The sequence below is a fragment of the Spea bombifrons genome, chromosome 6 (genome assembly GCF_027358695.1).
Source record: "Spea bombifrons isolate aSpeBom1 chromosome 6, aSpeBom1.2.pri, whole genome shotgun sequence".
NCBI lineage: Eukaryota > Metazoa > Chordata > Amphibia > Anura > Pelobatidae > Spea > Spea bombifrons.
The window spans coordinates 8,668,357-8,812,535 of NC_071092.1; the positions used below are offsets into that span (position 1 = coordinate 8,668,357).

At 40.0% G+C, this 144,179-nt stretch overlaps 4 protein-coding genes across 5 annotated transcripts; 2 read left to right on the top strand and 2 right to left on the bottom strand.

The window, feature by feature from the left end:
* Window positions 1–18,366: 18,366 nt before the first annotated feature.
* On the bottom strand, window positions 18,367–26,287 carry LOC128500479 (protein SSUH2 homolog). Its single transcript, XM_053469640.1, has 12 exons — window positions 26,201–26,287; window positions 24,567–24,665; window positions 23,981–24,056; window positions 23,252–23,410; window positions 22,777–22,837; window positions 22,293–22,412; window positions 22,142–22,204; window positions 21,889–21,971; window positions 21,475–21,567; window positions 20,933–21,038; window positions 20,567–20,674; window positions 18,367–18,790 (listed from the first exon to the last, which is right to left on the bottom strand). The coding sequence occupies exons 1-12, from the start codon at window positions 26,247–26,249 to the stop codon at window positions 18,650–18,652; spliced, it is 1,158 nt and encodes a 385-aa protein (XP_053325615.1). The 5' UTR covers window positions 26,250–26,287; the 3' UTR covers window positions 18,367–18,649.
* Window positions 26,288–29,868: 3,581 nt separating this feature from the next.
* LOC128499988 (protein SSUH2 homolog) lies at window positions 29,869–41,865 on the top strand. Of its 2 annotated transcripts, none has more exons than XM_053468990.1 (13): window positions 29,869–30,011; window positions 35,516–35,589; window positions 36,119–36,307; window positions 36,519–36,597; window positions 37,036–37,165; window positions 37,560–37,620; window positions 38,682–38,806; window positions 39,262–39,321; window positions 39,449–39,531; window positions 40,242–40,334; window positions 40,442–40,547; window positions 41,227–41,334; window positions 41,485–41,865. In XM_053468990.1, the coding sequence occupies exons 2-13, from the start codon at window positions 35,520–35,522 to the stop codon at window positions 41,623–41,625; spliced, it is 1,245 nt and encodes a 414-aa protein (XP_053324965.1). In that variant the 5' UTR covers window positions 29,869–30,011; window positions 35,516–35,519; the 3' UTR covers window positions 41,626–41,865. The 2 variants fall into 2 exon arrangements, with proteins under 2 accessions (XP_053324965.1, XP_053324966.1); XM_053468991.1 differs by lacking the exon at window positions 29,869–30,011 and adding an exon at window positions 33,218–33,353.
* A 3,193-nt stretch (window positions 41,866–45,058) lies between these two features.
* On the top strand, window positions 45,059–52,250 carry LOC128500480 (protein SSUH2 homolog). Its single transcript, XM_053469641.1, has 14 exons — window positions 45,059–45,092; window positions 46,021–46,095; window positions 46,474–46,923; window positions 47,096–47,174; window positions 47,454–47,583; window positions 48,196–48,256; window positions 48,368–48,492; window positions 48,596–48,658; window positions 49,250–49,332; window positions 49,811–49,900; window positions 50,640–50,745; window positions 51,471–51,578; window positions 51,962–52,088; window positions 52,240–52,250. Exons 1-14 carry the CDS (start codon window positions 45,059–45,061, stop codon window positions 52,248–52,250), a joined length of 1,542 nt encoding a protein of 513 aa, XP_053325616.1.
* A 19,558-nt stretch (window positions 52,251–71,808) lies between these two features.
* On the bottom strand, window positions 71,809–88,493 carry LMCD1 (LIM and cysteine rich domains 1). Its single transcript, XM_053469890.1, has 7 exons — window positions 88,415–88,493; window positions 79,940–80,028; window positions 75,588–75,843; window positions 74,771–75,076; window positions 73,917–74,132; window positions 72,414–73,192; window positions 71,809–72,349 (listed from the first exon to the last, which is right to left on the bottom strand). The coding sequence occupies exons 1-6, from the start codon at window positions 88,439–88,441 to the stop codon at window positions 73,031–73,033; spliced, it is 1,056 nt and encodes a 351-aa protein (XP_053325865.1). The 5' UTR covers window positions 88,442–88,493; the 3' UTR covers window positions 71,809–72,349; window positions 72,414–73,030.
* Between the last annotated feature and the right edge of the window lie 55,686 nt (window positions 88,494–144,179).

The following is a 144,179-nucleotide window of genomic DNA, read 5'->3' on the forward strand; positions in this document are numbered from 1 at the left end:
TATCAGGGTCACATTACGTCATGTATGCAGACAGAAAGCTGTAGGAGCAGTGAGAGATAAGCAGGGATGGGAAGGAGGTGGAGTGTATGTATGTGTGAGTGAGCATTGATGTATAATTGAGTGTGTGTGAGCATGGATTTGTAATTGTGTGTGTGAGCATGAATGTGTGTTAGAATTAATGTGTACCTGTGTTAGTAAGTATGAGTAAGTGTGTGTAATTTGTGTAAGTGTGCTTACATATGTGTGCCAGAGTGTAAAGAAGCCACAGACAGGTTGTTTGGGGGCAATGATGGCACAGATCAGCTGTTGAAGAGGGGGGGCCGGGGCAATTTTCATTTTCTAGTTACGCCCCTGATGTCAGAGTAGAGCACATATTGCTAATTCTTCAAGAAAAAAAATACTAAACATTACAAACATTTCAGCAGAGGAAATTACCTTTTTCTTAAGGAATCCAAGTAATTGATTGCTTGTATATTTCCCTTTTAAGGCAAACAACTGGATAATCAACAGTCAGGCTTCATTCATACTAGTTTCCCTATAATGTCAGAGAGATGAATGAGGGATCGATCCTTTTCATCAGTGTGGCACATCACAACGAAAGACTATGGTAAACGTCTTGGTAATTAAAATCCTTTCATCACGGCTTGGACAGTAGGGTCTTTTATCCTAAACTGAAGCTCCATTCAGAGTTTCTCTGTTTCTGTATTAAATACTTTTTGAAGAGATGGAGAATTTTGCACATGTTGCATGCATTGCTTCATGAAATGAGTAATGGCCCCTCTGACATCTTTGCATGAAAGCCAAAACTCACAATTTCTTGTTGATTGTTCCATTTTACTCTCAGTGTAGATCAATTTGCCTCTGTACATTATTTTTGTGAGCAGTTTGTAACGTTAGAAAATCGTGGGGCAAGGTGCCACTAAATTCTCTCAAAAGCACTTTTTTTTTTCCTCGACGAGGAGGAACCAAATCTAGAGCCATTCACTAGAAAACTTCAGGATATGTTATAGCAGAACATGTAGAGGTTGTGTAACTGTATTTCTACCTTCTCACCTGTAAATGTCCTTAATCTAGGCTTAAGAGAAAAGGCTCTGCCTAAGGAGCACACTGAGCGAAGCCCATTAAAGTATTTAAAAGGTAGGGGATCCCCTACTGTCAGTCACTGAGATATGTGCCCAAGAAGTGGCAGTAGTTGTATTTTATTAGATTTATTTCTTAGTAAGTCCAAGTATTCCGAAGATATTTTTATATATTATATGAGGGGTCTAGGCAACTTGGCCGTAGACCTGAGCTGGTCAGCGCACTGCACCCAGGTTGTCGTGTTAGCATACAAGCGCATGCAGGGGGCGCCGGAGACTCCACTTGCCACTATGTCCCTTGAAGCCCTAGGGTCTACATGAGAGACTTTATTCCATCTCACCACGTGAGATTCTTATGCATTTAATGCCACCATACTATAAAAATTAATAATTATATTAATAATAGTGAATGGGAGATTTTCTTAGAATGCCAGTTTTTGTGACTCCCATGGGAAGTAAATTAGGAAGGAATTTATTAGCTTGAATTGTTCAATTCTTTATTTTTTATGAAATTACCCTTTATGCAGAGCTTAAGGAGATATAATGTTTCAAAGAGAGGAAGCCAAGATTGTACACCATCTTGGGAATAGAATCACTTTTGTAGACATGTTTTAGGATTTGCTTCTTGTGTTTACTGAACTTTAATATGTTTGATACAATATATGAACTTCATGAATAATGAACAAGGAAGCAATGAAGTAACATATGGATATTTTATTTCTCTTGACCAGGCAATAAGGGAGTGTTTCAGTGTAATGATAGCCACAAAGGCAAGGTAGTGTAGTGTAGTGGGCTGTGACGCCGCCGGAGTGGGCTACAGCAAGCTTCACTTGACCTTCATACCTTCATTCCATCCTTTAAAGTCTTAATCTGACCGATTTGGGGCATAAACTGAGAGTGAAGGCCATTGAAGGAATCAAAAACTAGCAGGAGGTCGTCATTAAAAATGGCTGCAGTAGTTTGACACCGAGAAATAATGGTTCTTCAACAAACAATGGTGTAGGGTTTAGAGTATCTTGTGGAGTACCATACTGATTGAACACAACCAGGCCCTACAGGGTTAGAAACATTTCTGAACGTGGCCCAGTTCCCCTGTAGTCATTAATCCCAATGTCCCTGAATAAACAATTCAAGGTGACAGCGTCATAAATCCTTCTAGTGTCGCAAGTGCTTAGTCTACTACAAATTAAACTACGATGCAAATTAATATGGGGAGTGTTTAAGATATTTTCTTTAGTGGGTTACATCAACTCTCCTTAGGCCTTGATCACATGTTTCGACCTCTGGATTCTAGATTATTTTTATGTAATAATTCATTTCTGAAACATTATGCATAGGGTCCATAATAAAAATTACTCACTTACTCACTGGTGTTAAGTACAGGGTCATTCTTAGTAGCCGACATCAATGAAAGCCACATAAAATAAACTAGGACATGATTAATGGCTGAATAAGTGTTTTTGCTTTTTATATATATATATATATATATATTATCAAATAGATAAGAAGGTCATATTTACTCTAGATTTGTGTCATTAAAAATACTTTATAAAAATGTTTGCTTTCTGATTTGCATCTCAAGGGTGGTCTGTTTTTTACCACTCAGATTTATAAAATTATATTTTTTAATGTAAATAATCATCTTAGAATTCCCCAAACTGCTTAGAGGATCAACAGATTGAGAGAATTCAGCGACAAACCGGCCTTGGAACCTTTGGCCATGATTGTTGAAATATTGCCAACAGAGAGTGAAGGATTTCCATTATTCCTTAGAGAACAGCCTCTCGAGACCCTGAAAAAAGACTAAAAGTAAATGATTTTACAGCGGCTTAAACAAACCACAAGGTTTGTTTCAGTATAAATCTGCAATTATTATCAATCAAATTTGTTCAGGTTGATTGGGTCAAATAGTTCCGAACTTCATTAGTGGAGCTCATAAGTATACCTCCCTGAACAAAAGAGTGAGTATAGGAATAAAGTAATGAGTACAATGTTTCTGTTGTGGTTTGGCTCAACATTCACAGACGGAATATTATTATTAATAGTTTCATGTAGTGCCATCATATTCCGCAACCCTGTATAATGCGACAACAAGTAGTGCATAACATAATTTCACTCTAATTCCCTCCTCTACGGGAATGGGTAGCTGTACATGAAGTGGTGATATCCATGCATGCAGGGGCATAACTAGAAACCTCAGGGCCCCTGTGCGAGAATCTGTTAAGGGCCCCCCCCACCCCAACCCATCTACCCCCTTCTCACTATCTACCCTCTCCCTACCCCCTTCTCACTATCTACCCGTTCCCTACCCTCCCTTCTCACTATCTGCCCTCTCCCTCCCTACCCCCCCTTCTCACTATCTACCCTCTCCCTCCCTAACCCCCTTCTCACTATCTACCCTCTCCCTCCCCAACCCCCTTCTCACTATCTACCCTCTCCCTCCCCAACCCCCTTCTCACTATCTACTCTCTCCCTCCCTTACCCCCCTTCTCACTATCTACCCTCTCCATCCCTAACCCCTCTCTACCCATCACATGCATGCAGTGGTGGAACTACCGGGGTCGCGACTGGGACCGGGTCCTGGAGTTCTGTCAGTCAGGGGGGGCCAAGAGGTGCCGAGCAGTCGTTTTCAGCAACCGCTCGGCACCCCTTGGGCCCCCCTGACTGGCAGAACTCCAGGGCCCGGTCGCAGTCACGACCCTGGTAGTTCCGCCACTGCATGCATGTGATGGGTCTGGCCCATAGAGCCATGGCTGGTTGGGGAGTGGGCTTGACTCGATGACCCAGGGCTTCACCCAGAGACTCACGGCCAAACCCAGCAAGTTCCCAACAATACAATAACAAGTATAAAGACAAGAAATGCCCTTATAATGTGTTTATTAAACAAAATACATACTTTTCCCTGTAAACATATAATGTTACATTTGTAGCTCAAAGTGTCATTGAAAAGCTAATAATGCCCCTGACCAGACCCTGTGAATTAAAAGCCGAGCTAATGCATTTTACCAAGTTATATCTCTTAACACAAACCAAACTCAAGTATCCCGTTATAGCTATTTAAAACGTTAGGAGGCATTTAAATAGATATGCCTGGTATATGCTGTAAGGCTGAGAGATGCCCTGTGTAATATTATCTGCCGGGATTAAAGGCTCTTGGAATGATGCTAATATTAGGCACTACAACTTGGAACGGTGCATGTCACAAAAACGCAGACTTGTCACACTTTGACTTAGCGTCTGTGCTTCGAGTGAGTGCTTTGATGCTGAGGTCAATAAGGGCCAACTGATTAGACCCGTGCTGGAGGTTTGTAGTCCACGCGTGGACATTCAATGTCTTTGTACATACTTTGTCCATAGATCTTTTGTAAGAAATGTACATCAGACTGAAATACTGATTTTTCTTCTGTAGTGGTACAAGTGAGCCACTTACTGTAGGTCAAGCTAAATGCACGCTCCGTTCTCATTCATTTAAAGAGAACTAACACCATTAAAAATAGTCCCACTTAATAAAAAGAACAGTATTGACAGGTTTTTTTGTTTCACTATTAGTTTGTAAGATTTATAGGGCACATGATATATTTATACCTATTGAAACACCGATCAAAATATCTGTAGACATTACTATGTGACCTACTATACCATTATTTATTATATGACTGCACTTATTTTAACAATCCTTAATTATACTGTTAACTGTTTTCTCATTTTCTTCATTTGCCATTGATTGACAAAAAAGTGAGCTTGATTGTTGCTAATTGTCCAAGTGCTAGTTTATTTTAGAATAAGTGAAACTATTGAAAAATATTATCTTTAAATGTTGTATTTGTTTTAAAACAGTTATAAAAGTGCCCATTCTCCTACATTACATCACAGAGATGGAATTCTACGAATTGCTTCACAGCCGTCCAGTGCATCAGCAGAAGAAAGTTGGCGTTTTTCATCTTTGATTAAATACAGTATGTAGAGCTCATCCCAACAATTTTAAAATCAGTATTATTATGCATTTTGTACAAGTTTTTAAGGGAAACCAATAATGTATACGTCAATCTCAAAGACACATGTTATACTTCAAATCCATTCAGACATCTTTGTGCTTTCTATTATGTACAGATGACACGACTCAGGTACTTATAAGATTCTGTCTTAAATCTACATCTCTTAAATTATCTTTTTTTTTTTAAACCGCTCGACAACCCATTTCTTGATACTGGTTATTTGCTGTCTAGACTGGAATAAACAGCAGTGATTAAAGTGCTTACAGTCTGCTAGATGGAAAGCAATATATGAAATGATGGTTATAGGTTGAACTTGATGGAATTTGGTCTTTTTTCAACTTTATGAACCAAGATTCTTGTGGTTCTTTCCTGAACATCACGTAGAGGTATTGAATCCTCTTGTCTGGTTTCTACTACCCTTAGCAGAGACACATAACAGACAATACAATAAAAGTAGACTGAATTCATACAAATCTATATAATTGTTATTAGTATTATTGCATGGCTACATAGTTTTGTCATTAGTTAATGTCATGCCATATGAGTCTTGTAATGAAACTGAAAAGATACACACCATCAATATCAAATTCACCCAACAACTGGTGGTTCCGAAAAAAAGGGATTTTCTATTCAATTCTGTCCCAAAGAGGTCAAAAAAATATAAAATTGCTAAAGGAACCCTCCAGACATCCAGAGCCCACCCATGCACTGTGGCCTTCAGCTCCTGGGGTTGCAGGAGATGTTAAGGAGACTTTGAACGATGGAAGAGTATTTTTTTGAAACTATTGTAAATGTTTAGGAAAAGGAATTTAAATATTTTTTTTTATTTTACAGTTTGGATTAAGGAGCTCGCAAAGCGTAATATTAGGGTCCTTGATGGGTCCACAAGGTTTTTAGTTTGGGATGGGTACCGGTCCTGCTCAGAATCCTAGCAGGCGCTGCGCGAAACTGGATGTGTAGATGGAAAAGCAACATGTCTATTTGCTCTTTAAATAGAACTTAGCATAAGAAGTGTTTTCCTTAAAGAACACCATAAATCTACTACGCTAAATTAAAGTGTCACAGTAAGGTATGCTGGCCAACACTTAATGGAGGAGAAAGGTTTTAATAGATGGGGATTAAGTCATCGGTTCAGAGACACGCGTAAGAGTGGTGGAAACATTTTGAAAGAAAAGAAAAAGAGACATAGAAAAAAATACACAGCTATATTAAATAAAGCAAAGCTACATGACGAAGATGGGCAGTGAGATTGGTGCCAGGAGTCCAAGGACCCTTCTACAACAGATTATAAAGAAAATAACACCTTATCTCCATAAGCAGAAAACCAAATTAAAATATAACCTTTATTATTGCTTATGTTTTATCTTAATTTACCTTTCTAATACTTTAGGGAGATAGGGTATTCATTTTCTTTATAGTCATCACTCCTAGGTTTCAATATCTCCATACAGGGACAGCCCAAGATATGTTGCCTCCTGGGGCAAAGTTTAAACCCCCCCCATTATCTTCCCTTCCTCTGCCGCCCCCCCATTATCTACCCTTACTATCCCCCCATCCTTTGTACTTACCTTTCAGCAGTCCTGCAGTGAGTCTCCCTGCTCGATCTCGGTGCCGGCTTGTAATGCTGAGCACCGGAAATGACGTCATCTTCCGGCGCCCAGCATTACAAGCCGGCACCGAGACCAGGCTAGAGGGCTCGCAGAGGAGAGAGAGGGGCCGATCGGGTACTGACAACTTGGTAAGGGAAGACCACTCGGCGCCCCTCTCTTTCTCCTCCGCTTTAAAAAAAGCCCCACTCCGCTTCATGGTAGGGCCGGCCCTGTCTCCATATATCCACAAAATAGGACATATCAGAATATAATAAGCCTTCTACAAAAGACATCTTAAATTAAGCTGTTACGAGGTAACACTGACCCATACCGGTTTATATCATTCACATTAACCCTCATTTTTACATTCACATTGAATAAATAAGTTTCTACGTAATTGGGTAATTGTCATACAAAACATCTTGGCCCAATTACTATACGCAAACACGTCCGAAAATGTGTAGTTTTAGGTAAGAAATCTACTTCCATCATTTTATTGGCCAACTCTGTAGTGAATGTTCATATTAAAGTATCCATTCTGAGTTTACTACTTTTCATCATAACTTCAGCATCTTCATCTTGCAATATATAAAAGAAATCAGCTGCCACCTTCTGCCATAACTGATTATTAACTGGAGATTGAGGATCCAAAGCCTCGGGAGGACGTAGGTGTCGGAGACACCTGACTATAAACAATCGAATCTAAGAAACGTTCTCATATGTTCTGTTTTATCTCTCCGTAGACAACAAACCTGTTGAAAGAAAAAAAAACAAAAAACACATTCATCGGAATCACATAATGAATATTAGTTACATCTATTTTGGTCCAGCAAAATTTGGCATTTATGGGCATATTATAAATCTGTCTTTGGACTTTGGAAAGAGAGAGAGGTAAAGAGGAATGTGGGTTCCAAAGAAAGGCCCAAGGGAGGTAAACTGAAAACATTAAACAGTCCAGATGTCTTGGCAACACTAAAAAGTGCCAATAACAAAAAAACAGTTTTTCTCTTTAAATCATAAACCTAAATCTGAGATTATATCGGTCTGTGGCTCTGCTTTGACTGTGTGCCGGGAGAGTTGTTCCTCTGTGTCTGTTTATTTACACGAGAAGAACATTAATCTTATAACAATCTGGATTTATTCCACCACAGTAACAGTCGGAACAGTCATGCATCTCCTCAGTCATACATTCTTCCTGCAGGTTTTATGGTGTAGAACTGTAACATATCACCAGGGTATAGAACATAAATATATATATATATAATATATATATTACTTTTCTTTAAAGCACCATATGAAGAAGAACAGAATTATTGGTTTCAAGGAGATACTTATGTGATGAGTTACAAGATTGCTAAATGGTATTGAACAGTTTACAGGAGGGCTCATTCTAGATTATTTACTTTCATTCCTTACATATTTTTTAAGTCAAGTCCGTTCCTTGCATTCTTCCACTGAGATAAGTCTTATGTGCAGTATCTTCTCGAAATGATCACAGATGAAAGGCTCATCTAAAGAGATCCCGAAGCATTCTGAGGTAGGCTGGAAGATTATGGCTGAAAAGGTAACGGTCTCATTAGCCATTTCATTCATATACATTGTCTCGGTTCTATTACTGACATATGTTCATTCACATGGTAGGTTTTTGTACATAAAGCATGCGTCTACACAAATTAAAACAAATGGGATAGATCAGATCTCATGTGTATTACAACACCTGTAATGGATATTGAAACATTCATGTCACAAAGAAGATGTGTAACATACAGCAACAAAGAGAGACAAATAACTCATTTATACTAAATATGAGGTTTTTAGTTTAAGGAACTAAAGCAGAAATTCTTATTTACCGCTTGGACGTCTGAACCATGACAATATCTAGTGTGAAGTGTCTTCTAGATGACCATTAATGAAGCATCTTCTATTGTTAGTTCTCCTGGACAGAAGAAGACTGGCCAGTTTTCGTGAGGTTTCCGAGACACATCCGTGCTGTTAGCATGATAAACCCACCCGCATGTCAGGGACATTCACCATATACATTGACTCGGAAACATCACTTGGAGGAATTACGTAAACTCACATATACACATTCCTCTGGACCTTTTTGCTGAAGGAAAGGTCACAGCGAGAGAGAGGTTTCAAGCTAATGTGGAATCTGACATAGGACAGAATGTTTATAATGTCAAGATTCTTAAAGGACATTTAATGATATAGCTGCAATCTATACCATATTTTCTGACACAAGGTTTTCTAAGTATGTGTTTTTGGTATTTACTTGACGTTTCTATAGGTGATATGGTGAAATAATCCCTATTTTTAGTTTTAAGTGTTTGGATTATTATAATTTGCAGTTACATAAATACACCAGAGGGTAAATTCCTTTACTGCCTTGATTTAGAACCATTCTGAGTTTCCACAGATGCCCAAAGTTGGGCTCTTATTGATTTAAACGAAGACTCATAAATAAGGAATCCACACCTTTTTGATAAAGAATTGCCATTTTTAGCATACGCATACAACATTTCAACCATTTCTACTACATTTTTGTTATATGAGTCTCAGTTGTCCTGCGATGTGTAATTTTGCATACATGACCCATCGAAGATCTAACAAGGCAAAAGGGAGGCCGATGGGCAAGCCGGGACTGGCTCTCATGATCCCTGGGATTTGTGGGTTTGCTGGTGCGTGCTCCTGTTCTGGACGCCGCCTGCAGGTTTTATTGCCTGTTGCCCCTGTTATTACTACCCTTCTGCCTGGCTATGAGCTGCTTGCAGGTGATCAAAGTCTGGGGCTCACCTTGCCCGGGGCTTTAAGTCACCCACTACCCAGGGCCGGGCCAAGACATAATGCCGCCTGGGGCGAAGTTTAAAATGCAGCCCCCCCATTATCTACCCTTCCTCTGCCCCCCCATTATCTACCCTTCCTCTACCTCCCTATTATCTACCCTTCCTCTCCCTCCCTATTATCTACCCTTCCTCTCCCTCCCTCCTTATTATCTACCCTTCCTCTCCCTCCCTATTATCTACCCTTCCTCTCCCTCCCTCCCTATTATCTACCCTTCCTCTCCCTCCCTATTATCTACCCCCCCCCCCCCCTTTGTACTTACCTTTCAGCAGTCCTGTGGCGAGTCTCCCTGCTCGGTCTCAGTGCCGGCTTGTAATGCTGAGCGCCGGAAATTATGTCATCTTCCGGCGCTCTGCATTACAAACTGAGACCGAGCAAGAGGGCTCGCAGAGGAGAGAGAGGGGCTGCCGAGCGGGTACTGACAACTTGGTAAGCGAAAACCACTCGGCGCCCCTCTCTCTCTCCTCCGCTTCCAAAAAAAAAAAAAAAGGGCTTGGGGCGCCCCTTCAAAAGTGCCGCCTGGAGTAATTGCCCCACTCTGCTCCAGGGCCGGCCCTGCCACTACTCCTGCATCTGGACTCCAGGCCGTTCCACCACTGGCCACCCGTTCCACTAGCCTTCTGGCAAACCAAGCAATGGCTAGCGGCCTGTTGCCAGAACCGTGGTCTACTTACTGTAGTTCTGGTCCAAAAAAATGTACAGCCATGGGGTGGATCCACGCATTCTAACAGAATGGTTCTGTTTTTTACTGAAATTAAAAGTTTAATGATTTACACAGCGAAGTAATCCCAAATATTAAAAACTTGACATAAAATTACGTTTTTCTTTAATTATTATTTCCGTGTAATTTCTCATTATACTGGAGGCACAGGAAAAATAAGTTAATACTGGTTTGCGTGTCTATCCGTATAACATTTTCCAGCCAGAGATTTTTGTGTTTCGTGATTCCGATTAAAAAAAAAAGCATATATTTTCTCAGACTCTCAAACACCCGAATCGCTTAAAATTTGGCAGACATTTTTTTTTTTTAACAGATGACCCTCCCCAGATATAGCAGATAGTCTTTCAACACGTGATTAGATGCATACCAAATATGTGTAAATCCCCAAATGCACGGGATTAACAAAAGTCCAGACTCAGTAAGAGGACATAACGTTCTTACCACTGAGATTTTTTTTTATGGATTTATTTAAAATGTGCTCAAAGCTAAATTACTTCACGGCATAAACCGAACCACTAAAAAGTGCTTTAAAAGACCCCAAAGAATAATAAACTTTCTATTATATCCTCCAATAAAAATATACAGCTGGGACTGTTCATAGAATTTTTTTCTTTTTCTTTCTATGAACAGAAATTTTCCTAAAATTTTGCCTATTGTGAGAACGTGTTCCAGAGTAGGATGAGAAATTCTAATAAATGCTGGGATTCTAATAAATAGAACAATTATTAACCCCTTAAGGACAACGGGCGATCCCAAAACCCCATTGAAAACAATGCATTTTGAGCCCGTACATGTACGGGCTTTGTCATTAAGGGGTTAAGAATCAGTCACGCCTACTGTATGTTGTAGTATTCAAAGAAAGCCGTAAAGAGTTAAAGTGTTGTTAATATTTGTTTTTCTTTTTGTACTTAAGTCTAGTTTACGTTGTTGAAAATGATGTCTCTGATAGGTCTTCCTACGAGAAGACTGTTCTGTTTGCTCCTCTTGGCTTCCAAGGTAGCTTGAAGTACAGAAGTGATAACTAAACATATTTTGTAATAATATAGTTTATTACATGTTTCAGGAAATCTGGAGGCCGAAGAGCTGCCGTAAAGCACATGGCAAGTACGAGTAGAGTAATATTCTGAACTTGTTCTAGGTTTGTTCTAGGCTTGAACAAAGTGGTCAACGAACCAACCCTTTGGTCCTCCAGGAGTTCATAAATGACTTTAAATATAATTTAATTGTAATTGTATTTCCTTGTCTGTAATAAGACTTTGACAAAGCGAGCAGGAGCGACACGGGGTCCCTGATGTGGAAGAGAGGTTCCTATAACGCTTTACCCCCCCCCCCCCGGGATACATCTCCCGGGCTGTATAAATATTCACCGCTTCTTAGTCCCAGAAAAGAACAAAATCTGCCTTTGGAAGTTTGCAGAATTCAGAATAACAGGGGAGCAGCTGCGGCATTCCCAGAATTGATTTAAACTTTCAATTTAAATTGATTTGTAACAACAAACACTGCTAATTAAAACCAAAAAGGTAGTCAACACCATGTGAGCGTTATATAAAATATTTATATATAAAATACAAAATAGTGAATGTCAAACAATTTTGCAAAAGCAGCTAGTGGTGAAGATATATATATATTTATATATATATATATATATATATATATATGGGGAGCTGCTGCCATCTGCTGGGTAGCTGTAATATTACACAGACTGCTCTCCTAAACATATGGAGGTTTATTATTCTTTTCGTTATTTATTGTTTTATATCATATTCCATAGCCATGGGCGTAGGAACCGGGGAGACAGAGCCCCCCAGTAACTCATGTGGGGGGACCGATAATGAAGAAATCCCCCCAGGGCCATCGGAACCCCTCCCAATAGAAACGCCGCAGGAGTTGAGAGAGGGGTGCAGAGCGGTTGTTTTTAGCAACCGCTCGGCGTCCTTCTGTCTCCTCTGTCGCCGCCGCCTGCCTCAGCGCTGCCCCGACTGCAGTGGTGGGAGCGTGAGGCATCTGTCTCAGTGCCGGCGCTTCACACTGAGCGCCAGTATATGACGTCATATGCCGGCACTCAGCAGTGAAGCCCCACGTATCGTGGAAGAGCAGCAAGACAGAGGCCTCGCGCCCCCAGCGCAGGACTGCGCGGTAAGTGAACTACAAAGGGCGGTAGGGAGAGGGTAGCTAGTGAGAACGGGGGGGTAGGGAGAGGGTAGCTAGTGAGAAGGGGGCGGTAGGGAGAGGGAAGCTAGTGAGAAGGGGCGGTAGGGAGAGGGTAGATAGTGTAAGAAGGGAGGGGGTAGATAGTGTGAGAAGGGAGGGTAGGGAGGGGGTAGATAGTGTGAGAAGGGAGGGTAGGGAGGGGGTAGATAGTGTGAGAAGGGAGGTAGGGAGGGGGTAGATAGTGTGAGAAGGGGGAGAGGGGGTAGATAGTGTGAGAAGGAGGAGAGGGGGTAGATAGTGTGAGAGGGCTTAGATAGTGTGAGAGGGCTTAGTGTGAGAAGGGGGAGAGGGGATAGATAGTGTGAGAGATGGGGAGAAAGTGGGGATCTGATGGGGGGAAATGCTGTCCCCTCCAGATTTTTAGGGGTTCCTACGCCCATGTCCATAGCGCTGTACAAAGTAGTATATAACAATTTGACTTACAGAACAACAGGCGAGGAGGGCCCTGATGAAAGAGCTTAGAATCTAAAGCAGGACTTTGCAGGAAAGCTGCACTTTAACTCACTATAGATCTGCTACCCCAACTCCTGGTGCAATAAAAATTGTATAAATTCAAAAAAAATAACCCAGACTTTTTTTTCAACACAAAAAAGCCTTTGTTAACATAAAACAGTTAAGAAAATGGACGCACCGGGCGAACCGAATGACTCATATTTTTGGTATCTTTTGTATGTTTTCTAAATGCTGTGTTAACTTTGCATATTTGTATATACGAGACAGAAGTCCACTCATCACTTAGTTATTCTTCTGGACTAGCAAAATGCTTTTTTAAGGCGATTAAACAATAAAATGAGTAATTTGTACTTCTCTTGAACGTTACATTCCTGGTGAATATTAAAAAGATTTAGGGATGGTAGAATGATGATAAGGAGATCTTTATAATGGAGACGTGGTTGTGTCAGTGCCGTGTACCATACTCAAGGATATGAGGTCAATTGTGAAACTGCGTAGATGAGGAAACAGAGGAATGTTGCAACAAGTAAGTGCTTGTAATTTTGTAATTGTAAGAGGACTTTGCAAATATGTCAATTTGACTGCAAACAAGACTGACTGAAGAAAGAGCTGAACCAGAGAGGTTAGAGAGAGAAGACCAGAAGAAAAGGAGGTGAGGATTACTGCTAGAGGATCCAACAACAATACATTTCAACTCCAGGCTTTGAGGACCACAAACAGGTCAGGAAATCTGTGTCCTTGACCAAGAACAAGTAGTCTTATTATTTTTATTGCAATGTCTGTGCTCAAGTTGGGATTCCCAAAAGCCATGGCCTGTTTGCAACCCTCAAGGTCCCGAGTCTAGACTCTCCCACTGCTCTAGAAGGAATATTTCTAGGATGAAAGCCAAAGCAAGTTATGCAGCAAATATTGTTATGAAGGCATACTAACTCTCATGAAGGGTAGACCCCTACTATATGGGCAAACTAAGCAGCTGCCTACGGTGCGGAGCTGGTAGGGGGAACTTTCATGAGGTCCATGCAAGTGCATGCAGGAGAGGGGCTTCGGAAACATAGCTTGCCATGTGTGAAATTACAAGTTACTTATGTGCTTTTATTTTATGGATCTATCTATCTATCTATCTATCTATCTATCTGTCTGTCTGTCTGTCTGTCTGTCTATCTATCTATCTATCTACCTATCAATAAGACACCTTGCACATACCTGGTAATAAATAATTACAAATGTTATTAAAAAACCTTGCCATGAGAGCCAGCACCAGCAAAGAAGGCGTCTTTAATGAAATTTTGTATTCTAATTTGTTTTTAACCACAGTACACAACCCATCTTACATCGAAATATTTTGATTACCCCAGGAACATGAAGAAATCAAAAGACAGGAAAAGGGATGACGTACAGAGGTCTTCATATTTAACAGATCAGGATATGGTGATTGGGTCTCCTTGTGAGTTATCACTTCTTAGCTACTAGAGAAGTGTTGCCGAAAACCGATTCCTCCGGTTGTTTTGATCTATTGTTTACGTATCATCATAGCTCATTGTTAAGTACCTTTATGTCTGTCTCGCTGCAGATAATGTCATTGATTTGTCAGCTCCCTCCTCTACATCACAAGTCACTACAGGTGATGGAAAAGCCATCGCTGATAGCAGTAAGTAAAGGAAAAATGTTCTTTCCTTTCTAAGTAAATGTATTGTCTCTGTTTTATTTCTATTCTAGAACGCAACATGAAACATACAGCTCCGACAAAGTGAATGAATGAATGAATGAATAGTCATTGACCATTGCTGTGACTACTTATTTTAATTTTTTTAGCATTATTAATATCTATTTCAACCTATTTCTAGCCACCATAAGTTAATTCTAGACCTAGTTTATTCTGTTTTCGGAAGTTCATACTGACATGTAGGACCCACCATGAGATTTGGTACATTGACGACATGTTGTGTGGCCCGCAGAAAATTATTTGAAATAACCACTCACATTCTGCAATATTTTAGAGTCCGAAAGATTAAGTAAAGAGGGACCTGCTAAAAATGTAGTGTAAAAGAGGATCACGAGAAACTCAAGGCATGGAGGAGGGATGGATGGTGCTATAGCTAAAAATCGAAGAACTACGAAACACCATTATTGGAACGTAGGATGAGTTCTAGTTTAATATGTTTTGGTTTTCCTTCAGGATGTAAATGTTGAGAGATTTTTTGACTACTAAGAGAAAGAAGAGCTGGAGGTTATGAGCTTTACGTCTTATCGTCTAATCTTCCCAATGATGGGTAGGGAAGGAGCAGGGGTTTACAGCACTATAAAACTAGATCCAGGTGTCAGATTATCTCCTTGAGGTTTGGTGCAAGCAATCACCACTCCTGTTCCACAAACTGTTAACATAACGTTGTGTGTTAATCCGCAAAGAGCTATACTTTATTTATATAATGAATAATATAATACAAGTTTGTTTTACTTGATTCAAGTTTATACAACAATAAATAAACAATTAATAATGCCTATTATTCCTTCTATGATTATAGCCATAATCAGCAACACCAATTTATACATTCCATAACTTACAAAAGCGGCTTATCAGAAATGATTGGCTATAGCGCCCGCATATTCTTCTGAGCTGGAGAATTTACATATTTAAATAGAATAAAAGATGAAAGGGATGCTTCCTGTGCAAGTTTTCAGTCTAAAATATCTCTTATAACAGATAAAATGCACCATATCCGCATTAATTCCATTTCTTTATATTGCAATCTACGATCACATATTTAATAAAAGGATAAATACATTTGTGGAATAGATAAGTATAAAAGGAGATGGATGATTTCAGAGTTATTAGGAATTAGTTCTTTGATCTCATAATTTATTTTTTGTGCAGATAAGATGATCCAGATTCCTGGTCCAATTGCGGCCTCAAATACGGATAAAGAATCGCCTCTCGAAAAATCTAAGTAAGAAGCTTTCCTGACATGACCATACAAAGTATTTCCATTGTTACATAAAGCCATACCTAAGACACTATTCACGCTTAATAAGACTTAATAATTTTATTAACACATACTAGGTTATAAGCTCCAAGGGAAAATTGGATTTGGAAAACTGGGCCCATGGTTTGACTTAGAAACTTACAAACATGTAATTTGGTGGTAAGATATATGACCCGCAAGGAGACATCATATTTTTTTTAACTGCGGCTCAACATACCATTTTGTAGTAAATTGTTACAAGGTGCATGAAGGGTGCATAAAAAATGGAGCAGTTCCCCCTAAGGCCACTAGATGGCAGTACTGAGAAAGAGGTCTAGGAAAGTCTTCTGGAACTGGTAATGATGGAAAAGTAAATACAGAGTTGTCTTGAGTCCATAGGGAGCATCTAGAAACTTTGTTACTGTGGACTACAACTCCAAACATGCTTAGCCAGGGATATTCAGGGCATAATTGCAACTCCGTACCTATTAATAATGCGGATGGCAAGATAAAACAAAATAGTCACCTTTTGTGTTGAATCATCTATTTTGAGTATTATTCTGAACTTTTGTTTTTTTTTTTACCCCAAGCCACAACATGTCATTACCAAACCATGATGGAACCACTAATGAAGAACAGGGTGCTGAAGAGCAGATAAAACCAGACATGGTTATTAGTGCACCTTGTAAGTTTTATTTATTTCATCTTGCCATTTAGGCAAACTCTATAATGAATATAACTTAATTTAAACCTACCAGATCTGTGCATGCATTATGAATAATTACCATTTTTCAGATACGCAATTAAAGTATGCATGCACACTTTAAATAATTGTTTATTTGCAGTAATACATTCAATATAGAACATCAAGTTACTTTAGCCTAGGACAGATGTTACTAACACGCAAAATGCTTTCTAATCATTTTTGGGGTTCTCCATCTCCGCTGTTTAACTATGAAAGATCTCATGGAGGCAGAGAATTTCCTAAACCCCAAAAGATTATGAGTTCCATTACCTGTTTTATTTAGCGGAAGCAGTAAACGCTAACACAACGTTGGTGAATTTCTACCTTACCAATGGTCGCAACGCTTTAGTACTAATTCGGTAAGCTATGTAAAGAAATCTAAAGGTTCTAACAATATTTCCCAAAATAAATGGAGGGTGGTTGGCTCATATTTGGGTTCCTGGATGGATATTTCTCCATACGCTCCTACGGCAAATTCTTCTTTGCCTAAATAATGTCACTGTCCAAATGCTCACGCGATCAAATGAACAATAATTCTGCAACCAGAACAAAAAGAGAGCGGCTAATAACCGTACATTAACCCATTTAATGAGATCTTTGTATAATAAGTATGTTGGATAACCTGCAACCCAAGTTGTATAAGAAAACAATATTATACTCACTATTCTAAAGATGTTGGTTGCTATGTATATATAAGTGTTATTTATTGGTGAATGTACTACTTGATGACCTTGATGAGCTTGGTTCTCAATCTATCCAATTGTGTCTTGGGTTTGAGTGTTTCTCTATAGTAAACAGTAAGATAGAGCTGTGCACATCACTTGAATGAAGATCTTTTCTTTTTGAGACCCTCTTGGACAGTAGATGGACTTGGACCTGGTTTAAAGTTTATATGTCATGTTGTGTTTATTTGCAGTATCGCTTGGAAACGTATACAGAGTCCCGGGTTTGTAAATGGAACACATTAATTGGAACCTTATAAACGTAAGTGTCCTAGTGGAACAATAACAGGCGTACATACAGCTAAAGAGAAGGTGGGGTGAGAGAACACTTCAAAAGCACTTATTTTGGGGAATCTAATAGCTTATTCTGTCCATCTACATATAGAGCAGGTGGTGGACTCTCCAGCCAATGGTCCTGCTCCTCAGCCATGGGAGATCCCGGTGAAGTGTTCGAGGAGCTCAACATACCAGTCCCACACACGTCTTCCAAGAAGGTATACTGATATCCAAAGTATTACTTCACCGAGAAATCCATTAGGTTTTCCAAAGATTATTCCAATTAAAGGTTCCTCAGCGATCCTACAGCTGACAGAGACTTCTGTTGCCTCAACATTCTGTCTGAGTATTGCAATTCCTCTAACAGGCCTGCTCATTATCGGTAAGGGACGGACAATCCATTAGGGAACAAGGTGCTGAACTGCGGTGCTGTAGTGCTTTTTATACATTCTTTTAATTGATATTACAAGTCTATTGTCACATAAGACTAATTGTATGCTTGCTTGGATAAGATGTAAAACAAATGCATGACTCAGGGGTACAGAGATTCATAAAGGTCATTCCACTGATATGTGTTTATTATAGTATAACATAGAAAATGCAATTCAAAGTTCAGCCACTAGAAGGCACTGCTTACACTGGAGTATATAGGGGTTTCTGCACAACCAGGGGCAGTGTTTCAATCTCCTGCTGTTTGGTATGGTTTTATAAATGTTCTCTTATTTTTACTTGTATTAGGTACATTTTGGAGTTTTTGATAGACCTTTTCCATTGGCTAAATATGAACCAATTGCTTTTTATCACTTTTTCTGGGCTGCTCCCTTTCCATTCCAAGTGGTAGACAGACATTTACATCCAACATGACTGCTCATTGAAACCATAACCTGTCATGTACCAACATGCATTAATATTTAAAAATCAAACATTTTAATTGTGCAAATATCAAACATTAACATAATCATCATAAAATATACATTGCGATACTGCTTTTAGAATAATCTACATTTACGTAGTTAATTACATCGTTCGTCAAAGTATCCAGTATGGGGTCCATCTATTGGAGTACGCAGCAGCACTTTTGAGGATAGTTGTTTGTATAGACCTTGTTTTCTTGTCCATACACAAAGTAGCTGAATTCTTTCTCTTTCCAAACGTAATCCACCTTGGTGAGAGGCAACCATTCAATGGTGTGTCTCTAGGGATAGAGAAAGATGATTGCATTAGTGACCATCTGATGCAAGCTGCCACCACACTTAATGGTGTCCATGTCCGTGCTAGATATTATTCAAACACTACTGTGCTTCGCTTCTGGCCAAAGGAGCTTTGTGTATTAATAGCATGTCTTGCCACAATGGCCATCAGTACAATAAAAACCATATAGAAGCCAGACGTCTTAACCCTGGACTAGTTTCATACTCCATGGGGATACAAGTCGGTACTCTGCAGATTGAGGGCCAGATTCAGACCCAACATTCAAGACTATGGAACTCAATAAACAAACACCCCATCAAATAAAGTCCACAAACTAGTGTCCTATTTATTCTTAGTGCATCAAATAACAAGTCACAGAGCCAGCAAGGGATCATTTTATTATATAAATACAAATACATACAATACTGTGCAAAAGGTTTAGGCAGAATGCTTTCAAAAATATACACAGCTTTTAAGGACGTCTGCAGGCAGGTTATTCCCGACATCTTGGAGAACCAGCCATCGTTCTTCTGTGGATTTAGGCACACCAGCTGCTTCTCTCTCTCTTCATGTAATCCTTGTTGAGATCAGGGCTCTATGGAGGCCACACCATCACTTCCAGGACTGTTCTTCTTTACGCTGAAGATAGTTGTTAATTACTTTGGATCCCTGATGGTATTGTATGATGGATAAGCATCTGCGTGTACTCCTCAGTATTGATGGGACCATTCGTTCTGACCAAATTCCCAACTCCCTTTGCAGAAATGAATCTCCAAACTTGCAAGGAACCTCGGTAATGCTTCACTGTTGCCTGCAAACACTCATTCTTGTTCTGCTCTCCAGCCACTTGGCAAACAAACTGCCTTCTGCTGCAGCCAAATATTTAAAATTTTGACTCTTCAGTCCGGAGCACCTGCTGCCATTCTGCTGCACCCCAGTTCCAGTCTTTTGGTGAATAGTTGCGTTGCTTGGCCTTGTTTATACATCAGAGATATGGCTTTTTGGTCGCAAGTTTTCCATGAAAACCACTTTTGACCAGACTTCTGTGGACAGTAGTTTTCTGCTAATGCTGAGCTGATGGCTCTTGTAGACACCTTTCAAATTCCCAGGAAATTAAGCACGATGTGTCTTTCATCTACTACGCTAAGTTTCCTTGGCCGACAACTGTATCTTCAGTCCTCAACATAGTTTTTTGGAATATATTTTATTCCTTTACACTAGTGAATTAGACCGTTACTATGTTTTATTTGTAATTATTTATTCTTTGAAGCACGTTAAGCCTGTCTGGCTCTGTGTCTTGTTATATGATGCATTAAGAATAAATAAGACACCAGAACGATCGCAGTTTTATTTGAATGTGGTATTTATTTATTGAGTTCCACAGATCTTCATCACTTCCAAGCTACATTGATATCCAATGCCAATCAGGCTACAGTATGTAGTCTGTATAATGGTGGGTTTAGTCTAAATAGTACTTTCCAACTGGTTGAACCCATAATCTTCACCCAATGGCCAGATATCAGGAACAGATGGAGAGTTACCCATGGCGGACCATTTCTCAATACTCACTAAGCACTCCAGTGCCTTTTTTTTTAGTATTTTTTGGAAGGTATAGCCTCACCTACTTTCTACCATAAAACCAAATTTTAAAAACATACATTTAACTAAATGCCAGGTAAACATGAATTATAGCAAAAACGCGCAAAACCAGAACAATACATACAATACATAATATAATTAAACAAACTGTACATGACTACATCATTGGAGCATTCCATACCTGTCTTAAAATGCGGCCGGAAGAAGAGAATTGATCTTTATGTTGTTGCAAAGCAGTTTGTGAAGCCTGGCTAATGGCAGACACCGGGAAATTCACCACAGGCGCCAACTGTGTGTAGAAAGGAATAAGTTACCAGGCATCGTTGCCGAATATACCATGGTGTTTGGCCATGTTGTGTTAACTTCTATAAGAATGTATTTACATCCTGGGTTATCTCAATTGTCAAGAGTAACAAGTGCAAAATAATCCAGAAATAAGATATAGTGTGGCGTAGCTGTGGTGATGTATAACATTTGTTAATTTTGGGCTAACAATTTCCTCAGAACAAACACTGGAGGCAAAGCTAGGATCTGAAAATGTTCTCACCAATACTTGTTCATCTGAAAAAACTTTTTTTCCGGTCACCTTCTTGAAACGTTTTGTAGGAAATTCTGAATTATGATCAGCCACAAATTCAAAATCATTATTCCTCCTGTATAAAGTTAAGTTCTCATTATGTTTTGATGAGACGTCCATCCTCGCCAACCCATCACACAGACACGCCGCTCACATACTGTTGATGTATATCTCCCTACCCCATAGATCCAGCTGTAAACCTGGCAAGGTGACCTCAATACAAGATGGCCGCCAGCTAACATTGTCTCTTCCTTTTTACTCATATACGGCACTGTTCTGGCTTAAGCCATTCATTTGTGTTCTGGATAGACATATCAGCCTGTCCTTAAAGCGATTATGAGTACAGAATTCGGCTGTCCTGCTACATCGCTCCACATAGCGCTCCGTATCTCCTTACTTGTGAAAAAGAGCTTCACCGTGTCCTAAAGCCTCTTAGGCCGGTGAAGGAGACATATTATGCATAATCAAGAGGTCTTGTTGTATGAACCAAAAACATATCGAGTTAAACTCACCATTTAACAGTCAGTTCTTTGTAGTTCATTACCTTCCCTTGACCAGCACACTTTAAACAGATGATGGAACCACTTCCACCACATCCAAAACAGCTATAGACAAAAGGATGTAAAGAAGAAACCAACTCATAGCCATGATACTATTCTTCAGATAATGCATATATATATATATAACGCAGGCTGGAAGGGTATTTGGGGCTCTTAATGAACAATAAGACTTACTGCCTGCTAAAAAACATTTTTTTTTAACGTAATACATTTACATACTATATCACCAAATAATGATTACCTTTTAATTTTACCACCAAATCGAAACCATCATATCGCGGCTTTTATGATTATCATTAAAAGCTCCAGATCCCACGCTCCAGATCCCATGCTCCAGATCCCATGCTCCAGATCCCATGTACTTACGTCGATCTGCCTGATCCAGCACAGACCAAACATCTCTCACTCTGAAAATTTCTTCCAGATCCACCACATCCACCACAAAACACCTGTGTGTGCCATAAGATAAAAGAACTTAGAGTAGAAAGTACGATGCTTTGGAGAATTACTAAAGATAAGCGTAATATATGACAGCAACAGGGAACACATTGGGTGTGAATCAGTGATAGCTTTAAGGGTAAACTAAAGTATGTTCAAAGAAAACGCGGTTAATACTCACACGTCCACTCCCAAAACAGCTTAGACATATCTGCCTGCGTCTTCCAGAGCATTGTTCACAAGTCTAACAGAGAGAATATACAATCAAATGTCTAGTAGGAGCTAATCCTGCACCATCGTCATTAGCATCATAACATGTTTTCCTGTATTACCTTTACTATAGATGTGTGAGGAATAGGTATCTTGACCTTATTTTTCTTAAAAAGAACTGGAGGAACCACTTGTACATCCCTGGCATCAGGAACTGGCCCGTTATCTGGAGAGTCCACCACCTGACCTGGATATATATAATATATATTAAGCTCCGCACCCACACGTTTATTTTAACATTATATCATTTTGAGATACCATTAACTGCCATGGTGATGTGGCAAAGAAAATTAATAAAATCAAGACAAAAACACTTAATGAGATTATACATGGGGTATTCGGCGCAGGTCTCCACCAGTAGAGCAAAGGGATAGAGTAGGACAGAAAAAGAGCTCCAAGGAAGCCCCAAGGAGCCCAACACTCAAGAGAGAGGAAAGTATATAATAGTGTTACAATGAGACGATATCTTGTCTGTTGTGGTTGCTTGAGGTTCTCATGTGTGATAGAGTTGAAAACATTGATTAAAGCCTTGAGGATGTCCCTTACCGGTATATGGCACAGATTTCCATTTCCACGTCCGTGACTCCGTGAAGGTTTCCAGGCAGTACTGCGGACAAACACAAGACATACTTATAATTTCAATAATTGGCAGGATTCTACTAATGAAGCTTGAAACAGATAGATACTTGTGCACATAAATAGATAGAAAAGCGAGCAAAACGCCGATAAATTACAAGACAACAACTATTCATATGATGAAGTGATGATGGAATTCGCTACAATTCAGGCGCTGTTGAGTTGATGAAAGAGGGCATGAGGTTAAATTCAGAGTTCAGCAACCCTTTTGTTCTGTATTTCCTATTCATGAAGCAGGGTGCGGTGCTTTCATTTTCGACTTGTGTATAGAGGAACCAAGGTGACATCTGCAAGAAAGAACCTGTTCCGCCGCTCATTTTGAATACCAATTCAGTCATTAGTATTTGGTTTGCTGTGTGAAGTGAAGTTGTCTTAGTAAATAGACAAACACGAAACTAGAAGAGAGGTACATGCCCTGTAGGTGTTGAAGGCTTTGAGGTCTTTAAGGATCAGGTTTTTTGCTGGAGCAGTCGCATAGCAGCACTTTTTGGAGGCATATTCAATAAATGCTTGCTTTGCGACATCTTCGGAGATGGACGGCATTCTGAAGAAGAGAGAGGACAATTCTTGAAACATTTCATAACAGTACAAAAAATTCCCCTACACCTGCAGATAATGTGTCCTGTCTTCTTTAAGGTGCCCCAAGGACCCCAACCTCCAGTCTCCCTGTTCCGCCTTACTCCACCACCACAGCGTTCCATACTTTTCATACTTACATGTCTAGCAAATGTACCCCCCCCTTCACACACCTTAAAGGGGAATTTTCATGGGGAAAAACCTTGGTAATTGGTTTTATCACATTTTGTTCCATAAATGTTCTATATCTGCAAACCTTGAGGCTCAGTCATTGGATATTTTGGGTGACTTTCCCTGCTCAAACGCCGCACTGAGCTGATGCTTTATGGCAATGCTAATGAAGTCTGTTCCTTAATGGACTTTAATTAGTCAGAGTGTCCGGATGGGTCATTAAGACTGAGTCATTCCATTGTTAACCACAGGCAGTATGGTAAGGAGCCAGATTGTATGTATAGTAGATTGGGCTACAGAGCGAGAACACAATCAAATGGCTGACGGCCTCCAAAACGGTTTTTTGGTACTCAAGCTATCATCTTACGTCCAGTTGAAGTTTTCCATCAATGGCTCGACAGGCGGTAGGGCCGAATACGTTGGAGGAGGACAGAATATTTTATCTGTAAGTACAAGAACGCGGCAACTAAAATACACAGCTATCCTTTTCATTTATTTATTTTATTCAGAGTAAATCGGAGTATATTTAACAAATCTGGTACACTTTGCCATTTTGTAAAACAGCATTTTATGGGTAGTTTTATTGAAGGAATTTAATTTAATTATTCTGTAAGCCTTTTAGATTTCTTTGAATCCTTCTGGCTGTTAATTTTTTTCGACCAAGTTAGAACTTTGTTATATGAGATTGCAACTCAGTTTGTAATGAAAGTTTTACTATACAGAGAGTGTGGTGGATACATGGAACAGCCTTCCAGCAGAACTGGTAGAGACTAATACAGTGAGGGAATTTAAACATGTAAAGGGAAAGGCATAAATGCCATCATGAATCTATGACAAGACTGAGGACCGGTTAAGGACTGACTCTTTACACGGGCAGACTAAATGGGTGGAAAGGTTCTTATTTGCCATCAAATTCTCTATGTCTATATCAATGATAATTTCCATGAACCTACTGTCAGAAGGAACGGCCAGATCTTCATATCCAGGTAAAGTGTCCACGACGTCACAGGACGGAGCAGCTTCAGAAGCCGAAGTAGCGGATTCATTGATTGCTGAAGAATTCATTTTTTTAATTAGTTTTTAATCCAGAAACATCGTTATCTAAGGTGCAGCTAAACTAAAAAACCCAGTGCAATGAATACATTATATGAAAAGTTTAACTGTAAAATAAATATATATTAATATTAAAATTATATATAAATATTGAATTTATAGAATTTAATATTATGTATTACATTTAATGCCACTTTTTAATACTCTAACTCTGTAACTTCAATAGAAGAAAAGGTTTTAAGGGGATAAGGAAATAAATCCTATGTACGTTTCATCGTGAGGACATGTCTGTCTGTCTGCCAGTGCTGATTTCCCGCGTCTATCCTTCAATCCGCTCTCCAGTAATTCTCCAAAACTGCTATGACATCATCAGGGACTAAATATCGAAATATATAGCACCAGCAATTTCCGCAGCTGGTCAATAAACATAAAGGAAAGAGGGTCCTGCTTGCAAGTTTCAGGTGTGTTGGGTACTATAGACATAACCATGCTTAAAAAAAGGTATAGTTTAAGTTATCCCCTTAAGGCTAGGTTTCCACTTGGGTTTTTGTCCTGCGTTTTTTTTTCTTGATGAAAAACGCCAAGAAAACTGCCACTGCGTTTTGGCATTTTTTTCTGGAGTTTTTCCTGGTGTTTTAGCCTTTCTGTGGAAATTGCTTTTTTTGACCTTAGGCAGTTTTTCCAGCCTTTACAAGTTAGAAGTTTCACCCAGCTCAAAGGGATTAGGATAAATGGCAAGTATCTGCCCTCTCCTGATGTCATTTACTTGGTAGACCCTTTTGTCTCTTTTCTGTGGTTTGTAAGGCATGCTTTATTCCGAATGTCTGCTCCTCTAGGAAGATTGGCCCCAAATGATGGTGCAAATTGTTTGCTGTTGCTTTTGGCACGCAGGATCCAGTTGGTTTGTTTGTAATGGCATGTTTGTTCCAAATGGTGTAAAATTCAATATGAACTTTGTTTTGTGTGAAACTGTTTGTTTTCAGCCTATTTCTCGTAGGACACACAGATACTGGGTCCATCCTCTGCATTGTAACTGTGGAAAAAAACGCCATAAAAAACGCCAAGGCAAAAAACCCGCTTTTTCATGGCGTTTTTTCTCTCCCATAGACTTCTATTGGAGAAAAACGCCAAGATTTCCTTGCAAAAAACGCCAGAGTGTCAACATGCTGCGATTCTGAAAAACTGCCACAGAGCCCAAAAAAGCAGAAAAACGCCAAAGAGGACTGAAAAAACGCCAAACAAAAAAACGCCAAGTGGATATGGCATTGTGCGATTTCCTATTGAAGAACAGCTAACATCTGGCTGCAGCGTTTTTTCACTAAAAAAACGCCATGTGGCTGAATCAGCGTTTTTATGGACGTTTTTAGCAAAAAAAAAACAAGTGGAAACCTAGCCTAAAGAAGGTTAGAGTAACCAGACACACAACAGTGGCCAGCGTCCGGTTCAGCCTCAAGACAGATCCATGGCAAGTGCTTGTCTTACAAACAATCCAGCTCTCTCGACCTGCCTGCAACCCAATGGTAATAAAACTCACCAGGAGGACGGGGAAGCAGATTTGGGTTCATTACAATCCTCGAATCCATCGCTTGGCTTCTCAAATCTTTAATTAATTAATGAATTAATGAATTAATTTTTTTCAGGAAAATATAATGCAATTACAAAATTAAATAAACAAAAAAACGGAACAATCACTAGAGATGGAAACAAATGTTTCCTAGAATTCTGATGTGAACATACACGAGAAGCAACACAGTTGACCCGAGGATACAAACCTAGAGAAATATCAGTCATTTACAGGAACCACACGAAACAACAGAGAAGTTACTCTGTTACCTAACACCAAGAGGTCATAAAGAAAAACCACAGGTCATAATGTAAGGAAGATTTACTGTACTTTACTGGGAGGGGGGTAGATATGTGGAACTGTCTCTTTACAGAAGTGGTAGAGGGTAATAGAGTGAGGGAAATTAAACATGCATGGGATAAGCATATGGCTCCTGAGTCCAAGACAAGACCAACGACTGATTGAGATCGGGGTCTTTACATCGGGAAAAAATGGACAAATTCTACGTGTCTATGTTTCTATAACAACGTCCCCAACTCGCCCCAAGGAACACCCTCTATAGCGGATATACTATTCTACAGAGAGCGCATTCTACCTTTCTCTAAATCACCCTAATGATATACCTTCTACTCACATGCTGCGTACAGGTGAATGAATGTTCTCTTCTGACCAACAGATCATCTTCGGAATGCTGTCCTCTTATAACTCCTCTCTGCTTCCTTGTTTCTGTAAATCATGTTAAAAAGGCAGATTTTAATGTGACCCAAAAGCAAACATACACACTCTCACCTCTGCACACCCATGTACTTTTTTCAACAATTAATTCTTTCCCTTAACTTCCTTATCACAGGTTTGCAGTGTGTACTATGGTGACATTCCCACACCTCCAAAGTGTCCCCATCTAGGAAGGACTGACCATTTGTTTGGATCCAAAGGCCACTGTCCCTTTTTCCTCCGCTGATGTCCCCCCTTTTCTAGGAGTTTCTTGGGTATGATGGTGCCCACCCCAAAGCGCTCAATGCCGACGACCACAGTATTCATCAGCCAGAGGTTTTACAGAGTTAGTGGAGGGAAAAGTGGACATCTTCTGGAAAGTCCCTGCGCTCATTTCATATTCGCGTTTTCCATTTTTAATAAACTGTTGGTCTGGCGATAAAATGGCGTGCTAATAATTATAGTTTCACAATTTCATTTTATTATATCACCTAGATTGTAAAAATGTGAATGTGTTTATAGGAACGCCGGTTTCGCTTCGATTGCCTTCTGCAAATAAACGAGTTATATGGAGTTTATGTGTGCGTTCCCACAATGTTTCTCCACCGACAGTCAGTGTGAGGAATCCTTCCAAAAGGAAACACACAAACAAAAAAGCACACGAGGACAGCTTACAATGTGTGACTCAGTGAGTGTGGTAACGCACCGGTATATAAATAACGTCGAACAGAAAGGTCAACAAACTACATTTTCTATCATTAATCTTAATGCTTCCTTTCAGTGCCAGTGCATGATGAGATGGCCGCATGGGAGCCGGGTTGGACAGCAGCAGCGCGGTTAGAAATTCTAAAGTCCCTTACAGAACAAATGGTCTGCCCCCCCCGATGGCCCTCATATTTTTTGGATGGCACAGGCAGGTGTTTGGGGGCAAGATGGCACAGGCCAGAAAACAAGATATTTGGGGGCAAAGATGGCACAGACAAGCTGTTTAGGTACAAAGATGGCACAGACAAGCTTGAGCAAAGATAGTATAGGCAAAAAGGGTACAGACAAGCTATTTGGGAGCATGGATGACACATACAAACTGTGTGGGGGCAAAATGGCACAGATACGCTGTTTGGGGACAATTGAACCCCTCTATTTCCAGACATAACGCACACAGTCACACAAATAGACGCACACAGTCACATACACGCAGTCATTGTGTTTCCATTGGTATCCAGCCGGTGGCCGCACGTACGTAATTTGGCACCTGCTAGTCTTCAAGTGCAAGACCGCTTAGTCATCCGTCGTCTCACACTGATTGTGTATTTGATCTTCCACATAACATGTGTGCAGCTGAACGTATTCTCCACACACTGCAGGACTTGCTGCGGGGGCGACTGTGTTGGTAATTATGTGGCCTTACTGGCCACCCGCACTCCAGTTATGTGACTGATATCCCAGATGACCCGTCTGTGCTTGTACATGAGATATGTTCAGCGGGATTGTAGCAGGACCAGCTGATATAGGTGGCGGCAGGCAGATACCATTATGCCTTTCTCTTGCGTTCCATGATCTTACTAGTATGTATTTAGTCAGCCTTGCCGGGGGAACCCACTTGCCCACAAACAGTTCTTGTTTCTACATTAACTGAAATTATCAGCACTTCTTCCCCTATTTTCTTCCGAGAAGGCACTGGGGATTTTGGAAAGCATGCGAGACGAATGATTGCATTTATGACTCCTAGCAGTGAGAGATCCGACGAGGAAGGCACTGCTTGTACATCAGCCATGCTTTCTAGACCAAATATCATTTTCACGTATTGCTGACCGGGACATTTAAACTGTGCGGGATAATCGAATACCCAGGTCTCCCGTTATACATTCCACATACTGCAGGGGGCAGCACTGTACCGACCTGCGAAAATCATATGACTCCTGGGCCAATGTGGTTAATACTGTAAAATAACAAACTGACGTCAGCATTAATTCACTAAACTGGGAGTTTGCTCAAAAGTTGAAGATTTTAACACATTAGGGAGATGCACAAAACAAGAACAGTCTCGCTGGCTGCGTTGATGCCGTTAGCAATCCCCCCTAACTCAAGCGTATGAAGGCAGCGTCTGCTAAACGGCTTATTCCGTCGGATATTCCTGTTATAACTTGTTGCAAACTGAGATTCCCATCACTTTGACGGTAATTTGGGTTTATGACATATATTCTAACCTAGGGCATATTAGGCCGAAATAACCGTTATACGTATGGCGGGGGCTGAGCTGTTTCACAACGGAAGCGGTGTTTTTAACCCTTGCCGTTAAGAAAAGAGATTTCCTGCCAAGTTTTCTCAAGATCCTGTTTCGATAGCACTAAAGGACGTTTATAATATCGGGTTACAACGTGATTGTTTTTTGTTTTTTTATCCCGTCTGTAACTTGTTATTTATAAGCAATAAAAGGTATATCATTAAATTGTTACTTTTTTGTATGTTCTGTTTCGTTTAGGTTTATAGAGATAAGTAATTATGAAAGAGTTTGGCAAGGCGCATGGATAGCTTTGATAAAACTTAACTCAGAAGAAAGAAAAGCATATTTTTTAGAGCATTTATTGTAGATAATTGTAGAATCGGGACTGTCTGGCGGAAAACAAGATGGTTGGGAAGTATGGATATATATATATATATATATATATATATTTATATATAGTTTGAGCTAGCCGTCTTAGTCCAGTAGCGTAGAGGTAAGAGAAATGAGTGTTGCAGTAAAAGAATACCCTTTTTAGTGTAATTTGAGTCCATTAAAATGTATTTTTAGGGTATAACCGTAGCATTGTTATAGTCGTGGTCTCCCTTTAAATCGAAGTAAATGCAGGGGTCGGATTTCAGAGAAATGATTGAAATGTCCTTCCCCTGTCCCTCCTCTGACATTCTTCCCAGGGAACTGGAGAAGGAGAACTGAGAACAGGCGCTCACACTCACAGCTCTGGAGCTGGACTCTGTGACATATAACTAACACTCTGAATTGGGGAGATGAGATATATATAAACTCCTATATATAGCGCCAAGCACTGAGCCGAGTCAGCGTCTATAGGTAAAGTTTACCTTTCATCTTCTCTGTTTTGAGAGTGTTTTGTACATTTAATGAATATACTAATTCTCTAAATATATAGAATGCGTTCATTTCAGACCTCCTTGGGCTGCAGTTGTAGGAGTTAAAGTTCTGCAGTTATGAGGATGATGGGAGTTGTAGTTCTTCACACCTGCAAACCCAACATTTGATGGCGTATTTAGCTAATATTTCTTAAATATGACTTGGCTGTTTATATTTAATCAGTTAAATGTGTGAGCTGTTTAGCCTGACTCTGAATGATCAGCAAAATTCCAAGAGGCTCCAAGGGAAGGAAACCAGAAGCCCCTTCAGCTGTGTGTTTACATTTAATTTGCAGTACAGAAGGGGCGTGATGCGTATGTTAATATATGTTAAAGGGGGCACAGTGGGTATATTATATATATATATATATATATATATATATATATATATATATATATATATATATATATATTAGTATATAGGGGACACAGTTGGTATGTATATATAAGTTGAGGGCTCAGTAGGTGTATATATGGTATATAGGGGACACAGTGGGTATGTATATATATAAGTTGGAGGGGACACAGTGGGTGTGTGTGTGTGTATATATATATATATTGTATATAGGGGACACAGTGTGTATGTATATATAAATTGGAGGGGACACAGTGGGTGTTGTAGACCGTAAAGTTACATTTATGGGACTTTTTTTTGTCTGGTTTTACTTAGAAATGATGTAATATGTAAAATAATGTTAAAAGGAGTTCTGTCCTCCATGATGCATTAAACAAGAAATGTGGTCATAATAAACGCACGCGGTCCGGCTTACTAAACTGCATCGGCATGTAAACCAAGGAAGCACTAAAGAAGAAACCTTGACATGGGTAGTCGTGATGTATGTTTCCAATGAGGAGAAACAGGAGATGATAACCTAAAACTAGAGGGTGAAAGGCATTGAGGTTATGTAAGGATATTTCACTTTACTGAGAGAGCAGTAGATATGTGCTGGAATCTCCCAGCAGAGGTGGTAGAGGTTAACACTGAGCTAATTTAAACAATCATTGGGATAGGCATATGGCTCATGAATCCTCAATGATCTGCTGTGCATGTGTCTTGTAATTAAGTAGGGCTTGTACTTGGGCTACTTTTGGGATACTTTTGTTGAGACGTGAGATGCGGGTTACGTGTGCACAGGGCCAGGCTGGTTCCGCACGGCTGACGCTAGAACAAAAAGAAATACCTGAGTTTGGCTCCGGAAGGTGGGTGCAGCATTCATAAGCAAAAAAAATGTGGCGAAAACACCAAGGTTTGGCGCCTCGAATAACAAACAGATTGAGGATTACGACCGGCAATTCGATTCCGGCAGCTATTGTTACACAGCAAACACCATTACTCTTAGCCAGACAGTAACTGCCTGGAATGATGAGAGTTGCTGTTATCACTGCTTATTAGATATTATCTGGTATATAGATTCACAAAACTCTTAAGTAGGAAACTTTTTGTTTTTTTAAATATTATTTTGTTTTGCTCGTTTATACGAAGCCGCTTAGATTTGTGCAAATTCTTTGTAATAGGCCCATTAACCGCTTTTTTATTTTTTTATTTTATTTTTTAATTTCGTAGCAAAAGGTGGGTTATTTGATGCATATCCTTCTCCCACAAAGTACAGCGGCGGATATAAACTTATTACTAAAGTCCACGTATTTGCTAGCAGTTTGCGCAGGGAGGAAAAAGATGCTTGAAGGGGGAAGATGATCACTGTTTGGGATCTTGTCACAGTTGCAGTAGATGTATCTTTGATGATTACATTTAGACCGTAGAGCACTCGGCGTACCTAATGAATGTGTCTCTACGTGTCAGGCCTGCATATAATCGATTGCATTAAACCTACGCCTTACAGTAACAGATTAATTTGCATACATGGGTGCTGTCCAGGAATAACAGCCGATTACAGAACTCTGCTGGTCTTTTGGTCACCGGGCGGAGGAAATGCTGTTAGAGCCCACACATTTCCTGCCCCCCTTTTTTTAACCAATTAGAGAATAGCTCCACCCCTTTTGCACATCTTTCCCCACCCACCTCCCCGACTAGACCGAACTCCAGGGCTGGACTTGGGGATTATTTAAGTGGCAGTGTAAAGTCAATGGCTGCCAAATGACATACGTGCGGATGCGCATGTCCGTATGTTATTATATGTCCACGCAGTGTAGGACCCGATCCCCTTCTGGAGCGGAGCAGTGGAGAGATGGTCAAACGAGGCCTGCTCCACTCACTCTTTCCTGCATTAAGGAGCAGGACAAGGAGAACTCTGAGGGTAAAGCCCTTGGATGTTCTCAGTGATGTATATTTCTTTGGAAATATTTAACATACCTTTATGTGCTGCACCAGTTAGGGAAGAGCACCATACTTATCTGGCATTCGGGGGAGGGGGTATTTAGTGGAGGAGAAGGGTTTCTGTTATACCATGCTCTGTGTGTGAGATTTTAATGGTCATCTTTACCTGTTAGACTCTCTGCAGAGGAACTAAGTAAATAAATAAATTAAAATGAACCGTTAAATGTAGAAGAAGACCATCTTACGAGGACCTCTGCTCAGAATGTTTACTGGTTCTACAGCAATACATGTTACAATGTTGTGTTTATAAACTGCACAAAGTGTGTTTGTAAATTATAATTGTCTATTTTAAGTATCAATATTTTAAAACATTTTATGGGTTTTGATGGCCAGATGTCCTTGTTTTAAAGGGACAGTCGCCTGATTAAGCCTTCGGCCATGATTTCTATTTATCCATCGCGTTATCCTGAGAAACCCTATAACGTCTGTCTAAATATCATTAAAAGTAACCAATGGCTTTGCAAACACCCCACCAGACCAGATCTCATTTAGCAAACTGCTTTGTTTCTTATAGTAATCGCCAAGACAAAACACATTTCTGGAAATGCATTCCATGCATGTTTAAATACCCTAACTGTATTAGCCCCTACCATTTCTGCTGGGAGACTGTTCCACCTAGCAACCCTCTCTCAATAAAATCCACCACCCTTTTCCGAAGACGCATCCTTTTACGGATCCTTTCACACACCTGTGCTTGGTAGTCGATAACTTGAATCATATCACTAAAACATGAAAAATGTCCCTGGGTTTCATTTGAGAAATCTGGTCTTTTTTTTCACACTGTGGACTATGCGGCCGCTCCCTGCTGTGCGGCTCGGGGCATTAGGGGCCGGGATAGCCTCCCTCCCTTATGGTATTGATTAGATAAAGCACAACAATTCCTGGAAGTCTAGAGGAATTGAAAGAGGCAGAGGGCTGGATCACTTCTTCCTGCGACCACCAAAACAGGTATGGACAATCCTAAAAGCCACATCGTCTGAAATGTTTTATTATGCAGGGCTGTAACGTACAGTGTTGGGTCTCAGAGACACCTAATGCGCTCTAAAAACATGTGTGGCTAATGAGATTTCCAACAATGGACAAGCTCTCTGGCTTCTTTTTGTGCAAAACCTAGCGTTTGCTCCATAATCTAGTTCAATTTTTACAAGCTATTTATTTGGTATGCATGTGTATTTAGGTATAATAGTGTATGCCTGGACTGATCGTAAGCTCTTTGGGACAGAATATGTGTCTATGTAAGAATTGCAGTTTTCCTAAGCAGTTGAAACGTATGCATGATTTATGTTGGATAGGTAATAAGGGCTTGTTTAACCCTTGAATTCCTGGAATGATCGATGTGTTGTATCTCGCACATACTATACTATTGGAGAAGGAGCCATGTTGCAATGACAATATGTTTCTTTTAACAAGACATAATTATTCATGCCAGGGAGCTAGTATGTTGATACAGACCTGCAGTATGCATTTTCCATAAGCCACTACTTAGACTGTTGGGTTACCGAAGCAAGTACTAAATGTGTAGCTTACTCATTAAACCTGGGAACCCTCTAAATAATAAATCACTATGATTGGGTTGCATTAACTCGCCAAATGGTCTTAATAGTGGTCTTTCTGACTCTGGGGGTTCTGAGTCGCTTAGTCTCTGAGTTAAAAATAAATAAGAGGTTACGGCCACATTAAGGACCACGTTCCCCAGTCTTCATTTTCTGAAGGTCCCCTACTTGAGATGAGCTTCAACCCCTACTCCATCAGGAAGACTGGATCTTCTTGCCCTAACCCCCAGCCAAAGAGGGGAATTGTGAAGGCAAATAAAATATCATGATAAATAAAACAACTATTTCTAATAGTGTGGCGTTGGGTGGGCTGGTGGAACGTCTGTATGGTTCACAAACTTCACATACCCACACAGACGGGCTTTATCAGGAAGATCTAGATGTCTGCATACCAAAGAAGATTAGATAATGACAGGGACAGGGTGAGGGGTTAAAGCTGTAGATATGCAATATTAGCTGAAAAGGCTTTACCCAGATATTTTGGCAGAATATAACCCTTATTATGTAAAACCTATTGAACAGGGATGATGGGTGCTGTAGTCCAACAGCCAGATCTTGCATACCCTTCATTCAAGTAGCATCAGAATTCTACTTGAAATTATTATGATTATACCAAAATATCTCTATTATTCATTAACAGGGGTTATTTGGTGTCCCTTTCTATATGTGTTTATCTTTTGACTTTGGCAAAGTGAAAATAAAAGTCGTGACACAATAAGTTGTGAAGCAATATTTGGAAATTCCACAGTCAATTGTTCCCACACCCAAAAAGTAAATTCAAAGGGAGGGATACATCATGGATACGTTTATTTGCCATTCCGCTAATCGCAACGTATGATTCTTTTCAGGAACTTGTAGGAGTCGTATAACCAAAAACATATTTTTTTTTTTTTTTTTTTTTTTTACCGCATCACTGGTTTTTATTCTTATAGATTATCGCCAACAATTTTCATACCATCCATACATTCAAAAAAATCTGACAAAATTAGAACTTCTAGACTAAGACGAGGCCCACATTAGGTAAATTTAAAAATCAAAGCGTAATATTCTGTGTTATAAAGGTGGGGTTGGGTTAATTATTCTGCCGTTACCTCAGGGGTTTCTTTTTTTCAAGGTTTTGTGGGATTTGACACTTCCTGTAATTTGGGTTTATGGCCTGTTTGCCGATTGCAGATAAGAAAAAGCTTTACTATGTATTGTTAGCTGGGGAGATCTGATGCAGATTAACGACTTCAGGCTGGAGACGGGAGGATTTCTTTAAATATAAAGACCTCCAGGATAAATACCTTCACTAGCCATGATCTATCAAGTCCCCTAATTACTCTCGAGTTACAACTGGTTTTCACTGGTCTCCATTCATTCTTTTCTTTCCCATTTCACATTGTTGACATACAATCTAATCCGTGTTGGGCGGTAGTTTCCCTTTTCCGAATGCGTATCGGCCCCCCGTGTACCAGTACTTTGAACTTGAAATAAAAAAAATTATAATAATAAAAAAAAAGGGGATGGGGGGGCTGCCTTTTTTCTAAATTATGTTGCATTTATTGTGTTTTCCAGAGTTATGGATACATTCAATTATGGAGCCCCTCCTGGACAGGCCTTCCAACCTGGGTACCCCATGAATCATGGCGGTAAGAGTCAGATAAGTTTAATCACACAAAGTATCGTGGATCAGTGCCTGCCTTTGTGTCACAAGACAATTATGTGTTCCTGGCAAAAATCAAAACAAGACAAAATAATAAATAATAATTCCTATGAAGACTTTGGGCATTCAAGAATATACGAAATGATGTTTCTAATGCTGTTTTTAGTAACAAATATTTTAAATGCAGTGGAGCATGACCTTTAATTGTTATTATTGGATTATGCAGGAGAGTAGCTTTCTACTCCATAGGAGGACATAACACAAATAGGAACTCAAAGGTGCCTTACTGCCCTTAGCCTCAGGGAACACTGGATGTTCCCCTGCAAACTCTAAAACATGCTGTATGTTTCAGAATGCGATGACCTAAATTGAGAACCTACAGGAACCACAAACATTTCACATTTATTAAATGAATGTTAATATTTGGTTTCCATCAATCTCTCTCGGTTCCTTGTGGTTTGGTCGATGTCTCTTTTGTAAACTTTCTTACTTTGTCATTGTTTTTGGCACTCTAGGGTTTGCTCAGCCTCCTGTTCCACCGGCTGGTATGAATCCTGCTATGGCTCCGGCATACTACCCACCGGTCAACAATGCCGGATTTCCTTCACCTGCCCAAGGTTTTCCTGCCGCGGCCGCGACTGCTCCTCCCGCTGAGTTCCCTGGTCCTTTGCCTGGATATGAAAGCATATTCGGTGGTGATAACGGTAAGTAAATATCTGAAATGCGTATTTGGCGTTATCTATGTTCAAAGACCAAATGAAAATAATACTTGTTCTTCCAACAACCTGACACATCAGGAGCCAGGTTCTTAGATTGTCACGCAACAACCAGTAGTTGGCATGAATAAACTGAGATTGTTTATTGGAATCCACGTAGTTCTCTCCTTATCACTTAAAAATTATCTTTTTTTTGCAGGTGGAAAATTCCTACCTCCTCCGCCAGATATGGGACCAGGTCCTGCTCCCGTTCCTTCTTCTGCAGACTCCAGCTGGCAGTAAGATGGCCTCCTTTAACCCGTTTTATTTCAAAGAATATAGTCTATCATTCAAAATTCACTTTCTGTATAGTGAAAAATGTGACTTTATACTCTCTGAAACATTATACTGCATAATTAAATGGATTTAGATAGAAGCCGTTCAGGAGCAGCTAGATAAACATAACCATGTCTTTATAAAATATATTTTATTAACTGCATTATTTTTTACCCATAAATCTGCAGTTTGAGTTGCAAAATTATATTTTCTTTTAAATAACATGCACCAAAATAGGGAAAACAATAAAACCCCAGATTTAGATTCCGTTTCTAATATATATGAGTCTCATAAACCAATTCATGCCTTCGATATATTATTATTAATATTGTAGAAAAGTCTCACTTTCCAGAAAAAATAAATAAATTAAATCTCCAGAGTTTTTCCTTTGATTTACGCAGAGTCCCATCTATCTCAAATGAAGATGCCAAAGACGCTTTATTGGAATATGTCAATGGAGAATGCTGCTATGGAACAACTCCAGTAAATGAGATGGCGATCCAAGCCCTTAAGCCGTATAATACATATCGGGTATGTGTCTTTCCCATCCCCATTTGTACATTTGCATATTCTAGAACTTCCTGGGTAGGACAACCTATATCTTAGACACCCCACAGTTTAAAAGCCTTAATAAGAAAAGGGGTTCACTTTGCAGACCTAATGTTATTTAGTCCCGGGTATTCTTTCTTGGTTTCACCGTTAGCCGAGAATTTGAAGCTAAAAATTTCAACTATCCTCTAATAGTCAAGGAACGCGAGCTCTTTGATTGTCGGAGAAACATTCTCGATCTTATTACGTAGATATGCAGGCGAGTTTAAATGTCCGGTGAATGGTACTTTATAATATAAAGTATATAACTGTCATTAATGGAGTTTGTGCTGCGTATGTTTTTTAATTTAGCTATCTTGTATTGTTTGATTGACAGTATCGCCTGGAAACCTTTACGGAGGCGCGTACCTGTGACTGGACAACTACGCCGTATACTGGTAAGCATTCTAGCATTGTGTGTTTGTCCTGATTTTTCATCTCTAACTTATTTTTGGTTGCCTAATCTGTTTTGTTGGGGGTGATACAAGGTTCTAAAATATTTCTCTTTTTATCATTATTATTATTATTTTATTTTCTGTTAATTGGGATAAATTTGACAGCATCTAAGAATTATTCGACCCAACTAGTCTGCCGAATTTTCTTGATATAAAGACTCAGATCTTAATCAGTCCTTGGTCTTGTCTTAAATTCGGGATCTGTTGTCATCCCTCACTTGTTTTTTTTTTTTTAAATGCTTATTTAGACAGTTTCTCTTCTTGATGTAGCAGCCCCTTGGATTTTCATTTATTTATTTAGCTGTAAGCCCATGTTCCCTTTTTTTCATGCTAAGTGTGTCAGAGGCAGGACAGCTTCTTCTTTCAATCATAACATTGTTTCGAAAAGAAATTGAGCAATAAAGGGTTGTTTTTAAAAGTATGAGTTGTCTTCTCTGTCCGCGCAGTATTAATTAATCCTTGTAGGATGACAGCCAGCGATGATCAAAAACTCAGAGCTCTTTCGATGACGCTTTCATAAAACTCGGGGTTGTTTTGTTTTTCAGACATTCTAATTAATCGCACCATATGTATAGTAGGGTGACCGTAAAGTCTTATTAAAAATGCATTTTATAAGGTAAAATTAAACATCTGGTTACATACAGAACAGTGTTCAGATACAACAGACAAAATGAGCTAATAACCTTGCTTATTGTGTTGGTATTTTTGTTAATATAACACCATGTATTTAAAAACATAATATTTTACTATGACAGGCCATTTGGGGACATAAAATTGTTGGGAACGAGGGCTAAGACATATAATTAGGCAGGCGTGAGGAATGTAATAGAATCTCCTTTCTGCTGCTTGTCCTAATATTGAAACCGTCTCCTGATCCATCATAAAGTAAAAAAAAAAAAAAAAAAACCATATACGTTTTAAAAAAAAAAAAAAAAAAATTACAAATATATATAGTTTTAGGCTTAAGTGGGTGGGGCTTACCTGTTTCTCCTCTGTTTTGACAGGCCAAACTTTGGATTCTCCAGCCAACGGTCCCGCTCCTCTACCGTGGCAGATCCCAGTGACGGCTCCACCTCTGTTTAAGGACGAGACGAAGAAGACGCCGGTTCCTCACACGTCTTCTGTGAAGGTAACAATAAACATGACCTCTGCTCTCTATTTTATTTTAGTAGCTGAGCCCTTATGTGTTAAACATTCCTACAAAATATAGAAACACAAAACTTGACATCAGATGAGAAACATTCGGCCCATCTAGTCTGCCCATTATTCCTGATATAAAAACTCAAACCTTAATTAGTCCTCCATCTTGTCTCGGATTCAGGATAGCTTTGTATGCCTGCCCGACGAGTGATTAAATTCCCTCACTGTATTGGGCTCAATCACTTCTGCTGGGATGCTGATCCATTTTTCGACCACCTTTTCTGTAAAGGAAAACTTTCTTACATTACATCTAAACCTCTGAGCCTCTAGTTTTAGATTATGGCCACTAATTCTACAATCAATAACTCTTCCATAACCCCAATGGCAAACGTTCGCATCGTTATCGTATTGGGGGCTCATTGTCTTCTTGATTTATCATTTCAGCAATGCCCACTGTGCAATGGGATTGGCAAAATCGTGTGCCAGAAATGTCACGGATCCAGGGTAAGTGGGAACTACTCTGTTTGGCTAAAGTATGGTCTACTTCTATAGGACGGTTAATAGATAATGTGAATGGAGGTCAACTTCATAGACCTGCTACTTGTGACAATCTCTCCTCCGCCTGTTACAGGGGCAGTGTTCATCCTGCAATGGGAAAGGGGAGAACAGTGAAAAGGAGAAGTGTCATAGATGCGATGGAGATGGAAAAGAAAAGTAAGTAGCTTTTTATGCCCCCCCCCCCCAGTCTTCACCAACCCAACTTGCATGGCAGCATTGGTGAGCGGATAGTATAGAAACGTACAAACTGAACATCCTGAGTATGGCCATACCGAATCCGTATCGACCAACCAATTCTGGGCTGGTTTCATAATGAGCTGCATTGTTGATCTGTACTTGATCTAAATTTTAAATAACCTAACAAATGACCATTATTTATGCGTATTATTATAGTTTTTGGAGACTCATTTGACGGAAAAAAAGTAATTTATTGAGAATGTTGACCCGATCCTTATGAAATGTATCTGCTGGTGAAATCGTCATGAATCCTCCTACACCTTCAAACTTTTTGGCATGCTCTTAAGCTACAAACAGCTGAAACTAGAAAGTTACATACTCTCTGTCCTTATGTTCCAGTTCTTATTGGTATATGAGTATTTTTTATTGTAACTGTAATTGTTCATTCTGAGAAGGATGGATATATAGATCCATGTGAAGCTAAGAGTTTTATTCATAAAAAATGAGTTGAGGAAATCTAATATTATACGGTATTTCTAATATAAAGTGGTGTTCCATTCTATCTGAAGTCACTAAAAGCCCAGAGTGTGTTTGGAGCGTTTGAGGAACCTAACTTGAAGGCCAGCGTTGGGACACACGTCTAATGGACACATTTTAGACAATAAAGTGACATTTTTATTTGTACGCAGCTGCAGTTCATGTAACAACAATAACGTACAGACGTGCACAACCTGCAACGGAAAAGGACAAGTTGTGAGCTTCATCGAACTGACTGTTACATGGTAAGGATCTAGCACAAGCTGGGGCTCTGTCCAGGGAATTGAGTTCACAGCTGATGTCTGCTCTGTAGGTCTCCGGCGCGTTTCTTAAAAAGTATTTTACCTTGCAGGAAAAATAATGTTTCTGAGTATATACCCGACCACAACTCTGACTTTCCTATTGACAAATTCAAAGAAGTTAAAGGAGACAAAATCTTCACAGACGAACAGATGATGGTAAGAAGAACATTCAGTATAAATCTTTTGCATGGTCTGTTTATGAAGCTGTTATGGAACCCTCCCTTCATTTTGTTTTGTTCCAGTCATCTTAAACTCTGACTAGTTGTAGATTTTGTTTGTTATAGATGATATCAGCCTTGTCTACATGATTAAAGACTTGCCCTGTATATAAATAAGAATTGCAAGCTAGTACACTGTATACCCCAAATAACGTTGGACTATCTGGTGGAATTTAACTTCTGCCACCCAAGCTGGAAATCAGATGATTGATCATTTTGTAAATGACTTAACATGCCCACAGATGAGGTCATAGCGTCTCAAAGTGGAACTGTCATCTTCTCAGATTTTAGCATATGATATTCGCATGAAAGTGGTTTTATAGATATTTGTTTTAAAATTGGTTTCCTGGAATCCTATCCATTTCTCTTCCACCATCTTTACACAAGTGGTTAGACCCAATCGGCTTCCTCCACCGTGTGGCAAGTATGAGTAGTATGCAACGTGGCCTACTGGTGAGACCAATCCAACACCGTGTAATTGCCTGTGGGGCACCTAATTAGATAAAACTGCCTGTGATTTACCCTCATGGTCTATTGGTCAGTCTGTTTTAAGTAGGATCCCTACCCAATACAATGATGAACACATAGACATCTAATTGAATTGTTTTTACTTCTAGGTGCCTCCTCTGGTGAACTTTCCGGAAGCCTCCATTAATCAGGCTTCTCAGAACTGCGTGCAGGATCATCGTAATCAGTATTTCACAACGTGCAGGGTGCTCAGACAGGTATGCAACTAGTATGAAAGTTCCTGGGTTATATAATTATATATATTGGTATTCTTGCTGGATAAATTAGGAGAGCCAACATCAACCTACTTGGTCATGGGAACCCTAATTATCATGACACATATAACAATCTCTCCTCTCTCCTAACAGAGACATTCCATCGAATGGCTGCCACTCACCAAGGTGGAATACACCTGGAAAGAAAAACCCTACAACTATTTTGTATATGGAAAAGAGAAAAAAGTCTATACTGAAAAGTATGCACAAACATGCTGCTGTGTAATTCTGTAACTGGCTCCAAACAACCAACCAATCAATGCAAAGAAAAAAAAAATCCCTAAAACGTTAGTTTGCCCGAGTTTGAGAAATATGTGGATTGGCACCTTATGTACCAACGAGGTGTTAAACATTACAATTAAAAGTTGAATAGATAATCGTATTCGTTTTAAAACATTTTATTGTAGAATTTTATTTTTACTAGTGTAACTCTTTTGTTATAACGATGGAATTTGTATTTCCAATAAAGGCATTTTTTTTTTTTTAGAGCATTGTGGTGTTTTTTTTCTTTTCTTTTTTTATGTAATCGGGGGCATAACTTAGGTCCATGGGTGGGGCTCTGTGATGTTGGGGGGGGCTCCTTGTTGAACAGGCAACGTGTGTTTATTTGTGCTACAACGCGTCAACCCCATGGATAGATTTCAACTTGCTTAGTTTTACGAGTCAATTGCAGCAACTCCACTGTTCGAAGAAAGTCCGCTTGGATGTGTGGTTGAAGAGGAGCTTTAACTCAACAAAACAAAGTGGGTCCTTCTAAACCAGCAAAGAGGCCCAGAACTGGTCAAACGCTCATAAAATCCAGTAGGTTAAACAACTTTTGTGTAAACTCAACCTTTTTGAGTGCTGTAGTCTCTCGACAACATTCAATATGTATTCTGTACACACTGGCAAAAGTGAATGGGAGGCTTGAGAATAGACAGCAGCTCAGAAGGGTTGTGTGATAAATTTTGTTCAGTTCTCCCATTCCTCCCCGCACTTTTATTTGCATTCATCTTAATATAAACTTCAAACTAAGGGTTATGACTAGAGTGTCCAGCCTGGTAAACATTTCTGATAAAGGTGAAATATATCTGTGTCTAGTCCCACCAACATTGTTGAGTCGGTCTTCTACTAGTTCTGACATCCGTTTGTGGATGGACACTTAATCGTGCTACAGCTTTGTAGATATTTTCAAATACAGACACATGTAAAAAAATGTTCTGTGACAATGTTACACTGTATCCACTCAATTTCCCCTACTTCACATGACATCTCTGAGCTGTTCTAAGCATACCAAAGGATGGCATAAAATAGAGAATGTGTATGAATTAAAGTAAGTGCTGGAATTCATACATTCCTTTACAAATCACATCTTTTTTTATGTTACTAAGGGTTAATGCAATCCATAAAACCAAATTTAGGATAGTAGCTTGGGGGGGGGGGTTTCTTCCGTTTCACAGGGAGAGTGTGAAGATATGACTCTATTCAGGGGATCCCCCTAAACTGTTCTGATGGCTCCCTGGCAGTTCCACTCTTGTTGTGTATTTGTGTATTTGTGATACATAATTCCCCTGGCACTATGGTGCGTTTACATACATATGCCCAGACCATTATAGATTATCACTGGTATTTATTGAAGGGATCGTCTTTGTACCAACAGAAGTGAAAAAGGTCTGGTTTCCAATGAGACACATCAGGCAGTTGCCAAGATCTATGGGGTTCTTTGGCACCCTGCAAACAGGGCTGCCAGATTAGCCATTTAAAGATACATGTGAACTTTACACGCCTGGCAGAAGACACACGGATTTAATTAAATTATGCTACCTTATGAATACAGTGTACTACATATGAAAAACTGCTCATGAGAATATAAAATGTGGATAAACGCGAACCCCAACTACTTCCTTCTATTCAACGGCTGTTTCAGGCTACACCAAGATCCGCCATGAACCGGCAAATTCAATAACTGAGCAAATCCTGCTGGCTGCACGCTACACAATTGTACAAGTTTAGCTGATTTTAATCCGTGATCCATTCCTGGCCATGCCCAAGGCCCAGCAATGATGGAATGGATAATGGTTTAAACGTTTCTAGATATTCATATTAGCCATTTGTATGGAGTTCTCGCTCTGTTATCTGAGCCCAATCTACTAGATCAGGGGTAGGCAATCTGCGGCTCTCCAGATGTTGTGAACTACATTTCCCCTGATGCTTTGCCAGCATTATGACTGTAAGAGCATCATGGGAGATGTAGTCCACAACACCAGGAGAGCTGAAGAGTGCCTACCCCTGTACTAGACAAACACCCCAACTCCTTATCATACAGCCTATGGTAAACAATAGAATGGCTCAGACTTAAACACCCAGCTGAACACTCTGACTTATGACAGTTGAAGGAAGAAATGGACTTCATCAGCATTGCCATAAAGCATCACCTCAGTGTGGTGTTCAAACAGGAAAAGTCAGCCAAAATGTCACCGCTGACAACAATGGCACCCTCCAGGTCTGCAGATAAAGGGGGTTTATTGGAAGAAAATGAGATAAAACCCGGTTTTGTGCCAATGCAGACCTACGTTACTGTATATAGCACTGTTTTCTTAAAACACAAAGACTTCACCTTTAAGTTGATCATGTTTATGATTTCCTTTTCCGATATTTATCAATGACATAGCCAAGACATTTCATGCAAATCTACCTTCACGCAGGAGCAGAATGGTACCTCTCATACCACAATGTGAACAATACAACAAAAGTCATCTCATATTATTTTTTTTTTAAAAAAAGGCAAAAAACACACAAATTGTTAATGTATAATTATTATATTTTATTTATATGGCGCCTACAATATCCGCGGCGCCTACAATATCCGCAGCGCCTATTACGCTCCATACATTTAAAGGGTCTGACAAAGGTAGAAGCGAAAACCTTTATATAGATATAGAGGACCTGGTGCTCGCTGTCTTACCCTGAAATGTGGTTGTTTTAACATTTATTTAGAATTACTGATTATAGTGGTTCGGATTAAAAATCCGTCCCTTGTTTTGTAGACGTATCAAAACCACCAACATGCTGTAGAACTGCAAGCTATGGAATTAGCAAATGCATCACTGATTGCTCCATGTTACTAAGAATACCTTCAAATAAAATACAAGACCACTCGTATTGTTAAAAGTTCCAAAGTCCAACTCATTTTAAAGGTTGATAAGTATGAAAATGATACATTAACCCACTGAGTGCCACTGATGTGTACAATTTACAAAATATTTACTAAAAGGCATAAATAAATGTTATAAACCCTCGCTTTCCTTTAGATTATAATTTTTCAGCAATCCCTGGTTTGTATTTCCAAATGTGAAGGCTGATTGGTGGGAGAAAAAATCCCTTTATGTTCAATTTTCCCACCATGCATTGCAAATCTAGGTGGCTGCAATTACCTGCTTCATTAATGCAGGTAGCCAGGTGTTTGCACATACCTCCAGAGTAAAGTGAGTGCCTCTATTGCTTTGTATTATAAAACCAGATCTAATTATTCAATAAATGTATTAATGTATATATGACAGTAATATACCTTCTTCATCTTAATGCTTCATCTGCCTGTGTTCAACTTTGCTGAAAGTTTATTATGGATGCATTTGCATGGTTTAAGATTAAGCAATTAAAAATCAAAACTCTTACGGACTTTTGGATGATGATTGTTGAATGCCTTGCTTACAGGTCTGCAGGTAGAGGTTTATATGACTGTTATAAGAGCAGCCTCATTGAGGAGAACCTTGGTCCCTGGTGCCACTTCCAAAGGACCCTAGTGCAGGTTCTCAGGATCTTCTCAAGCTTGTTGACCTTTAATTAGTAGAGGCGGATCTACGGATGAATCTTACTGGTTATGCTAACTTGAAAAGATACCGAATAACTATAGGAAGATTGTTTTATTCCTTCCTCTAAACCACAAGGTAAATATCCTTTATTAAAAACCACAAAAGAGCTTGGGCGTTATATAAAAGGGCCACTGTCTCCTTCACAACCGTTAAGACTTTAGTCCTCAACCTTAGGAGGGCTTTAAGGGCCACCAAAAAGGAGTAATAAGGTAATACAAATGATTGATCATGCATTTCCAGGGAACAGGTTAAGATGGCTGCTCACACATAGTGTGTTGGTTCAGTTCATGCATATTGTGTATTTTTATTATGTCCATATCATGATGCCTTCTGGGTGATTATCCCATCTTTAGTTGGTTGTTCAAGCTCTTTATAGTCTATATGTTTTAAAGTCTTTTTGTTTGTGCCTGAACCCATCGTTGTTGTTATTTTGAACATAGTAATAATTTTCAGCTTTATGTTTGTTAGAGATTGACATTGGACCTCTTTGTGATTTTGTAGCTAATCTTACATAATTATTCCTCTTTTGGGTATGTTAGAACTTGTCTGTCAACAAAGAAGCAGAATAAATGAATGGTGGCTATAATATATTCAACCGTGATATGATAGATTTCCCCAGTGTGGAGAACAGGTGAGGAGGAGTCCGGTAAAGGTTAATTGAGTAGAAATAGGCAAGTGCTTTCCAACCTAGCAAGAAGGTAGGAATGGATATTTTCTCTGAGATTTCACCTAATCGTGTTAATTGTTTGTGTTCTTTATCCTGTCTTTTGCCCTCCAGCCATGGAATCGGCAAATTCTGTTGCATTGGCTGAACAGTGCCAGGTTGGCCAAAATATGATACCCAACTCAACTGGTAAGTTTTTATTTGCCACCATTCAATGTTTGAGCTCAGTTATAACTAGGACCGCACCTTTATTTCTGGAATTAGTTTTTTGTTAGATCTTACAAATAGGGTTCGCTATGTATCTTGATTAAAACTAGATGGCAGGAAGAATGATTTGGCCTCCGATCTTGCCCTTGACTGTCTTTGGTTTGAAAACATGTCTTCCAAAGAGTGGCTTAAGAATTCTAGCATTTTTCATGATTGCTACATTTTTTACACATTGTCTATGGCATTTTTGTTTGTTATTATTATTGTTGTGTAGCTTTACTGTTTAGGCAGATTAAATGGTGTTTTACAGTTGCATTAATAGTAATATTAAAACTAATTTATGTGCCTATATTTTCTCAGCTGGGGAGGAATCCACAACTTTGGCTCCATCGTCTAATCAGTCGAACTTCACAGATATTCCTTTGAGTTCTCCTCGACCTGCCGCAGTGGCAGAGGTGGCTATGGCTCCTTGTGTCCCCTCTGTAGGTGCAAACATGGCTGTAGCCCATCTTCCTACTTCTGCGGAGCCAGATGCTTCTTTAGCAGGTCCTTCTGTTGCACCTGTGAACGCAAATGCTCTTATAGCTCCATCAACCAACACAACCAATGCGCGAACCACAACCGCTCACTTGACTAATCCGTCCATTTCCAATCCAACTTCGGCTCCAACCTCTTACGTTCAATCCAACACATACTCTTCTGCAGCGACTCTTCCACATCAATCAGCTGGCGTTGTCTATCAGACGTCCTCGGTACCTGCAGTTGTGGGCACTGCATCTGCGTATGAAGGCATAAACAGTCTGGATGGAGGTAAGAGAAATGGGCAGTCTTTCTTACTTAGCCATGGGTAAGCTGCCTATTTGCCTTAGATTTTGTATTAACACTTAAAGCAAACAACGGATTGATTCAGCTGGCCTGTTTATCTACCTGCATCCCAATTTGAATCGGCTTCTCTAATCTCGCATATGATCTGATTTTATAGATGAGAAACTCGTGCCCCCTCCAGCACGACCAACCCCGATTCCTACTTCAAAACCAATACCTGTGGACACAAAGTGGACGTAAGCTTCTCAGACATCTTTTAAATGCGATATCCGGCAATTCAGGACAGCTGCTCATAAAAAACACTTTCTTACACTTTTTATTTCTGAATCTTCATTAAACATCAAGTAGCTAGATGTCAGCCGACTCCATGATTCATTTTGGGATCTCTTTAATCGTCTATGGTGGGTTCATGTGAAACCATAACTATAAAAGTGTTTGCTGTGACAGCTTTGTAATTCATGTAGCCCATGCAGATATTTGTATAACTTTTTAACTGCTATCTCCTTTCTTGGCAGCTTCCAACCGATCACCGAAGCTGTGGCGAAGGAGGCTTTTCTAAAATACGCCAACAGCAAATGCTGTTATCCGAAAGCTCCAGCAAGGGAGATGACCGTCCGGGAGTTTAAGCCCTTTAATATTTATAGGGTATGTGGCTGGGATTTACTTATACCTTAACGAAGCTCTGCGTTCTAAGGAAAAGGCATATAATTCCTAGAACATTTCATCCCGCTGTGACTGTGTCTAGATAAAAATAATAATAATATATATATATATATATATATATATATATATATATATATATATATATATATATATATATAATAAATATAACTCTAATATGGTGTAGCTTTATGCACATGCATCCTTGAATTTTATTCCAAGATTTTACTGATTGTTTACCGAGATTTCTCCTTGGGTTTTTACCTTCTAACTTGAAACCATGCCTTTTTGTTCAAAGAACCCTCTACAGCTTTTGATGTCTTTTTTTTGTGATGTTTAGTTTCCTAGGCAACAGAAGCCGTCTGTCTGTAATAATTTATAGTTTCCTTAAATAATAATTCGAATTGCCAAAGAAGGTGGAAACTGTAGGATTCCACCCACTGTTGCCGGACTAGGAATTTAAATCGTCGCTGGCTCTTTAAGGCCAGCATCCGATAGATGACGTACATGAGGCTGCACTCTAAACTCTTACACTCATGGTGTGAGTGTATATTCTGTAAGCTATGTATTATGATTTGCATTTATTTTTCTTTGCAGTATCGTCTTGAAACCTTCACTGAGTCGCGTGCCTGTAAATGGGTGACTGAAAGCTATGCAGGTCAGTAATGGTGTCAATATAGACAGGACTCTAGTATCGTACATCCTAGAAATATGGGTTCCCGTTCTGTGTAACGATTGTGTATACGATATTGCACTGTTTTGTGTGCAGGGCAATTGGTAGATTCTTCATCCTATGGAACGGCCCCTCAACCCTGGGACATACCAGCGCATGCTCCATCTCTGTTCAAAGATGGGACTCACATAGTAAAGGTTCCTCATACAGCGTCCGTACAGGTAAAAATACACGCACAGGAGAGCACACATACGAGAAATTCAGAGAATTAGATGTTTCGGAACCAGCTGTTTCGGTAAAACCTTTCGCCTCTTTCTCTCACAGACGTGTCAGAAGTGCATGGGCCTTGGCAGAGATTTGTGTCTGAAATGTCATGGAACCAGTAGAGTAAGTAGAAGGGTTTAGGAAAATGCCTTACTGGATAGATATGATGAAACATTCTTGGTGTCATGCGCACTCTGCAATCTTAGGAGGGTTAGGAGCTTGACTTGTGGTGGCTCTGAGTGGAATATATCTGAAACAGGATGGTTTTTGGCTGAAAAAACATGGCATCCTTAAGACAGAGCAGAGGGGGGGGATATCTTAATGAGGTCAATGTATTCCTCAAAAGCTCGCAGTAAGTCACCTCCGTGTCCAACGGCCATTGCTCACTGTGTATTAATGTTGTCCCCCTTAAGAAGAAACCTATCTTGATCGATAAGGATATCTTGACATCCTTATCCAACGGCTGTTGCCATATCTAACTATGTTATCACTGCTAAAGAAGCAAGAAAATCATCACCAGGGGTAATTAAATGCCAACCTCGTAGATGAGGTGTAAGCTGCCCTTTTTTGTATTGATAATTATCCATTATTTTATTTTTTATTTTTTTAATAATCTGTATTTAAGGTTTTCAGTTTATTGTGTGTTTTAAAACAACCAAATGGTCACCGTTTAGTGTCACATTCTAATTCTTCTTTCCCACGTGGAATGCACAGGTGCCATGCTTGGTGTGTAACGGGACTGGGCGACGTATGCAGATGGAGATGTGCCAAAATTGCTATGGAAACGGAGCAGAAAGGTAAGTATTGTTCTGTATGGTGCCAAGGTTCTTACAATTACTCTCTAGCCCATATTAATGTGTTTAAGGGAAGCAGGGGCACACAAAATAAAATATGACTTGCCTGTTTAATGTAAATTCATGCAGGCCCGGGGTGGCCGTCGGTCATACCAGGCAAATGCCCTGTAGGACACTGGCCAACAGCGTCACACTTTGCCCCAATCTATCGATCCAGAGGCACCGGGCAGTAATCTCAGCTTCTTACAAGTCACTTTATTTTGAATGATACTTTAGTTTAATTGCAGTCTGCTATAATTGTTGTTCATGTTGTGTTTTTAAAATACCTAATTACAATCTTTACTTAATTATTTGAAGTTAAAGTCTGAAATCTGAGCTTTTCCTTCCGCGAATAATTAGAGTTCAGCTCAGGTTCTCGTGTTGCTTCAAGATAAAGTGTATAAAGTATCGTAGTTTGTAATTATAACTTTATTTCAAACAGTTGTAGCATGTGCCAGCAAAATAATACGCCATGCATCGGCTGCTCTGGGAATGGAAAGATGTTGTCCTACATTCAACTAACCGTCAAATGGTAAGCGCATGTAACATGTTCATGGAATCTGGTTTGTTTTACATATATTATTATGTTTGCCAAAGTGTTTCAAAGTCCCTTCTATGTTGGGTAACGTGCTTGGGACAATCTGGAATACGGAAAGCACATAATTATGTTGACATCCACTTCTCACTACCTCCCTTGGCAAACTAATTTCATTCTTCGATTCAATACCACCTGAATGCTGATGACACTCAGATCTACCTATCCTCCCCCAATCTTTCTCCCTTATAGAGGGTGCCTGGATTCCTAAAACTCAATCTCTCTACAACAGAACGTCTTAGTTTCTCTCCTTCCAATTTTAACGTTTCTTCAACATTATCCCTCAATGTTAATGGTGCAATTGTCACCCTGTCCCCATACCCTCACTGCCTTGGTGTCACCTCTGACTTTTCACTCGCCCTGCACATCAGCCTAGTCTCAAAAAACTGTAGTCTACACAATAAAAATATTGTCCGAATTTGCCCATTCCTAATGCAGGATGCAACTAAAGCTCTTGTTCATGCCGTCTTCATCTCCCATCTCAACTACTATAACTATGTCTTAGTTGGTCTCTATCATACCCATGCAATCCTTCATGAATGCTTCCTCCGCTCTTATTTATACTTCTCATTCATGCGTACAAGATTTCTCTGTGTAAGGGGACGGTACCCATCCTGGCAGGGACCATTTGAAATATATATTGTTTAGTGTTGGATTTGTTTACTCTTCTCTTGAGGACGAACAACGTCTGTGAGTTTATTGATGAACATTACTCAGATTTTCCAAATGAGCTTTTCAAGAAAGCTGCGGGAGAGAACATCTATGGGGATGAGCAAGAAGCGGTAAGATTTTCTCATAGTATTATCTGGTTTGTGTTTCCACTACAGAATCCCCAATCCGTAGTGTCTGACTGATCTTTACAATGTATTCCAGCTAGTGGGGGCTCATCACACTATTAATAAGAGTAGAATGGACAAAAATGACATAGATATCTCTTAATCTGAACACACACCACTTTTTAAGCTAAGAATGGCCCATGGAACTTGTGAGATGATGGCTTTTGTTTTATGGCTAGTTATATAAATATTGCGAGAAAACAAACTAATGATCCTGTTAAAGCAACTAAATATCCTTTATAAACAGCTACCAATATGGTTGAAAGACTGGGTGGAATGCTTCATTCTTGAATCACACACTTTTTAGAAGCGTATGCATGGAAACTGTCCCTGCCAAGGTGTTTTGGGTCCTCTACTAAAGTCATTAGCTATGCCTAGAGTTCAGCCCTAGCATAGGTCGACTAGGTGACCATAGGGCAAGGGTGTCCAACCTGCGGCCCTCCAGCTGCTGCAGGGCCACATCTCCCATAACGCTCTTTCAGCTAAGGGGCCGGCTGAGGAGTATGGGAGATGTAGTCCTGCAGCAGCTGGAGGGCCGCAGTTTGGACGCCCCTGCCATAGGGTATTGTAGATGTCTACAGCAGCTCTCTAAATAATTTTTTTTTTTTACTGTTCTAAATTGATCATCAGAAAATAGTTGTATAATAACGTTTGTATATCTCTACCCTTAGCTGGCTCCTCTGCAAAATGCTCAAGTGTCCACCATTAATACCGTTTCACAGATGGCTTTGCAGCAGCATCATACCGAATTATCTTCCTCTCACCGTGTACTGAAACAGGTATGTGGTCACGTAGCCTAAAGCATCAGGCAAACATTTTTTATTTTATTAAGTCCCGCGTTATATTTCAAGAGATGCTAGGATTACTCGACCTTCCTCTTGAATGATGGGTTCATGGAACCCAGCCAGTTCACCATGAGGGTTTTGACGTGTATGTAAGTCACGACTACTATCGTCAGCACGTCGGTTACGGCTATACATATCCTGAGTAGGATTTTGTTCCATTGCTTGACCGGTGTCTAGTAGTACATTGTTTCCTTAACAGAGCCATCTACTCCAAGCAACAACTTTGAATATCATGTTGCCATTCCATAATTGTTACCAGCATCGTCTACAGTATTTCTGTTATTACAGTTATTTTTGTTGTATTTCATCCTTTTTAGAGACAAACCATTGAGTGGATGCCTCTTGTCAAGGTGGATTACACCTGGAAAGAGAAAGACTTCAGCTACTTTGTATATGGAAAAGACAACCAAGTTCATACGGCTTCCTATCCAATCGGGTGTTGCTGTAGGTTAATGTGACCGGCCCGGATTGAAGGTGCAGTGAAGCCACATGACCTGCTGAATGTTGGTTTTATGTCATGTGATAGAGTCCATGAACCAATAAATTCTTGTACTTTATGTAGACCTCACCTTTTGATTGTTCCTTGCACTTGTAGATGAGAAGTGATATACTTTCTTGTGATAGTTGGGATGTTACTCACACCACTGTCTACAGCTTTCTGGAGCGTTTTGGAGGAATTCTCTAAAATACGATTGGGTGTCTTGACTTTTCTCTCTTTGTGTTGCTTTCATAAATTATAATTTCGTATTTATATATTTAATATTTATTCACTAAATACATTGCTATTTGAATATGTACTGCTATGTTATTTGAAAATACTCAGATCTCTCTTTGAGAAGGTAGTTCAATTATAAAATGATACATTACAAAATTGAGTTGCGTTTTCATAGTATTTATAGAGATGATCGAATTAATGTAAATAACAAATATATTCTATCCTGTGTATCCAATTACCTTGGTGTTACTTGGGACTGATATTTCTTGGGTTACTTTTGGAAGACTTTGACTTCAGAGCAAAGTTTACAAAATAAAATATGCAATAAATGACTTATTAAATCTTGTTTTGATAAACCTCATTGTGATCTTTAATACTTTACACAAGTGTTTATTTTATATTGATATTTGTTGTCATATTGATTTTAATTATGTATCCGTGATAGTCTGACAACCCTAACTTGAAAACTTTTTTTTTTTTTTTTTTTTTTTTTTTTTTACAATGCCCGCATTAAATTCTAGGAATGTTAGTGTGATAGCATGGCAACTATGCGCTGTCGATCTGCCTGTAAAGTAGTGACACCTTGTGGATCATTTGTATTATGCATTTATTTTTAATTTTTTAAACTATATGTATGCTGAGAAACATTGAGGACCAGCAATTTGGGGTAGACATCTGGATGTGGGTCAAGCCAAATTGAGATTAAAAACGACCCTGAAACTTTAAGCTAGGGGTTGATAAATGAGCTATGTGCAGCTGTCTACTACATACACACGGCCACACTCTATGCTCTTACACTATCACAGCGAGCTGCCGTGTGTATCCAGCCTGCTGTGCTCCTGGTGGCCATTCCCAACTCATCTGAGTCGCGTGCTGCCATACTGGCACTACTCAAATCTCCGCTCTAATTTAAAATCCTTCTCGGACACTTAATTTCTTCTTTATAATTAGAAATAATTAGTTATTTTTTATTCAGATTATGAATTGGCTGGTTGACTAGCAGCTCTCCCTTCCCTTATCCTTGTGGGTTACAGTAATAATAAAGGGACAGGGAGAAGGTAGACCCAACTTCCACTTCCTCACTCATGAAAAGAAATATAACCCAGAGGACCATTGATTAGCTGTGGAACCTTTGGCTCAAACTCGGTGTTATAATACATACAGTATAACACCTAACATTAACCTTAGTTCCTCTGAACCAACAGGAATGTCAATGTTGACCAAGGAGGGTACTTCCCCGCTCCCTATAACACCCCCAGGACATCTTGGCACCATTGGAATACTGCTGACAATAACAACAAATTATATATAGCATTAATTAACTCACCCCCCCCCGCTCTAACCTACTCTGCAGGTATTCTATAAAGATGGAAAGTAAACACAGTTTTGTTTTACAACCCGAAACAATCATAAAAGGCTGGTAAGTGGATATAGAAAAAAAACAAGTTTTACTCATATTGCCATTCATATTAAATACAGCCAACCCCACTGATGATTCTTCACTGCGTAGTCTCCCTCTCATTGTTAAAGACATGGCTGCCTTTTCACCTGGTCTCTGAAACTAAATAACTACCTGCATCTGTTGACCTTACATGTCCGGCTATTCAAAGGGAGTGTGAGCTCTGTGGGTTTTTATAGAATAAACATGACTCTGCCTAGAAAATAAATATTTACTGAAACTTCTGTTTTACAAATCTGTTCGCTTTAGTTTTCAGAGACCTGGTATGTATTAAATATAGTTCATGCGCTTTATTTTATACAAGTCATTGACTGTCCATGAATTAACCACGGTATATACCGTTATGCCATCTAAGGGAGTTGAGTTAGTAATTGGATCCCATGGCTTGGACTGTTCCAAGTTTGGATGTGTTTACCTTAGTTTTGCGCTAAATCCTTGGTGTTGACCTCATAACTAGGTCCAGATCTCCTCGTTGGGTGATAAACCTCCATGGGGCATTGCATGCTATATGGGCTGGCTGAAAAGATCGAAGATCTTGTAAGTTGCCCATCTGTGCAGCCGCTGATAGAACTCATCGTCTGCGCCATGCTTCCTTCAGCGGCAGAGGGCTAGGATGTGACATCTTGTCTCAGCCCACAAAACAGTGGACACATAGCTTAAGTCCTGGGCCAGGCCTTTAGATATCCCAGGGGTTGTAGTTCAGGTCAACCGGTTGAGTGTTCTGATACAGAGTAACAATAAAGGGGTTTCTGATTCATACACCTGCCAGAGCTCATTGTATATTTTTTGACTAGTGTGTAATTATTGGTAAGGAGAAGCTATTATTAATGTTTTGTATAATGATATCTTCATTTCAGCACTGTTTAAAGCGGCGTGTTTAATTAGAAATCTGTATCGTGTTAGTGTCTATTTGCATATAATTGTATGTTTTGACGGCTGCATTTTAAAAATGAATAGCTTCCTATAATGTCATTTTCAATAGTTGTTGTCTCCCTGGCTTGCGAATTTTTTTTAACAGTGATATATCCGACTACCACTTCTTTAGTCTAATTAGATCAAAACTATTGCATTCAATAAAAGCTTCCAAGTAGTTTCAGTTATTTATTATTAAGGTATAAATATCTAAAGATCACTGTAGAGTTAAACAGAGAAACATAGAATTTGACGAGAGATAAGACCCAATCAGCCCATCTAGCCTGGCTATTTGTTCTGATTTAGAGACCTTAATCAGTACTTGGGCTTGCCTTAGTACTTAGTACCTCACCCTACCCCACGCCCTGCATTCCTCAAGCCAGGAAAGCCACCTTTACTCAGTCCAAGCACACTAAGTATGAGCGCTGGCATATGATGTCCTTCCCTGCCACTCAGACATAGACAGCACGTGAAGACCATGAGGGTGCAGAAGAGCTCTTACTGGCCAGTGGACAACAATGGTAGGAGGGTTGAGTGTGCGTAAGTATGTTAGCATGGGTGTAAGGCATTTAGAAGAAGAATCTATTGTTAATTGTCCCTACAGTTACATTGCCCCTAAATGGCCACTAGATGGCGCTGCTGCTCAGCACATACTTCAGGATGAGACAGTAAGCCACGGAGAAAGAATACGATGACCAGTGGCTTCAAACTGTCCCCCTCGTGACTTCAGCAGCCTCTACCCCAGAGCATAATTCTCCTGGTGACACAGCACAGAGACAGACAACGTTCCTTCATCGCTCAATATAAAAAAAGCGTATTTATCGCAATCTCTAAATAAACAGAAAACCTCAGATTCTAACTTCACTTTGGTTGCTAATTTTGGTTTCCTATGAAATCCATGTTAGAGAGGAATGTAAATTGCTCACATATGGTGCTCGTGGCAGGAATGAGAGGGGTTGGTGTGCGAGGAAGGGAGCAGTACCTTGAGCACCGAAGCAAATCTCTCCTTTTCAGTGCAGAAAGATGTAAAGCGCCGGGCCCTCGTCGGCCATACCTTTTGTATAACTGATGAGTATTAAATTAACTCTTTATGGCGCAGCACTAGAATGGAAGTCACCATGCAAGCCGTGTGTCAAGTGTAACGGGAACAGTCATACCTCCCTGATCCTTACAGCTACTGTATATCTCTCCCATTAATAATGATTTTTTTCCTTTTAATGTAGGTTTTAGTAGAAAAAATACCTGTATTATGTTCCATGGTGGTCTATGAGAGAGCTGTCATGCTGTTGGTGCATCAAGGTTTAAGATATTTGCAATAAAGAATTAGCAAAGGTCATTTAAGTTAAAAGCCCGGAGGTCGCACCGCGCTGTCACCATGCCGGTGAAGATGGTGAAAACGCCACAGAGGAACACTGGGATCCAAACCTCCCCAAAGAGATATGTATTCCCCTTCCCTTCTCAGAAAAACCACAAAAAGTATCTTCTTGGTTCTCCTTTGAAGAGGGCCGCACAGTTGACAGCAATGTCTGGCTTTAGAGGCTGATAAAACAACATGAGGACTCAGAAAGAACATATAACGTTCAATATGGGATGAATGAGATATAAAAGTCCATTTTTATGAAATGCCCTGGCTGTGTGTTTTTTGTGTGGATGTCAAGGCATTAAAAATATGAACCTGAAAAATAATGGACAAAACGCAATGTGAAAATAAGCCTAATAAGTCTACTGATGTATGGTCTCCATTGCTATGTTGGTTTGCATTTGAAACATTGCAGAGAATGGGAAATCTATAAAAAATACCATAAAGAGCGTTAAAAAATGTTGGGTTTATTGAGTCACGGGAGTGATGTCACCGCACATTATGGAGGGCCAGCTGTGAGAAACTTCTGATGAGGGGTCCTTCATGATGCATGGTGAAGTTGGTGAATAGCAACGTCACTGCCAACTCCTAGTTTAGTCAATAAACCCCTATGTGTGATACACAGAGTAGCATGATGTAGAATGTGCCCTGCAGTATACAATTTCCATAACAGCGCCACACAAACACAATGTGATATTGTCATCTAACACAACTTAACAGGATACCACCGACAACATAGATTAGAATATTTCAGTGTGGTATTAAAGCCTAACCATAGTAGAATACATAAAACATAACCTCAACAATATAGAGTGAAATTAAAGATTAATAACGCTTCAGTTTTGGTTGACGACGTCCCTTTAATTTCAGAAAGTTAACTTTCAAACAATTGCAAATAATAAAAGGATTTTTTCTTCCACTGGTCTGGTTCCCTTGATCTCCGAGTTTCTTGAAACCTTCTCCCTCCCCCGCCCTCTGCATGTTCTGCTGTTTGCCAAGAATAAAAAAATAAAAAAATAAAAAAACAATCATTTTTTTTTTGTTGAATCGCAGCAAAATAACTTGAGGCCTGGAAAACAAATATCTGAAAACCGCTATTACAGACAGGAAGTTTCGATCTGGATCCCAGGTGCAAACAGGTGTAAACGGAGGAGCCAACAGCAGGAGACGATACTTTCCAACAGTGCAGTAATTGGAACAAACAGCCCCACCGAGAGCCGCACTATTCATTCCCTGCAATAAATCCGGGGCAATTTCTTCTGCTCTGGTTGCCGTATTACGCGGCCAAGAGATTGTAGATACCGCTCTTAACTATCGCAGCTGCTAAACTGTTACTAATGTAACTTAATTATCAAGACAAATACTCAATTTAAAGCCGCTCTACATATTAACATGGGGGTCCTATTGCAGTCAGGATTTAGGGAGCTCAGATGTTAGAATGCATTGTCTGCCAAGCTGATAACCCCTGGTGTCTACGATACCCTTCTCCAAAATAGAAGCTATTATGCAAATAATAAACTTTTATCCTTGCGACGGGGTGTAATTGTACGTAGTAAGTGTAGAGAATTAATTTGGTATAATTATTGGGTAGCCTATCCACTATTTGTGGGAAATATATGGGATGATGCAGCTTTTATTACTGCCCCGGTTCAAAGTGGCCACTGCGACCATGCTTATCATGATGCTATATGGCCCAAGTGTATCAGTAAAAATATGGCCAAAAGAAGTATCATTAAAGAGAAGTAAATAACTTTTGACACTCCGTTTCCTTCGGATTTCAGTTACTTACATTTTCCATATGATGTTTGTGACAGTTTGATGATCATCTACAAGATATAGGACGCAACAAAAAACTCAAGACCAGGGCATTCTGAGATGTCCCGGTCAAGCACAATGTGTACTGCAGTATTAATCAGTATTAATAGTAATATTGCCCGTAGGTCCAGAAAATTAACATGCAACTCCTCCTGCTCCAAACCAAATAACTTCAGTAAACCAGAAGAAGAGGCACCCTTGTAAAACACCCAGATGCCTGGCTTTCTCTACCAAATCATGAAATATCTCCTGTTTGAGGTCCATGCCTTTCCCACCCAAGGCAAATCATCTTCTCATGCTCTTCGTTAAGATACTCATACACTGGTGTCTGGTACCATTGATCCCAGCATATGAGTAGAACTATTCCTCCTCACCTATAGATTACTCTAGAGAAAAACCCAATAGCAACACAACCAACATTAAGTGAGGATCTTATAATGAGGTTGAGGGTACAGGGCTTCTTCATCCTTGGCCAGACAATTTTTGCTATAGCCCGGCAGCTATCATCCCCTGTGGCTAAGACAATGGCGCTGTTTACAGGTCACCGCTTGACGTCTACTTTCCGTACCCTCAGACCTTGTAGTGCGTTGTTTATGCTACTTGTACTTGGGTGTTACCTGCTCAGAACCTTCAAGCAGATGAATCACACTTCAGTAACAATCATGAGTATGAAATAATGACTTAATTAAATGTGTTTTAACTGTCAGCGCAAATGCCATTACATTTATGGTTCCTCCAGGCTCTTGGAACGTGTGACGGTTTGGGGGATTTTATTGTATTTTCCATTAGGTCACCCGCCTGAGATGAGTTATATAACATGAGCTACTACAAGGGTAGGAAAAGTTGAATTGGTAGATATTTTACCTATTTCCATCTTTTTTTGTCTCTCCATTCAGTTTATCTCATATTTACTCCCAATTTGTTTTATTTCCTTTGTTCTTGATTCACTTCCAGTTCCTAGTTTCCTTCCTTTCAAGCTAGATCTTCTGGGGTCTTCTCCACTGTTTTAAATGGTGGGCTGGAGAAATGCTCTTTGAAGGCAAAACACCAAGAATATTGGCGCCTATGACAATCTTGTGATGCCTATATTTCTAAGAATAAGGTGCAGATAATACAGTTTTCTTTGTTTAAATAATAAACAGATTATGATGATTATACTGTATTTGTCTGAACTAGAAGCATCTCTGTGTGTGGTGCTGCCATGGTCCTGCACAAACTTTCACTGGTTTTGGTGTGATTTATTAATCAAAGCTGGGCGTCAGTGTGTGTTTGGCACTGTTATTGAAAATACTGTCTGAATGCGTGTGAATTAGCTATGGCTGTGAATTCATCGTTCTGTGAATTCTATGAATGAAAAATGTATTCGAATGAATTAGCTTCAGATGAAATGGTCACGGCTTTCAGCAAGCCCGGCTATGCCACAAATTTGGCGTGTGATATTTCTGTAAATTAAAATTTTACAGCACAGTTTAAGGAAGAAGAGGAAAATCACAGAATTTAAATGTAACTAAAGTAAAGTTGGGATTCGAGTAAAATAAATTACAAAGATACAGCGAAAACCGTGACAAAATGTTTTGTATCAGATCTGATCATGTAACCACGTCAAGATGCTTTAGTGGAAAAGAAAACATACATTATGCTAGAAAGGTTTCATTATGACCAGTGATGGCCAGACAGTGAAAATAATAAGGGTTAAAAAGGCAGGGTCTTGACATCTATACATTTCGAGTTGGAAGGTACAGTTACATGTAGTGATCTAGGACAGCTAGGCTTGGGGCTGCTGGTCCAGGAGGCCAAGTTGCATAACAGGGATTGTAAGTAATAATAGATGGCGATGGTCTTATTGAAGAAAGAGGACTCTTCTACGCCTCGCCAAAGCGTCCGCCCGCTCCGGCATTGCCGACATTTTTGACCATCATGATGTTATGACCATATATTGTAAAATCAATAAAAAGATATTATATGAACAAGGGTAACTTTTTTGGATTCTGATTCCTTGGGGTGGCAAATGTAACTACCTTTCCCTTCACGAGGTGGGTTTTCCTAAACCTGACGCTAGATTCAGCCCACCTATGCTACGAAACCACCATAAAATGAACGTTTCCTTGACTGCGAGGAACATAATCACCCAGGATGCCTCTAAAAGACGGAATTATTCAAACGTCATACAGGACTGAGCTTCAGTGCTTTGGAAGCTCACCAAAAGGTTACACATCAAGCCACTTAACAATGTTTGTAGAAAGTAGAAACCCTTAAGACGCGAGCTAAAACATGAACATGGAAATTCCACGTTGTATGGGTAGAAAATAATTAACACGACGGAGTACGAAATAAGGAGGGGATATTCTGGATTCTAAAAAGGTTTTTGTGGGTTATCGTGAGAAATTGTCTAGATACTTTTCTAGGGGTGAGTTCTGTGTTGCTTTGTTCCAGCAGTGACATTGTTAAGCCTAATGATTGTCAGCGTCATGATTTACCCGGGAGAAGCTCTGTGAAAAGCTTTTACCCTACACTGAATGTACATGCCTAATGGCAGGAAAATATACATTAACTACCCTTAAAAGCAACAGCATCACAAAAAAAAAAATGTGGTTGGCTGTGACTGACGAGATGATAGATTGTGAATGAAATATGAAGCGTTCTTTTTAAATGAATTACAAAAAAAAATCAATATAAACTATGAGGTCATGTCAAGTATGGAATGAAGATAGAATTTTCTCTGTTTAGTTCAGCGGTTGTAGAAGCCGTGTGATCTTCGTTTGCTCGTGTTCAGCTGTTTTGATGAATTTCGGCGCGGCGTATCCGGCAATCGGTTCTGTGTATGTGTTTTGAGAGCTGATGTTTTTAATGTCGGCGTAACACAAAATCTTGGGGCCCCCTGCAAGTTGAGGAGCCCCTTCCCATGCATGTATACCAACACCATACGTATGCTTAGCGATAAAATAAAGTACATTAATAGAATATTTTCAAAAGTCCCACTTTGTTGCCAAGAAGCCTTGGGGGGGGCTAAGATCTGTGCCCCCCCCCCGCACTGTGTTATGTCCCGGGTTTTTATGGTTTTCATTGCAGGAAGGATCCTAAAACATCATGTATGTGCTACACATGACATATACTTCACAACACACATGACATATATGCAACAATGTATCTGAGGGTCCAGGGGGTGGCCGTCCCCTCGTCATGAAGTCTCTTTGGTGATCTACCCCTCAACTACTACTCAACGAACTGGTTATAAGGGAGTCAAGCCCATTTGCATGATGGAAGCTGGATGAACCTGGCACAGCCTCCAAAGGATGCATTACAAAGGATATGACGCAAAGATGGCACCCATTAAGTGTTTTGGGGGTCAGCACTGTTCAGGATAGCACAGGATTCATAACTGAACACATTTTAAATAACTAGATTTGCTTTTTTTATGGGTGGTTGTTTCTTTAGTAGTTCTCTTCATTAAAGATTTGACAGAAAGAGCTTACAATCTAATTGTAAATACGAAAGAGCACAACAAATATTGAAATGAAACCAAAACCATGGAAAACTAACAATTTAAGAAGACTGCGGAAGAGCGACCTTAAGTTTGGCACGAGTAAATCATTTTCCTGCTGAGTTGGGTGAGGCTTTCCGTTGAGCGATGCATCACGGAAATCCAATTACATGAGATCAGGTAGGATTTGGCAACTAAGATAATGAAGTATGTAATAATACGAGGATAGTAACCGTATTTGCAATGTACAAAAAAAAAAAAAATTAATAAACTGTAGATCAGAAACTCTTCTTGTTTTTAATTCTTGAAAATAGGGCTTTCATTTCTGTTTCTTTAACCCCTTTTCTACCAGAGGGGCTATGGTCATGTTGACAACAAGCAAAACCATTTTGCATAAAGGTTGCCTGAATATAACTGTAGCAAACAAATAGTTAAAACCCTTATATTATGTTTTCTTCTAAAAATAGAAGATGTTGGTATTATTTTACTTTGTAATGTGTAATGGACTCCAAATGGTTAAATATTTCCAAGGCAACATTAAAATAGGTATGTAGGCAAACTAATAGAGATTGCTTTAAGGTGATGGGAGTTGTTCTACAGTTGGAGGACCTCTAGTTAAGCCACGTCTGGAGATTATTGATTATTGAAAAACTCTAACAATTATTATTATGAGAAAATATAGTTGCTAAAATGAAAATAATCAGCATACTTAAGTCTCCAAAACATAATTTCAGGGATAGTTTGGGGCTAAAGATCTTTATTGGCACTTTAAGGCCAACGGACGCTATAATAAAGTATGTGCAGCTCCCGACCACCGGATAATAAGGAGCTAGACCAGCCTCAAGAGCGTCAATAGGTATGGGAGAGGGTAAGAGGCGCTTTTGGGCACCCTACCCATTAAGCACTTGTCCAGTTTACTCAATGGCCAGTCTCGGCATGTTCTTAACTCCATGTAGTTGGTCCAATTTTTTCCTGTTCAAAAAACCTTATTTGGTCTTTTCTTATATCCCGCATATCCTTATATCTATCCCATGCATGTTTAAATTCCTATACTGAATTATTCTCTACCACTAGGCGTAAGCTTAAAGACGTCCCGACCGGGATCTAACCCCGAGGTCCTAATAAGGTAGTAAAATGGTCTGATTAGATTTTACTAAATTTTACTTAATGCTCCTAAAATTCTAGGGAGGGTGGATATGCTTCGCTAAAAGTTCACGGAGCAGACGCATACGTAACAGGTATATAATAGGTTTACACATTCTTTCTACATTCAGTGTTTCACTGGCACTGGACAGTTATACATCGCTTTTGGCCGAGACAGATACTCCTACACGGAGACATCCCCTCCCCGTCCACGCAGCCGGGACACAGTAGCTGAGGTTGTTGGCACTCCACAGGAATAGTTCACAAGAATTCCGAAGATATCTTTTAATGAAGACAGAGCCGTTTCACCACAAAACACGCAAGCGTCAACCAGATTTTTTTGATTACTGTGCTTCTTGTGTCAAACTTGTGTCTAAGTGGAAGAATGAGCAGATAAATGAGTAACAGTAGCAAAATGATAATGTAGTTTTAATTGGTGGGACATTAAGGGATGTCAACCCTGCATCCCTACAAATGGGGGCGACAGCTGTTCACGAGGCGATGCTGGTTGTTTCTCAGAAGGACCAGCTTTAAGATTCCATCTCTGTTTACACATCTTGGAATATTTGTTCTTCCTTTGGCTCAATATGATGTAATAGGTGTTTGTGTATGACACTAAATTGTGATATGTAGAAAAAAGAAAATATCCAATTTGAAAGATTGCAGTTAGGTAGAAGATGGCCGTGATAGAGGCAATCACTGGAAACAGTTGCTGTTTTGATGTCTGGAAGTGCCAAATGTAATTGAGAAACCTGCTATTAGCCAGCATCTTGGTCAGTTCTGCAGGGATGAGAGGAACGCTGAATCGTCAGCTGCATAAAATGTGCTCTGATGGCATATAAAGATGCCTTAACGTCTGCTCTTTTCATACACATTATTGTGACGTGTAGGGCTGTAGAACACTGTGATACCCTCGTACCCAGCAAACATTCTGAGCTCCTGGTAAAGAGGGTCTTCAAGGAAGCTATTGGATAGAGGATCGGGGACCCAAAGACGGAGATATGAACTATTTTGTTCATGGTCTGCAGAGGCAAACTAAAATGTTATGCCAAATTAGGCAGCGCTATAATAATCACACCTTTTCATTTTATTCACAGGGACACATTCAGTATGAAGACCATATGGTCTTTGCAATCGCCCTGGGTAGGAACTTGAGGGGTCATAATAACTAGCCTAGTTCTCCTTGCTGTTAACCCCCTTATGGTGCTTATTCAGATTTGTCCCCTCACTCTCTTCCAAATCCTTGACACTGTATTTTGAATAAACCTCCTCTCTCCCTCCCCTCGTTGTTCCTCCTTTGTTTCTTGTGAGCTGCTTCCATCAGGGCAGGAAGTAAATGAATGTGAAGGATTTGGAATGGGTGCCAGGACTGGTTTTGAATATCAGCCTGCGGATTTGTCAATCATATGAATATGGTTACGAAAAGCAAGAAAATTCATTTTAGGACAAATTCTATTCTACGTTTATTTCCATAAATGGATTTGTGTGATTCTGCCTTTTTATGTTGTTGTTGTTTTTACTTAACCAAATGTTAATGACATCATCCTGCAGGCAGCTGAATGAAGTCCAAGCGTCTTTGCTTAAAGGAACGCCCTCTCACCCTCCGTACCCGTGCTGACAGACAAACAAGGTTAACTCATTGTTTATTTAGTATTCATAATATTTACTGACAGAACAAAGTCTGAATGTTTAAGTAACAAGAAGTAGAAACAGCATTATATTGGAGTATTAATGGGGTCTGGAGAAACGTCTCTACTGGTGCACCAAGTTGCTAATCTTCATATTCTAGACTTCCAACCAGGTCAGAAATGTTGTCCAATGGTCGTCAAAGAACTTGCAGTCTTTCAGGGAAATCTTTCAATGAGTATAAATGAGGGACATCCATGGATCTCTGGTTGGCTTTGGGCTATGTACACCTGGGCATGCTGGTGTTGGCTTGCGATTGACTCCAGCCCAAATCCTGGCCATGGTCTGAATCATGAAAAGAAGAGTATGAGCCAAAGCCGAGTCTGTTCATTCCCATCCTCGCTTTAGGTGTTTTTCTCTACGTCTGTTTTTGTTGCTCAAGACATCTCTCCTCCTGTTTCTGTGTTATGTCCAGCTCAGCTCCTATGCCCAGACTCACCCAAATGACATCCATGGAAGCAAATAATTTCCAGCAGATGGCATAAAATTGCACAAGGACATGATTTGTTAAATTATTTATTGTATAGTAGATCAGATGAGCGTGAACAGCCACAATCATCAATTTACCAGAGGCATCAAATAAAACCAAATAGTGAAAACTGCCACTAGAGGAATATCCGAGGCATCTGGTCGTGGAGTTTCTAATGTCTTCAGCTCCTCATCCTTTATGAAATTGCTTACAGACTTAGAAAAATGACAGCCACCTTGATCTCCTGTATGGTGGGGCCAGCCCTGACCCTACCACATAGGGAGATCACATGAAAATGTATGAGAAAAGGTACTTTAAATAAAGGGTATCAGATTAAAAGGAAAATCCCATGACTGTACTTCGAGTCTTGCATGTCAGATCCCCTTTACACAGAAGTCACCCTACAAAGGTACAACAGAGGAAACGTCTTCCTAGCGGATGGCTTTGTATCCTCCGCCTTGAAAGAAAAATTATATATGTAGATTTATGCCAATAAAGGCCCCTAAGAGAAGGGAAGAATCTTCACAGAGGTCATTTGCAGGTATAAAGACAACCAAGCTGTCATGGTTGTTAACAGAGAGTTCGGATTCTTCTATCTATTAAACGGAATAGTGAAATTGTTTGTTGAACGGGTTTCTGGGTGGTAGATGCCCAGCTACCTAAGAACCCCTGTTAATCATTTCATTTAGTGGATTTGTGGAAGAATATTGGGGTAAAACATTCCCAGATAAATCATATACAGTTCAGTGTATAAAATAAAGAAGTTTATGGCTGTCTTTGCTATATAAACCTATGTAGTGCTTGATCTGGATGAGCCATCCCTCTAATATCAGAACGTTTAAATTAAACAATTTATATACATCAGGTCTTTTTGAACTGTACCCATACGTAGTAATTTATAAGTTCCCTATAACCTGACATAACCTGTTATGATACTGAAACATCTAAACATATCTCGTAAAACACTCCAGGGAAGAGGGAGTGCACGAGCCTGGTTATATACAAACATAATCCTGTGTGCATTGTGTTTCCAATGAAGCGTACACTCCACTGCTGGAATCCAGCTGTGCTCTCTCTTGCAAAAAGTGCTTTCAGCCTGAGCTCAGGAATCAACCTTTGAGAATTGTTAGTTTTTACAAGTTATTGTTTTTTACAAGAACATCTTGTTTTATGATGTTACACCAAGAAATATGGAAGATCTTTCAAGTCAAGCCAACTTTTCTCCTGTGTTCAGATGAAACCTCCCGCGGGTTATCCAAGTGATGAAAATGTTTTTCAGCACCTCATAATTCTCTGTGATTTTCTGAGCCTTTTATTTTCTCCTGAAAGTCTTAAAAAGCCAACCTAGCATTAACAAAATGGCGTCATCGTTGAGGCGCAACCAATCACCAAAAAAAAATGTTTTTTTCCAGTTTTTAAACTGACCCCTTACAATATAAAAAGTTTTTTCTAGTTCTTATTAGACTTTTGCATTCGTATTCGGGAGAACATGAAAACGAACATGAATGTTGCGTTTTTGTTGTTCAAATCATATACCGAATTAACCAATATGGCGGCTGATAAACAAGAAAGACAAAGGAGAACAAAACAAAGAATATTTGTTTCTTTGTGTTCGTCTTCGTAAATATCTTCTAGCTAATCTTCTTGGCTCTTTCCCCCATTCAAGTAACTGCCTCTAGCCTCTCTTAAGTCTTCATAGTATAGCAGTATAGGGGTTAACGGGAGTCTGTAGGATTTCACCAGGAGTTAAAGGTCTGTAAAATCAACTCTATTGGTCGCCGGCAGAGGTCTCATTTGGCACCAACCTATGAAGAGTAGCTGCCCTTCATTGGTTGATGCCAGAGGAGCCCCCTGCCGGCGACCAATATGCCATAACATCTTCAGGAACCACACGACCCTTGGTCCAGGGCATTGCCAAAGGAAATTGAAAGTGAACTAGCAGAGCCAAAGCCTAGCAGGACCCCAGGCTCAGCTTGGCGAGTGACGTAGGAGCTGAGACAGACTTGACTTGACATTTTGTCCTAAAAAAAGCCACATCCTAAACAACATTGTAACCTTACCACAATGAAACATTTACACAGCAAGTTTAAATAGCATACTTCAGGTCTCGTGTCTCTACCTCTATGTATGGGAGTACGCTCTATGGCGTATGGGAGTACGCATAGGTATATCATTTTTTTTGGAGGGGTAAGGAATGCTTTTAATGCGTGAGCACCTTATGTTGCTAATCCTTTGGATCTTTTTGTGGCAATTTGGGTTAATGTAGAGAAATACATTGGTTACCCATTATCTATTGAAAGGGTTAAAGTAGCTAAAAGAAGGATGGGTTGGACAGGTCAGGAAATTCTTATCTGGTTGAAGAAATTCAGTGTTTCGCGGCAGTGTATGCACTATAATCCACTCCTAGACAAAAACACAAGCAGAAGAGATGTTTCTCCCCTGAGCGCCGGAGTGGGGCAGACCCAAGGGGGGCCTGCGTTTAATGTGTGATATTGAAGTTCACAGCTGATATTTTTTATCCTTATTGCTCTCTGATGTTTGGGCCCCTTTTCAGCTCTTAAGTTCCCAGAGGACACGGCTTGGCAGTATGTTGCGCATATTGGAATCTGGATCGGCTGCCTTTTCTTTTGTGAGAGGCTTTGTTGTTCCTGAAATATAAGCTGCTTCTTAATCGCCCATTTCTTAGGATTTAACCCTGTAAACAACAATTGCCCTGGAAATGTGTGTGTATATGTGTGTGTGTGTGGTGGGGGAGTAAGGAGTATCCAGAGAACCCAAAAATCCAGAAATTAGGTCCTTTGAACAAGATTAAAACAAGATTTGCAGGAAGGCCACTGGTGGCTTAACCCCTGAGCCGATCATATGGTAAACACCTTCCACATTTCTTACACATGGAGTTCTATGTACAAGAAAGAAATAAGGGGGGAAAATTAAGTTATACGGCAATAGAGACTGTAAGACTGTTCATTAGACTAATGTTTATGGGAAATATCCTATAAATGGAACAGCAAAAATCTTAGCACAATTTGGGGTCCATTCACTAAAGGGAGAGTTGTCAAAAACCTCACTCATTTATTTCTACATCATACAGGACCAACCAAGCCCTTCCTGCAGCAGACACTCACTGGAGTTGGACCTTCATAATGTATGATGACATCAAGGAGTTAAAACCACAACTCTCCCATAAACTCTCCTACCAAGTCTCTCTTTAGTGAATAAGCCCTAACCTCCAGATTTTAGTTTTATAAGGTTGTTTTTTTTAACCCCTTAATGACAAAGCCCAAACGGGCTCAAAATGCATTGTTTTCAATGGGTTTAGGGACCACCCATTGTCCTTAAGGGGTTAATTAAAAATGCATGTTTTAGCTTTTTTTTTTTTTACTCTTATTTACTTAATATTATCTTGATACAAGCCAAGAAGCACATGGCACGCATGTATACGCCTTATCAGAAATGTGGTAAAAAAAAAAAAAGCCTATATATTAAAAGCCTATACATCTTCATATATGCAACCAAAATAGATTTTGTGATCTCCAGTTTTGTTATTCTGTTCTTATTTCTAGAAGAGATGCTCTGTATGCTCTGAGAAAGACTATAAAACGCTCAGATCCTCACAGATCATTCCTTTTTTTAGTTTTTATATGTTGTTCACAATCCGCTTTTTGAATTTGTTCTTTTTTAAGCCGGCGCTTGTTATTATTAAATTCATATTTTGATGCGCCTAGATAAAAGATGCCACTTTCAAGGGTAAGTATTGAACATGTGGCTAACAATGCAGTCCTGACAGTCTTACCTACTAATCGTTTTCTGTACCGATAGCAATTTTCATAATGAAATCTGTTTGTTATTGGAAGGTAACAAGGGAAATTAAATAAGGTCTGATTTTGAAAAGATTGTGATTTTTTCCAGACATTCCGGCATATCGAAGCCTCCACCTTGAAATTGTTTTGGAAATAACATTCCTTTTTATTTCGAGCCCGAGACGAGCATCATGGTGATTTAATAGATCTTTGAATACGCCTTCCATTTCTTAGAAAATTCAATCAAACGGTCCCAAATTTGAACTTGTATTAAATCTGCATAGAAACCATATGAGTAGTTCACTCGGGAACCGAGCCAGAAATTGACTCAATTGAGTCACAATGGTATTTTCTGTATCTGGGGGACACAGAATGGCAGACGAGATCTAATAACCGGTATGACCATCAAGAGCTTCTAAACTCAAACTGATAAATTATTTTTGTAAAGAAAACTAGACTTACAGGAGGCCGGGGAAACTATGGAGATGTAAGTGGCTTCATTTTTATAAGTTTGTTTAGTTTGATTGATTAATCTCTTGGGATAACAATGGTATGTGATAGAGAAACCTGGAATTTAGAGATAACGTCAACCAAAATATTAATATGTCAACCTCCAGAACGATACGTATGAGTTCATGTTCTTGGAGATAGCTGCCATTATATCTAGTTTATCGGGGCCTGTCTCTTAGATTTGTCTCGAAACAAGGAGGGACCCTGAAGTAGAGAGCTTCTTATATTCATTTGCATTTTTTGTGTTTTTTTTGTTTCACTCTTACTTACACTCTCACACACTCTCTCTCAATGTCTCCCTACCTTCCCTATTGTCTCCACTTCTTGTCTTGCCTCTTCTTTCTTTCTCTCCTTCGGCCCACCATCTGCTCCGTTAACCAGGCCTTCTGGAGCGCTTCCGCAACAGGGCGGAGCCTTGGCACACATACCAGAGACAACCTCTCCCCCTATTGGATGAATGAGGGAGAAGCTCTCCCGGTGCTTTGCCTCTTTACTAGGGCAGCAGATCGGGTGCTGCAGTGTGCGGACACCAGCTGGATATGCCGGGCCGCATGCTATGTGACCGTAAAAACATATCGAGACATTGGCCGTGGTCATGACATCAGGAGGCTGCTGGCGTTAAAGTGCCAGGGCCACCTTTTCATTGCCAGTCCAGCCTAATAATACAGAAACAGCGTTACTATTAAATTTTACTTATTTTTAAATTTTACTTAAGCACCAGCAGATTCCGTAGCTCCCCTCTAATGTACACAGTGACTTGAAGATACTTCTCTTGGAGATCACTGAATCACATATTTCCTGCAGACTCTTAAAACAGCTGTCTGGCAATTACACCGTATATATTACGATATTGGCAAGTTATCCCTGGATAGCATGTAGAACATTCATATAGAGCATCAGCACACAGCTCCGCAATGTCAAGCTGCATACAAGGCAGGCTTTATTAACAGCTGGACTTTCTTGCCGTTTCAGACATACACGTGTTGATACTCTTTGTTAAAATTCTTAAGCTGGAAGTACTTATTTGCTTGTTAGCCAGACATATCAGGTGCATATTTTTTTCTTCTTTTTTAGTACTATGAATGCTTGACAACTTAAAAGTAATTGTTTACTGAAAGGAAAGGGAAAGGATGTGTACGTGTATAACATGGAGTACTGATGCACCACTCAAAATAGATGTAGGTCAAGGAAGGGTGGTAGATATGTGGAACAGCCTCCCAGCAGAAGTTAGTGGCTAATAGACATGCATAGGAAAGGCACATGGCTCCTGAATCTAACACAGGCTCAAGGACTGATTAGGCCTTGCATCTTCACATCAGGAAAAATGGGCAGACTTGATTGGCCGAATGTCTCTTGTTTGCCACGAGATTCCATGTTTCTATGAGTCTAGTTTGATCCGAATATTTATTTTTAGACATATTGAGTAATTAAGCTATTATGGCAATATTTCATAAAACATCAAGCGTACGCTAATTCATTTAATTTTTATGGTTTTCCCAATATTGTTGTATATATTGGGAATTATGACTTGATAAGATTATTATGGATGCGAACAACGATTCTCAGGAGAGATTAGTTTTGAACACGGCGAGCTGCATGAGGGACTGGAGGCATGAGACGTTTTCATTACTCGTGGGAAATATCCTGCCAGCTTTATGTGCTCTGATTCATAGAAATGATTGAAAATGGCGAGGGGCCGCCTTGGTGTGGGTCATATGGTCCCGCAAATCTGTCCGATCCTTTTGCACTCATAATTGACACTTTTGGTGGTTTCCTGTTTCCAATTCCCTGCAAATCTGTCATTTTCCCCAAAACCTACATAAACGCTTCCTCAGGCCCAACAAGCTGAGTTTGAGTGCTGGAATATAACGCTTTTTTCCGTTGCTCAGATATAATGCGAGGACTGAGGACCTTGAGGGAGGAGAATAGTTGGTACTGACCTATTCCCTCCTGATTATAAGTGTAACTATGTTACTGTCAGTGTATAAATATGATATACTATGTGTGTGTGTAAGAATGTCAGTATGTTACTGTGTATGTGTAAGTATGTTGGCATGTGTGTATGTTAGTGTGTATGTGTAACTACATATGTTAATGTGGTTGTATGTTAGTGTGTGCATTTTACTCAGTGTGTGTAATTATGTATTATTAAAATGTTAGTGTGTGTATATGTATGTTATTGTGTGTACATGAGGAACTTGGGGCCCTGGCATGTGTTAGTGTGTGTTGTTGGATAGTGTGTGCATGTATATAAGAGTTTAGTGTTAGCGTGTGTGTTACTGTATGGCATTTGGATAAGTATGTATATGTATATAGTATTAGTTTTAGAGTGTGTGTATTGGTGTATGAGGCTAGCATGCCTGCACATGAGTGTATAGTGTAAGTATGTTACTGTATGAGTGTATGTGTGTTAGTAATTGGTGTTAGTGTATGATGTTATTGTGAGTTTGTGTGTCAGCTATAGGGTGTTAGAGTGTTTGGGCTGAGCGTATGGTTAGGGGCCAATTTAAAATTTCCAAATTGGTTGGTTTAGAGTAAATTGTCATAATTATCATATTGGATTCAGAAAATACGTTTAACTAGGCCCTACTCTCCCCTATATGTAAGCGGCTGATTGCTGTTGATTGGTTCAGGCAGACTTTGTAGGGATGGGGTGTGGAGAAGAGAGAGAGCTGATGGACAATATTATTATTTCTTAATTTAATACATTATGGTTGTTTAACTGCATTGTGTTTCTTGAGGCGAGGTAGTCTCTTAAATGAAATTTCTAAATCCAAAATAACAACAATTGAAAAGCAACAATCACAAAATATAGGCAGTTTTAATAATGCATGTTACCATTTTTAATGTTTTTTTTATTGAAGCATCATCTTATTTAATGCTTTGTCATGAACATATTTTCATAATTATTCATCATTAGACACATAAAAGACAAAAAATAATCTGCGCCTACATGTAAATCACCAGGAATATCGGGGAAAGCTAGAAATGATATAGGGCCTCATAAAAAATGACTAAAAGTATATACTGTATATATTATTTATTAACTTTTTGAATCCCTATTGGGCAGCAGCCCAACTCTGTGGACCATTGACTTGGGAGTTGGTGAGCCAGGCTGGGGGTCCAATCTGGGCTTTCCAGGTCTTCATGCAGAAACATTTTTTTTTTTTTTTATTGAATGAAGTGTAATAAATTGAAATAAAGTCTAATTAAAAATATATTCAAAAATAATTCCACTATGGAACAAAAAAATGGTTGATTTCATGGGCTATTTTCGGGAAAACTACACGTGTCATTTTTGTGTCTTATTTACATATAGTTGTCAATAAAACACTGATTAAATAGATTTTTCATGCTGTTTTCCTTTTAGGAAATGCAGATGGTAATATGCAATTAAATGTATGCCGATTTAAAGGGACAGCCCAATAACATCCATTGCAGCTGATTGTATCAATCACCCCACGGTAATCGCAGATTAATTTACATATACGTCAGACACAGGTCGATTTACGCATTACACCAAAAAAACATACAAAAATAAATTATTTATATAGACTTATTTGTTAGTATTCCAGTAATTTGATGAACAATTCCTCTGGGCTATTAGCTCTAACACCTTTTATAGTGTAGCAGGTAGGCTTTCACGCCTGCCACTTCATTATGTATTATACATAGGACAGGATCCCTAGGCGCATGCATTGCTTTGTTAGGTCTCTTAAGAAGATCATGCTGGCAAGATGGCAGGAGCATGTTGTCTATTTTTAAGTTCATTGGTTACCGGTATGTTATAGAATAGCCATCCCTGTGCCAGTTTCTAAACAACAAACAATTCTATCTGCCAACTTGGTTCTATATGTCATTGAAGCTTCACCGGAGATCTGATAAAGAACCACTGTTGACCGGCCAAGTTACATGATGACCGTGGCTACCTCTCCATGGCACCACATTAGGCTTACTTTGCATGGTTTTTAATGTGAAGCTCTTGATGCAGGATTTATTAGTTTGGTACCCAGAGAATCGCCTGGTAACATTGGCACTAGCGGCTTGACTTGGCCTTGCTGCAGTCGACACACAGGAGTCGCGCGTCATCCAGTACGTAGGATTTTCCATTCAACATCTGCTCACAGGCCACGCAGGAAAAGTGGTCATTGTGCCAGTAGCTGCCTTCAAGCTGTTTGTAGTCTTGCGAGAATATTATCTGAGGAATCAGAGCAAACAAACAGTAGTCGGAGGGGTTACATCTCTACCTGTGCTAGCAACCACATTGGTTACCCACGTTTTAACTCCCTAAAATGCACTTGACACTTTCCTGTAACCTAACGATTGTATTGACACAAGAGATAAAGTGCTTGATGCATTAAACAGGAACATACGGCATTATTGGAAAAAAAAAAGAAAATAAACATTTATATACTAAGAAGAATCCATCTTTTTCGGATAATGCTTAGGGCATATCTGGGTTTGGCTGGAGGCTCCGGGAATCACAGCTGATTATCGAGCCTCTGGGGCAGCCTTGCGGTGGAGAAAATGGTATTTTGCCCGGTGAACTCCCTGCCCCAAACTTGCCACTCAACTTTTATTTTTTCTGTATATTGGTGTGAAGGCCCATCTCACTGAAACCCTGTTTCCCCCTATGAAGATCTACACAGCAAAGCTCCGGGTGGCCAGTACTGGAAATTCATGGCTTTGAGACAAAAGGACATAAACCTCTCCGTAGTTCTTTAAGGAAACCCAAAAAAAACATTATATATAGACTCTCCATTACAGAGGGCCTGATGAAGGTCAACGCCTTTCTGACCTGTACCCCTATAACATCTCAATAAAGGGGCTCCCTTCTGTAGGTTGAATGTGAGATGGTGAGTATATGACAAGGGTATTCTTGTTGGTGGTGGGATGGAGGGCGTATTCTAAGCCACACTTACCTCATCGCACCCTGTACACCGTGGCCGCTCGCTCTCACAGTAATGTCTCCCACACCACAGTCGATTGTTTTTCCAGAAGTAGATGAGGTTTGCCAGGGGCTGTCTGCACTGACAGCATTCAAAGCAAGCCGGGTGCCACTGCGTATCATAACCCGCGCGCTCGGCGTATATGGCCGGGGCATCGCCGGGCATAGGCTGCTGGCAGAATTCACAAAACTACAAAGAAAGAAATGAAGAACATTTATCATATGGACAGATATTCCGGTTCAAACTTTTATCAGTGGTAATGACTTCATCCAGCACATCTCATTAAACTTTATATTAACTGCATTAGATGTTTCCTAAACGGTTAACTAGTCTTAAAGATGTTTCATAAAATTATTTTTTAATTACAGTAGATCTGCTGCTTTCCCAAATCCTATGTTTTACAGTTCACCGTACTTAATAAACCCGTGTAATGGTGTTTACAGATTGAATATTATATATATATATATATATAAGGGCAGGGGTTCATGTTTTTCCACTAAATGAAATATGGTTTTATTTTTGCCACCAAATATTTTCCATAAAATACATTAAGTTTGATTTTCAGCACGGCCATGGAAGGTTGACAACCTGGTCCCATTGGTGGACAACTTGGCTAAGTGTTACAATTTTGTACCCCGTCGTCTTTCCCTGCACCCTAAACTAAAGACCTGAGTGAGCAGATGGGTACCTTTACCTGCTCGATAATGAGCGGTGCCCCTAAATTGGGGAGACGGTGGCACCCTTTGTTTTGGAGATTCAGGTTTGGCCAGGGCATGGTCGTGCCCTCACAATTAAGTTTTATATTAATGATTACTTATCAGACTCACATATTCAGTCTTCTCTGCAGCCTCTGTGCCATTTGTTGCCTTGGTTTTGTTTCCTTCTTTCTCCGCCTGCTGCTGCTTAGCACTACAAGGAAGGGCCACTTCTGCCACCCCCAGGGCATTCTCCTTGTACTTCCTTACAAATTCTTCCATGGCTGACCGTTCTTGCTGCGACAGCCCCTGGCACTTCTCTGGATCGTGGTCATAGGACGGCAGCTGCCTCATTAGCTGCATACGACGATACTGGGACCCTTCTGTGCCAGCAACAGGCTGCATCTTCTTGGGGATCAGCTCCATGTACCTCATGGCCTAAAAACATATATATTGTTAAAGGGACAGGAAAATCTCATAAAAGATTTTTATACATTTATTATATCATCGTATATTATCTATATTATCTATATTATTATAGCTCAATGTTTCTCTTATTTTTTTTTAATGAATAAAACCTTTTCAGCAATATGTACTAAAAAATGTAATTCTTATAAAATATTACAATTGCTATTAACAAATAACACAGAGGCTTTAAGAGGCTTTTTTTCAATTTTAATGGCAACAACCAATTGGTGCTTGCTTGTGTGTTACATGACACAAAAAAATGAATCTGCCAAAAAAAAAAAACTTTATATTAAGTGAAATTTTGCATAAGGATCTTAGCATAGTGCACGTTAAGTGTTAAATTCAGCAGAGTAAGTGAAAATTGTTTCTATTGATCTGGGATGGGAAAAGTTCTTTCACTGTGGATGAGTATCTACCATTTCTTTTTTTTTGTTTGCCTTTTTTTTTGTTTTATCTGCCATTTCTAAAGTAAAACATATACCAGTTTTTGGTTGAGTCCAGGAGGTGCCCACTCATAGGTCACAGTTAAGAAAGTTGGGTCTTTACGGGAGGTGATTGGGTTAGTGATGATCATACGGTTCCTCTTGTACACGCGTGCTCCTTCACTGCCTTTCACCCGTGCCGTAAGCCCCGAGTAACGAGAGTCTGAGAGCAGCTGCCCAATCTGGAAATCCTCCTCGGCATCAGACAGCAGTAGATGTTCTTCACTAGGACAGGAACAGCACCCACAGGACTTTCTGCAATGAAATAATTTATCAACCTCATACCATTATCCCATCAGATTAACCAAACATTATACCCAGCCATCACTTAGTGTCACACGATCATGGGTAACCCTATCATCAACACATGGATTTATAAAAGGGTGGCTAGAAGAAGTGATATCCTTGAGCTGTAACCCTTGCCAAGCTTTCCCCAAGAAGAGACTGGGTTATAGAGCTGCTGTTACATTACATTAATAGTCGGGTTCCTGGGGGAGTGAGACGAATGCTGCTGACATTTTATTCCACAAACACGCGTCCCATTCATGGCCGTGGACCCAGATTTTTGGTGTATGACAGAGAAGCATTGTTCTGGGATCCAGATTCCAGTGACCTCCTACCTAGCAGTGTGATAAACAGATACACACAATGACCTTTTATTTATCTCCAAACTTTATCAAAAGGAATTAGATACTTTATCCCTTTCCATCTCTGCCAATGAGTATGACGAACAATGGTCTTCTCCATTGTTTAAAAGCTATGCACGGCTAGATTCAGGCTTATACCCAGAGCTTTTAGAGTTATTCTAAATAATCCGGCCCGAGTCACTTACTCTGCCGTCAGCAGTTGACAGACACAAAGGAACAAATGGGTCCCACATTCGTTAAACAACGGACGCTTGCAATTACAAAACCATCGAGTCATCCAATATAACTGAAATTTTAAACAGATGGCAACAATTGCAATAATCTGAGGTCTACTGCTTTTTAATTTTCAAAATGTATTTCCAATCACAGCAAAAACTCTTTGGATTTCTGCTAATGCCTGCTTAAATTGCTTGGTTTTCAGGATGAAGAATGTGAAGCTGATGTATCCTGTTAGTTTCAGTCCAACATTTCTGTATGGTTGGATTCCCTAGAACATCGTTAGTTGGACTGAGCTTTAATATAAAACATGATCTATTATCATAAAGCTTCCCAGAAGGTGTGAGGGTAATGTAAGAAATCTTGAAGGCTCTATGGAGTCCAAGGATTCCAGATGGACATTCTTTATCTAGAACCTGCATAGAATGTGTGAGCTGTCGCAGCAAGCCTTATACCTCATTATTTAGTGCTGAAATATCACCATATGATGTCAGAGTGAGGTTGATGAACCTCTTCCTAATCGATTCTTAATTAACAGAAAAGACACACGAGATTTTAGCAAGGTGGGAGGAATAAACATTACAACCTGAGCGGTTCCATAATAAGTGATTCCACACTCCGTTTGGCTTTCATTGTAAAATCAATTAATAAAAAAAAAGATCAAACTTTGATAAAATACCCATTTTTATTTAGTTTCCATAATATTTATGAGCCGAAATGAATGTATCTCACTACAGGAACAATAAGAGAACATTGCCTAGTTGGCATTCGGCCTTAGCTGATTGGCTGAAACATGCACTGACATCATCAGCAGGTGTCTGCAGCCAATCAGATGTCAGTCGCATAGCTTTAAAAAACTAGGTACATAGACCCCAAAATTCCAACAGGAAATGAAAAATATATTTTAATGGTTTAATGGCTCTTTAGCCCTTCGTTACGTCCCGATCATTGTGATTGGGATGCTGTGGGGAAGTAGTGCTGTTTGGATACTCACTACTACTACAGGGAGTAGGCAGCCCCTCAGAAACCAATAACATTTCTTCTGATTCAAATTCAATTGATGGTTTTAAAAATGAGCAAGATGTTTTTTTTTAGCAAAGACAAATATATAGGGGTATAAAGGTTAATAATGAATAAGGATGATTACATGGGTGAAAAGTTATCAATTGCAATAATCAGCAAAGGTTCAAGTCAATGAATGTTGAGTGTTATATGTTGCTGTTTATGAAAAAAATGTACTCTCCTGACTTCTGTGCATTGACATCATATCCCAGCGCCCCTCATTTAAAGAACCAACTTGGTAGAGCCTTCTATAGTGTTAATGGCCGGTTGGGGAGATCAGTGATCTCCCTTTTGATTGGCCCATTGAGTGCTCGTTCCGCAGGGAGGCTAAGGCTCCCTGTTATGCAGCCAAGAGGCTGCCTATCTCCTTGCTAGAAAACGTCACTGGTCATCAGTCACAAGCATTACGGCCATATCGTAGGACCGATGCTAGGGTACCTTCAGGGGAGAAGGGGCTTCATTTTATTCATAAAGCCGAGCCCAGACTGCGTTTCTCAATGTATGTCACAAAGAGTGCCAATAATTGGTTTTAATCTAAGACATGCTTACACTCAATTACCAATTTCTTCAATTAATGCAACGTGAACACTTCCCATTCCCACTATTGCTTGTTTAGCTCTTTTTTTTGTATGAGTCTCATTGGGTTGGTGCTCGATGGAGCGTTTCTTAAGCCTTCCAGACAGCTGGCCCTGTACTTAAACATACAGATTAAACCAACAAGACTAGATAACAAGTCAATATGCTTTATGATTCCTAGAATTACTTACATACTGGCCACGCTTCATAAATTGCTTCATTATTGAACTGTGTGATTGATGCATAATATTCATTTATTGTACAGATTCAAGTTAGAATTGAATTTTCCTGTAGCATCGCTATAGCATAACATCATTAATAATTCACAAAGAGTCTGGTTGTGTAGCAAACAACCACTTGATTCAATCCTTTTGATTCTTCCGTAACAATGCTTGTTTTTATTAAGTCTTTTTCGTAACTATTAGTATTTTTTTTTCTACTTTTGATGACTTTTTCCGACCTGTTTTCTCGCAATTATCTTGAGTGTAATTGTCTTGCCCATCTTCGTTTCCATCAAGACAAATATATTTAAAGCTCATCTATCTCTATAAATTGTTTTTTCAATTTTGTAAATTAAATTGCGGGTTTCACCGTAGCAATGGAGATAGGAGGAAAAGTTGAAATTCTCTATTTTTTTTTTTTTTTACTGTGCGGTATTGTGCTTTAAAATAAACTTGTAATTTACTATAATTGTAACCTAACCGTCTCTGCAAAATACATTAACCCCTTAAGGACAATGGGCGGTCCCTAAACCCATTGAAAACAATGCATTTTGAGCCTGTACATGTACGGGCTTTGTCATTAAGGGGTTAACTGTTACAACATTAAAAAAAAAACGGTTATGTCATGTTAACAATTTAAAATCAGTTCAAAACCTTTTAAAGGTGCTATTCTCCTTACACAAAGCACTAATTGCGCTCTCGCTCATGTTAAGCAAATAAATCTTAGTTGATCCGTCATCTCATTCTTTCCTCTGAAGGTTTAATCACATAAAAACAAGGCAGAACCTTTTAAGAAGAAGCGTTTTCAGTTTCTATGACAACAGCCTACAATTGCTTGCTTTTAAACGGCACGACAAGCATTCCTGGAAAATTATGAATGAGGAAATCATTTGCACGGTTAAATAATCATTCCAGGGAAAGGGGCTGGGTATCAAACCAGGAATGGTGCTTCCGATGCAGAATTTAAAGATAAAAGTGTTAAATTCAGTAGTTGGAACAGCACCTTTAAAACCAAAGACTAAGTGGATTCTCAGAGTGGCCGTGATAAAGAATGCTTATTATTATGTATGTGACCTACCTGTGACAGTTCTCCCTAATCCTTCTATATTATGTGCCTTATTAAGCTATGGGGACAAAAGACTGGAGCGACGGGAGAACACAGCCTCCAGTAGGGTACTTCCCAAAACCGGCTACTTAAATCTCTCCCTCTTCTGCGTAAGTAGCTTTGAGCTTTGAACATTGGGGTATGGTTAGTCCCAGAGAAAGAAGTGATCCGGAGACCCAGGCAAGCAGCTCTTCGCCCGGAGACTCCAGGTCAAACCAGGAGAGTTCCCAGTCATGCCAGTGGGAATACAGGTGCTAAGTGGCTTAACTGGCCGGCTTATTAGAAAGAAGCAAATTAAGCCGTAAAGAAGCAAAAAAAGTTTCTATTATTTTCATGATGTTGCATTTTTAAAAGCCTGAAATTTTAGATCTCAAGGACTTGAACCATAAGTTAAAATGTAGGAGGCTTGGAAGTCCATCTTGAGTCCACCTTTTAGTAATGAATGTAAAGTTCTTTCTTTTTTGGACGCAAACTAGCAAACGTTGTAATTTATGTGACTTAAACATCTGCAATTTGTGTGTTACCTCCAAGAATGTGGCCTGTATCCAGAACATTTCCCTTTGCACCGCATACACGGAGCTCCTCTTCCAGTAGACTGCTGTCCCAAAGACATCTGGAACATAAGAAAACAAGATTTCTGAGGCCAGTGCATTAGACAAATAAATGAGAAAGGAATGGGAAAAAACCTTTTAATCTTTATAAACCCAGTAAACAGCCCAAATCTGGATAAACACATACTTTTTTCATTACATTTTAGAGACATTTTTAGAGATCAGGAGGATTGGGTGGCAGTGTTTGGAAGAAGGTTCATGATTCCAATAAAACACCAGTCTGGAACCTTGTTTTTAGGAGTGTTCTGGTTCTCAAATGCAATTAGTACATGTTGGTTCTACCTTGTGGTCCACATGATCTTGACCATACCCTTGTGTTCCTTATCCTCATACAAATCTAAATGACGAGGCTTTTGTGTTTAGGGACCTGGACATTTTAGAGGGAATTAAAACTCACCCAACGGAGGCTGATCCTGAGCTACACCCGGCCACAAAAAATAAATTAAAGCGAAGAAGTGCGAGCTGGTTCTGGATCACACATCTCCACTTTTGACAAGCCAGACAGGATACTTGAACCAACATCACTTAAACATAATTAATATCACACAGGCATAAAATTATCCAGAGCAATCAAGAGAAATTTAGAATTAAAAATGATAATTTTTTTTTTACTTTTTTACCCCAATATGCAGATGCGGTTTTAAACTTTACTGACTGGTCCAATTTTAGTACTAAAATTAGAAATGTTTTTAAGTCTTGCCAAGGTAAAATTGTATAAAAAATCCAAGCGTCCAAGTGATTTATGGGCAGCATTTGTAATACTGCGCTATGTATAGAAATGATTGACAAGACAAATCACATATCAATTGCAGTTTTATTAAAATCAATGCAAGTCAATTACTGTTAAAGGCACTATACATTAAATACGAGTGCCTAGATTTTAATAAATGCGGGATTTATACATGCACATTGCATGGGAGGGTGTATAAAAGTTATTCTTGGGTTATTCTTTAAAAAGTATTTTATTCCCAGAACAACCAAAGGAACGTATCTGATATTTAGATCATTTAGTCGCTATGGTGACTAGACCACTTTCCTAACTTTGTACCGGACTCATGTTTTATACATAAACACCCGTTTTTGGGAAATCTCAATGAGATTTAAATGTGATTACTTATTAGAATGGAAACATTTCTTAGTGGTGGATTATATTCAAGATTTCCAAATTTTTCCAAATTTTCCAAGATTTTCATGTCAGGCCGAATGCGTTTTGGAAGCGTCATAGGTAGAAAATCATAGCAAAATGGGGTATAAATTGCTAAAATCTCCATGCTAATGAGTCGGAGGTCCTAATCCAAGTTGCACATGGTAGCTGCGAAAACTTTTCATGTTGCTTTCATTTAAGTTTTCAGTTACATTTCAGTTACATTTAAAATCATAATAAAAAATAAATAAATAATAATAATAATAAACAAATGTGTTTTACCATAACAAAGAAAAATACCCAATGAATATCCAATGCAGCAGCTGGACCATTGTGACTGCTGGTCTATTTTATCGTAGGGTGACGTGGACATGTCAGGCATGTGCTAATCCACTTCACCTGTCTCCGCGTTGAGGTGCTACTGTCAGAGTGGGTTGTGTGTTGTGGAAGACATTTGGGCACTGTGGGCACTCTTTCCACAAAGGCTGCTGAAAGCTCAGATTGCCCGTTTCAGCCTCCCCCTGGGGCTCCGGCTATTAACTGAGATCTGTTCTGTCACACGCGTTCCTCGGACCTGTCACCTCTGCCACAGCAGACAGAAATAGTCCTGGCAGCTTCTCGGAGACCTTACAAGCCCTTCGCCCAGCCGGAGGGAAACGCACGGAGCGCTCTCCCTTTCACATAAAAATTCCTGGCTTGAGAAAAAAAATGTGCATTCCATTCTTATCAGAAAACTCCGATTTTCTCTGGGCTTTGGGAAATGATAGAGGTGGGGGCAGCAGTAAGCGGCTCATTCAGCAGCCCGGTGAAGATATTTTTAAACTTGAAAAAAGACTCAATGCATGTTTTTTAGGGAAAGGGATAGCATCGCCTACAATGAAAAAAACAGCAATGCAAAAATATATATTAATGCCTACGGGACCCGTCTGACTATAGGGACAAGGGTTAAATATGGCTGCCTGGGACCTGCTCATGCCAAAAACAAGGTCATATATATATATATATATATATATATACATATATATATATATATTTTTTTTTTATTATTATTTTTTTTTAAATAATGTTTTTTTAATTAAAACCATAAACATAAAATCTAAATATGTGTTCACTTTTCTCAAAATCTGTAAATTGTATTTCAAGGTATTATTGTATGTATGATACATGCAAACATACCAAACCAGGGCTTTTAATATCTATAAGCTATTTTCAAGAGTATGACATCTGCTACAAATGAATACTAGAAAAATAACAATAGAATTGCTTTATGATCACGTCTGAAAGCATAGCCATGGTTGTTAGCTAAGAAATGAAAGGGCATTACAGAATGCAATAGCTTACTAAGAGGTGGTGGATAAGTGAAAAAGCCTCCCATCAGAGGTGGTAGAGGCTAATACAGTGAAGGACTTTAAACATGCATGGGATAGGCATATGGCTCCTGAATCTAAGACGAGACCAACGACTGATTAAGGTCTGAGTCTTTACATCAGGAGAAATGGGCCGACTAGATGGGCTGAATGTGTCTTATATGCCGTCAAATTTTATGCTTCTATCTTGCATTCAGTTACCAAGATAGGCAATCTCTTTGTCTAGACCAGGGGTGTCCAACCTGTGGCCCTCCAGCTGCTGCAGGACTACATCTCCCATACTCATTAGCCAGGCCCTTAGCATTATGGGAGATGTAGTCCTGCAGCAGCTGGAGGGCCGCAGGTTGGACACCCCTGGTGTAGACTCAATGCCATTCTCCAGCCCCCAGGTCGTCAAAGTTTCCATGACTGTCAATGGACACAAAGTTTTTTTAGAAGTGGTTATCTATCCGCTCCTTTGCTTTGCAGGCTTTTCCCTTCTGCTTCTATTAAAATTCCCACACTTAAATAACAATGATTTTGTTATAGTGCTTAATACAATAACCATGAAATGGTTTAGAGATTGAAATTAAATACCGAGCAGCTACCATGCTTTGCAATCACAGCCTCGATGGTATAATGGGATTATCTCTGGCTTTTTAATTCCCATTTCTCCATGTTATAATTAATTGCTAAATCTCTAATTTCATGCTGTTTGTCCTAGGAGGACTTGCTCATGTAAACACTTTTGTTAGGACGTTATGTGTTAAGGGATTTTTAAGATTTTACAGCAGCTTAAGAGATACAGTCGGGGTACGTCGATCACATTGTACTAGTTTTTTGGGTAGCTTAATTATTTTGTCATTTGGTTATCTAGTTATTATTATTCTTGAAGCAGAAGAGCAGGAAATCTTATGTAAACCTTTACACGGGTGTCTTTTGTTCCAAATTTACCCATGTAAACAGCCTACGGTCATACCTGGGAACTCTCCGGTTTCGCTCGGAGACTCCGGGAGAAGCTCCGGTTCAACACCCCAAGCCTCCGGCTCCTGACACGCCCCACTCTCCGCCCACTTCCCACTTAAATGGAGGTGTGATCCCACTGACATCACCTGGAATGCCCGCAACCACAGTGGGAACGCCCACCGACATCAGCGGGACCACCTATAGTCCTGGCTGCATCCCACAAGAGGGGGTTCTGGGTAGCCAGAGCCTAAAAGTTCCCAGGTATGCCTACCCATTGTTCACGTTCCCACACTTGGGACCTCACAGTGTGCTACTAGGCCGTGCTGATGTCCGACAACCTATTGCTGAAAATAAAACAGGATTTTGCCGCTTTTTCAACAATTCCTGGTAACATCAGAGGATTTGTTAGTAAATAAATAATATAAAAAAAATATCTATATATATAATGAATATATATATATATATATATATATATATATATATATATAAATAAATAAAAAAGCTCAGTCTGTGTTAATTTATTTTTACAACCTCTTTTCTTTTATTCTTTTAGTCTATTCTGAGCATTTTTCCTGATAAAAGACTCAAGTGTTAATCAGTCTCATCTTAAATGTCCTTACTGTATTAGCTTTTATCATTTCTGCTGGGAGTCTATTCTACTTATCTACCGCCCCACTAATATTACACTGTTTTAATATACACTGTTTTAATAGTTTGGTTACATATGGAAACACGAGCATATGGACACCAGATTTCTACTATCTGTTTGTTTGTAGGAGTAGGTAGTAGTAGCTTAAGAAATGCGTGGCATTAGTAGCAGCCACATGGAATCAAGGTTGAAGGAGATAAGGTATCATAAAGATGTCATCATTCTTGTCCCTATGAAATATTTTTGCTTTTCTCAGGTCCTCGTAGAGAAGAGATGGAAATGGTGATGATGTTGTGCTGAGTGAGGGCTTTATGAATGTCAACACATTTCGGAAACAGGCAGCAGCTCAAGGCTTAAGACCGAGATACATCTGAAGCGGATCAAGACCCTTTAAAAATAAACAATAACTAAAGAGATCAAAGTTAAGCCTGCGCCATCAGCACAGACAGCTGCCTCCTGGAACTCCGGTCAATCATCTTTGCTGGAGATCAGACTATGACCTCCTGCAGCGCTGACTTGTGCTACCTTCTGACAGCAGTGTTGACTTGTGCACTGACCTTCTCCAGGCACATCGTTCATCTTGCCGTTCCTAATAGCTATTTTGTCTACTACTTTTTCTTAAATGTCCATTATGGACTTCGAAGAACTTCAACCCCATACAGTACATTGAAAATCAAGGTGGATGGCAGCATATGTGCATGTGATGGGTCTTAAGAAATCCTTTCCATCAAGATGATCGCACAGTACTGTAGAATATGATGGCATTTTATTAATCAATAAATACCAATTATAAAGCGGTATAATGATTGATCCTTCAGCCCCGCCATAGAGAACTTATGTACACGGTATGTGGTCACATAGAAGCAGTGTGAGGAACGGTCATCCTGCGATCAGGTCACCTATACGCTTATATTTCCCTAAGATGGAAGAGGAGAGGAAGGTATGTGGATCTGGAAGTTTGGCAAGATGCTCATTATTATTAATCTGCACGGCATGTTCATTTTCAAGTGTCAGGAAAAGAACTGAATACTAACACAGTCTAAGAGCCAGTACCACGCTAGGTTCTTTGGCATCATTATAACTCAATACCAGTAATGCATAACTCCTGTATGTCCCTATTTTGGCAGAACAGTCCCTCTTTTAGGCAAATCTGACCCTCTTTCCTTCACCTATTTTCTAGAAGCTCACAAAGGTCTTACAATGAAGACAAGCCATGATGGTTATACTGGTTCTTTTCTGCTTTCACATTCTGTTTCTAGGGACTTTCTCCCTCGTACACGACTTTCAAAAACTCTCTGAAAACCCACCTTTTTCGAGACACGTACAACCTTTCTTCATAACACTCATCATCCTAATCTGAAAAACCAACAACCTCTACAGATCATCTGGACCCTATCAACTCATCCTCATTCAAGGCGTCCTCTCCTACTTTTTCACTTCTCCATCAACCACCAACTAGATTGTAAGCTCACAAGAGCAGGGCCCTCTTCTCCTTTTGTACCGGTTTGTTATTGTTTGTGATTTGAAATGATTCCACTGATTGTAACAGCGCTACAGAATCTGCTGGCGCCATATGAATAAATATAATAAATGTAATGTCTTATACCTTTTACAAAGAACAGAGGGGAATCAATGCATTGGTTATATTTCAGGGACTTAAATACAATATACAAAACACAAGCAACACTGCGATTACATGTATGTGTCAGCGCCGTTTAGTTGGCATGGCCTGGGTTCTGCATAGTTCTGCACTCAGCGAGAGCTATATGTTCATGTTTAACTAGGAAGGAAATTAAGATTTAGATTCTGCATCTGGAATCAATTGCATGACAATAATATGGGAGGGAAGTCTGCCCTTTAACTGACTGCAGCCCTGATTCTCCAAGAAAAATGCTTCCCAATTATGGTGCTTTACTTTTGGTGCATTTCTGAGAATTTTGCATATTTGGGAAATTTTGTCTTATTATCTACATTCTCATCTGCAGAATATGCCTGGTATGGAATTCTCTGTTGGCTCCATGAAGCATCCAATAGTGGCTTAATAACCGCTCCACATTAAGGGAACGTTCCTCTAAACATCCATACATTTAAATCACACAGTCTTACTTATGGCTAAACAATGGATTTAAGTTCTAACTTTGTTTTAGTGAACCTTTGACTGGCTGGTGTGAGATAACTCTTTATAGAAAGGGTAGTGGATGCCCGGAATAGACTTTCAGTAACAGTAGCACAGAGAGACACATCCAAGAGAGATTGGGATGAAGCTATCTATGATGCTAACGCAAGATTAAGTAGCCTGGACCCCTGAGACCGCCACATTGACTCATCCCGGGGCAAGGTAGACCCCACCATGTATGAGCAGCAACTAGAGATGATCCATCCGGGTACCACTTATGTAGAATGCATTTCCCAGGATGCTTTAATATTTATTTTACATTTCTTTTATTGCCGCACCATCCAAATAAATACATCTTTCATTTATGTCTCATTCATCATTTCCCAGAAAATGCTTAGATGGAGCCTGTAAAAACTGATAGGTTGAACGTTGTTGTTGCCATAACAACAGAGAAGGCTTCTGACTTATATACATGTGATTGGAACGTTTGGAGAGTCACTTCTTGTGAAGTCATACTTCTTTCTTTCTCTAAAGCGACGAAATCTACAACAGCTACAAAGAATTCTTGTAAATTGTATCCTTCCGATCACCTTAAATGATTAGGAGTCACCTCCTGTACGTTAATTAACCTTTGAGTACCAGAAATACAAGGAACTTAAATCAATGATTTGCTTGCTTCTGGCCTTTAAAGGGTTAAAACGGAGAAATCCTGAAAAGAATGTATGCCGCTGGATGGGCCGGTCTCTTGCTATCCTCACGGTGTCTCGTAACTAGCATTCTAGACGTACAGACGTACAGAATGACCACCCCGGTCTGGCGTGTTTCTCAAACATCACACATGTAGCCACCCACCCGTCTACAAGACTGCTCTGTATCCCGGGGCTCCGAATACAGACCTGCAGACGGCCGAGGCGATCTAAAGCACTGGAATAGCTGTGGTTAAGTTAACAGACAGGGTGGGGTTACCTGCTCCCGGCTCTAGTCGCGTTTCACCACCCAGTTCACACGCAGGATCCTGTTTGTCCGCTTATTCAAAAGTTTTGTGCAAGTTGGAAACAAATGGATGCAAACCCAAGACTATTAAGCAAACAGCGTAACAACCATTCGGTCCCATCTAGTCTACCTGTTTTTCTTGCTGTAAAGACCTGAATCAGTCTACGGTCTTGTCTCATATTCAGGAGCCACATGCTTATCCCATACATGTTCAAGATCCCTTACTGTATTAACCTCTACCACCTCTGCTGGGAGACTATTCAATGTACCTAACACCCTCTCAATAAAAATTTTGAAACATAATGTAGTAAAGTGAACCCCTATGCAAGAATTTAACCCTTTATATAGTGCCAATTCTTTGTTTCGAATCCCTATATTGTACACTTTATCTATGGATACAAAGGCTTGACTTGGGTACAGGCGAAATGCAGAGGGTAAAGTTCTGTTTATTATTTTTTAAAACAAAGGTCTTATCGCTGAACATGAGCGTGTGTATGTGTGTGTGTATGCTGTCATTTGTCTGTCTGGTAGCCGTACCATCTAGTAAGCAATTTAAATTTAAAAAGAATCAGCATCACCATAAAGTAGTAAAGTGTGATAAGTGATCCTATAGATTATAAACTTCTTCACCTAATCTATCTGTTCGTCTTGTTCTAGTGTCAGTTCTAGTTTTGTCATATCTTTTTAATGCATGGACTATAGGAAGTGCTGCTTCAATTGTTGGAGCTATATACTTAATAATAATAAAAATAATAATAATAATAATAATACCAGTATGATAGATATTCTACGGAATTCGATGGTGCTATATAAAACAATAAATAATAATAATAATATTATCAAATTTCTATTTGCTTGTTATTTAGTTAAAGCTAACAGGATCTGTTTATTCAGCAAACTGTGTTTCCAAACTAAGAATGTAAGAATGATATGTAAAATGTATCATTTAGGTGAGACAAAGTCAGTGCGAAAAAAAAATTAGACTGTAAAACACATTTCCCTGCAGGGAAGGAGAAAAATCCACCTGAAACCCATAACTAGTTTAATTGTGGTCCGATATGACTCCTTTTTCCTGTGCTCCTATTGGTCGAAAGTTTCAGGTAGTCTGATAAAATTGCACAGTTCACAGAAAAAGTTTCTAGATACGTCAATGATCAAGATTCTCACGACTCACCTTCTGGATTCCGGCACTGAGTTCCATCTCTCAGGATACGATTGCTAACTTGTATTACTCCAGATCTTCTACAGAACAGACTGATTCATGGAGCTTTAACCGAGAGCTGCAACTCCCTGTAAGACCTTGCCAACCAATCCCTGGCCACCGACAAACTTTACAACCAATCGGACCTGCCTGTTTTTTGTGTATTTTACCAGGGAACACCCAAGCTGTGTGAGTGAGATCAACCAGCGAGGCTATAAGCAGCAGCAGCCCAGGAATGCCTGATTCACACTGTCTGCCTCCATCAGCTGGACTCATGGGCTGTGCAGCTTCCTGGACCATTGCGACTTATTCCTTTAAAGGAATTGGAATGACGACCATCTCTGGGTACCCCTCAGGAATTATTATTCCGGGCTACCTGCATAGGTGACATTTGGCCTTTAATTCAAGGCTTATGCTCACGGAACAATTTAAAAGTCAGCAAGTAGCTGTGATTTGGTTCACTGCAACGCTGCTAGATGTGAAGATTTGTAATTGTTAATCATTTCTTATGATGGCTTTACATAGCTTCGTTTTATCCGATCATTAGTCTGAACTTGTATCCATTTCCTAAGGCATATCTCCAACACATACATCATACGACACTTTCCAGAACAAACAAGAACACAAATTCTTGTCCCTTGTTATCGCTTTGGTATTTTGGGACTGGTCCAAATACCCGTTCCAATTCCAAACAGTCTTGGATCTGGTCCAAAACATACCCCATTCTCTGCGGCTTAATCCTACATCACCCATGGTTATTAATATCACTCGGAAATAAACAAGTCCTCTTGCTCTGACACATACATTTCTAAAATCAAGCATGTTACAAGCAAATTTCTGTGTTTCCATATTACATACGCGAGTCAAAATGGGTTTTACTACAAGCTTACCACGTTTATGGTAGTGTTTATAGAAAAAAATATTGAAATCTATCTGGGGGGGGTCATGACAGACTGTTTATTGTAAAGGACACGCAGATAAGGGGTATAGCTGAACAATAGCTGATCACTCTGGTAGAGGTTCATATGTGCGTCAAAGCATGCATTAGACTATAGTGGACATAGTACATCAGTGGGTACCTTAGCCTACTCATTAAGTGACCCTTCACTGACCATTCATTTCAAAGCTCACACTCAGTTTGGGGTCAATTTTAACACAAACACACATACTAACACGCAAACTTACTCTAACCCCCACTCTAACACCGTACACTGACACACTTACACTTACTCTGACACTGAACATTTAAACATATGTAAACGCATACACTCTCCCTTTTCCCAGATGCCACTAACCCATAGGCTAGTTAGGCTCACCCATAACACATACGCTGACACACACTCTGACACCATACACTTACACATACATAAACACATGCTCTTCCTTTCTTCCCTTCTTGCAGGTGCCACTAACCCTAGCCTCACCCCATGACACTCTAATGCCATACGCTGGCACACACACTCATTATAGCACCATAACCCATAACAACATACACATTCTAACACACTTGCTAACATCAAAGACTAATACGCACACACAAGCTAACACCATACACTAACAGACACACACGCTCTCACCATGAAAAAAGTGGTGAGCTCAAGACGAATGATTTCCCATACAAGTCACAATTATATTACAATGTATTTATAGAGCCCAAGTGAATTCTGTAGCGCAATTACACTAAGGGAGAGTTAAAATAAACAAGAATTTCACAATATACAAAATTGACATGAAATGTTACTGATAACCAGGCCTGGATTAAATGGTCAGAAGAAGTCAGAAGAAGGCAGTAATGTGTCCAGGTTCATGGTACAAACACTTCTTTTGTCTGAAAGCTTTAGGCATGCAGCGTGTCATCTAGATAATATGGCGTAGAAATATGTATTATTTGTTTGAAATCACAAAGTAAACAGAGAGCACCTGCCAAGAGCTGAAGCTGTGTATGGTTCCCAATCATTAGTTCACAAATTCACACTGGCGCTTGGAGGTAGTAACATGCCACATGTTGAAATAAAACACTGCATTATACATACCCCTGCCGGGGGGGGGGATTTAACGTCTCATACGCCTAACACAGCCCTGCTTGTGTTAGCGGTCTCAGTTTAGGACTGGAATCTCCAGGGTTTCAGATTTAATTTCATTAGCCTTCCCCCAACAAATTTATTGCCAGGTGTATGTTGGACGATGTATAATGTGAGCCGTACTCTTGTACCTCTGAAAAACCAAAAAGAGTTAAAACATCACACTGAACCCTTTGTCCAGGAGTCTCCAGACTCTGGTCCCATTTTTTCCCCCTCTGCTACACCTCCATTGCCTTTCTACCCCTCTTCTCCTCTTACAACCACAAGGTCAAGACAAACCTATGCAAAAATGCAGAGCAGAGCCCAGTGCAGAGTACAGATTGTACAAAGTAACATTTTTCTATAACCTAATGGCTGAAGTCAATTCCAAGGGGTGCAAAACGAGTCTACCCTAAGACCCGTGAAGATGCCGGTCCTACATGGACCATCAATCGCATCATGGAGCATTAATGTATTAGTAGGAGCCATTTTAGTTAGGATCATTCCGGTGTAGAATATGGCAGGCTCATCTTATTGCCATGTACAATGGAAATTGAGCAGTAGTTGCTGGTGTAAGTGGGCAAAAAGTGCTAAAAAACACCCCCTTGCACCCCTCCTGGTGGTATACTTTGGTATGACCACATTTTAGGTTGGCAGTGCAGTATATCGTTTCTATTAATGCTCTCTCTTAAAGGGGAAATCTGGTTGCCTCGGGCCATTAAGCTCTTAGGGTCCTTAGTTGCATTGAACAAGGGTCCATGGATGTCGAATCCCAGAATCCTCAGTTATTATGGCACTTGTAGCAGCGAGATAAGTGGTATCTGTTCTAGAGGAGCTCACAGCTCTATTTCAGAACACAGTTAAGGACTCTCTCGCCATACTGAAATACAACTCTTCATGGTTGGCACCAAGGTTTGAATTTACCATGGAGGCACCTAAGTCATCAGGAGGCTGCTGGCCTTCAAGTGCCAGGGCCCTCTCCTCATAGCCAGTCTGTACCATGTAATCAATAGTGTTATTTGCCGTACCGTCACACTATGTGGGTATAAATCATACAGGAATGCACATCTCTGTTCTCGTTAGTTTTCAGGTCACTGCTGTATTCCTGTCTTTGTATTGTTATTGCGGTTTCACCGTTAATGATGTAGAAGGCAGACTTTTCCGTTTGTTTTTGTGCCCATTATCCATTTCTTGTTCTGCATCGTACCCACCAATCAATAATGCCGTTACTGCGCCAGCAATCCCGTGTCTCTGTGTCCCTCACCTGTGCCTTATACTTTGTACGCAATACTGTACCGCTTTTACCAGGGCACTTTAAGGCCAGTGGCCGCCTGATGACATGAGTGTGGCCGATGGGTGGAAACACCTGACTGCACACTGCATGAGCACAGGAATGTAGCATGTGACCACGCATGTTCTGCCGTTGGCCTCACTTACACCTTTAGGAGGCCGCTGGCCTTAAAGGTGTCCCAACTCTCCTTTTTCTGTCTGGGTGCCCACCGTGCCCACTGTCTGGTCATGTTTCTTGAACCCACTCCTCTGACTACCCATGGGAGAATCCATTGTCAGTAATAAGGTTCTCTGTATCGGTTTATGTGCAGCTCCACTGCCTAAGGGTAATTTTTTTGCCTTGCTTTGTTTCCGTGCCAGCTGCCCCTGTGTAATGAGTGTTCCTGGTTTGCAGTGTCCAGTACCTAGCATCTGTCTTTACGTCACCATGGTAACTGCCCTGAATCCGTCAGCATTGCACTATAGCAACTTCCCTACATCTATTAGTGACACAGCGGTATATGGTATGTGTAGATTGCTATGTAACCATGGCAACTGCTGCATAGCTATCAGTGACACAGTAGTATACGGTAAGTATCTGTAGCCCTACATCTGTGAATGTCACAACAATATAAGGACTATATCCATTTCTTTGTAACCATAGCAACTGCCTTACACCCATTAGGGACACAGTATATAATAATACCTATTGATGTGTAACCATAGCAACTATATTACATGTATTAGTGACACAACAGTGTATGGTCTGTACCTATTACTGTGTAACCACAGTGACTGCCCTGCATCTATTACTGACACAACAGTATATGACCCATATCTGTTGCTGTGCAACCGTAGCAACTGCCCTACATCTATTTTTGCCACAATACCAGCCCATATCTGCCCCTGGGTAACCATATGAACTTCCTCGATCTCTTTATACCCCACCACCATATGTTCTTTTACCATTAGATCTGAGCCTAGCCTCAATGTATGGATGGTAACGTTATAAGCAAGGCTAGACCCAACACGATGGGTTCTGTTCTAGAAAATAAATTCTGCACAGCGCCAGGGGTCAGGAGTTTGCACCGGGACATTGGCTACTAATTGCTTAGTGACAGAAAACAGTTCTCATTAATCTGCTTCTAATGAGGGTATCCATCAAAGCTTGGCACCAGGCTGGCTTCAGGGCTGAAATGACGGTGGTTTTCCACCTGCTCCCCCCCGGGGACATAAACATGTTCCAGTGATTGATAAATATGGCCAGCCATACATTGAATAATTCAGGGCTAAAGTCAGTTATAAATTAGCTCCACCTCCGCAAGCTACTGAGCAATGGGATCTAGAGTGTGCGACTGTCTAAAAGAGCGCACCCTGAGACTCTTAAAATATTAACCATTTAATGGCCCATTGTGAAGAAGCTATGTGGTGACTCCTTAAATGTGTTAACCAAATGGCACTAATACTGGTCCTTATGGAAACCTTGACTTGTCATTATTATAACTGGCTCACCTGCATTCAAGAAGGGATATCAACCATAACATACTGATGGCAAAAGCACCAATCGTAGATCTGATTGTAGCCGTGTAGAATGGAAAGGAGTCAGCTCCAAACTGTATGATCCTGAGAATCTGCCCTTTCACCCTTATAGCGGGCATTCATACTATGGATACTCTGGTAGATTGTTCTCTGGTATGTATCAAGAGCTGTGTCTAATATTCCACAATAGATGTCACTCTGTAGAATATATTTGGAACATCTAGATCACCATACATTCTGATGAAGATGTCATTGTGAAGGACTCTGAGATGTTATCTAAATGAACGAGGCTGGACTGTTGAATACTCCTGTCAAGGTGCCACATTCTGCTCTGGACGTGGGTCATCCGAACATGGTCTGGATTGACAGCTTACTCCAATGAGCAGAATGGACAGACGACCAAAGACCACCATTAAAACTGGAGCCTCCTATGAGGTCGGTTTCAGTGGAGGATGGAACAAATGACTAATGTTAACAAAAATGAGACATTACAACATAGGTTTATTTTTAGCAAAACTTCATTTAAAGACTGATTTGATTTTTTTCCTGAGTACGGATGGCTTTAGAAAAGCTAGTGATGCTGTGACTCTGTGGCCAACTTTGGTTCTACGTTGACATTTCACGTATCATCGGTTATCAGCTCTGTCTAGTCTTCCCTACCTGGGAATTTCAGATGATGAGAAGAGGATCCGGAAAACGGGGATCCGGAAAACGTATTTCATGATGAGAGGAGCTCCGGGATAACGTATCGTGTCACGAAGGCATTAATGTTCTCTGCTGGTCCTATCCTAATAATGGGCAGAAAAAGGAAAGGAGGTAATTTGTCAGTACTGCCAAAATGAGTTCTTTAACAGTCACTGAAATTTATGGCAGACATTCTAGCTAATTAACCCATTCTGCTTTATACTCTTCAGCAAGAGGTCTCTCCCACTAAATGTGAGCCAAGATTGGTAATTTTTTATGGGTATCGGAAACATTACTTTATTAACGTTCATTCTTTTTCGTGATCATTGAATTGTATGCCCTCTACCCCTCATCTGGCATATATAGCTTGCAAGCACTGAAAGTGTTAAAGTTATTTTAGGCAGGCTTTTTCCACTAGATTAGACCTTTTTCTAGAGCTGAAATTGTGATGTTTAAAGATTATCCTGTCTTTTGTAACTGGCTGTATGTAATTAGCGCCATAGTGCAGGATTATGTGTTGTATGAGCTTTGGTAATGGCTTCACTGATTGTTTGTGCAAAATGGTTAACCCCGTAAATCTGGATTTGCGTGCAGCGAAAGAAAGGGTCAAATAAAACACAACTTGCGGTGTGTCTTACAAATGTATTGTGACATATTTTAGTCCTGAAACATCAGCTGCAGCCGACCGTACAGGAAATAGCTCTGTAACTGGAGACTGCGGCCCATGTACAATGTACAATGAAACGCACCGTGAGATTCCGCCGTGCCGGGGAAGAATAGTCTGCTGACTCTTTTCTAGTGTTTGGTGAAATACTTAGACTGTAGATGTTTTTAGTGTTAAAACCTGTTTGGAGAAAAAGCTGGCATCCTACATTTTGTTGATGGTCCGATGACAATGCTCCAGACAGCCAACATCAAAATAAGCGGTAGAGCAATACAACTCTAGAGGATTATAAAACATATAAAAAAATAAGTAACCATCTACTAACAGGGCCAAACGGTGCCCATACTGGACTTAAAAAGTGTGAGGTTATGTTATATTACTCTTTGGTCACTAGGTAATGAACTGGTAAGACCTTTGTCTAATTATAACATTGTTCTTACGAGTTCTGGAATCTGGAAAAAAAACAGTTAAAGTATCCAAAACAAACTTTTCTGTTTTCATATCTCTGCATGGACCAGGCGGAGAACGTTCTTTTCTGTAAAGAAAAAATGTCGGTGCGCTAAGCTAGTCACAGGCTCAAATAATACAAATGTGTAATACGAGGCCTACCAAACAGGTGTAAGCATGCTGCAAAAACAGTGTATTGGCTGTACAATGTATACAAAAAACAAAAACTGTCTGCGCTTCTTACCCTAATAAAGTTGGCAACAAATATATAAACATAATATAAATGAGAGGTTTTGGTTATATGAATTGGCCAAAGCATAATTAAGCTCACCCGCCACGTCAAGGCACACTCTCAATAGGGTGAGAACCTACTCTCTTCTTTCTGTAACCCTAATAGCGGAGTGTGATTCTTTCATGTAGTAAGGTTCTAGTTTATCAGAGGAAGGGTTAAGTGTGGCATAGTTTGGAGATGTATTAGAACATTGGATACACCACGTAAAATATTGGTGGCAAAGACTTTACGGAAATAAAAAAAAAAAAGGGAAACTCTTTCAAAGCGCATGAATGTTATTCTTTCGGGAATGGAAAATAACGAATGTGCAGTTAGGCCAATGCATGGTTATAGTACCAGGGGAGGGCTGGCAGGGGGGGCAACAGGGCTGGTCTGAATTAAAGATTTTGGACCATTTTTCTGAGGGTTTTATGGATATTCTACATATAGCCACCGGGGCTTACAGAGTAAGAATGGTTTTGTATTTGTATTTCTATGATTGTTGGATCTATTTTTGGGTATTTTTAGGTTTCTGTAAATATATTTTTGACAGGACTAAGTTGCGTACTTTACACAGGGTACTTTACACTGGAGCGACAGATCAATTGAGTATTGGGAGCCATTGGCCAACGGCTCACATGGCATTTGCCCTGTGTGCCAGATACCCTGCCCAGACCTGAGGGCCACTGATGCCCAATTATCTGGGTTGTCTCCTTAACTTACATAACATAAAAACACTTAAATACATTTATTGGATTTTTGGTCAGGCTTTTGAGCCAATGCACTTCCAGTTGAACAAAACCAACACTAAGCATTACAATTCCCATGATACGGTTGCTAGATCCACTGTTTTCCATTAGTTCTACTCTTTATTGTTTAGGAAACATGCGGTTTAGTTTTACAACTGATATAATCAGACGAAAGAATTAGATATATTAGTTATGCATCTTTTTAAAACACAGAAGCTTTTTGTGATATTGTCGTTCCATTCGATTTGCAAGCTTTAGAAACGCAAACTGTATCTAATCAGAACTGGCCGGATTTAACAACATTCTCTCTGTATTCAAAGTACAGACGCTTGCTGCCAGTTCCCCTTCATGTTAAGACGAGGTGGCCTCCAAGATAGCACGCCCTCTGTTATGGACTACAACCCTGATCATGCATAAAGAAATTGGAAATAAATATCTATTAAGAATGGAGAATAGCACTCCCAAAAATTAGGGGTTTTCTATGAAGCATCATTGAGGGCGTAATAGTACTGGATGCTGTCCTATCTTTGGCCCATTTTCGTCGGTCTTTGTGATATTTACTTATTTATGCTTCTGCGTATAGCTACATGCGTATCTAGAGATAAACAAGGCAACAGTTACACCATGGCTGGATTATTTCTATATTCCTTTCGTTGGCTTCCTATGAATGTTTGTAGAATTGGACTGGATGATGCTCAATACGAATATTACCTACCTCTTTCTTATGAATTAAAGTGTTTGAATCGCTAGCAAAGAAATAAATATTTATCTTCATATCTATATCTGTATCTATATACTTTATTTCTAGAAAACGTTATTGATTTTGTTCTTTGTGGATAAGTGGGCTGTTTGTATGGCTGACTAGGCAAGTGGCCGCCAAATGACTGGAGCAACAATATCTAGAAATATGTGTCTCTCTTGACCACTGGCCAACTGGCACCAAGCTGGGTCACAGAAGCAGCGTGGCGGCTCACATAGAGAGTGCGAGCTACAGTGAAGGCATGGCTCTGCATAATGTAATCTGATGATAAGTGATGGTGTGAGAGTGTGAATATTAATGTATGTGTAAGTGTATGTTGTTAGAGTGATGGTGTGACTGTATGGTGTTGGAGAGAGTGTGTGTTGTTAGTGTGAGATGGTGTTACTGTACAGAGGTAGAGTGTGTTAGTGTATGGTGTTTTTATATTGATCACATGTGTAAGCGTATGGTTTACTGCATGCATTGGAGTGTGTGTATGATAGTGTGTGGTGTTATCATGAGCGTGTGTAAGCATAAGGTGTTCGTGTGTGTATATATGTTAGTGTGTGGTGTTAGCATGTGTGTGTTAGTATTTCATGTTAGCATTCATGTGTGAGTGTTAGTTAGTGAGTGTGTGTGAGTATTTTTTGTGTGCTAAGGGTGAGACTGGGATTTGTAGTGTGAGAGAGAGGAAGGAGATAGTGTGTAAGTGTATGGTGTTAGAGGTAGTGGTTGTTAAAGCTAGTTTACTTGTTAGCATGTGCGTGTGCTTTAGTTACATGGGAGGGGGTAAGATCTTACCATGCAGTTATCATATGTATGAAATTGCATGTGATGGCTTCACCTGTAAAAGATGTGATGTATAGTGTGATTTGGGCTAACAAGGTAAAATAGTTGCATTAGGACCTAGACTCTCATTCTGCATGCGCAAGGCAAGCATGAGAAACACAACCTGCGACACCACAAAGCTCTTGAAGTTCCACTGATCTTGCTTTGTACAGAACAAGAAAGAATACTTTGAATGACAGCTATTGAGTAAAAAATATTTTTTTATTAAAAAAATAGCACAATACTTAATAAATATTTTAAAATGAACGTATAAGTTAAAATATATCTCTATTGGATTCCATATAGTGTGCCCCATTAGATGAAGGGTTAATTACAGGTGATCATGCAAAAGTTAATGATGCAGCTATGAATATATAGTAGGACTATGGCTTACTCCTGCCCCCTACAGGTACACATACGAATTACTAACAAGACGGTTTTTTTGGATGATGTACCAGGCCTTTTTTTAGAAACCTTTCAATAATAGAATTTGATGACAGATAAGAACCATTCGGCCCATCTTGTCAGCCCATTTTTGCTGATGTAGATGAACTTCCTTGCAACCAACCCTCTGACCCTCTAGTGTTAGATCATGGCCTATTGTTCTAACATGTATTTGAAGTAAACTTTCCTCCTGTATTTTGTTAAATGCTTATGATAAGAGCCCTCAGAAAGTATAAAATACTGATAGAATATAAGTATTACGAGGTAATTGATCAAGAGCTAGCAATATTTTTTAAATTGAATAATAACAGCAGAAATCCCTGTCATGTTTAATCTATGTTGGCTTGAGGCAGTCAGAGCCAGCTCTTACATGGGGAGCAGTGGCGTACTGCGGAGGGTCAGGGAGCCAGGAACGTAGTGAGGTCAAGTAACGTGAGGTTACATGACTCCTCGGTTAAATGTGGTTAAGGTAATGGGGTGAGTGAGGAAGTATTCATGCATGGATGTGTATGTAAACATGAATGTGTTTGGGTGTGTGAGCATGAATGTGTATGTGTGAGGATGGGTGTGTATGGGTAAATGTGTATGTGTGTGAGCATGGATGTGGATGTGTGTGTGAGCATGAATGTGTGTATGGATGTGTATGTATAAAATCATAGAGAGTTTGAGAGAGCATGAGTCATAGTGTAAGAGAGCACAATATTTATGATTGTGGGGGTGGTATTATCCTTGAGCCCTGACAGCACAATGTTTTGGGCCGCCCCTGCGGCAGTGTTACGTTTACCCGCTTTAGAGGACAGATAAGTCATGCTTTGTCAGACTCCCCGGCTGTGCCTCACTATTGGCTTATTAGCATCTTTTCTGATGGGAAATGCATGTTGTGCAATTCAATATGGTGATATTGGTGAAATATTGGCAAACAAGTTTTATTCTTCTCGTCAACACCATACCATGTATGTTACAGAAAGATTCCCATATTAACTCTTTACATACTGGGTACTCACCTTAGAGAAACTAATGCTGTGGGAGAGTGGCGTAACAAAAAATGCTGGGTCCCACCTGTGAGACTTCCATGGGGCTCCCGAGCTCCTCCTTTACAGTGATACTTAATGACAGTATAATAAAATAATAATAATATACTGGGGCAGGGCCCCCTGGCTTGGGGGGGCTATTATGCCTGCACAATAGGACCATTTAAAATGGGGACAGGACCATCTATCTCTAATTGTAGATATGGCTACGTGTAACTCATCTTGCCCAGGAATCCAAAAGCATGTCTTGCAGTCTTTCACTATGATTACCGCATTAATTCCCCAAATAGTTAAAGGTAGGTATGGTGTGCTCCTATTCTGTGTTACATTCATAAATAAGTGAAACTGTTAAATTGGGTTTGCCGTTGGGCTGTCTGCTCTCCTTCTGCCCTCTAGCAATACCTCCGCCTCTGTAATGGACAGAATTTATGAGCTCACTTCTAGCTCCCGGTGTACGAAATTCCTCCCGGTGCCATGAGCTTTTTACAGACTGCGAGAACATGCACATTATGACTCTAGTGTTAAACTAGAGAGGGAGGAGAAACATCCTATTAACTCGCTGTTTTCTTCTTGCAATTCAAGTATGTGTTATATGGTATGCAGTATGGGCTGCGCGTGCACATACTTGGCCAAATTCTCAGGGTCACAGAGCCCTCAATTCTTTTGATATTTCGTCCCATTAATTTATGATACTGGGAATTGGAGATTAATTTCCAACTGGTATGTACAGAGCTGGAAAATAGTCTCTTGTGAACCAAAAACTAGCCCCAACAACAAACGACCACAAGAAAACTGTTTTTATATATACCACTTTTCCAACATTATGAAGTACGGCATCATACCTCCAGACATTTGAAATGGATAAAGAGAAACATGTTTGTCTTAGGTGATGTGGTTAATGTAGAGGACATTACCAAGACTTTATGCCACTTATTTGAACACTATGAGAAGCCTGTTTTGTGTGTTTTGCTTGTAGTTCCACATTCAGCCACTGGGGCAGAGAGCATAACTCCTGCGACCGCTTGTTCCTGTCTCCTCATGCTGGTTCAAAATTGTTTAGAAGGGGTCCTTTCTAAGCAATTGTGAACTGGCACAGGTAGACAGGAACACAGCAGGGTCATGTGAAGTTATGTCACATGACCCTGCAGTCAAACCAAGGCTGCAGGAGAAGTATGGTGATACACGAGGGAGGAGGTTTTGTATGTTTGTTTTTATGTGACCAGGAATGTTTATACGTGTAGGTGTGCATGGATATCTGCGTATAAGTGTAAGTGTGCATGGATATCTGTGTATAAGTGTAAGTGTGCATGGATATCTGTGTATAAGTGTAAGTGGGCATGGATGCCTGTGAATTAGTGTATGTGATCATGGTTGTCTATCTATAAGTGTATGAGAGCATGAAGGTCTATGTATAAGTATATGGAAGAATGAATGTCTGTATTAGTGTTTGAGAGAATGAATGTGTATAAATAAATATAAGTGTGTGAGTGTGTATGTGTAAGTGTGAGATGGAGTGTCTGTTAGAATGCTTGTGTACATGTGTGTTAGTGAGTATCTGTTAGCATGTATGTTTATATATGTGTCAGTGTGTATGCAGGAGGGGGAAGGTTCAATGATGGCACAGACAAGCTGTTTGAGATCAAAGATGGCACAGATAAGCTGTTTGGGGGTTAGGACGGCATTTACAAGATGTTTAGGGCAAATGTAGTACTCACAAGCTGTTTGGGGGCAAAGGTGGTACATGTTGCTTGGAGACTTTGGGGACCCTGGAGCAATTTTTGCACCAGTGCTTGTGGTTTCAAGTTACTCCCCTAGGGTGTCCAGTGAATTTTCATTCTGTGCTCCTTTTATGGACTTTCTATGTAGTCTGTTTTGTATGTATTGGACAGGACTGGATTGTGTACATTGTGCATTTTGTCTTTGCAATTGGTAGCCAAATGTTTTGAGATTATATTATTGGGACTTGCCCCCAGGCCTGAATGGTGCCAGCTCCTTCCTATTGGGTGCAATTCAGTAAGGTATTTAGCAGAATAATGAATTGTATGTACAACAAGGTACAATGTATGTAGAACAATGTGGTACACTAATACTAAGCAAACATTCAGTTGTATGTACAGTAAATTCCAGATGTACGTGATTTTCATTTCTGCCACTAGGTGGCAATCTAGCAACATTGCAGACACCTGTTTTTTGGCACCTATCTTTCAATGTAAGACTGTTTCCCTAGGAAGCTTATCTCAGTCTGGATACCTTTCATTTGATTCACATGAAACCATAGCTTGATGGATTATAGTTCAGTCTGTGCAGGCTGATTTGTCTCCTTTAGAGGTTTGTTTCCAATCTCAATTTCAATTGATTGGAATAGAATTATGTGATATTTAGAATGCGGTGGAATGTATCAAATTCTGCAAATTTTGCTGCACTTTATTCACAGCTTAGCTCCATAATACAGTATTACGAGTCGTCTAACACGAGAGTGTTTGATCTATGCTAACTGAGCTACATAGAAATATAAATGAATGTAATATGGGTAATATAGCGTGAGAAAAAGTGATGAAAATACAGTGTGGCATAAAATGATATAGAATGCCGTGCTACTGTATGATATAATGTAATGCAGAATAGTGCAATACCAAGTAAAACGATGACGCAGAATATCACACTGTACTGTTACATAACATAATAGGGCACATAGTAGTTTCTATTCTTGCGAAGTTCTGTGATATGCTCATCATGCTTTCTAATGTTCATGAGGAAGCCCAAAATGATCCTAATACAAAACGTGACACACACACTCATACACATTTTGCTTCCGCATCCACTAGGTGCTTTCAAGCTGTTTTACAACAGAACATCTCTGTTAGCTTAATCGTTTGAAGCATCCATGGTACTGCCACCACTAGCCCACCACCATAGGCTTCTGCCAGCATTCAGATTCAGAGGGACAGTGTGTAAGGGGTACATAAGTGACTGATAGGTAGAACAAACATCTTGTCTGTCCCATCACTAACCTACAAAATACACTCTTCATGATGTGCACAGACAACCTCCGCTGCTGTCGGTACTTCTATGAATGCGCACCGGAAGGTCATGTAACGTCATAGAAGCCCCGGCAGCAGTGGAGGTTGTCTTCGCGCATCGCACAGACCTCTTCCGGCTGCCGGAGAGGAGGATCCGGTTCCCTTGCAGCTCTGCAGGAGATCGGAATCTTAGTCTTGTAGTCAGACCTCTATTTAAGGTCTGATTAGAAGACGACCTCGAATATAAGACGATGGTTATTTTTCAGAGCATTTGCTCTGAAAAAAACCTAGTCTTAGAATCGAGTAAATACGGTAACAATAGTAACATACTGGAAATGAAAACGATAAGGACAATTGATTTACTTTCTGTCAGTTCGCATTGCCAAAGTTCATCCTCATCAATCATCACAGTTATTATGTCATCATCATCATCTTCAAGTCATGATCTAAAATAAGCTAAATGCAGCCAGACAGTGCAAGCACAGACACTAGCCTATAGCAGTATTACCAACAACACAATTTAGAGAAAACATGGACGGCATTAAAACTGGACACAAACCCTATGTCTGGAAAAAATGCTGCAAGAAGAATACATTGTATTTTATGTATGATGAGTCCTCCCATCAAATTAAATCCTGTGCATCATGATGCTAACTGATGATGCTCATGAATCACCTCATCATCGTCTTTTCCACTTTTATCATTACTACCGCCAATGTTCTCTTCGTTGTGTATACAGTTTAAATATTGACCACTAATAGGTTCTTCTTATCCTCTATAAAAATAAATGATTATTATTACATTCTCTTAAGTGCCAAGAGTTTCCCGGTGTGTCATATTCATTATTTCATGTTTGAGGTGGGTCAATGGCATAGCCAACAATCTTTCTAAAAGGTCCTGTGTGCTCTTGCTAAAATGTAAAATTTGTGAAATACCACAATGCCTCTGTCCTGTCTTTTCCTACTTTTTCAAATTTTTCTCAGAGTTTCAGATTTTCTCCACTGCGCTAAGGCTCAGTGTGGTAACAAACATGTCCTCAGTAGGTATGTCCTCAGAAACCCATGAAACCCATAAGCTATCCATCAGGCCACAATGCCTTCAATCTTTGTTAATAATATTTAATAGCATGATAAAAATGTAACTGTCCTCTCTTTTTGTAGTTTGCGGCTTTCTTTCAAAAATCCAGATTCATGGGGAACAGGTAAATGGAACAGGTAGTATGTGTTGGCATGTGTGTATGTGTTAGCATGAGTGTGTGCACATGAATTAGCATGAGTGTGTGAAGCATGAGTATGTGTGTGTGTGAATATATGTGCCAGTGTGCACGTTAGAGGGAAATCCAGGGGGCCAAATGGGCAACTTAGCTTTATCTGCCCCCCCAAGCCAGCATCTGCCAGCCCCCCCCACCTGTTATTACAAATATCATAGGGCATGTCGCCTGCTTAATACATGTGATACGGCAGCAAGATGGCAGCATGCATATACAGCAAAAAATAACACCACGGTCAAGGAACACCGATCTAAAAGGAAGGCAAAACAACCAACATTTCGTCAGGAAGAACTAATACATTATAGTTACTCAGGCAGGGGTGAATGGCAGTCAGACCATTAAACACACATATTATAATAAAGGTAGTCATCATTTTTTGTATGGGTTCCTATCCGGTTGGAAAACCTGTGTTATTTCTCCCCTAATGGGTTTTATAGTCAGCCAATTTATTTCTCGCGACAAAGACCAATAAAATGTTCACATTCTATCATGTGGGCTCGGGTCTCGGGCTGCATGTGCTGATTTATCCGGAGACCTATCTGAGAGAGAGCTATAAAGTTTTATATCAAGCGCCGCTTTTGGCAGGCTGAGTGTGAAATATATTATCCAGGGGCACAAGGAAACACGCAACAGTTATTTGCGCAGCGGAAGGGTTATTAACCGACCCTTCTGGTCAGCGGAGCTGTTAACCTTTTGGATGCAAGAGAACCCTATCAGATCCACAAATTTACAGTCCCCTGTGGTCATGGAACCGTTGCCTTACGTGTACCCAGATATTTAAAAATCCCCCCCAGACCTTTACAATAGGAATTATACAGAGTGGGAAAAAAAAGACTTAGTAAATTCCGTGCAATCTCAAATCCAATTTACAAATGATTCTTTACCAAACATTTTGCATTCAATTAACGGCAATGTCACTTCTCAGGTGGAGGCTTAATTACATGCAAATCTTATAGAATAGAACTGATTAAGCAGATCGAGGTCCGCGCCGCATCAGGCATTTAGATGAGCTTGAAATCCGAATGGGGGAAAAAAAAAGGTTGCGGTAATGATCTTAAGAAAGTCATTTTCTTTGTTGTTGTTGTTGTTTTTATTTTTTTAGGAAAGCAGTTACAAAATGATCCTTCTGTTTAGGTCATTGAGAGCAAGAAAATAAGCAAATCGCAAAGCAAAAACATGAACCGGTGGTAGAACGCAAAATGATGCCCCCCGTGGAAACTGTTCATGGGGCATTCTCCGTGTCTCAGGCCAGGACTGGCCATCCGGTACACGGGGCAGATGACTGGGGCACTGCCAGGCAGCTCTAGAGGTTCATCACTGGATGTCATTAGTGCCAACTTCTGCGTTCATATTATATGCATACATATACTCATGTATACTCGAAACCGGACTGTTGTTGGAAATCAGCTTTGGTAATTTAAAGGAACACTGTTCTCCTCAAACTTTCATATTTTAATGTATGTTGGAGTCCATTTTGCTCTAAAGCCTTTTACTGCATGCAAACTAAAAGTCTGTGTTCCTTGTAATAAACAGATGTTCTTATTAGAAACGCAAACAGCAGGACTGATTTATTGCTTTATATGATTTTCTTTATTGGCTTCCTAGTTAAGGGGACGTCTGGACATCTAGAGGCACAGCTGAGCTGTAGAGCGATACAGAATGAAATACCAGTCGGAGTATAGTTGGGCGGTGAGAGGGATGTGTATCTAAGCAATATACCTAAACAGCCCCAAATAAATGTCCCCCCCCATGCATCTAAGGATGAGGCACCTCGCTTAGTGGTCACCATGGGTAGGTACTCACTCAATGGTCACTCGCTTTGGCAACAACCACACCATGGACTTCCATAAGCCTCGTTATGGACACTGGTCCATGAACTTTCATGGTGACAACCTTCGAAGCCATCATCCTTTCTTATGTCCCATGAAGACGATGTCTCCAATCTCCATAACTAACGAGATCATACAGTTTATATAATGCATCGCCTTCCTTTTGCTAATTATCTTTTAATATGCAATTCATTAATGAGAAACATTTATAGGGCAACACGGATTTAGATAGGGCAGAGAGTTTTAAAGGGCATTCAATAGAAGTAAGATACATATAATCAGTTTTTACAACTAAAAACTCATGTGACATTTTACATTTTTCAGGTTTCTATCTACAAGCCATGTTAGTTAATATTAGGGAATCAGAGGGTCCCTTGTATTTTTAAATATAATGTTCAAGGGAACAGCAGCGGTGAGAGCAGAACAAACTCATAAAATGTAATTTCTTTTCAAAAAATAATTTTGAAATGTTCCAAGTTTTTGCTATTCTGGAACACATCTGATACATCATTCTGTTTTCTGGTAGACGTACGACATCTTGATATATTTCTGTATTTTTTCCCCCTTTTGTGCTGTTAATTAAAATGGCAAAAAAAAGTATTTATAATAAAGTATGCTGCCATCTCAGGAATAGGAAGTCAGCCAGCCAGACATAAGGGATTGGGGGGGTCCTCACTCTGGGGACTGCCTGGCGTAATGGACTATCCAGTGTACCGGTGTTTATTAGTTGTGTGGGCAAACATTTTTGGGTTTCTCCATTTTCCAGAACATTAACATAACTTACTTAACCCTTTCAGTTTGCTGTGAGTCTATGGTTAAGTTACAATCAAGATGATGCTAATTGGGGTATATGCTACCCTCTTACACTGGTCCTGCACACATATGAGCTCTGAATCGGGAGAAGACCCGCTCCATCGGGCACTGGCCCACCGGGCATTTGTCAGATGGCCAAGTCAGGCATGAACTGATCCGAGACAAAATGTCATAGAACTGCACGGACTACAGAATGATCGGTGTGTGAACAAATTCACAGGTATATTAATGTATCTGGAAATAATAAAATGTGTGTGCAGAAAAGGATTTATTAACTAAATGGTTATAGGCGAGGTTACATGGTTACATAGTTACATAGTTATATAGGCTGAAAAAAGACATGCGTCCATCAAGTTCAGCCTTTCCTATATCGGTTAATTTGTTGCTGTTGATCCAAAAGAAGGCAAAAAAACCTCCGTTTGGCTCTTTCCAATTTTGCACTAACCAGGGAAAAAAATTCCTTCTTGACCCCAAAATTAAAGATTATATCCCCAAATATTATGTTTTTCCAAGTATCCATCCAGTTGAGATGAAGATTCTTATCATGTGACAAATAAAAAATGTATGTTTTGTTCTGCACGTGATTGCTGGTCCGCTGATTATCGTTCTGTGCTCTGGAAGGTAAACAGTGTAGGTTTTGTGGTTCTTGCGGACGGCGAGCACTCGAGGAGTCGTGCAGCCAGTGTTTGCTGGCCGGGCTCCCTTTCATTATGCTGCCAGACTCCAAGATGCGCAATGTTTTTGTTCTGGTTTCAGAAAAAACTCACAATCTCATTTATCAGCCAGTGAAATTTCCCCGCAGCCATAATCACTTTCCTGCTTCCTGACAAGGAAGCAAAATAACCACTTTAGTGCAGAATGTCCCGGGGCCAAGAACCTTAACCCTTTTCTGTACCTGCACCTCGGTTATAAAAATCCCTAGTGGACCCCTCCTTCCGTGTCCCAACATAACACGTGAAAAGAACTCTGAATTATTAAATCCGTTAATAGTGTATCGTTATTATTAACGATCCTTGTATGCTGAGAGGCTGTTGTAAAGAATTGACTCGAAAAGTGAGAGCGCTAGGGGTCCCTGATGTCTTTGTATTAGGAGGGGCCAGTGGGTAATGATGTCAGCGAACTCAAAATAGATGAGAAAGACTGTCTCATAATATACATGCTGTTAAGCCGATGTGCTTTCTTATGTCTGCTTGTTAATGTTGGTGAGAAGTAGGTGTCCTGATGTCTGTGTATTAGGAGGAGAGGAGAGGTAGGTGTCCTGATGTCTGTGTATTAGGAGGGGTGAGAGGTAGGTGTCCTGATGTCTGTGTATTAGGAGGTGAGATGTAGGTGTCCTGATGTCTGTGTATTAGGAGGGGTGAGAGGTAGGTGTGCTGATGTCTGTGTATTAGGAGGGGTGAGAGGTAGGTGTGCTGATGTCTGTGTATTAGGAGAGGTGAGGGGTAGGTGTCCTGATGTCTGTGTATTAGGAGAGGTGAGGGGTAGGTGTCCTGATGTCTGTGTATTAGGAGGAGGTGAGAGGTAGGTGTGCTGATGCCTGTGTATTAGGAGGGGTGAGAGGTAGGTGTCCTGATGTCTGTGTATTAGGAGGGGTGAGGGGCAGGTGTGCTGATGTCTGTGTATTAAAAGGGGGTGAGAGGTCTGTGTCCTGATGTCTGTGTATTAGGAGGCGAGAGGTAGGTGCCATGAAGTCTAAAAATGACAAAACAGGTAACAGATAGGTGTCCGGAATTATGGGTATTGGGGGCGGTGAAAGCTATGTTTACCAATCTGTTTATATTAGAAAGAGGAGTCTTGGTGTCTCTATATTAGGTAAGAAATATGTGTCCTGATGTCTGCATAGTAGGAAGAGGAGGTAACAGGTAGACAACCTGATGACTTTGTATTAGGAGGTGGTGAGAAGTATATTTGCCGATATCTTTGTATTAAGTAGGAGTGAGAGGTATGTGTCCTGGTGTTTGTGTATAAGAAGGAGCTGATATGTATATGTCCTGATATCTCTGTTATATGTGTAGGTTAGAGACAGGGGTTACGATGTGAGTATATATGGAGGATACGAAGTCCTTGTCCTTCATACAGGGGTAAGCTTGGCTCTATTTTAGCTCTTTTAGTCTTAGAGAGAGGTGTCAGGTAGAGTTTCTTTCCCGTCTTCCTCCCCCATGTCCAGATGAGTGATCACCTATGGGGCTGTGGTGACATGGCACACAGTGTTTATAAGTAACAGGGCAATCGTGGGGATCACTAGGTGACTTCAGTAATCATAGCTCATTTCTGCACAATTTTATTTGGGGCTCTAGGGAATAGAATCGCCTGAACCGTGCTTATGTGTTTAAGATTGTATTGGGCATGTATGTGACATGAAAGCTCGCCCTCAACAGTGAAATCTGCTAAACTTCCAATAGAGGTGTTAATGGATTTACCCCCCCCCTCCACTATTGCCTCTTATTACATTGACCGCCCAATGTGGACCACCGTGGGACCAGCGCTGCTGCAAATGGGAAGACTTTTCTAGCACAGACATGAATAAAATGCATAGGAAAATCTGAGATGTGAAATTAGAAGTAGCGTCAGCATAATCACAGATGTATAACAGTATAACAAGTTTTCTTTGTGTAACAGAAAGCCAAGTAGACAATTTAGGTACATAATGCATACGGTATACAAGTAGATCATATACTCTAGACCTCCAGTCCAGCTTACTGGATCTCATATACTAGACATGATTCTAGTTTAGCCAGAAAGAGTTTAATCAATGTGATCCATATCCCAGATTATTAGGTAATTGGTGCCATTATTTTTTTTACACTTAATTAAGGCTGATGTGCCTAATAGGTCTATGGTTCAGATCAGAAGAAATTCACACACTTGATCTTAGAAGCATCAAACCTTCGACGCAGCTCTAATACTGAATTACCAATTTAGGTCCCATATAAATAATGCCATAACAGACAGTTTAAGGGTTTCGCTCGAAGACATGCTATGCAGTTTCCCATTTTCGTCACAGTCGGTAGGTAGGCATGGCTACTAGGAAATGTCTGCCCACATGTCAGCCCACCCCATTGCATTTCTATCATAGTCTTATAATATACATCAGTTGATTTGCGCTGGTCTCATACATTAGGCACCTAACCCTTTTTCATTTCATCGAATCAGATAAGATTTTCTGCTCATCCCACTCACTACCCCCGTGCCGCAATCCATAATATGACATCATCCCCGCTCTCTGGTGGCATCTAGAAATACGTTCTAATGTAAGAAAATCCAGTGCCTATGAACATTGGATCCATTCCGCCTACATAAAGCCTCTCTACGAAATAGTCTTTTCCCAAGAGACTGGAAATGAAATTGTCACTGAGATATTTGTGGTGGATTCTCAAATTGGTACAAATATTAGTTTCAGTAAATGAGTTCCTGTTTGCCATTGGGATTTATAAGTGTTCATTGACTTTTCCATTCCGTGGTTCTATTGGTAGTTTGTTTACTATTTCAGAGGGTTCTAATAAGCTTTTTTCCCCTTCATTTTATCCTACCATGCTCATGATTATTATCTGCATGGTTGTATTACTTTGTATCCAGTTCATTATTTTATACTTTCTAGTTTTGTAAAGAATCTAGTGAATTGTCCATAGTAATTGCTTTTGTATCTGCTGACAGTATGAATGGGACAGCTATATAATTAAGACATGCATGGGTTTATATAGATATATCTTGCATGATAATGATCTTGCAAGATATATATATCTTTGATAATATATATATATATATATATATATATATATATATATATATATATATATAAAACACTTTCAAAAAGATGGTCAGCACTCCAGGTCTTTAAATTGACAATTTCATTTTATTCAAGGTCAAGTCGACGTTTCAGTCATTACTGACTTTTATCCGACTTACATATTTATATATATATATGGACTGAAACGTCGACTTGACTTTGAATAAAGAGAAATTGTTAATTTAAAGACCTGGAGTGCTGACCACCTTTTGAAAGTGCTTTTTATATATATATATATATATATATATATATATATATATATATATATATATATATATATATATATATATAAATGTGGTTATAGGTGTCAGGATGAGGATCCGCAGAGCTGGTATCACCTGATGGGCAAAACACAGCAAACGAGGAAGAGTTGTAGTCACGGCAGGCTGAGGCTGGGGTATACATGAGCAAGACTCTTGATGTCAGTACACAGGAATAAGACATGAACAAAGGTCAAGGCTAAGCAGAAGTCTGGCACACAGTTAAGGATCCAATGGTGACAGTACAACAGGCTAAGATAACTTGTGGTAATCGGACTCAGGACAAGGCAATAACAAGGAATAACACCCAGAGACTAAAGATGCATTGGCAAGGGCTACAAGGAGAGTGAGTGTATATATAGGTATAAGTAGAAGGAAGTGCACACTCAGTAATTAAAACTTGGCATGTGTTCCCCTTTAAAACTTTTCTCATTTAGTACAAATCTAGTGAGAACAAGCCTGACGTGCATCGTAGGGACGATGAGACCATGCCCCCCAGGGTACCCACCATTAGTGCTCCGGTGTGCAGGACCAGCGCAAGGGAGACATGAGGAGAGGCATCACACCATCTTGGTTCTTTGTAAACAGCAGGGGTATCAACAAATCACCAACAGCTGGGATCTAAGATCCTGATACCCAATGTAAGACTTTTCTTTTAAGTTTGCTTTGTTTTCTTTACTGCCATTGGCCCAGGATCAAGGCCACTTATAGGCAAGCGTTACTATGTTAATGCCTGTCAAGGTCTTATGCGTGGTATATTTGTTCTTTCTTAGAACTTGGTCCTGTGTGTGTTTCTTTGTATATTATGCATATCTGTATTACATTGTGTGTATACTTGGTTCAGTTCATACATTAAATCTATTTTGTGTGTATGTGCATAATATAAATATACTTATTATATTGAACTTGTTTGAATGCTAAAGCTGCTTGTGCGAATGAATGTGCGGGCGGCTGCTAATGGGTTTACGCAGCAGACTGGTAGAAGTGAGCATGAGAGATTGCATATGTCGTTGGTGTGCAGCAGTGCGTGGACAGATAACTCTAGGTGAGGTCTGATTGATAAGTGAGTACATTAAAGAGCGTTTTTGTAAAAATACGTGCAGTTGGGGCACAGTGTGCATGTGACCAAAAGAACATTGTGCTTGAACTAATTTTTGGCTTTTATTTATTTGTAAACTACCTTTAAAGTATGAAATACATACAACATCTCCCAAGTGACCTTCTTTAAGAGGGACATTCATTCCTTGGAATCTAGAAGAGTAGTAGAGTAGTAGAGTAGTAGAAGCAGAGCTCCTCTTCTTTGTGTGCAGTGTCACAAGCAGGTATGTGATGAGGAGGCAGGGCTAGCCATAACATAGTCTTGGGAATGAGTGGAACTGGGATGCAGAGCCAAACATCAATCATACCAACTTGGAAATCAAACTTCCCGAGATGCCTTGTAGTCAGCTGTGATTCCTCAAGCCTCGGGGCCAAGCAGTCCCACATATGGGGCAGTTCATCTTTGGAGATCAAATCCTTCAATCCATCCTTCCTCGCTTTATTTCCTTCTTTTCTAGGAGCTCAGAATGTTTGATGGGTATGAATGTTTCTTAATATTCTACATCCTTAAGAACTTGTTTGCATTTAAACCCCATAAAGTGTGTTAATAATGAAAATATAAGAATAAATGACATTATTCCAAATGAATATGCAACAATAGTTCTAAACATAGTTCTGAACAGCGAGGATTAGTGAGTAAATCAGATTTACAAGACTCGTAACATGGTCATTGTGAAGTTACCATCATGCAGCCAATTGGTTCCGACAGCCTGGGAAATGCACCCTCGTGCTATGACGTGTTGTCTTTCTAATCTAAATGACATTTTGAAAGCTTCCTTAATGAATTCTAGTTCATTATGCCCAGCTATTAGCGTTCAATATTCCAAGTGGCTGCCTAGTGCTTTTGCCTCTTAAAAATTCCCCTGAACAAGTCAATAAACTGTAATCAAGCAAGCTCTCTGTGGTTCCTGTTAGGTCCCCGAAAGCTAGCTGCGTTAGAGCCAAGAGTTCTCATCTCTATTACCAAGAGGGAAGCTCACCAAGTGACACTGGGTGAAGGGAACAGAGAGGGCACCATCTTGCCCACCATGGGAGGTGAAAACAAGGCAAACACATCAGGGGCAAACACTGGGTAGAAGCAAGACAGATATGTTTTCCTTTTTATCCCTTGAGTGCCTGTGAAGTAAGCAACATAATTATATTGAAAAGCTCACTCATCTGGCATTAAATGGATTAAAGCCTTGAACTACTACAGAAACCGATATAGATATAGATTTGTTGGAGTAGAACCAATTGGCCCATTGTGTCTGCCCTTTTGTATGCTTTTTTTTTCTTTAGAATATCTTCATGGAAAACCCAAGCTTTCTTGAATACTTTACTGTGATTACCCATACTACTTCCACCCAAACTTGTATTAAGAATCTTCCCCTCTTGGATTTTTTTGACATCTTTGAATATTTCTATCATGTCTTCCCCATCCTGTCGGTCATTCATTGGGAACATATAAAGGTTTCTAAGCCTTTCCAAAAAGCATTATAATTACCCACTGGCGGTGGAGCTGCCTTTATTAGAATTATCAGGGTGCAGGGCTTCATACCATTCAAACCAAAAATTACCTAAATTGTGCTGAAGTTTTTTGATCTCTCCTTGCCTTAATAGGTTAAGTCTCTTGGTTTGATATATTCCTTTTTGGTGAAATTTAGCCAATCAGATCTTTCCTGTATATGTAGAATGCAATAGCCATGGTGAATAACTTACTAATATATGAAACATTTCCATTTGGCAGGATACTTTTGTAGGTCATTAGACTGGCCATCTGGCACGCTAAGCAAATGACCAGTAGGCTGCTGCCCGACATCGCTAAACACCTAGACGTAAGGTGTAGATGGCCGCTGGCATTAAAGTGACAGGGACACCTTGTTGCACCAAACATATGGCTTTTTGTATAATATAAAAAGGAGTTGCCACAAAGAGTGGCTATTATATTGATACTGTTGCAATATAATACATTAAATAAATGGTGCTTAGCACAATGAATAAAGATATCCACATTGATAATGGCTATTTTAATGGAATCTAATTGTAATATAAGATGGGTTCCTGTCCACATGTCTTATTGTTTATTTTGGGGAGCACCATTAATAATTTTCATGTGGCTGGTGAGTCCAGAGCCATAACTAGTGTTCATGGCACCTGGAGCATAGCACCCTTTGCTAACGTCCTATCCACCTCTGGAAGTGGGCACAGGGGCATAGCAGTCAGGTGGCTTAAGCATTCTCACCCTCACCTTGCGGCACCTGGCACAGCTGCCCACCTTGCCCCATGGAAGTTAGGGTAGACCAAGGATAGGTAGGAATATACTTTGTTGTGGACATGTCACAAACTGCCCCCTTAGTCATTAATACTCTTACAGGCCTTGTGATACACTTGTCTTTGTATGGAAAGTTTTCCTATCACTGACTTGTATGTCCATTTAAAGGTCCCTTCCTTCATCAATTGGTACCTTACTCCCACCCACCAAATTCAATATCCTGTAGTAAAAGTGACAGCCACACGGTCATATATTAATCTCGAGAATTGATGCAATTCTAGACAGGGGTTACCACCTTCATATGACATCGGCCTACAAGTAATTATTCACTCTTCGCTGTCTTTACCAGGATGATTTGATAGAAGACCATTTACTACATGCAATTTCAAGCATTACTGGCATCAGAGGTTAAAACCTTCTATCTTGTCTCCTGCAGCCTTTCACCTGCACTTAGACGTCTTAGTGTCACAGTGAATTTTAATGTTTTGGGGAAAGTATAGTTGATAAATCATGAATTGATCCATATGTTTCATATTATACGTAGCTATTAGACTTTGAACAAGATATTTTTTGATGTTTTTGGTAATGTTCCTGACTAATGGGATCCTCAACTTCCCTTCGGCCTTAAGGCCATACTCCACCAAAACTCACTTGATACATTGATGCACTTAACTACTTGGACACGAAATGCGGATAATAATGGCCACAGACCTTGCTAAGCACATTACAATTATCACAATTAATTCAATGTGAGACACCCTAGTACGCACTGACGTTCTCCAATTAATGTTTTCGTGGCTTGTACCAATATGTGAGGGCAGCACCATGTCCTCATATTCACCAGTAAGTATAAGGACTGTCTCTTCCCATGAGAAGACGCAGCCCCAAACTCCAAACCATAAACCTGGGCTGTCACAGTCTCTAGAAGCCCAGCCGTCCATCCTGGCAGTGCTGTGTCACGAGGAGAGGGCAATATATACCATGATTTAGCAATGGGCTGTAGTAGAATTTCTCTCAATCAAATCCACCATGTAGAACTAGTAGAAAGTCTTCTTTCCTCAACTGCTAAACTGTCCATGACATTATCTATAAAGGTTATTGCTAAAACATCCAAAATGTAACTGTAACATTCACAGATACATGAAATGTTTTTGGGAAAACAATATTAAGTCAGTGAAATTCATTAGTCCAAGAAATGATTTAGGACTTCTGATTCCCAGCAATAGCCACTCATTCCCAAATGGGTAAGGATAAGAAAGTACGATATGATATCCTATTCAATCTCATCAAACCCAGGATAAATCTGTATTTATTCAAATTTAAAGCATGATTGTTACAGCTGATTATATGGGTGATTATTAGCATAGTCTGAACGGCCTGGCTACAGGTTGTTCGGATCCATAGTCACGCTGCCTTTTGCGCTTATAGCTTCAGGGCTTTCTTTCCAATAGATTGTAAGCCCGCAAGGGCCCTCTTCTCCTTCTGAACTAGTATGTCTAAACATGTGTTCCTTTAATGTTATTAAATATATCGAATCTGCTCGTGCTATGTTAATAAAATGTAACATAATGCAATTTATTTTCTGAGTAGAGCAGTCTGACATGGAAACATTAAAGATAGGATTCCATACATTACATACAGTTGCGTTTAGCGAATAGTATTTCCATGAAAACTGCATTATATGTTTTATATATATATATATATATTTTTTTTTAATAATAAGACTTTTTAAAATAGATCTAGTGTTCAGGGTTATCTTTCAGGCGTGACAGAAACAAATACATGCCTTAGGGGGTAACCTATTTCTGCTCCCCTACAGTGAACCTTATAGAGGTAGAAACAGGCAGGCAGGGGTTCTGAAACGCAGGGCATGATGTTTGGAGAACCTGTCGGGGCAAAAAGGACCACCAGCAAAAGTTATATGAGCTGCATTAATAACATGTTGGTGGTGGGCTACTCACCCTAGAAGGAACGCTGAAGGGCACATTTACCGGGATGGGTCCTAAACCCTAGGCATTTCCATGAGAGATATCTGTATGCTCACCAGTTTGACCCCCCGATGATAACAATACAACCCAAAAAAGGCTCGAAATATATGTATAAGAAAGAGAAAGTGAAATCTAGACAGCCATTGAATTATAACCAAGTTAATCTCTGCCTGAGAAAATTAAGCGGCTATCACTATGTTCAGCTTGGTTTTGCTTTAATCCACTCATATCATGATCTTCCTTCATGAATTATGCATTTTATGCTGACAGCATTCAAATGTTTTATATAAATTCTATCTATATGTGACATCATAGATTTTTCTTTTTTTACTTCTAAGATTTATGAGCAGTATGAAGTGAATCGTGTGCGTTCAGAATATGCTAATGATTTTAGTAAGTGAATCTGTCCTAGATATTACTTCATTTAAAAATGTGTGTGTGTATATATATATATATATATATATATATATCATGAGTGACTCATATTTGATTACCAATGAGGATAAGCAGTCACATAGGAGGGTTGTCTGCGAAATTCCATGGGCTAGGAATCAGCTCATTATACACATGAACGATTCCATTGAACTCGTCAGAGTAGTTATAACAGGGTTAAAACAGGTTATCGGGGATAACTAAACCAAGGAAGATACTAAGCAGTAAGAATACTAAGAATGAAACGTCATAGTATAACAGATTTAAATATAACATAGTGATATAAACACACTTTAACCTCATTGTTTATGATAACCTATGTGAATGGTGTAAAGAGTGGATTTTCTAGAGGGCTTGAACACAATGGATCATTGTTATCGAGACCTATACCATTGGAGGTGCAGATCTCTGGTCCAGTCTACCAGACGCTCTCTGCCTGGTCGGGAAATGCAGACAAGGTAGGGGGCATGGAATAAAAAGGCTAGGTGAGGAGGGAAAGAGGGAAAACCTGTAAGGGGGAAAATAATATGGAAATAGCCTGGAAGCTAAGGGGAAGAATGACTTGATAGAGAAGAATAAATTAGGAAAGGGAAGATGAAATAAGGCTAAATGAGAAGAGGAGAACAGTAGGTTATATACCGGGTCTCCCGCTGGATTGTTTCACCTCTGGGAAAGAAGAATGCATTGGATTGAGCTCAGGCGTCTGCTTTCTGTAGAAGAAAAAGCATTGTACCTCTCTTAAAACAGATGTAAAGCTGTGTGTCTGGTCCCAGCCCTACCGGCCATGTCCGACCTACTGATCTGTGACTTGTTGGAGCCCTCTCCCTGTTCCTTGATGCTTTTACTGTTACACAGATCCTCTGCTTTTTAATTGGCGAATTAATTTATTTCATCATTAGATAAGGTGGACCTCTAATACTGTCTGAGGCAATATGGTAATAGGGGGCATAGTTTGATTGTTAATTATTCAAATAATATACTATAGCATTGCTCACCCAACTGCTATTTAAATGGTTACGCATCCCTCCCTTTTCGTTCCCTTTCTACACCTCCCCCGTCTGTCAGCTTTATAGAGTTATCAATTAGATGTTTTCTCATTATCTCACCTCGCTATCTGTTGATCAATATATCGAACAATATTGCAAGGCCTGCCACAAACACTAGAATTTGAAAATGTAAAAAATGAATTCTATTCAGATTGATGGGGAGAGTTAGCATCAGGAGACGGCTGACAACTTTCAGCTTGGGGGTTGCAATTCCAGGCAGGTGGGCAGGAATAAAGCATCCCAGACGCAGAAAAGGGCTACAGAAAGGTTTTAATCATTGCATTAATCCTGCCTGAAGTCCTTGTTACTTACGTTCCTCTCACTATTGCTATATCTGGAGTAAGGGATATCTCTGATTTTCCTAACCAGCCCATTTTAGACCTAGACCTAGCGAGGCTGATCTTATAATAGGGTGGCAAAGCTGCATAGGCCACAGCATTTTCTGGCCAGGGATGACTAGGTCTAGGGCAACAGCCTATGTCCTCAAACCAAGGAAAATCACCCTATTGGTGGTTCCAAAATCATTCTTCGTGACGTGCCACTGCTTGAACCTTTTTACACTATTCTTCATCATATGCTGGAGATCAGCAATAAGAATGGCAGCCAAGGAGGAGAGTCCACTAGGCAGGCTGTGTCACTGCCCTAGGTCATATCAAGGACAGGGTTGAGTAAATTACATTGTTGTGCCCCGAGGATGCCCCTTTACAGATCTGCCACCTTGGGTCTAACTGGCATAGGCCAGACTATTCCATTATCTATATTTTCTTTACCATGCTGACATTTCATAGATGTATGTCTCATTAGCCTCCCTGGAGTTGACTGGTGGTTAGTATAGCTGAACCACATAACGTTATGCCAGTTTTGCCACATTTTGCCATTAAAATCAGCTGAAAAATAATCCTTAAATTTGAACCAAATATCTCCAAAGCAATTTCAAAACAACAACAAATCAAAGTACACAAGCTACAAGCAGTTCTAATTTTGCTAAATGATGTGTAGATCCGACAGTCTGGTTGTACAATATATACATTCAGATACGTCATATAATTTAATAGTTTCTCAGCAGGGCAGAGGGACTGCCCAGAGAGAACGTGAAGACGTGTTCTGTATTTAATTATACATATTTTCCTGGCCTACTTTAAAGTAGGAGAGCGTAAGGTAGCCATTATTATAGTAATTACGCAATTATATTTTAATTGCACACTAATGAGGCTTAATTGAAATGTTTGTGGTTAAAATAATTTGCATGATATGATAGTCAACCAAGTAAGGCCATTGTGTGTCCAAGCATCATGTTAGACAAAACTATCAATGCTGGGGAAATGTTGAGGTCAATGGGAATATCCCTTCATGGTAGTCAGGTTCACCATTTATATAGATCACAAATGTATAGAGCAAATCTAAAAAAATATTAGATAAAAATATTAATAAGTATTAATTAATTAATTAATAAGCATAGGAAATCTATCTCCCAACCTCGGATTTGAAGTCTCCTTCGTTAATATTTTACTCTTTTGTCATAGTTCTCTAATTTGATCAACTTTCCAACTACAATCCATCTTATATTTTTAAATTCTTTAGCTTTAAACATCTAAAGCGCTGACCAAACCTGCTACCCCGCCAGCACGAATATCTCCATAGAGCCATTGCCTCTATAGGGGAAATTCCAGTTGTATCCATATTCATGAGATTCAACAGATCTGTTTTATAGAAGTATGGCATAAAATACAATTCTTCAGCATCACACAGAGTAATCAAGCTGTCGTGCATGTGTAGGAACGTCTTGGTGTATCACAATTACCAGAGTGACGTACCTCTGAACTATACGGTCATCTTATGGATATTTCAGCTCATATAACCTTAGTATTGAAGCTTTTTATCCCAGTTTTAATTAGCTCTCACTCAAGCCTCTGATCGATAGCCGAAGGCAGCAGGTCTGTCTACCTTACGTGTTTTCTCTATCTTAAACTTGCCAAGATAGATTAGGCTGTTGTCAAGGTCAGTCAATACCATGTGTGCAAACCAGGAGATAAGCAAGGCACTCTATAGCATGGTCTAGGTGTGCGTCCGTCCAGAGGCTTTGGGATCTTCACAACAGCTAGCGATGCTCCTGAAGCTGAGGCTTGACATTGATGGGGAAGTGGATGACATGAACTTAATGAAGAAATGTACGGTAGGTCAGAAAAACACACGATAAACACTGATCACATCTCCTTGTAGTTACAGAAACAATCCAGGTGGACGGATTCCATTACTTATGCATAAAATATAACAATAGAATATAGGGTAACATTTTTGTTTATATTAATGATGGGTGGGTTTTGCATGGTTAAATAGAGGCTTGGTGGGTTCTTCAAATTGAAATGGTTGACACCTTTGGAAACATGGTTGGAAGAGTTAGGTGAGGGATTCATGTTTGTATAGAGAATACTTATGTTCTATGGACATAGAACACATTCTGTAGATGTACATTCTATGTGTTTTCGAGCTACTATATTAATGAACAAATTGATGTGACTTGTCAACTGGGATGAAAGGTGCTACCCCTAACCATATATATTTACCCCACGGAATGATGGAAGGTAGATAGCTGATGCATAAATATATAGATGTATGGATAGTAAACCATGAAGCAGGGCAACGATGCATCCTGGTAGTTATCACGCACATAACATTTGAGTGGAATATCTATATTTATAATTAGGACGGGGTTGACTAGTTGTAGAAAAGCACAGCTTGGATCTTGCTTGTTGTTTAAAAATATCTTAAAGCGACCTTTGTTGAGCACAGATTAATGATAATGCGCAGTGAAACAAATAAGTTGAAATACGCATAGGAAGTGGCTTTAATTGTATAAATGGATATCCATCAAATTATATCAATTTCCTGAAATGAAGAAGAGAAGATTAATTTAAGGGGTATGTAACCGGTGCCCTTATCTGCCTTTCCTTCAGCCTGTCTGGAAGTCTCACGTTCAACACCGACCAGAGAAAGACAGCTCCTAATCTTGTTTGACAACCAAGATCTTTGTTATTAGGTTTTGCATCTTAGACTCATTTTTAAGAAAAGTAAAACCAAAATCTTGTGTTGTCTCCCGTCACATCAGCTTAAGAAGTAACACAATGACAGAGAAGCAGGGAGACCGAGAGTTTAATGCAACGAGGCAGAATGTTTTAAAACATTTATCTGTCATTCGCTAATCGCGGCCGATTTTGGACAGAGACGGACCCGAATTTCGGAGGGGTGGGGGGGTCTGTTGGACATCCTCTCCCGAGAATGTTTATTTAATTCACTGACAACTTTGATTACCCAAAGTGACTTTTATATCTCACTAATTGATTTTTCTTTTCTTCTAAACACAGGGAGATGGCAAACGACGTTATGAAGTTTGTGAATCCCTCCTCCCAGATCCTAACCCAAGGTAGTAGCTAAACATGAAAAGAGAATCCTGAAGCATCCTAAAACAACATCTTGTTTGCCCGTTCCTTTCTCCAAAGCAGGCTCACTGTCTCCTGGGGCACTCAAGATTAACCTCCTCCGTCAAACACTTAACCTTTCTGCAATTTACATTAGGACTCTTATTTTTGGCCTCATGGGCTCCCTCGATGTTTAATTATATAAGGCGTAAAATTACCTGACTTATCTAATGAAATGTATCTCTCAGTCTGAGATAAGTGCGTAGGTCTTAGCCTCTGATGATGAGAAGACCTTATTGCTATTTTGTTCGGCTCCTGTAGCACCATTTCATTGACAGCTTCCATCATGATAATGTTAAGCGTCTCCTAAACATTACAAGCTTCAGAACGGCTTCTTCTTTCTCTCGTCTGGAGGATTTATCTAACCAGAGTATTTTCTTTCCGGTGAATTTGTGTTAAACACGTTTTTCACCCTGTCTGGCAGTATTTATGAGTCATATATGTGTTTGAATGGGATTTTAATATCTCTCATTAATCATACTTGGCTTTTTTTTTTTTTTTTTACTTTTACCATTCGTTTAATCAGCGGCCAAGATCACATTCTGGGTATCTGCAAATTCAACAAAGCCGTCCTCCCCCCAACGCACACACATCCCCTTTGAAAGCCAGGAGTTCTGTCTCACCTTCCCTGGACCTGAAGCTTTCTCTTGATGTGTGTTTGGATTTCTACTCTAAAAATGTTACTAGGGTTAAAGGAAGCTGCTGGATGATACATTGGGGACTTGGGTCCTAATGAATTCATCTGTCTTAGTTAGCAGGGCCTATGACTTATGTAAATTGAATATCCATTTGCTTTATCAGAAGACAGAAAACAAAATGTCTTGATTAACTGAGTAATCATTAGGGCACAGTATGTTCTGATAGACTGTGATGTATTTAAGTCCTTTAGATAGTAGGCTCTACAGAACTTATGTCATTTGGTGTCTACAGAGTCTGTCTTAAAATAACTATTTTCACACAAAAAAAAAACCCCAGGTTATTTTATAGTTGTTTTGAAAGAAGTCTCTTCTGTGTGACATCATGCATTGGCCTAGGGGCCAGACAAGAGAGTCTTCTGCATTCAAGCAGGCAGGGGCGGAACTAGAAACTACCGGGCCCTGGTGTGAAAAATTGCCCCGGGCCCTCCAACTTCAACAACTGGTCTGTGCCGTTATTACCCCCACACAACTGGTCTATGCCTTCTTGGACGCCCCCTTCCAACATACAACATATATAAACACACTTACTCATACTCACTAACACACACTCTATCCCCACTTACACAATTACACACGCATGCTCTCACAGACAAGTACACATGCATGCTCTCACGTACAAACAAGTACACATGCATGCTCTCACATACAAACAAGTACACATGCATGCTCTTTACATATGTTACTCACCCATGCGTGTAACAAATCACTTTGCATCCTTGATATTGACATTTCTTGGTATTTTCATAGTGCTGTTGAGATAAGAATTTGGGCACACCAATTACAGTATTTTCAAGAAAAGATTCAATTTCTATGCCAACATGGACCTACCGTACTGTAGTGCATGATGGTGTCTAAAAACATACACCTTCCTGCCCGGAGAAGGAGGTAAGTGACTCGGAGACCCAAGGGCTTCACCTGGAGCCTCCAGGTTAAACCTCCTGAGTTCCAAGGTATGTTAATGACTTTAGACCAGGAATGTTGTTGGGGCTGCACAAAGCTGTGCTGGTAATGGGTCATTTTTAGATTTTATAACAGAAAATATTATAAATCAATGTACTAGGTGATGGAAAACTGGGAAATATTCCTGCTCATCAGTCTACATTAAGAGCATCTTAAGAATATTACCCTCTGTGCATGACTTAACCCTTAATGTGCCAAAAGTATAAGGAATGATGTAAAATGCAGGCCATCTAAAACCAGCTTAGCTCTAGCACAGAAGAAAATGTTGAGAAATCCATAATCAATAATAAGACAAACTCTGCTCTGCCATTACATGCTCACACGGTTCAGCTGAACGTACACAATGGCGGTGACCATGCTGGTTAGTGTCTGAAGGCCCGTCCCCTCCTCTACAGCTTGTGACATGCCCCTCGCTGTGTTAGCATCGCTCCCAGGGCATGTCATGTTTCGGAAGAGGACAGAGTGATTGTTGGGCTTTAGTAAAGGGTAAGGGCACAGCTGGGCTGTTACTGTGACACAATGTGACAGTGTCTGTTATGAGTTGGGAGGTTGGAGATGAAAAAGAAATATCCCTGAGGATTTGACTATTGTTTGATAAATTGGATGCAGGCTTTTGTTAGCCTCTAGTCCAGGTGCGAAAAACAGCTGCATTCTGTGTCAAAGACATCTTCAAGTCTCATTCTGAAACAAACACACAATATCCCCAAATTTAAAGAGACACCGTTGTTAAAACGGTATTTAGTAGTTGTATCAATGATATGACCTTTAAATGAACCAATCAACCTCAAATAAATGGGCCCTTCATGTACAACATGAAGACATTACCTGTGGGTTGAGGAGGCAAATTTAAAAACAAAATAATAAAAATATTTTGGTAAATCATAATCTATATGATCTTTTGATCATTAGATTTTCTCCCAAATCTGCTAGGACAACGTAGGGCTTAGATAGGTCCTCTAAATGCTAAAGCAATATTACAGCTAGAGGAATAAAACCAGATAAAGGCACGGCTGAGGGCCATATGCATACCTGGGAACTCGTGGGCTCCAGATACCTACCCTTACAGACAGTAGGCGGTCCTGCTACTGTCAGCCGGTGGTCTCACTGCTATCATGGGGAAACACCCCCATTTAAAGGGGTCAAGACCTGGCTCCCACGACCCAGAGGATTCGAGTGTTGACCTGAAGAACTGGAGAAGTTGCGTTTCTCCCGGTTTTCTCTGGGCCAAACCCAGAGAGTTCCCCGGAATAGCTATATGTCAAGTGATTATAGTGCAAAGTGGTGTTAATACCATAGTGATCAAGAACATTTTGTATTGATTGGACTGTTCCACTGATCACTTTGCACTAGAATAATACTTGCTACTTGATGAAGAAAGGTGTGTGACAACACTAGTGTCTTCAGCAGCATGGAGTTCATGTATGAAGATTGTTTTTTGGTGTAAAGTTTGAAAGTAGTCATATCACCATTGCAACCAGCGAAATGCTCTAGTCGGCGGGACTTTTCTGTTGACTGCTACAGTGATACTTCAAACTTTGCACTAGTTCGAGTCACTTCTCAAACACTTTAGCGGCCTGGACAAAGTACTACTCCTGAACAGGCACAGACTTGGGAATTAAAATTGTCCATGGTACTTTAATATCGACTTCCAATAATTATTGTATACATTCTTACACTTTTACATCCTACAGCTGCATGTATCGAGAAGGTGGCTGCACACTAAGGAATAGGATTTGCCCTCCAAGTGGCACTATAGGTGCATGGGTGCCTCCATCAGACCCAGTCCAACTGGGTTTTGCTTGGTTAGCTCGAAGGCCAGTCTGGGCCCGTCAATTCTCCCCAATTATCAAGTGCAACTGAATAATTTTGTTTCACTGCAGAAGTCTTTATATATTAAAATTAAAGATAAGGAGTTGCAGAAATTACCGCAGCTCTCTTGCAGTGTTCTAACGGCCCTGCAGGGGGAGCTTCAGCACTTATGATGCAGACCCATAATACATGTCAGCAATGTTCTGCGAGCAGACAAACGTTCTCTTCCCCAGAGTGAACTTACTTTCCTTTATACTCAAGTTACACATAATGCAGTTTTTTTTTGGAGCAATTAGGATGAGATTTTCCTTGGCGAGAAAACAGCTCTATGCCTCCTGGTCTGAGGAACTAACAATCTACCACCTTTTTAAAAAAACAAAATAGTGTTTTGTGTATTGTTTAAAATATGTATACAGTAAATGGATGTACCACTCACAAAAGAGGTCCACCTGGAGAAAACGGCCAACAGTAATATTCAATATCGGTTCACTAAGGAAGATGGCATCTCTACATTGCTTTATATAAAGGCCATTGAAAGCGCTACCATACATTTGATTAAAGATACACTAAATTCCGAAATAAATAAACTTTAAATGAAAAGAGTACCAATCGCTGAGAAATAAACTAAAAACTGCATTTAATCGTCTTTTCTAACACTTGGGGAAAAAACAATATAGGGTAAATCCAGTGGAAAAATATTTTTCTATGAGCCATAAGCACAATACAGTAATGTTGTTTAGCACTGAAGAAAAACAGTTTGCAATTATTTATTGAAGTTATTTCCTTGGTTCTTGCATTTCAACAGTTTTACTGGACCTGAAAAGTTAATTACATTCAACATTTTCTGTAAGTCTATTTTAAGCTTTCTGTTGGCAGCTTTTTAGATTTGGTAAAACCCTCCTATCTGTTACTTCTTCTTCTGTTTCATGATTATAAGCAATGCTAAATAAAGGGTATTTGTGAGCCTTGTCTATTGTATTTTAATGAAAAAACAAAATATCATAATTTTTCCTGTCTTCCTAGGCATGGCATGCAGCAGCTAGGCAGTGGCAGCCCCATTGTTGCATTATCAGAGGCAGTTTGGCCTCCCAGGTACTCCTCTGGGAAGACTATACATATAGATACAAGCAAGCAAATTTGCATTGTAATATATGTTACTCATACAACTATACATCCTTGTGGGGCTGAACACTGGAATGTGACATCATGTCCACCAGGTCTGGTAGGTCTGGCAGTTCTGGCCAGAGCGGCAACCCTTCTGCTGCATTACCGCTTCTTCTGCCTTTCTCGGGTGGCTCCAGTGGTTTATTGGAATAAAGGAAAGATTGAAGAGAGAGTTTGTGTCTGCAAATACCTCTTCAGTGATCTATTTTGTTGGACCTAAATAGGCCTGCTGCTGGTGCCTCAGGCACTTGAAAGTTCCATCTAATTCAATTAAATGTCACCTACAGTATCAACATAACAAAATTGTGAGTCCATATGTATGGGTATGCATGTGTGTGTATTTGTCCTCTAATGTTGTTGTCATAATGCTTGGGTTAACTGTGCTGTACTGGAGAATGTGTATTGTATTCTGCAGTGTTCACACTATGCCAAGGGTTAATCCATTTTCTGGAGTTGTTCTGACTCGCTGAGGGCAGCAGGACCTTTACTGTAAAGGCATGAAGAGACGCAGAGCTTTCATAGAACAATGAGTGAGAGTTCTTTCCTGCAGCTCGACCCACCATGAGGGATCTCACTGACACCAAGCGAGATCAATATCCCATCAGCTCCCTTTGTTTGGACACTGGGACAATATGTCTTGGGTTCCTGCAGATTTCACAACAATGCACACTCATCGACCTGCTCTGCACTTAATCATTCTGCGGCACTCTGCCCTGTAACAGTGCTCCATCCACTCTAAAGCTTTGTATCAAAATGCTCTGCATAAGCTGCACCCGTCATTAAAAGGTTGGTTTACTAATTGCTTAGTTTCTAACTACATGTCCTGCCAGCAGTCTGAAGTTCTTCATGCAAAAATCTGCTGTGTAACTCCTTCTATGATCGTGCCTGCTGTTTAGCAGTAAGTTTCTCTAAAGGACATTGCTTACCATACTCATGCACTGCTTTTCCTAACTCAGTAGCCAAGTGAGAAGTCACTGTGCCCCTTTGTATATCCTAGCTAGGTATTGTTTTTTTCTGTCTTGCCTTCCAGTAGTGCTGTAGGAAGGGTGAGGCGAGAGAGGCACTGGCTTGGGGTGCAGCTGCGAGGGGGCGCAAGAGCAGTGTAGAAATTTGTGTGTTTGTAAGCTGGTGTGTGTATGTGCATATGGGTGTGTAAAGGCAAAGGTGTGTAAGGGCAGTGTATGTGTATATGTGTGTTTATGGGCAGGTGTTTGTAAAAGCAGTGTGTGTAGGTGCAGTGTATGTGTATATGTGTGTTAATGGACAGGTGTGTGTAAGGGGAGTGTGTATGGGCAGTGTATGTGTATATGTGTGTTTATGGGCAGGTGTGTCTAAAAGCAGTGTTTATGGGTAGGTGTGTGCAAGAGAAGTGTAGGTATTTGTGTGTTTGTAAGCTTATGTGTATATGTGTGCTTATGGGCAGGTATTTGTAAAGCCAACGTGTAAGGGCAGTGTATGTGTGTTTATGGGCAGCTCTGTGTAAAGGCAGTCTGTAAGGGCAGGGCATGATTTAGTGGTGGGACTTATTAGTGCCACCTCCCAGTTTTGACTGTGGTATCTTATGTTCCCCCTATAGCAAATGGCTGTTGTCCCCCCAAACTTCAAATACAAAAGAGTAGGTGGGAAAAATGTGGTCAGACAGGCCAGAGGTTGAGCCGGGCTAAAGATATGAAAGACTATCGAAGAGTCATTCACAGGAACGCTTGGAACAAGTGCTGGAGATACAGAACATCTGAGCATCGGACGTGAAAAATGCAGCATCTTGGAGGCGATTTCTGAAGGCTCCGTGTCACATGTGGAGTCTTTTTGGCTCGTGCCTGAGCTTGTCCACTCGGAGGTGCGTGGCAGTCACGAAACCCATCAGACATTTAAACTCTCTATACCCCGATGGTGCACTTGTGGTAGCAACACCACACAATGAGTAACGTAACAAGATTTAATTTAAAATATAAAAGAATACCTGGCGCTTAACCCTATACCAGCCGCAAGTGAATCAGTGTGACTTCCCTTTGACGCAAAATTATAAATAGAAAAAGACCACAACATTTAAATATTGAACTACTACACTATATATAATAATATACGTCTTCTGCTTTTTATATTTAAACTACTTTGAAGTTGGTTGAATTCCGACAGCTTCCTAAAGAAGCTGTTAAAAGAGATTGCTTTTAATTTATATATGTGAATGCAACCAATAAAAAACACAAGTTTTGTTGTATTTAAATGGTACACTATATATCTGTATGTTTTTAATTTTAATGAATCGTTATAGAGACATAGAAGTTCCAGCCTTTGATTGGTATTCTGATCTCCACTTCATACCAAATTAACCTTATTTTTATAGGTTTTCACTAAGCGCATGAAACACTTTTCTTAGTTTTTTTTTTAAATATTGTTTTTAAGCAAAACATTCTGGAAAACAGTTCCAGTTATGTAAGATATCAATTGGGAGGAACTCAGTAGATTCTCCGTCCAGCGGGCTGTGACTTGGCTGGATGTTGTTTGAATTTCAGAGGGTTCCTTTGCCGTTTTGGGATCCAGAGTCCCTCACTCCTTTTCCATCCCTTCCAGGACAGTTTGGTCCATCTGTATCTGTATTGAGGCAATAAAACCGAGTTAGAATCGTACAGTGTGTTGGCTGCCATGATCGATGCGGTGCTGTACTCAGGAAAGTGTCTACAGTTCCATGTTTATAGTGGAAACGTGGGAAGCAAATGGGAGGGGCCACATTAAAGCCCCACCCAGTCCCACCCCCAACTCAGAGATGGCCAGGTCCTGCCGACACTGTATTTCCTGGCTTTAAATGTAATTAACCCCTAAGCGATGCTTTTATCACTGTGTGTGATTCTAACTCGGTTTTATTGTCTCAATACAGATACAGATGGACCAAACTGTCCTGGAAGGGATGGAAAAGGAACGAGGGACTCTGGATCCCAAGACGGCAAAGGAACCCTCTGAAATTTAGACGACCACTAGCCAACATACAGCCCGCTGGACGGAGAATCAACTGAGTTCCTCCTGATTGATATCTCATATAACTGGAACTGTTTTCCAGAATGTTTTGTTTAAGTAAAATCTTGTAAAAAACCAAAGAAATTTGATTCATGCGCTAAGTGAAAACAGTTAATACGTGCGGAAAGACTTGACTGGTCCTATCAGAAATGTATCTAAAATACAATTAAAATATGTTTACATAATAAGATTAAAAATTTAACAAAATAAAGTTTTAGGTTAATTATGCATAATATTAAACAAATAAAATATGCTTACATGGTCAGAAATGCTCTTCATATATTTTCCATTAATAAAATGTATTTGAATATGACATCATATGAAATCTTTTATTGTATCGGAGATGCTGACCATAGAGGTGGAAGGGACTGGGGGTGCGGCCCTAGGACACAACACTGACTGTGCACTCTATCACTATATATAGTGCACGCTATTGCTGTGCTGCATGGATGTGCATTCTATCCCCCGAACTTGCTGTACCCTTGCTGGATTGCACTGCCTTGCAGGGGACTCAAAGTGTAGCACATTGATGCCTTGGAATGTCGGTTTCTCACTGATGTTCCAATAAATGTAACTTATCGTTGATATTCCTGGAGCATGTCTGATTCTCAATGGTTGATACTATGCACTATATCACAGTCTGCATTGTGTCTCAATTAATTAACACTAGTCATCTCTCTATAACCCAGCTCTGTGCACAATAACTGAAGATCCTTTTTTTCTGTAGGATTATTAGTATTCTAAACCCTATGCTCAAATTTATACAACCAATACCATTTTTTTATTTGATAAGGTGGGATGTTGAGCGCCATCACTCTGCTATTCTGTACTCCATCACACCAACACTGTGCAGTTTGTCAGTCTCCTATTCAACTCTTCTCTATTCTGTATCACAGCAGTCTACCATTGTGCACTCTATCACTCCACCATTCCATCCTCCATCACACTACCATTCCATACTCAATCACTTTCCTATGCTGTACTTCTTCACTCTATTATTCTGCATTCCATCACTCTATTTTTCTGCATTCCATCACTCCATTATTCTGCATTCCATCACTGTACTATTTTGCATTGCATCACTCTGCCATTGAGCACTCATTCACTTTTCCCTATTTATCTCTGTTTTTTTTCACTACTTTAATATTCTGCACTTAATTTCATTCCATTATACCATCCATCACTGCATTATCCCCTATATCACTGCGCTGTTCTATACGGTATTACTCTGCTGTTCTGTATTCCATTTGGATGAGGGCGCTGTTCCATGTCCACCACTTTGCTGTTCCACACCCCAACGTACTGCTGCCCTGCAACCCTATGTTCTTCATTTCAACAGTATGCTTCACAGTTGTCATCTGTATAACCTTTAGATGTCCTGAAGTTCTTCATATCCCATCATCTGTTTTCATTTTCATAATTAGTCTACCTCACTATTAAAGTTGCGTGTCCATCCTCACAGATAAGGCCACAACTTCCAAGGGGCAAGAGGAGCAGTTGCCTCAGATTCCCCAGGTGAAGGGGGAACTTGAGCCACTTGGTGGCAATGCCCCTGCTCCCCCTTTCAGAAGGAAAGGTGACCTCAGCATGGGGCAACATCTCCCACCTTGCCCCAGGTGCCAGTAGCCCTAATTATAGCTCTGCTCCAAGATCAAACACTAGTTATTTCACCAATGACTGTGTGATATCGTCTTTGACCAGCTAAGTATCTTTCCTCCAGATGTTCCTCTAGGCCTGTGTATCTTCAAATGACACATTGTTGCTGGTAGATAAAAATATATATAAACATTTTGGATTCACAGTCCATAGAATGGGTTAACGGTCCATTTCTTTGCTAACCGCTACAGATCTTTGTGGCAGCTTAGTAGTTAAACAGAGCATCTACGCCCGAGAAGTCAAGGAAGCACTTTTTCATCTTCAGTATACCGATGATCCAAGGAGAACTACACAGACAGTAACCATGGAAACAGCATGGAACACGCCCACATCCAACGCCTCAGATGGGAGCATCAATCGCAGTCCAGTGGCGTCTTCCTCATTTGCCAGGGCAAGCGTTGTTTTAACCCTTTAGAGATGGAGCAGCCTAATTAAAAGGCCCAAAACCTTTCCTACCGTCGCTATGCATTGTAGTATTTATGGTAATGCAAGCTTTTAAATGAAAAGGGGGAAAAAAGGAGAAAAAAAGGAACTACGAGCCGGGGGTATAAAGAGCAGTATACCTCGGTAATTGGGGACTTTGCTGCACATTTGCCAATCAAGTCAGGATCCCAGATAATGAGCCCCCAGGATGTGCACGGAGATGCGTATTGTCAATCAGTGCTCTTAGCAATTATTTTACCTGAAATTCATTGTATCCTATGGATCCTGCCTCCCACAGACCATAGAGTACAGACGCGAACAAAGGCAAGGCGGTGATTATTCTGAGAGAATGGCTATTAGAGGGGGGAATAACTCAGTTTAATATGATGCGTCTTCCATCAAAAGAAGATTCCAAACTACAAAACAATTTTCACTCATGAATTACATTGTTTTTTAAAAGAGTGTTTAGCCGAAAACACTTTGAGTGGATATGATGCGAGTTTTTAAAAGAACCGTTGATGCTGAAAACACTTTTCTTCTGTTACAAACCACAGCCTAGAAGAAAAACACAATCTGGGGCGGTATCTGGAATAAATACCGTATCTAGGATTTTTACAACACATTTTTTTTGTGAGTTTTAAATATATATTGTATTTTCTGGTTTCATATGAGGAACACCTACCTTTATTACATTAGCATCTAGTATGCCTTTTGCTATGCCAATGTAAAGCAAAATAGCTGCCGATAGACAGGAGTTTGCTAGGGTAGTCCTATAAAAGAGGTTACGTCCTGGAAAATGTGGGGAAAATCACTGAGAGTTGCATATGGTCCATGAATGCCACTGAAATGTTAAATTCCATGGGAATTGCTCCTTGAGTCCAAGTGAGTTAGTGAGTGCTTGAAAGGGTTGGACCGGTCCAAATTCTTCAAATAGAGCTAATATGACTTGGAGGCAGGAGCTCATCGCCGGTCATGGAATGCAGCTTTACGTGACCAACTAGTATTGTGCTGCTCTAGGCAACATACAAGTGCAAGGTGTGATGGTGAGGTAAGGTGTGATGGTGAGGTGTGATAGGTGAGTATGTTTTCATGTGAATGGTTGAGTGTAAATGTGTGTTGTAGCGCGTGTACAGTAACCTATTTGACATACAAAGGGTTAATAATGCCCACATGTTTATTGTGCCCTTTCTGATTCTGAGCTTATTAGGTATGTGACAGGGTGGTGATGGCGGCTGTGATCCTTTTAGAAATGAGTAGGAGGGAGCAGTGGGTTGCCCTAGGCCTCTGGGCCCTGTCACTTTGCGTCTTGGCATCAAGTGACACTTCCAGGGGGCAGAATGACACAAGCACATACTGTAAGTGAGCTAGGTCACAATTATCCCCACTACACTAACAGAAGAGATTGAGGTCAAAGCTGTGCAGCTCCCTTAGGAACCGGAGGTAATAATGTTTCGATGGTGATGTAGTGAGGGAGTGGGAAGGCAGCTTTCACTGCGGAGAGACGGAACAAATAAGTCTATAAGAAGGAATTAGACATCTGTGTCTTATGTTTCAAAAAGTAGCAACAAATAAACAGCTATTTGTCAAATGTCCTGTGGGATCCTTAGATACAATTATACATTCTACACAGGATGTATTTTAGTGCTGTTTGTAGGCACATGTTGACATGCAGGATACTGATATGCGTAGGATGTATAAAATGGCCCTGTCACCATTGGAATTTTAATTTCATTAAGTTTACCTACAAAACTGCCTCTGCTTTTGTGTATACTCATTTTTCAAAAGTATAGTAGTTTTTTTCCCAATGTACTAGTGCCGTGTTATTTTTCTTATCTGGATCTCAACTCTATGTCTTGCTGTGCCTTGCGTGGCAAAACCCGCGTAAATGTTTGTTCAACGAGTGTACGAGTGTCACAGTTCTTCTCAATGTTATGACAATGCCAGGATGTATCAACAGCCAACAACGGGTTAGAAATGGTAACGAGATGGAAGAATTATGAAAAATAAAGAGGGAGTGCTTTGGCAGAGCGGTGGGAATTTGGGAAAGTAACAGGTTGGCCTAAAGCAGTGATTCCCGATAGGGGTGATCAGACCCCTATAACGCCACTAGTCAATGGGTCAGTTAAAAAGGTGGTCACTGATCTCCCCAGCCAGTCCATTAACACAGTGGAGGGCTGTCGGAGGGGACGATGCTCTTTGGGTTAGGCCTAGGGCGGCCCCCAATGTAATTTGCCACTGGACTGTCACTGTCTTTGATTAGGTTAATATTTTGGAGACTCACATCACCCATCCTAATCCCAACTGGGGGGATGAAGCATTTCTGCTTGGTTGTCAAGATTAGTGACAAATACCGTGGTTTGTGACAGAGCTGTGTACAAATGTTTTATTTTACAGCCAAAAGTTTAAAGAATAATTGAAAGTTTTCGGTTAAAGAGAGCGATGGGTCTCTGAAATTTACATGCTCTAGAAAGGGGGTGAGGAATATTGACAAAGTGCGTAAAACAGTTTGGGGTGAAGGGTGACTATTATTTATGAGTGGGTGTTTTTGTTGAGTGTGCTATGACTCCTCTCTGAATCAGCACACCTTTCACTAACTCATAACCTTGATATTTTTCATCTTCTATTTTCCATTCTTTCACCGAATGTTTTGCGACCTTGATAATCAAGCAGAAACATTAACTCCCGCTGTACTGTGTGGATAGAAAGCTGGTAGAACGGGCTGTTATTAACGCTAAAACGCCATCCTGAATATGCAAACTTGAAAATATTCCATCTGCGTTAAGGACAGAAGCTGTTAGGGATGTCATAAATTATCAGAGTCTTATTGTGCAATTTATAAAGACAATGCAAATGTATGCCAAGCACAATATGGGGAAACAAAAACATTTACCAATGTACTATTAATATTAATAACTATAATAATATATTATTTAACTACATTTTCAACATTTATACATGTCCCTTACGGATGTGGTACTGTCACTTTGAACATGGCAGTTGATATAGGGATTTTGGGTGCAAAATCGCAACAAACATTTATTTAAGGAATAAGCCATATTGTATAGAATGTTTGTGTGCCCTTTTGTTCCAACCTCTCTTTGTAATGCAACTGTCAGATTCTGGAGAACGCTATCTACATATTTGCAAAGCGCCGATTATTCTAGTTATTCTCCAATTTTGCATTTGCAACATCATTAGAAATCACCCTTAGAATGTCACTGACATAACCACCGTATCCTACCCACATCGTACATGCATGGGACGTTCATGATAGCGGCTGTCTGGAGCTCTCCCTTTCCTGCTCCTTATAGGAGGTAGAATTCATTGTGCATAGAGATGGGGCTGGTCTCAGGTAGACCTCAAAGGGTGGCATGCAGGGGAGGGCTTGGCAGAATCTTGGAAGGTAATGGATGTGACCAAATGCCACTCCTCTACCCAGAGATTGCCCCCAGAAAGTGGCTTTTCACCCAGAGACTCAGGGTGAAAATCAGTAAGTTCCCAGCTCTATGTAAATGCGCAGTAGCTGCCTGTATTAATTTGAGCAGCATTGGGTCACGATAACTTCTTACAAATATGTCCAACGTGTACACAAACAACTCTCTAGGACCTGTTCTGAATTCACTACCTATGAAGGTGTGATCAGATACAAGAAACCTATAGATGAAAGTACCTCTTGATGGAGTTTTCACCGGAGAAGTATCTTTAAAAAAAACAAGGTGGGACAACATTGTCTCAAAAAGAGATCTTTGAATTAGAGTTGAAGATCATTTTCACTTAGTTGCTAGGACTATATTCATAAAGTTCAACAAGTTGAAAAAATGTCTATTGGATCCTCATGGACTGCAGAAATTCTTGGTGATGAGGTATAATTAAGAACAGAGGTGCATTACTGTAAATCCGAGGTGCTATGTAATTTATTCTGAAGACCAAACACAGTTTGGTCTTTGGCGTTGTATCACTGCCCAACATAAATCTGAACTAAATGTGCCTCTTCATATGATTAATAGCACTTCTTCTATCTCTGTGCTCTCCGGAGTTTACCCCAAGCTGTCTAATTGACTGGGAGAGCTCAACAGTCTGCACAGATTGGATTCCAGGAATCCACTATATTAGAAACTCCTACTTTAATTTGTGGGTTGACAAACATCTCAATCATTGAGGTTTCCATTGATGATGGATTCATCCCAGCGTGAGGTGCATTTCTATGATGAAATGTTCCATATCATGACACCATTAGACATCAAGCCCTAGAGAATACAAAGGTCAACATTCAGCCCTCTGTCCCATTTTCTTTAAATACAATTCTTAGAGAATCAGATGATCATCAGCTGGTCATATGTTGTAAAATTCTTGACTTCTGTCTCACACTTATTCACTTTTCTTATTTAATGTGGTCCTGTATGACTTTGGAACCCATTCTGATTTTAGACCGTTATGGCAGCATGTAACAATGTGTCCTACTGTAAAGAAATATAATCACGTTTGTAAATCAAGACACTATTCCCTTTTAGCCCCCCTTTCTGTCATCCCTTACATTTAATAAGGGTTAATTTAAAAGAAAATATTCATTGTGAATGAGAGGGTTTTTGAAACAATTAGACCCCTGGCAGCTACCCAATTGGCGCAGACTCGGGCATTAAAGGAAATGGTTATGTATATCAGCTGTCAACATTTTCACCAGTTATGTCGTTTTTACACAATTTTCATATCTGGGGTTTTGCAGGCTCGGGTTAAAATGTAAAATAAGAAGGGGGTAGAGGAAATCCTCAATAAATGAATCTTATTTCATGGAAGCAGAACTTGTCAGGTAAATTAGCCATGGAGGAACCACCAAACTCTAGGGAAATTAAACAGCCAATCTTCCCACCCCCCAAAGCCCCCTTAGTGTATTGCAGGAATTAATTTCTGTGCTTTTTCTGCCGGATTTTGTGGAGCTGTTTGTGTTTTGGATGCCATTCTCTCGGATGGAGATATAGACAGGACTGAGCGTGTTAGAGTGATATAGTTACATGCAAATTTAATCTGTTCCAGCTAATCCCTCGCTGCCCACCAGGGACGTCGGGAGCAGCAGGAGAGGCTGCACGCTGAATCAGTCTTGTCCTATCACCCTGACAGTGTAACAAGGAGGCTTTATTAACCCAGTAACTGGAATGTGTGGATGATACACGTTGTTTTCTTAGCTTCTGCTTGCCGACAAGGGAGACAGGAGATGGTGGACATCCTCTGATATAAAGAGAGCTTGGGCCGCTGCCCATAGAATTTTCAAGTCCTTTGTTTGCAATCCCGGGGAGTAACATGGACTTCAGGCGGTAGCTCCATGATGACTGGATCCTTTGTGTGTTTTCATTACATTCAGTTTCTGTGAATGTGTTTTGGACAGGGTCGGATAGTGAACATCGAGTGGGTTGTCTGGCAAACCTATATTAGGCAGTTACTGGACCAGTTGGCTGGACTTTCTGCCTGGGCTGATTGTCGCCAATCCTTCCCTGCACACAGATGTAAGAAACCTTGTATAGGTGTTTTTATTTTAGATTCTTTAATTCTAATACGTGATTATATTAAAAAAAGAAAGGCAATTCCATGATCTGTCCCCGGGAAAGCTGGCATTATTTAAACTATGCAGAACTGATGCCACGTGCCCATAGCTTAATCATATCTGGGCGTTCTGCGTAAGAAGGCTGGCAGCGGCCACCTTGGTTTGGTAGGCCAGAGGACGGCTGGGGGCAATTCCCTAGGTCAGGTCTAGGGCAGCAACCCTCATAAACATGTACCCTGGGAAATGTGTTTTGTCAGGTCCCAATATCTGTGTAATTTATATACTCATTGCTTCTAGGAAAAGCTAACATGACCACGTGTAGAGCACCCTGTGGGATATGTACTATTTTGAAATAAAATATTATTTGGGGTGACCCAACATACCGATTGCTTTCACCAATTGACCGGCAATGCCTCTTTGTTTTTATTTCCTGATAATTTCTTATGATGCAGAAGTGCAGTCGAGAGAAAACAAAGTCACCCCTTGGTGGTTATTCTTCTTGCGGGAATGTTGTATTTAGCACTTTAGAGCGTTTAAGCTTAAGCGATAATGAAGTGATTAAACGCAGTCACTGCAACCCTGCATTATTTAGAGCGGTGGCTTCTGAAGTGGGGGGGGGGTGGTTGGGCATAGTAAGTGTGTAAATCAATATAATGGTAGCTTCTCATCGGAAAACCGGAACAGGGAAATAAGAAGTCGTGTCAAGAAGCAGCGGCGGGAAAATGTACAACCACATAGCCCGCCATAGTCTCCTGTGTAACTAACCACAAACAGCCATTTCTCATGGCATGCCATCTCCTTTCCTTATTTCCCTGCAGATATCAGAATCCATTCCTTTTCTCGGACCCCGTAAGAGAATGCATTCTAAAATTGTCGATCTTCGGTCCTTAAGGGTGCCTGAGAAGATCATAAGAAGACAATATTTATGATGTATGGCGCAATGATAATTACATCTTGATGTAAAATTCAAGGAAGGTCAGTGTAGACTAAGCACCGGAGCAGTCATGTGCAATTGGGATTACCATTTCCATGTATTAATAAGACAAGCGCTTGTATTAAGAAGAATAGACATTTCAGAAGGTGATGTGGGCCGTGTATGTATCAGATGTATAAATATTATATAGAAAACAGTGATATTGTTCAACTGATGTTATTTTTCTTCTTAAATGAATTATTATGTGTAGAATGCCCGCCACTGTTACCATTCTGTTCTGTCTTCTCAATCATTAGTATACCTTGAACTTGTCGGCTTCGGCTACCCAGAGTCTACCCTTGCGGGATGCGGCTAGAACTGCCCCACTGACGCCGGTGGGTGGTCCCGCTGACGTCTAGGGCATTCCCGGGGAGTGGGGTGTGTCATGACCCCGCGACCCGGAGGTTTCACGTGTTGACCCTGAGACGCAGCCCGGATAAGTATGCCCATTATTCCTGATGTTAAGACCTCAGACCTTAATCAGTCGTTGGTCTTGTCTTAGATTCAGGAGCCATATGCCTGTCCCATACATGTTTAAATTCCCTCACTGTATTCACCTCTACCACTTCTGATGGGAGGACGCAGAGGCACATGAAAGGCCTTATCTGCTAAATTATTGCAGCAAAAACTACCAGTGCCCTGTAAATAACATTACGTTTTCAATAGACGAAAATGATGCTTTATTAATCCCCTTGCATTAAGAGCTAAAACAAAAAATATAGATCGAGGCAGAATGCACAGAAATGCTTAGATTTGTCAAGTTTTGCCCCCTCCCCAAATTATTGCTACCCATGTTACAGAGACTTCTTTTTCACAAAGTCCTAATCCTGTGAATGTTACATCTTTTTGCCTCCTCTGCAGTAATAATATCCAGCTCAGGTCTTTAAGGGCTTCTGATAAGCCACATTTTAATGGTACCCTGGCACGATCGGATGCCGCTTAATTAAATTAAATTAGTGATGGCTGATCCATCTGTGCTTAAGAAGGCTAGCCTTCAAAGCTGTTCTCTCGGAGCCCTGTAGCAAACAGTTGGCCTTTCCCTTTATAGAGCACTGTTTTCTTTCAATTATCACCCTATTATTTCTCTGGTTTTCTTGATTATCCCTTCCTCCCATTCCTCCGTCGGCACTTTGATTGCAAGCTCTGTGAGCAAGATGTGTCTACTGAGTACTTGGATTAGATTGAAACCTCACACGTACCATCTGTACCCATAAATTTTTAATTTAATTTAATTCGTCTGTTAAATATTTTCACTCTTCCCTACTGTAACAGCGCGCTGGACTCTGCTGGCGCCATATAAACACATTTAAAGTAATACGATAGAAATGAGACAAACGTTTCCCCGGCTTGGTGAACGCACCTCAAAATCCTCTTGCCGCTGGATTTTACAACGGATATAAAAATCCACAGGCAACAGGTCAAACGATTTTTCGGCAGACATTATCCGGGTCTGTTTTGACTCAAATAAAATGGCCGTACTGAAGGAAATGTAAACAGCATAAATAAAGGAAACCTAGCTTGTTTCAACTGTGAACCTTTTCCCTACCATCAGTGAACTCCAATGTACAATTTAGTGTGTGGTTTATGGTGGAGGAATTATTTGTAAAGATATAGATAGGCCTTACCTTTCAAAGAAAATAGCATTTTATTTAGAATGAATGTTTGGAACACAACGGGTTATTACAGAAGAAATGTACATTTTTATTGTGACAAGTGGGCGAAAGGACAGAAAATGCCACCCTTACCGGCAGGCACTTAAATAAATACATTTTATTTCTGCAGAGACCTGCCGCGTCAGTTATGTTCCTGTTTTTCAGCAAAAAAGTGGAAAAGTAATGTTATTTGGGAATACAACCACAAGAAAGAAAAGTCGTTTTTGACAGAGCTGTAGAAATGCAGGTACCCCCCCCCCAGGGGCAGGCTGGGCCGGGGGGCAGGGGGGCAATTGCCCCTCAGGCGGCCCGAAATCTAATCTAAACGGCCGCTGGGTGCTGATGCCGCCTGCCGGCCGGCGCTACTTTAATACTTTTTTTTAAAAATGTAATATGGCAAGCCGGATCGGCTATTACATGAAAAAAAAAATAGTATTAAAGCAGCGCCGGCCGCCGTACAGCACCCAGCGGCCGTATGCGAAGTGATGGGAGCAGCGTGAGGGGTGAAAGCTCCGCCCCCTCGCGCTCACCTTTCACCCCTCACGCTGCTCCCATCACTATGCGGCCATCAGATTGTTGGAAATCGAATCTAAACGGCCGCTGGGTGCTGATGCTGCCGGCCGGCGCTACTTTATTTATTTATTTTTAATATGGCAAGCCGATCCGGCATATTAAATAAATTAAAAAAAAGGATTAAAGTAGCTCCGGCCGGTGGCATCAGCACCCACCGGCCGTTTAGATAAGTTTTCCAGCAGTCTGATGGCCGTGTAGTGATGGGAGCAGCATGAGGGGTGAAAGGTGAGTGCGAGGGGGCGGAGCCACTTCACTTGACTTGCCCCCCAGGCCTTAGGCTGCCAGCCCTCCCCTGCCCCCCCCCCACAATATAGTGGTATACCTATAGGATCATTCATGGGGGTCTTACAACAGAGCTGGGGGTCCAAGTTGCTCAGTGTCACATTATCATCCTGCCATGAATCTAGCAAGAGGGGAGCAGGGGAGATCTGTTCTGAGTACTAAGCATGTCTTCGCTACTTTGTTGCTTGTGAACCATTGCAAGGGTTAACCAGTCTTCGGCTTCTGGAGGAGATAGCAGCAGATGCTTTGCAGGAGGAGATGAATTTAGAACAGGAGGATAATGAAAGTCAGGAATAGGTACTTTGTGTCTCTGCGCCCGTCCCCCGCCAGATCTGCTTGGTGTCCATGTGCCGGTAGGCAGTCCCGTGCGCCCACTTAATGTCAATAAGGATGGCATTTCCCTGAAAGAAAGACAGGGACCGGGTGATGTTCTGACGAACGCTTTCATTCCTCCAAATGGAAATCTTTGTTCAAATGCTGATGCGATTATGTATGGAGTTCATTCCGTTATCTCCATATGTCTTAGATTACAATGAATTCCAATGAGGTTATGTAGTTTGTCCAATATAGGCAGAGAACACACTGCAGAGCGAAAAAGCTGATAATTACATGATTTGTCATGGGAAAGCTGCAACTTTTAATCGATTTAGTATAGTTAAGGCGCACAGAGCTACCCATTAGTGCAAAACAGTCATGAAAAATTAATTATCCACAGCAGCAGTGAAATATATAACAAGTGCTGGGCAGTAAATAAACTATAATCAAACTAATCCAAGCTATTCACGGCCAAAATTTAACACAATTAATGACCTGGGAATACGTGGGAAGTAATATTTTTGTCCACTAATGGGGTAAGTCCATGGCAGGTATAATCATTTACCTCCAAGGTATTGGTAAGCTTACAGTTTTCCTAATACAAATCCCCATTATGTTTTAGGGACTTTATGACGCCGTAGTTAGGGTTTTAAGAGGAACTGTCACCATCAACGCTTTTAGAATAAGTAATTTATGAAATTGATCTATATCTTGTGATTTTTGTTTGGCAAGCAGTGTAATTGTTTAGAGATATTTAGTTTAAAAGTTCATCTCGTAGAAGATAATATTGGCGGCAACATGTGGCAGAGCTAGCATTAACTATTCAATGTCATGTCCTGAAGTTCTCTCCATTCTCCTCATTCAACCCTTACAAAGGCTGCCTGAACCAGTCAACAACAATCAGCAACTTCTCAGCAGTGAAGAGATAACGTAATGAAATAACATAACTATACAGATCATTAGAACAGAAACTTAAGATCCTTTTTGAATGATATATATACATAGGATAGAAATTGAAAGCATATACTTCCTACTTTAGTCTATAAACACCATCAAACTGTATAATTTTTTTTAGCTTGTATCGTAGAATTTTTGAAAAAATGACAGATCCATTTTAATAATGGCTTTTTTATTTAATAACATATTAGTGTCCAAGCCTGTTATTGTCCACAAAAGTTTAAAAGTTAATGGTATATTTCTGCGTATGTGACCACAGTTATATCCGTCTTCTTTATCCCCTTGGTAATTAATATATATAGTTTTTACACTTTATTCGCATTGTGTCAGTGTTAGGAGGACAGGGTTTTAATAACATGTTTTGGTTTAATTAAACGTGGGGAGCCTTTGGGAGTGACCTTAGGCTGCATGCGGGATGAAAGCAGAAGTCTATGTAAACAGGTTCTGATTAATCATTTTTGGGTAAATTCAAAGAGAAGAGCAAACTTTAATTGAATCATTAAAATAGAACAAGACTTCGTTATCTCGGTCCCTAGGAGTTTAGACTCCCGAGATCCTGCCTAGTTCTTGAAGACCAGAGAGGTGCTGAGTTTTATCCTGTGGAAGGAGAGATGTTTTAATGAGTCTGACCGCTGGGGACAATACTTATATAACTTGTTTACGACTTGTCACGCTGTCTTAGGTATTTGGAAACTGAGTTTTGTTTTAGCTGATTCGCTGAATTTGAGTATTATTTCTAATGGTATCGTAATAATTCTCTGTATTAAATCAAAATTTCACACAGGTTTATTTCTGGGAAGGGTTTGAGCATTCAACAGTACTAGATATATGGATTGTATTGCTACATTTAGACTTAAGTCGGTGAAAAGCTATATTTCTAAGAATAATTTACATTCTTATACTGCTTTCAAACATAGAGTGTTCATGATCTCCTCCAGCCTCAGTGGAATGCATCTGAATAAAAGGTTTTGCCATTGATACTGTTGCAGCATAGACCTTCATTATAGCTGACAATGCTCTGCAGCTGAGCTCCACTAGGTGGCTCTTCCTATAAGACTGATGGGTGACCATGTCCTTGACCCCACCAACTTTCTGTAAAGGCCCGTCAGGTTCCGGGGCCAAGCCCATCCCTCTTCACCTCTTGTCACAGGACACCTGTAATGTTGAGGGATATGATATATTATATCCCTTATGTCTGCAGTGGAGTTTTCTCACATTAAAGCCCCTTTTCGATATTCATGGAGAAAATGAAGATATTTTTGAAACATACTTATAAGCTCCGCAGGGGTTCCACGTATACTTCCCGTGGCCACTAACTTCAAAGATCAAATGTCTACATCATGTCCCCTCAAACCAGAGATTAGGACACCCTAGTCTACACCCACCAATAGTTTTTCCATCCTGCCCTTAGAGCAAACATGTCTGATGTGCAGAAGAACATTAGGACTTTCATATTTCTACTTCACATCCGAGCAATTTGACTAAGCATTTTCCCAGTATGCAAATACACATCCTAATATTGCTTTATGTGTTTTTCCCTTGAATACCTATTCAAAAAACAATAAAAAACAGAATAAATATAAATAATATAGCGCAGTTATGAAAAACGCATAAAGCAACATAGAATTTATTGCGCAATAACCCCACAGCACACATTATACAAAATCTTCCTCTTTTTAAAGATGGAGTACGCTAGCCACATCCAACAGTCTTGGAAGGCTTTTAAATAAAACACTAAAAAAAACACCATGGAAATTATAGATCCAGCCTATATAAATAATATTCTTTACCCAAAAATTAGAAACAGATGCAAGGTAGGGTGAATGAGATAATTATGCACTGTTAACCCTTTAAGAGTATCTCTTGTAGCACACATGCTATGTTATATGTATAGGCGTGCATTACATTCTCTGGGGCTGAAATGGTTAACCTAGTTACGGCTGCGCTGTATTCTGGCACAGCCTCTTGTATTCTCATTACAACCTCTGCTGTAAGTGAATTCACCTCTTTTTTTTTTTTATTAGAAGAGTTTATGAGTGTATCATTCACCCAGCAAGCAATGCACAACCCTCTGCGCTGCGAGCCATTATCACACTACATTTACTGCAACTGCCCCTGTGTGTATCGCAAGACACATAATAATCTCAATTATCACATAATGCTCTGATTCGGTAAAAAAAAAAAAAATAATAAAAAAAAAGATTTACAGAATTGCGTGTATCCGTTCTCACAAATTTTATGTGCGTTTATTTACATCGTAATTTTATGTGTGTGTTAATTTGATACATTTTACTGTCTTTCTAAAGCTGTATTTCTGGATAATGAGCAAGTTGGGCGATATACTGATTAAGAGACTCCCTATACGACTTTAGATCATATCTCTCCCACATTGGATACTGGAAAGCAATCCCACTCCGCGGCTGAAAAATTATAGAGCGAATTTGGTTTGTTCTATTATGGCAACTCCTTGACTCCTTTTTTCTTGTTTTTTTTTTTTTTATTCTTGCTTTATTATATTATTCTTTACCCCCTCCTATAGGAAATTCCAGCGTGCTCTTTAGGACTTCTTGGCATAGACGCTTGTGCTCTGTTTTCAGAACTAAGCATACATTATTTATCATGAAACCACCAAGGAAAAAAAAAAATACAAGAAACATTGAAATAAAATAAACCCCAAGCAGAGGTTTGTGGTAGAAAGCAAACACGAGAATCGGAAGCGTTTAAAAGAAAAACGCACGTAACCGAAATGGTAAAACTGTTAGCTTAGGAGAATTCATAAACCGTGCATGAATTTAAAAGTTAGTTCTTGGAGGGTAACCATGGAAACATCTGAAGCAACAGTTTCCTCTGCTCCAGAATTCCTTCTTATGACCGCCTGCTAATATTACTGCTGTTTGTCTCGGATTCCTTTGAGTAATTTTGTTACAGCTTCTAGCAATCTTGACATCACATTCTTATGTCTTTTGGGCAATAGCTGTTAAGACGAAATAATTAAGCATGTTGGCACAGCTAAGGGTAGAACCTGATAATAATAATCAAAGCCTCTGGTTGAATGGTGGGCTTATGACAGACATATTGTTTCCAGGACCATGATCTCGTTATAGTTTGAGGCATCTGTAATTAGCTTGCAGTAAAACTGTAATGGTTCAGTTGAATGACCTTAAAAGAGAATGTGTTGTGTCTGCACACATATAAAATACAGACATTAGGGAAAAGTGGTGTCACAGATTTTAGAATGGCGAAGAACTAGGAAAACAAGCATAGGCTTGAGATCAACAGCTTTAAATGTTCCTTCTCCTAGTAAGTTTGGGTCACTGCAAGGTCATTTTGTGCCACAGTTCAGTTTGTGTTGTACCACTAGCTGGTTCACCTACTTCTGCAATTAATTAATTCTGGAAGATATGTTTTTTCATTTTGCAGCGATGTATTTACATTGAGGGCTACCCTAGGACTGACCCAGGGGAGCGCTCCCAGTTTCCCCCTTTGTGGCTGCTGTCTAATTGTCTATACTGTTAAGTGCCGGGATATGATGTCACATCCCAGTGATCTTTGTGTTAAAGGTGTGTGGTAACAGATACTTCAGGGGGCTCTGCTCAGTCCTCCATAGTGTACATGGGCTAGTTATGGAGCTCAGATTAAGCAGTGACCCACCGGGGGGGGGGGCTTGAGATGCTGGAGGTATTGCAGAATTCCTTGTAAATAATGTTTACTAATTTTTGAGGAACAAAAATCT

Coding starts and splice junctions, on each gene's coding strand:
- LOC128499988 (XM_053468990.1), top strand. CDS start 35,520: ATGGATACATTCAATTATGGAGCCCCTCCTGGACAGGCCTTCCAACCT. Junction 37,621..38,681: donor GACAACTACGCCGTATACTG/GTAAGCATTCTA, acceptor CTGTTTTGACAG/GCCAAACTTTGGATTCTCCA. Junction 39,532..40,241: donor GATGGAGATGGAAAAGAAAA/GTAAGTAGCTTT, acceptor ATTTGTACGCAG/CTGCAGTTCATGTAACAACA.
- LOC128500480 (XM_053469641.1), top strand. CDS start 45,059: ATGATTGTTGAATGCCTTGCTTACAGGTCTGCAG. Junction 48,493..48,595: donor CTCATACAGCGTCCGTACAG/GTAAAAATACAC, acceptor TTTCTCTCACAG/ACGTGTCAGAAGTGCATGGG. Junction 50,746..51,470: donor ATGGGGATGAGCAAGAAGCG/GTAAGATTTTCT, acceptor CTCTACCCTTAG/CTGGCTCCTCTGCAAAATGC.
- LOC128500479 (XM_053469640.1), bottom strand. CDS start 26,249: ATGGATTCGAGGATTGTAATGAACCCAAATCTGCTTCCCCGTCCTCCT. Junction 22,413..22,776: donor GAAATCTGTGCCATATACCG/GTAAGGGACATC, acceptor TATCCAGGTCAG/GTGGTGGACTCTCCAGATAA. Junction 18,791..20,566: donor CCGGCCGCATTTTAAGACAG/GTATGGAATGCT, acceptor CTCTATCCCTAG/AGACACACCATTGAATGGTT.
- LMCD1 (XM_053469890.1), bottom strand. CDS start 88,441: ATGGAACTCAGTGCCGGAATCCAGAAG. Junction 75,844..79,939: donor TACAGGCCACATTCTTGGAG/GTAACACACAAA, acceptor ATTTCATTGCAG/AAAGTCCTGTGGGTGCTGTT. Junction 73,193..73,916: donor GGTGTACAGGGTGCGATGAG/GTAAGTGTGGCT, acceptor CTGATTCCTCAG/ATAATATTCTCGCAAGACTA.